The 144,179-nt window shown below is 38.4% G+C and overlaps 2 long non-coding RNA genes across 2 annotated transcripts; one reads left to right on the forward strand and one right to left on the reverse strand.

Annotated features, from left to right (window-relative positions):
- Positions 1–35,358: 35,358 nt before the first annotated feature.
- On the reverse strand, positions 35,359–58,090 carry LOC147366160 (uncharacterized). The gene is made up of 3 exons (XR_015133200.1): positions 57,878–58,090; positions 44,502–44,644; positions 35,359–37,709 (listed from the first exon to the last, which is right to left on the reverse strand). It is a non-coding gene; the product is annotated as an uncharacterized LOC147366160 (long non-coding RNA).
- Positions 58,091–66,722: 8,632 nt separating this feature from the next.
- On the forward strand, positions 66,723–105,220 carry LOC147366161 (uncharacterized). Its single transcript, XR_015133201.1, has 2 exons — positions 66,723–66,872; positions 102,481–105,220. It is a non-coding gene; the product is annotated as an uncharacterized LOC147366161 (long non-coding RNA).
- The last annotated feature ends 38,959 nt before the right edge of the window (positions 105,221–144,179 follow it).

Here is a 144,179-nt window from a genome sequence, read left to right on the forward strand (position 1 = left end):
AATCTTTAAGTGCCTCTTGAAATATTTTCTTAGAATAAGTCAAGAAAGCAACATTCCTGAGTAAAGAGGGTGAGTGAACATTGGTAAGGCTTTTAGTAGAAACTATAGAGATGTTCACCATAATTATCACACTCATAGACTCCATTCAGGGTGGATTTCTTTACACTCTCAACAATACTGGAGATTGACATTAAGCTCAAAAAGAAAAAACTTTGAAAATGTCCCAGAGCAAAATGCTATCTTTTTTCAATTTCTTTTCCTAACCTGGTAATGAAATGATTTTTTTTTTTTTTTGCATGTTATTTTAAATGCTCTGCTCCTGATTTTCAAAGTCAACAACTTGATTTTCCTACTCAAGTAGAATGGCTCACATGGATAGGTCCAAGTGTCCAAACCAATACCTCAATAATGAACCCCAAATAGTTTTGAACAATAATAAAAAATTCAGTGGTCATGTCAGTATAGAAAAAATTCATGTAAAGATGGTTTCAAGTGGGCTTTGAAAGGAACGAAAAGGCTGAGAAGCAATGCTAATATGTCACTCATTCATCTTATTAATTCATTCAACAAATAAGTGGCTATTAAGAGCCAGGGATCATGCAGGGTTGAGGATATGATGTGGCACATGATGGACAGGCTTCTTGCTCACACAGAGCTTGCAGCCTAATGGCCAGAGATAAACAATTCTAATATTTAACTTGATAGCACCCTGATAGGATAAAGTCAGAGCCAAATGATGGAGTGGCAGGAGTTCCAAGAATGCCAGACACCGTCTTCAAAACATTCCTGTGAGGGAGCATGCCATTTAGCAAGTGCCAGGTTTAAGATCTGAATCCAAGTCTTCTTCATGCTCCAAGTCTGTATTCAACCAAAGATTTATACAGTTTAAGTAAGGAGAGCAGTATAGAAGGTCTGTAGAAAGAGACAGTATGCTGACAATATCACCTTGTATTTCATGTCCATATATGTATATCTCTAGTCTAGAAATTAGATGGTGTCTTAGTTCCTTACTGATACTGCTTTGTTAACATTTCTCTGTGATGATTCTCTGTCACTTTCATCACTTCCTCTAAAGATTTCCCACATCAGGCATTGGAAATTCTTTGGCAAAAATTTTAATTACCATATATTTATATGCAAAAATGCATTTCTTTTGTTTTTATGGTTAAACATTAGTTATCAAAACAGAAATGGGTTTTTTGAAGTTGGATGACTGTTTGGGTTTGTAAAACAAGTTAAACCTGACAATAAGCCGTGTGCTTTAAATTTCCTTGGTTTTCGGCACTGCTTACGTTGGCGGCAGGGCTGTGCGTAAGTCAAGATTTCTTGCTCTCTCCCATAACTGTTACATAGTGGACTAATATCAGCCAACCCTGAAGGACCTATCTGAAAACAGCACATTTATTTTTGATCAAATATTGGCAAGTCATGCCTCCAAGTTTCTCGTTAGACTGTGTGAAAAAGATTTCAAAGTCTGGGAAAACATCATAACCTGGGTGGCCCAAATCTAAGCATTTTTCTAGAAGGGAGGCCATCGTAGTTTAAGTGTTGCTCTAGAAAGTTGCCTGTTGTTTATCTAGCTCAGGGTCTCAATGTCTTCATTAACTTATTTTAACTGTCTCCTAAAGCAATGGTTCTCCAATGATTAAAAAAATATATTTTATTGTTTGTCACATTTCACATTTTAACCGATTGTGTTGATCAGTCTTGAAGTTTGAGTCTTGAGTAAGCACAACAGGCATGTCTTATATGTATATATTTGTTTTCTTTATGTGTGTGTGGCTGTATGAGATAGCTGGAGAAGGAAACGGCAACCCACTCCAGTGTTCTTGCCTGGAGAATCCCAGGGACAGGGGAGCCTGGTGGGCTGTCGTCTATGGGGTCGCACAGAGTCGGACATGACTGAAGCGACTTAGCAGCAGTAGCAGTATGAGATAGCTCCTCAGTTTAACAGAAACTTAAACAAGGAGGGTCCTTTGAAAGCTCAGATAACTTTAAAAAAATCTTTTTATTTTATATTGAAGTGTAGCCTACTAACAATGATAAGAATAAGCCAATAACAAGAAGAGGATTGATGGTGCAGGATAAAAAAAGGAGAAAATTTTAAGAAAAAAGTCCCTGAAGAAGGTGGACCAGGAAAAATCTGGAGTAAAAAAATTGTCTTAGAAGAAAAAATGAGGAGTTAACTCAGTTTAATAGGAGGGAAGACAAAGACTACAGGTGTAAGTAAGTAGGTTGGTAAATTTGGTGGCTATAAATTACAGTTTTCTTCTAACTGGTTCTATTTTCTCAGTGAAATAAGAGACTAACTAACTAAGATTTATTAGCAACTCCTTATAAGATTGGGGTTTTCTTAAGCTTGGATTCCTCAGCTGTGATACAGACTCACTATGCATGCAGCAGCCACCTACATCATTCCCATGGGACTTGGGCACAAGGTGATCCAAAATAAACACAAAGTCCATGCTACCTGCTATGCTGTGAGTCATGAAGTCTTTTGTCTCCGATTCAGGCATCTCATGTCTTCTCGTAGCATTTTGAAACTGGGGCCAGCTAACACATCAACTTACAAGTAAATATCTCAGACATTTCATAGTTTCTAGTTCAAAAGGTAACATCAGCTTAACCATTTAAGATCATTTAAGATACAAAGCACATTTCCTTTATTTTTTGGAATTCTACTTTTGCCCCCAATCTTTTCCCTTTCTCTCTTTTCTTTTATTGTTTTTAATTGTCAAGATTGGGTTTAAGCCCTTAATTATCTCATTCAACATTTAAGACGCATATGTTTTAAAGTCTTTCAGTAATTTTTAAATGCTTGACTTTTAAAAATGACAATTTTTCCTATTTTTTTTTATTAAAGGACGGTTATTTCAGAAGTTTTCTTTTGGGTGGGAATAGTAATTGCTTCTGAGTCATAGTAAGCAATTGAATTTTAGACCTTGAAGACCACCTTCCAGCCAAGGTATTTCCCAAAGAATAGAAGCTTGTGTACCTCCCTAAATATTAAGTAAATAACAGCAATAATTAGTAGGGGACTGCTTTGAACTGATGATGCAGGGCACCTCACTGGGGTTTACCAAATTTCAGCTTGGTAAAATGAAACCTAGTAGGTGCAGGCACAGCGGACACCAGGGTCTGTCAACGTGGCAGGTCAGGGAGGGCCCAGCTGGCTTCTTTCAAAGGATGCAACCAAACAGAGGGTCTTGGAAGCTGTCAAAGAGTGAGAGACATGAGCAGAATAAAATGCTCTGGAGCTGGCAAGGGATAATTACATCCTGTGCTTTTAGGACTGTGGGATGTAGGTTGACAGAATCAAGCATGGAACTTTCCTACTCAAAATGAGTCAGGGGATAAGAGTGGTGATCAAAGGCAGGAAGTAAGTAGGTCCCAATGCAACTTGGACCTGTGATGCACAGTGAAACCCCAATGAACTATTTTCCAACTTGTAAAGACACATGATGAAACAAGTGAGCATTTGTTTAATTTTGGAAAACTTGGTGGGTCTTATTTGGGACCCTTGAATTGCCCAAGTTAAAACTTTATTAAGTGTAATTAACTAATTATTTGGATATTCAAATATCTATCTATTTTAAGGAATTTAATATAAATTTATGGAGTTATAGACCATTAAAGCATTCTTATTGTAAGAGGTGTGAATTCAGTATTCAGTGTGTTACATTTCTTCCTAAACTCATTTAAGTGAAAAAAAAAAACATAGAAATAATAAACCTTCATAAATATTATTTGGGTGGGTAAAGAAAATGTTGTCAAATAAAGCTATTCTGCTGTGCTATTTCTACCTGTTTATAAAAACATTTGGCCTTTGACAATTATTTTGCATAATTCTAGACACTAAGCCTCTTTTATTGAAAAAGAAATTAGAATGAATCAGTGGTGTTTAAGTGACTTTCCTTCATGCCAATTGAAATAAGTTTCCAGGAGAGTCTATTAAAATTTTAATCCTCATCTTTAAAGCATGTTGGCTACTCCACCAAAAGAAGTTGCCCCCAAGAGAAGAGACAACCGAGTAAATGCATGAGTCTAAAAGTGAAAAGTCGTATGAAGTTTTCTCCATCTGCTACTTATTTAATGAATGTTTAAGGCAAGACAAGAACTTACCTACCTTCCTTTTTATGGAACTTGCATTATGGCAAGGGGGACTGAAAGAAAGGAAAAGTGAAAGTGTTAGTTGCTCAGTGTCTGACTCTTTGTGACCCCGTGGATTGTGGTTCGTTAGGTCTTCTGATCATGGGATTCTCCAGGCAAGAATATGCAGTGGAGAGCCATTGCCCTCTCCAGGAGATCTTCCTGACCCAGGGATCAAACCTGGGTCTCTTGCATTGCAGGCAGATTCTTTACCATCTGAGCCACCAGGGAAGCCCACAACCCACAAATCACATAATATATCACGTGGTGACAAGCATTATGGAGGAGAATAGAGCAGGGAAAAAGAAATAGAAATCTAAGGGTGGAATGGGGATGCTGTGAGATATTTTGAAAACACATCTGATTTCGATGTTCCTTTGCTCAAACCCTTCAAAGGCATACCATTACCTTCAGCATGAAGATCACACTTCAAGTCCTCATATAATCCACTCTCCATGATTGGACCCTTGAGAAACTCTCTATTCTCAACTCCTTCCATGCCTCCAGAATACACTCTTGAAGAAATGAAGAATACACTCTTCATTTTGGCTACATTTAATTACACAGATTCTCAGATTAGGTCCTGCTGTCTTATATTTCTATGTATATACTTGTTTATGCACCTGGAAATACCTTATCCCTTCTTCACCAATTTAATCTACCTAGTTAGCTCCTTCTTATCCTTTAAAACTCATATCTAGAATCATATCTTCTTAGAAGTGCTTTCTGATCTGCTTTGTCTGCTATCCTGGGTCAGTTTCAAGCTCCTCCTTCTTTCAGAGTCCTGTAGAAAGGCTCCTCCCAGCTCTGCAACCTGCTCACAATTCCGCAAACCTGTGTGCCTCTCTGTTCCAGCACGTTTCACATTGCGTTGTTAAGTACACAGATTTAGAACCAGGTGGGCATCAACAAATGATGTCCTCACTCATTTCTGATCAGATCTTCTCACTACAGTATGAACTACTTGAGGAAGGGTCTGCACATGTTTGCATTTATACTCCCTGGGTCATCACAGTCTCTGGCACATGGTGAGTTATCCCACAAATGTTTTTTTCATCAGTGAATTTTATACATCAGCTTTCAAATCAAGCTCTAGATTTTGACTGATTTAGTGACAAAGATAGTTTATAATATTTTTATACACACTAGTATTAGGATATAGTTACATGAATATTTCTACCCCAGTTTTTCAGATTCCATGCCATATTCTGAAGGCATAATAATATCTAACATTCATTGAATTTATACTATGGCCAAATGCTGTTCTAAGAATTTTACATCTAATAACCTATTCATTCCTCAAGACAACCCTAGATATGGGTATTGTCAATTTTCCCATCTTGCATAGGCACAAAATTGCTTAAGTAACTTGTCTAAGGTCAGTCACATGATCAGATTTCTGACCCCCAGTAACCTTGACTCCAATTCTCATGTTTTTAATCACTACAATAGCATGTTGTCTAATTTTTATTAAGCTTCAGAAAGTTAAGTGATTCATTTCTTAAAGAGACAGAAAAAGCATCAGCTGAGAAATATTGGCAGAGAATTTGAACTACTGAAATTTTTAAGGGTTGTTTGGTTTGGTGTGGAGGGTGCAAAGTACCTTAGGAATTGTGCCAAAGCTTTGAACTTAAGCCTCTAGGTACAGTAAATTAGACACATGATATTCTTGTCATCTGCTGTCTTCAATAATAATTCATTTAATCCAGGGAAGGATGGTAAATGCTTTGGAATAAATACAAGATGCTGTGGTTTCCATGGGGTAAAGTAAGAAGATATTAAACAAATAACCAACTCTTTGTAGCCTGCAATAGTTTTTTTCCACTATATGCTATATGTCCTGTTGGTGTAATAACAACAAACATTTGAAGAGCATGCTCACATACACTATTCCATTTGATTCTTTCCACAACTCCAGAAGATAAGTAGTGCATAAATGATCCATGTCTTGCAGACGCAGATCCAAAATGTGCAAAGCATGAATGAAGCATGTGAATTACATTACTCCTTATTCCTCCTTATCTTGATTTTTGTAATTAGATAAGATAGTTTAATTGCAATGGGTACTATTTATCTAATATAAAATGACATCAAAATTGGTAGTTTTTCAATAATGCTAGGAAAATGATTCATTGAGACACCACCCCTGAAATGGCAAAAAATTAATATACAGACCATCCCTACACAATTTCTTAACTTTTAGGAGCTTTTAATTGCTGATACCTACCAGCATTTCCATGTTCTTCCTTGGCGTCTCTACATTCCTATCTAGAGAGAGAATTGAAAAACTAAGATTGACAGTTCTCAGAAATCTGTGTGAAGTTCTTAATGTGTTTTAGTGATAATGACCTACAGTTTCATAGAGACAACAAAAACTTCATATCTTTTAACATGTTGGATCATTATTGCAACTGTCTGAAGTATGTATATGTGATAGATGTTAGTGTTCCAGGTTTATAGATAAAGAATTTGCTGATAGCTGAATAAGTGACTCAGTGTTCTTTTCAAAGATTTCTCATTGGCTTTTCCATATGTTTCTGTGAATTTAGATCTGCTTTGGAGCATAAGAAAGGTTTTTCGTCATAAACCTCTTCCTTCTCACTTTCCCAATCGAGATAAATAGCACCATCATCTACCAATTGCTTGAGGAACAAACTTGGGAAAATTTCTCTCCTTTTCTTTCCCCCACATCAAGTCCATTGGCAGATCCTGATGACTTTATTTCTAAAACATAACCAGAATCTGTTAACTTCTTTACAGTACAAGGATTTTGGTTATTTCATTTAGGGCTAGCATTCCTAGGGCCTAGGAGAATATCTGTTATTTCATAGATGCTCAACAAATGTTTGTGAAATGAGCATTTCCATTCCTACATAAGCAGTGACATTCAAAATATTTAACAATACAAATGGCAGGAGTTCGGACCATTAGCTGGGATACTGAAGTCCTATAAGTTCCCCTCTATGCTGTATCTTCATTCTTTCATTACTGCATCATGAGGCAGTTTGGAGGTCCTGAGAGAGAAGATAGGAAGGCTGGGGCAGGAAGGTGGCGCATTCAAGGGACACAGGATAAAGGCTGTGTTTATTAACTCTTAGGGAAGCATTTCTATATTTTAATAACTAATCATTATATAATGACTTTATCTGTGTGTGACAGTCAAATGGCTGCTACCCCTTAGTCTAGGCTACCATCATTGTTCCCAGGGCCTCTTAGTTTCCACTATCTGCCTAATTTCTCAAGTGATGATTTAAATGCAATAATCAAATAGTGTTATTCCCCTGTTTGGAATCTCCTAAAGGGGCTTTCCATTACCCTTACAATAAAAACCAAAATTTCAGCCTTTCAGATCTTTTTGGATTCCTCTACTCAAAGTCTTTGAACTAGATATTTCTTCTGGAATCCTCACATGGCTGTCTTTTTCTGACCTTGGGGAGAACTGAGTTGTAATTGCACTCTTTCAGAGGGCAACTCTCCTGACCACTCAACATTAAGGAGCTTTGCCACTTGTTCTCTCTCACCACCCTATTTTAGTTCTCTGCCTGGAATTCTTTGCTACCAATTGTGTTTGTATTTTTAGTTTCTGTCTCACTCTCCGCACTTGGATTATCTCCCATGTTCGTGACAGTATCCCCAGGACCACCTACAACAGTGCTGAGCACACAGTGGCCTCTTAATAAATATTTATCTTTTGATTGAATGAATAAACCAGATATGTACTTTGGCATCACTTTGGTATCACCATTTTTCAAGTGTTAGGAGATATTTAATTTCCATCATTGTATTTGTGAATATCACAGTAGAAGAAGTATAAGTACCTACATTTGGGAGATGATCCCATCAATGATTCACTAAAATGGAAATATTTTAAAAGTTATGAAGACATAAGAGAAGAAGGTAAAATATTTCCCTTATAATAGAGGCAATTTTTTTAACCTGAATCATGCAGTTTGGGAAATGCTGCTGAAAATGTATCCTTTCTCCAAGAAAAGGAACTTGAGTACTCATCACATTTTATAGAAAACATCCTAGCAGCCAATATAACCACCCTGCAGCAATAACAAATAAACGTATCTACCTAAATATTAACCAATCATCATGAATACTCACTAGATTACAAAAAAATAGATGTTAAGGGCAAAGATTAGGAATGTAAAGTACTTTATTAAAATAAAACAGGAAAGAAGAAATCTGGTAAACTTTTTATTCTACTTTAATTTTTATTTTGCTCTGTAAATCCTAAGTTGTATCAGACAAGAGTGTATTATTGCTTCATAATCCAGCAGCTCTGTGATTTGTAGATTATTTATTTACTACATCAATAAAAGAGTAGACAAGCAAAAAACCCTGTGAATTTTGAATTCATATATGAATGTGAAAATATTACTACTTTGCTAGACATAACTTGTCCTCGATTATTCTTTGGGAATAATCATTTTGAGAGGATCCAGGGAGAGCTTTTCCTGTTATGGATTTTCTTTGTCTGTTTCCGTCAGCTGTATCAGATAGGAGTTAGGTTAGAAGTGAAACATGACATTCTGAGAGTGAGTCCAGCAGACAGATTCTTGGCTGCATTCTCAGCTACACTTGAACTTCTGCTAGGCATGTGATGAAAGAGTGTTTTCAACTGCACCAGCTGTGGAGAGGTTAATAAAACAAAAGAGGAGAAACAAAAGTGCTCACAGCAGAAAGCTTCTGGCTTTGCTGATTTCTCTGGTTACAAACACTATGTCAGAAGGCTGAAACTGCTGTATTGTTTTGGCCTTAAAATCCTTTCAAACAAGTTGAGCTTCTGAATTAAAACTTGCATAAAAATAAGGAAGTCGGATATCAGATGCCATTTACATATTTTGGTCGCAGAAATGGATAATTTTTACTTTTCTGTAGACACTTAGAAAATATAAAAATTGTATTTATTTTATTGGTAATCTTGTGAGTTCCTCTACTGAATAAAAAACTATGCAGATTTTCTGATTCTCAAGATATGCAGAAGCCAAGATGGTCTTAGTGGCCTGGGACTAGCGACCTAATGTTTTCTGTCCTTCTCCCTGTGTCCACTGCTTCAGGACAGCACCATGGATATGGAGCCTTGCTTAGCCTGGCTCTCAGAAGGTGATTTCTCAATCCTGTTTTGTGCATGGAAGGTCAGTTACTGACCCAAGAACCATTTAAACTGGGAGGAGAAATTAAGCAATGCCTAGGAAACTGACTGCAAAGGACTTTTCCTTAAAAGTTAGGGTGACAGCAGGACAGGAAGGCAATTCTCAACCTTTCCCGTCTCCTCCCCGAGACCTCTGTTTCCCTGCAACTCAGGTCCAGCCACCAACATGCTGCAGTAAGCTCAGCTATCACTGTATTCCCAGAAGCTGAAGGAGAATGGAATAAGGAGTCCTGTGGCTTCACACAGGCTTCCACCAGGAGAGAAATAAAACCAGAAACCGTCTACTTCACCCTGGTGGCTCAGACAGTAAAACGTCTGCCTACAATGCGGGAGACTGGGGTTTGATCCCCGAGTCGGGAAGATTTCCTGGAGAAGGAAATGGCAACCCACTCCAGTATTCTCACCTGAAAAATCCCGTGGACAGAGGAGCCTCTTAGGCTGCAATCCATGGGGTAGCAAAGAGTCGGAAACGACTGAGGGATTTCACTTTCACTGCCTGGAGGCCTGTGATACTGGTGTTTGAGAGCATAGCGAATGTGTTTTACATACGTTCATCTGTGAAATGTGGCATTTATATTTGTTGAGTTGAATGGGGGCAGAAAAAAATTATAGATAGCTAAAATTTGCAGGAATTGAAAGAAAAAGGAAGCAAACACGTGTGCTCTGTACCAGAAGACATTCAGTGGTACGGACATCTTGATTCATTAGGTTAGTAAATTGGGAAAAGGTTACTCACACCTCTGGGCTTCCCTCCTAGTTCAGTCGGTAAAGAATCTGCCGGCAGTGCAGGAGATCTGGGTTCAATTCCTGGGTTGGAAAGATTCCCTGGAGAAGGAAATGGCAACCCATTCCAGTATTCTTGCCTGGAAAATCCCATGGACAGATGAGCCTGGCAGGCTACAGTCTATAGGGTTGCAAGAGTCCGACATGGCTTAGCGACTACCACCAATCACAGCAATGAAGAATGTGTTCTTTTAAGCTGTATTTGCTGCAGGATGATAAATGTGATTCTGTTCATACAAATGTGATGGGCTGGGAGGCCTGTCCCAGAGTACTCTAAGTCACAGGGTGGGGTATACTTTGCATAAAGGTACCTAGAAGAGAATATGCAAATAAATTCACGTATTAATAATTTTACAAATAAATCTGTATACGAGGTAAAGAGAAAGTTGAGCAAAGATGAGGAAGCTACCAAGTTAGTTGGAACAGTACATGAGATGCTCAGTGTCCCCTGAATTCTGTAGAGCAGAACCATGTGTGTGCACTAATTCTCTTCAGTCGTGTCTGACTCTTTGTGAACCCCTGGACTGTAACTCGCCAGGCTCCTCTGTCCATAGGATTCTCTGACAAGAATACTGGAGTGGGTTGCCACACCCTCCTCCAGGGGATCTTCCCATCTCAGGGACTGAATTCGCATCTCTTAAGTCTCTTGGTTTGGCAGGCGGGTTCTTTAAGACTAGTGCCACCTGGGAAGCCCACAATAGAACCAAAACATTACCAATTACTGATTTGCATGTCAGGACAATAGTAATTTTCCCTTCTCCTTTTTCACTCTGCAGCTGGCCTATGAAGACCAAAACAACACAGTATTTTTCCATCTGCCACCTTTCCCTCAAGAACTCAGTAACCCAAATAACATGACCTTTACCTATGTATCACTTACAAGAAATCACTGGCAATTGAAGAAAAAGAAGAAAAAACAAAACAAAACAGTTTCAGGGTGAGACATCTTCAAAGATCACAGTTAAAGCATCATTCGTAGCATCCAATCAAAACCATAATTTTAATGTGATAACTTATTTTTCTGGACTTCTGTTTTCATGTCTAAAATAAGACTGAGTGTAGGGCTAAATATAAAGACGAGAATTCAATATATGTGTAAAACCAAGATACCGAGCAGAGAATATGCAAATAAATGTAAAGTTCTGCGTTTGTTCACATAAGAAATATAACACCTACTGAATTTGATAGCAGAGGTATGTATAAATTAATTCCCGTAACACAGTCTTTACAAACATATGTAACATAACAACCCAGGAAAATTAGCTTTGAGGAGACATTTGGCTTGTAATTCAGAGGAAACTTCATCTTTTCATTTTCTGCAGAATTTCTGGAATGTGTGAATATGTTCAGTGGCCTATAAGCAAACAGAAATTTCACATCGTCTTCGTCTTGGTTTAGAAAAGCCTCTTGGCCACGGAGGCTCTGTGGCTTTCCCAAGAGACACGATGTGCTGGAGGTGGAGCTTTAGATGTGCAGGAGCAAGATTACAAGGCTTGGAAGAAAATGTTATTCTACATGGCCCGACAAGCCATGTTACTGGATAGTTAGTACTGGCTGCCTACCTGGGCAGTGCACCAAGAGAGAGAAGTGTGTGGGGATAGAGGAAATAATAATTTGGAGGCTGCTATTCAACACTTAAGACCCATGTGAGGGAGCTAGAATAGACCTCTTTACTGCAGTTTGTATTAAAATGTCCACTACTTCCGGTTTTAGGAATATGTTGTTGGATTTGAATAATTATTTAAAAACTTCTTAAATTAAAAATACAGGATAACAGGAATAACAGCATTAGGTTTAGCAAACAGAACAGGTCATCTGTCATTCTTTTTAGTGTCAACCTTGGGGATAGCCATTCTAAGTGGAATCAAGGAGGGGTACAAGAGGGTCCCCACCCTCAGCCCTGACTCTCTGGTCCAAGGCCCTTCTTCCCTGGAATGTGAGTGAGACACTGAACACATAGGGAGATGCCTGGCTACTGGTAGGATTGCTGCTGCTGGTAAGTCGCTTCAGTCATGTCCACTCTGTGTGATTCCATAGACAGCAGCCCACCTGGCTCCCCCGTCCCTGGGATTCTCCAGGCAAGAACACTGGAGTGGGTTGCCATTTCCTTCTCCAATGAATGAAAGTGAAAAGTGAAAGTGAAGTCGCTCAGTCATGTCCGACCCTCAGCGACCCCATGGACTGCAGCCTACCAGGCTCCTCCATCCATGGGATTTTCCAGGCCGGAGTACTGGAGTGGGGTGCCATTGCTGGTAGGGTTACCTCTGGCTTTTAACTAAGCAAAATAAACAAGACAAGGGACCCACTGAAACACTAGAGAACTTTGCTTTGATAACTAAAAAATCTAAAAAAGCTTTGCCAGAGAGTTTCACTGGTTTGGTCTCCCACAAGAGCTTGCTGTCCTGCTTGCCTTAGTCTGATTTTTTGTTTATTCTAAAATTGTCTCTGAGGATAAGCATTTCTATGTATGGATCATAACGCAGAGGATGTGAATGTCTTTTCTTACAAGAACTCAGATTCTCCCTGGAGTATCTGCTATTTAAACTCATCAAGACAATAAGACGTGGTAGGATGAAACTTGACAAATAACTCTCTGGAAACTGCATTGTGAAGTAAGTTCAAATTGCTTCAAACTCTGCTTAATTCCCATTTACTTCAAATGGTGAATTATTAAAAAAGAGATTTTATGTTTTTTAAATCATATGTTACAAAATGAAAGACTTTGGGGAAAACATTTTAACAAACTAATAAATCTCAGTAAAGTTCCATAAATTGCTTTTTTCAATTATTTATTACATCAAAGCCAAATATACATATTTTTAGGTTTATCATATTCATGCCTGGGATCTTCTTTTAAGAGCAAATTTCTTTTATTTTCCTAGAAAACTTATTTACTGAAACACCAATCTCATTTCTAAATTGTTTCCCATTACAATTTTCAGTTAGAAGTTATTTTACATTAGTCATATATGCTATTAAGATACACCCCAAAGCTTGGTTTTCTCTCCCTCCTCCTTTAATTAATGAGAGATCTCAGTAACATCATCATTGTCATTGTAATTGTCACCATCATCATCATCGTATCACTCACTGGGAACCCATTACATGCTAGCACTTTGTATAAATTATTTTGCCAAAACAATCCTTGAACGTTTACAGATGAGGCTCAGAAAGTTAAACAAAGCTTTAAGGAGACAAGGCTAGTAAGCAATGGCTCTAGTGTTAATAGAATTTGAACTTGGCTTTGTCTCTTTCAAAATTCTTCACTATTTCTAATTCTAAAACAGCTAAAGTATCAAAATCTAAAATACTGGCTATCTTTGCATGGTAATATTATATTTATAAGCCTTAATACATCCAGTGGAGCAAATCCTTTGCCTTTTAAGTGCTGTGTGTCTCTATCAGAATCTCTGGGGATCTGAGACTACCACACCATAAACTCTGCTGGTTTTTGTTCTGATCTCAAAGCACTGACTTCTGTGCCAGAGAATAGTTCAAACATGTTGGAAGAATGAAACTTCCAGAACTGGGCAACACATAACTTGGTTTAAAACTGATATAACAATCGGAAATTCTGCTTATCCACTGAATCCTATTGATTACATGCCAGAGTCTTGTTCTTTATCCTAACCACACTCATCCCCACCCCCACCTTTTTTTTTGCCTACAGGATTCTCACAGCCTACAAAGAAAATTTCAGAACAGATATTCACAAGGATTAAAGGGCTTAGGTAACTTGATAAAAATTATAAAGAGGAAATCAAGTTCAAAGATAATTCTAAGTTATCTGGAATATGTAAGAAGCATCCAAGTTCTTGATAATAAAGCCAGGTTACTTAAAATTTTCCGAAAAGCAAAAAAGAAAAAAAAAACCTTAGAATAAAATAAAAGTAGAGATAAGGTCTAAAAGTGGAAAGGCTTTATAGAGATAGAGTGAAAGACACAGGAATGCTTAGAAAAATCAGATAACAGTGATCCAAAAGAGGCAACCCTCAGGACAGAGAAACATACAAAGATAAATACTGATGGAAAGTAATCAGAGCATAAGGTTATAATTTAAAGTAAATTTTCCAAATTGCATATCCTGTTTGAAATGTGTATCTTGAAGTTTTACATGAGCCTGCTCTTGCCTGGAAAATCCCATGGACGGAGGAGCCTGGTGGGCTGCAGTCCATGGGGTTGCTAAGAGTTGGACACAACTGAACAACTTCACTTTCACTTTTCACTTTCATGCATTGGAGAAGGAAATGGCAACCCACTCCAGTGTTCTTACCTGGAGAATCCCAGGGACGGGGAAGCCTGGTGGGCTTCCATCAATGGGGTCGCAGAGTCTGACACGACTGAAGTGACTTAGCAGCAGCAGCTGCAGTGGGAAAGCACTCAGGATTTGAAATCAGAAATCCTGGTTTAGGTCTGGCTCAGATACTTGTTATGTATGTTTTCTTGGATGAGCTACTCAATGCCATATTTTTTTACACACAGATCAAGGAGATGCTATTAAATGCTTTCCAGTGTGAAAGAATTCCATCTAGCAATGAGTAGAATTTAGAATGACACTTAATTATATGGCAAGATGTCATTTTCTTACCATTTATTGATATTCTGCTGATGACAAGCTGCATAGAACCCAATAAAAATAAACGAATTAAAAGAATATAGAACCTATTCTTACAAATAGTAGCTATATCCTGTCACTATCATAGCTATAGTTTGCCAACATTATACTAACATCTTCTCAGATTTTATTGTATACAGTGCATATTTGATCTTCCTTACTATGCAAAAAAAGTTTGATATTTTAAAGTCTGTTGCTCTTCTTGAGGTCTAGATTAAATCAATGTACAAGTGGTCACTACTATAATTTGTGTCTTCTGTAGAATATAGTTTTTTGCTCAGATTCTCCCTATAATTGCCAAAGCAGTAAACCCTTTAATTACAAATACACAATAATGCCTCAAAGTACAGTGCTGTAGTTAGAATAAATTTTAAGATGGCCTAATGGAATGCATGTTAGAAAAAGGGCAGGGGGAGTTTAACATTGTCATGTTCATACAGGCTTAAAGGTAACATGGATGATATTTTTCCTCTGGCAATAAAGAAAAAGAGGTCTTTCCCCATCTTTTTTGGTGCTTCTTGAATTCCTGCCAATACACGTGAATTATATAAAAACAAGTTCTCTCTCCCTCTTTTTCACATGAGTGTTTGTGTGTGTGTGTGTGTGTGTGTGTGCGTACACACACACACACACATCCATGGGAACATCAGTGGAAAGTACGAGCATTTCTCCTGTAGAGGCTGACTGATCACTGGGAACTGTGACTATGGAACTAGGCTTCTCTATGCACTAAGGAAGGCTGATTTTAAATACGGGCTCATGCTGGAGTTTTGAGAGGCTGGTTTGAGGGAACATAGAAGGGGATCAGTATTACTCTGGACAGCATGGTACTTGCTCTCTTAGCACCATAACTTATAGCTGTGCAGTCTCAGAAAAGCACAATATCCTATTCTGTAATGGGAACATACACATTTTACCTTCATTATGGAATTGTCAGTAATAAATTAAAATATTCTCTTCTGTGCTCTGTAGAGTCTCAGAAAGTAATCTATTTATTTTATTTTTGAAGGTGGGTGGGTCGATAGTTTTTTATCAAATGAAGATAAGGGAATATTTGAATGAGTAAAAGTGAAAAAAGCAAGTGGGAATCATTTACAAGGATAATAGGAGAGATTTTTGAATTCTAGATTAACAGATGTTAGAATTAGAGTATAGGAATTAGTAAAAGTCAAGTCATGTAAAAATAACCCTTTTATCCTCATAAAGCAAAACATAAATAATTAATTCTCTAAGGATTGTATTTACATAGGAATCGAGAAAAATAACTATCAATGAGACTAAAACAGATTTATAGAAGCAGTGCTAACAAAGGCTGGTACCTCTGTTCCCTTAAAGAGTTTACAAAATCAAAACAGTCCCCTGGTGCAATGACATCTACTTAAAATATTATTTTTTTTGTCAGGTGTTTTCACTGGGACAAATTTCTTTCTTATTAGTTTTCCCAGCCAACATTGGCAGTGTGTTAGTTGCTCAGTCCTGTCTGACTCTGGGAATCCGTGGACTGAGCCCACCAGGCTCCAGTGTCTATGGAATTCTCCAGGCAATATTAAAAGCATCTAGTGTCTGCTAACATTAAAAGAATCAACCAGAGTCACAAAAAACATTAGGTGATGGCAGATGACAGTTAAGTAAAGGGACCTCATGTGTTTTATCTCCAGGGTGGCCCAGAAGGATATCATCGTGGAGGTGAAGGACCTGGGTCCGTGAAGACTCCTGTTTTCCACTCATTGTCATTACTGAAGCCTCAGTAACTGCAAGACCCCAGGGTAGGGGAATAAGGCAGTGGTTCAGGATTAGTGAACTTCCAGTGGCAGCAGGGAACCTGGCTGGTCTTCAACAGTAGATGTACATGGAGAACAGGTACATGTCTTGCTTAAGGTAGTTGAAAAGGTGGAAATTCCACCATGACATAGGGAAAAGGGCCCATGATATGATTAAGAGCCCTTTCTACAATATCTTTCAGCTGTGGGACTTCTTAAAAATATCTTGGCCCTGTATTTTTACTAATCTTTAACATGAGGGTGCATACATGCCTGTGTATGTTTTAACAAGCCAAGAAGCCACTTTGATGAATTCAAATGTTGCATAATTAAACTTTCTTTTTCCACATAAAAATTATTTTCACATGGAAAACATGGCTATAGACAGAAGATTAGTCTCTGAAAAATCAGTTTCTTGAGTACCTTAAAACAGTGGAAAAAATACAAGAAATTGGTAGAAGTGTAAGTTTTATATTTATTTTTGGATGCATATTAACAAATATCTACTTTTTCAATTTGCTTCTAGGGTGCTGATTAAATTAATTCTGCTATATAATGTTTGACTTTTAAAAAGAGGCCATAAGTTTAAAAATATAAAACCTATATTCCTTCTATATTACAAATTATAATTTCCACAAAATGATTATTATCTTTGCCTTTCTCCACAACATATACAGCCATTAGGGAACATAGATAAGAAAATATAGTATATTGATTTATAAAACCCTCCTTTATTTGGATTTATTTAATGCATACCAGAAACACGAATTATAAAGCCAATTTATATATATTGTATATATACAAAAAAATAAAAGCAGATACACTGAAGGAAGAAATAATAAAAATGTTACAGCACTTACCATTTTCAGTACTGTTATTTTCATTTTTTTTTGATAATATTTTCCAAAATGTATAGTACCAAACTTGGGATATTGCATTGAAGGGAATTTGTTTCAAGTAAACGCTTAAGAAGCAGGAAATATCCTTTAGTTTGCTGTCACACCACAATAAGAATAGTTATTTACCTAAAGCATAAATAAATACAGGTTTCTCCATTATTCAAAAGTAGAGAGTTGAGTTGAACCCTTCCATAAAACGAAAGTGAAGAAGCAATTACCTTAAGACCCATCTTGCTAAAGCATGCACAAAACAAATCAAGATAAAGCAGAGAGCCTCCTTGACACGGTTCAAAGCTATGGTGGCTTGATGCTGAGATGCTAGGGGTAGTTCCCAGGGAAGGAACTTGGGAGAGTCACTGTCGAGGCCTCTGTAACAGCTTGGGGCAAAACAAACTGACCACTATTTTCACTTTTTTTCATAAAAGCAAAAATCTTCTTTGTATTTCTTTTAGTTAGTGAAGATATGTATTAATGTAGGTCTTTTGTGAAAGTGGGGCTTCCCTGGTGGCTCAGATGGTAAAGAATCTACCTGCAATGTAGGAGACCTGGGTTTGATCCCTGGGTCAGGAAGATCCCCTGGAGAAGGTAATGGCAACCCACTTCAGTATACTTGCCTGGAAAATTCCATGGATAGAGGAGCCGGAAGACTACAGTCCATAGTGTAGCAAAGAGTTGGACACGACTGAGCAACTAACACTATCTTTTTTTTGTGAAAGTGAAGTAGTCTACAGAGAACTTTTGAAGAGTAGAGGATACCTGTAATTCTTAGACCCCTCCTTTTGGACCTCCATTTTACTAATACAGACATGATGAGAGCATTTTTTTTATTAAAATAAAATGCAAAACCTTGGACTTACACTCTAAATCATTTACTCATTCTTGCTTTATATGTTGTGTTGTGGGGTTGGAAAATCAGGAGCATATGGGCACACATCTTAGAGGGAACCCTGAGGGCAGAAGGTGGACTAGGCTCCCGACTGATAGCAGGGACTGACAATGGGAGTGTCCATGTGGCTGTCCTAATGGAAAATTAATTTATTGCATCTTTCTTTTCATGTTCTGGTTGTTCTCTTTCCTCTCTAATATTTCTGCTTTTGTGTGTGTGTGTGTGTATGTTTTTTAAGCCTGTATTGGTTGTGTTCATGAGAGAGGGAATTGATACTTATCAGAGGAAGGACTCTGAAGAGTTTTAAAGAGAATAACTAACGTTTTTTGAATGCTAGGTATCAGGTACTTCATTGAATCCTTCATCTGTAATGGCACTCACTCTTTTCTTTATTCAATGCCTTGGGCAAAGAAGGAAGTTTTATCAAAATTGCAAGTGATACAAAATGAAAAGGATTAGCTAATGACTTGGAAAGCAAAAAGAAATGTGCCAACAGTATTTTATAAGGAAGATTTTTAAGAACAAAGAAGCTGAAATGTAACAGTATAAAGGACAAAAAACTTACATTTAAATTCAGATCATCAATCTCTGGGTTTACAGTGATAAAAATCTGATTTGGTAATAAGTGTAAAAATATTTTAGGTTTTAACACAAGTTCATGTAACCCAAGAGCGTGGCTTAATGCTAAACACCGAACTCAGTCATATCCTCTATTAATTGCAACATAGTGTACACATTAAGGGAATTATTAGCCTAACCTCCTTCACTGCCAGGCACACAGGAAGTGCTGTATGGAGCCCTGGACACCACATTTTAGTGGAGAAGCCGACAGCAAACTGGACTGTGTTCAAAGGAAGGATGGTAAAGTGTCTGGAAACCATATCATATAAGGAATACCTGGAGGAATGTGTTCATTTAACCTGAAAAATGACAAGTTGCGTTAAAATTTCAAAGTCTGTTCTACAGAAGAGGAGGTTGATTTTTCAGCAGAGTTCCAGAACTAAAGATGAATGGGGTTAGTCACAGGGTGGTAAGTTTGGGCTCACAGAATAAAATACTTTTCTGACAATTAAAATGGTCACCCACAGGCTGAGACAATAATAGCCAGCTGCTGGCTGCTGGGGGTGTGTGCAGGTTTGTGTGCCCACTTGTCAGAGCAGTAAAATAAGCTGGTCAGGGCTGCAAAGTCCTTTGGAATCAAGGTAGAATCTATAGCAATATTTTTTGGTTACTTCCTCTAAGAAACATAGGGTCTCAGGCAAAATTTTTTCTTTAGTAATGAAAGTCCTTCTTCGTTCTGATGATAACCCACTCAGAATAATTTTATTCCTTTGCGGAGAGAGTTCAGTTCAGTCACTCAGTCGTGTCCGACTCTTTGCGACCCCATGAACCGCAGCATGCCTGGCTTCCCTGTTCATCACCAACTTCCGGAGTCCACCCAAACCCATGTCCATCGAGTCAGTGATGCCATCCAACCATCTCATCCTCTGTCGTCCCCTTCTCCTCCTGCCCTCAATCTTTCCCAGCATCAGGTTCTTTTCCAATGAGTCAGCTCTTCGCATCAGGTGGCCAAAGTATTGGAGTTTCAGCTTCAACATCAGTCCTTCCAATGAACACCCAGGACTGATCTCCTTTAGGAGGGACTGGTTGGATCTCCTTGCAGTCCAAGGGACTCTCAAGAGTCTTCTCCAACACTACAGTTCAAAAGCATCAATTCTTCGGCACTCAGCCTTCTTCACAGTCCAACTCTCACATCCATACATGACCACTGGAAAAACCATAGCCTTGACTAGACGGACCTTTGTTGGCAAAGTAATGTCTCTGCTTTTTAATATGCTGTCTAGGTTAGTCATAACTTTCCTTCCAAGTTCAGTTCAGTTCAGTCGCTCAGTCGTGTCCGATTCTTTGCGACCCCATGAATCGCAGCACGCCTGTCCATCACCAACTCCCAGAGTTCACTGAGACTCACGTCCATCGAGTCAGTGATGCCATCCAGTCATCTCATCCTCTGTCGTCCCCTTCTCCTCCTGCCCCCAATCCCTCCCAGCATCAGAGTCTTTTCCAATGAGTCAACTCTTCACATGAGGTGAGCGTCTTTTAATTTCATGGCTGCAATAACCATCTGTAGTGATTTTGGAGCCCAGAAAAATAAAGTCAGTCACTGTTTCCACTGTTTCACCATCTATTTGCCATGAAGTGATGGGACCAGATGCCATGATCTTAGTTTTCTGAATGTTGAGCTTTAAGCCAACTTTTTCACTCTCCTCTTTGACTTTCATCAAGAGGCTCTTCAGTTCTTCTTCGCTTTCTGTGGTGTCATAGGTTCCCTAAAGGTGAGGCTCCCTCCAACACACACAGACACACACTCACACACACACTCCCACTCTACACTTAGATTTTTACATCTTACATCCTTTTTCCTTTGCCATCTCTCTCTTATCTTTTCTAAAAGAGTTGCAAGTTAAGTTTTATTTGGGGGCGAAATGAGGACTGCAGTCTGGGAGACAGCACCTCAGATAGCTCTGAGAGACTGCTTCCTGATATCTCTTAATTTTTAAAAATAGGGACAAAGTCAGTAGATGAGTAACAGTAGAACACGTTTAAATCAAAGTCACATTCAACAACTGTAGCAGAAATATTTCTCCCAGGTGTATTTCTGGTTCTCACTGCAATGGTTCACAATCTAGAGTGACACACATCAGCCAGACTGTTGCCTTGTGCTCTGTGTGGGAAAAGGTGTCCTGGAGACAGAGTAAGATGTGAAGGTTAACGTTTGTTCTATACCGAAATTATGAAGGTGTAACATTCAGTTCGGAGAAGGCAATGGCACCCCACTCCAGTACTCTTGCCTGGAAAACCCCATGGACGGAGGAGCCTGGTGGGCTGCAGTCCATGGGGTTGCTGAGGGTCGGACAGGACTGAGTGACTTCATTTTCACTTTTCACTTTCGTGCATTGGAGAAGGAAATGGCAACCCAGTCCAGTGTTCTTGCCTGGAGAATCCCAGGGATGGGGGAGCCAGGTGGGCTGCCGTCCATGGGGTCGCACAGAGTCGGACACGATTGAAGTGACAGCAGCAGCAGCAGTAGCAACATTCAGTTCAGTTCAGTCGCTCAGTCGTGTCCGACTCTTTGCAACTCCATGACTCGCAGAACGCCAGGCCTCCCTGTCCATTACCAACTCCCGGAGTTCACTCAAAATCACGTCCATTGAGTCAGTGATGCCATCCAGCCATCTCATCCTCTGTTGTCTCCTTCTCCTCCTGCCCCCAATCCCTCCCAGCATCAGAGTCTTTTGCAATGAGTCAACTCTTTGCATGAGGTGGCCAAAGTATTGGAGCTTCAGCTTTAGCATCATTCCTTCCAAAGAACACCCAGGACTGATCTCCTTTAGGATGGACTGGTTGGATGTCATTGAAGTCCAAGGGACTCTCAAGAGACTTCTCCAACACCACAGTTCACAAGCATCAATTCTTCGGCACTCAGCTTTCTTCACGGTCCAACTCTGACTACTGGAAAAACCATAGCCTTGACTAGATGGATCTTTGTTGGTAAAGTAATGTCTCTGCTTTTGAATATGCTATCTAGATTGGTCATAACTTTCCTTCCAAGGAGTAAGCGTCTTTTAATTTCATGGCTGCAATCACCATCTGCAGTGATTTTGGAGCCCAAAAACACAAAGTCTGCCACTGTTTCCACATCTATTTCCCATGAAGAGGTGTAATATTAGATCACAGCAAATAACTGTTGCAGATGCATGCGTATTTTCTTGGGGATTGTACAGTAGAAACAATGTTTAAAAAGATTAAAATGCCAATATGAAATAAAAATTGTAAAATATTAAAATGCACTTTTGTCAGCATCTATCTTTATCCAGTTCTCTGAGGCTTGGAGGTATGTGTTCACTGACTATTGTGTTCTTCAGTGTAAACCCTGCATTCATGCTTTACCAGGTCATGTATTTATGAATTGAGAAACAGACACTGTGGAGTTGAGATTGTCTCTTGATTCCTCCCTCCCTCCTTCTTCTTCTCTTAGTTTTCTTCTTCTAACAGAGTGGCACAATTTTTTTTTTTAAGTCCCCGCACCACCCGCAGCTGATCTTCAGTCCAGAGCTTAAGGTTTTTGGGGGTTAGGTCTGGCCTTTTTGTTTCTGTGCATTGCTCTTTGCTGACTCCGCAGCTTTACAGTGTCTTTTCTTTTTGTAAAACAAACAGGACAGCATAAACTATGGAGAAATTATTAATAAAGCTTCAAAAAAATCAGCTCAGCACGAATTGGATAATGAACACAGAATGTTTTCCTATTGTTGTGCTGTTCCGCCGGGCAGCCCTGGCCTGAGTGGCTCAGCTCAGCTTGCCCCGTGTGGTTTGGGGCCTTTAACCACGGGGCAAGTCATTAACCGGCTGGTGAAGCAGCAGCACATTGTTCTGTTATTTTCAAACCACAACAGCCTCTGTGGAATCCAAGAGCCATAAAGACATAGTTCTGATGCTGCCTGACACAGGCATAATTCATGAACTCTATAATTTAAAGGGATTTCAATGCAATTGTGAAACTAATAAAAAATGAAGTGCACTGGGGGAACACTGGTATCTTTTTTAATCAGTTGATGCTACTCATTTAAAAAAAAAAAAATGCCGTCAACCTGGTAGGTGAGTGTGTGTAAGTGTGTGTGTGTGTGTGTGTGTGTGTGTGTGTGTGTGTAAGGTAAGTCAGATTAAATCTGATAGCAGTAGTTTCAAGTAAGTTCATAACATGGCTGTCAGACCCTAGAGAAAAAGCAGAAAAGAAAGAAAAATCCCAGAACAATTTATGGCCTGGAGCCAGTAACAAAGTGTTTCTCCCTGTACCTTTTTATCATTTCCCCCTCAAATGTTGATTATCCCGGAGTTAAAAAAATTGGATGGGGGGTGGGTAACTTTCTAGAAGGTTTAGATTTCAGTCTGGATTTTTTTTTAAAGCCTCAAATGAAAGACTCTCTTTAATCAGAATATTGAATAGCCAGTAATTTTAGCCTGTCTGTGACACACCAGTTGGCAGGTACAGAGGTATGCAGTCCCGAGTCCTCGCCTCCTTTCCCCCTTCTCTGCCCCCTGGGACTGTCACTCAGCTTCCCTGTCTTACTGCCAGTCCCCAGAGACTGTCCCCAAACATTTTGATGTTCAGAAAGGGAGCGCCAGCTGTCAGAGGTGACCAAGCAGATGGCACAAAGGGGACTCCATCACCCACCTGGGGAGACAGTAGGGCCTCACCAAACAGCTGTCTTACATCCACAGCACCCACCTTTCAAACTGATCCCCAGTTTCCTGAAAGCCTGGTTCTGAAGTTGTTTGGGAGGCTTTGGTGGGGCTTTAGATACAAGCACATTATTACCTCCTCTATTTTAAGTCTCCACTGTGAGTAATGGCAGCTCAAAAATGCCCTCTATAATGTCACGTCACAAAAGCCTCAGAAAATTATCCCTTAGCCCCATTGTCTGCCTGTTTTCTTTTATTCCTTCTCTACTCATCACGTTCCCTGGCAGCCATGAATGAAATGTAACATGCTAAATGACTGACATCCATTAAAGCTCCTCGACAAACCTTGGACTGGGTTTTGAAAGGCCCTTGGAAGAAAAAGGATTGTGTGCTCTTTGAATCTTGGTCTGCTGAACGGCTGCCAAGTGAGTGCTGCTCCATTCAAAGGGCTGAGTGAATAAATGAGAATAACATCCTTGGGGACCTGCAGGATCGGTTTACTCTGAAAATGCTCAGCTTCACAAAGGGTCAGAGTCACAAGGTAAATGAAAATGGCTAGGAGGGGACTTTGATGGCCGAAATACGGTAACAGTAGAGGACTTGAAAGAAAACTTTACTTAAAAAAATAAAAAAGAGGAAAAGAAAGAAGAGGGGGTGGGGAAATTGCAGAACTGCAAACTCAATTGGTAAGAGCAAACACTTTGACGACAACATCCAGGAATATGTGTTTGTAAGTTGTACACAAGACGTATGCAAACACGAATGTATGCTTATAAAATTGTATAAACTCCCAATCTGCCCACATATGTAAGAAGCATGAATTAATTTTATTTTTCACAAGAATAAAAACTGGGTCAAAGTTTGTTAGTTTGATTTCTTGATGGGCTATGGCCTAAGTGCTCGAACTTTACTCTTAGCTGTAAGCAACAAAATCGGGGGCTTCCCAGGTGGCGCTAGTGGTAAAGAACCCACCTGCCAATGCAGGAGACATAAGTGATGTAGGTTAGATCCCTGAGTCTGAAAGATCCCCCGGAGGAGAAAATGGCAACCTACTCCAGTATTCTTGTCTGGTGAATCCCATGGACAGAGGGGCCTGGGGTTTACAGTCCATGGGATTGAAAAGAGTTGGACATGACTGAAGTGACTTAGCACGTGCATGCACAACAAAATCTAGTGAGCCATCAAACATACCATTTGTTTGGATCACTCCTTGTTTTATTCTCCAAACTCGACTTCTCAATTAGAATAATTTCTGTGAGAGCACTTCAATGAAGGTGCATTAAAAGCAGTTTCTAGGCAAGGAAGTAAAAAATACCACAGAAATTCTTGACGCATGTTCCATCCTAACCTGCCACAGGGTTACTCCTAGGAAAGCTCTTTGGCCCCTGACTTTCATTTTTAGAGATGTAGGCTGTGGTGGCATAAAGAAATCTTACAGAATAAGTTACATCAAATTGTCTGCAGTGAAGATGTAAATGGAGTTCTGTTCCCTCCCTTTATTCAGCAGATGACAATCGTGATGGAGGCAGTGGCTGAAGACATGTGGCCAATGGCTGCCCAGCCCCAGTAATTGTGATAGCCAGCAGAGCTGAGATGTTACCATACAAGCTCAGAGGATACAGTGGATTGAATGGTGACCCCCATTGCTCAAGAAAGATATGTCCACCCAGTATCTAGGAATCTGAATTTATTTGGGAAAAGGGTTTTTGAATCTGTAGTTAAGTTAAGGAATTCATGATACGGTCATCATGGATTAGGGTGTGCTCTAAATCCAATGACAACTGTCCTTTGAAGAGAAGAGAAGGGAAGAGGGAATGTAAAGACAGCAGCAGAGATGAAGCAGCCGTGTCTGTAAAGGGATGCTAAGAGTTGCCAGCAGCCACCAGAAACTGCCCAGGTGGCACTAGTGGTAAAGAGCTTGCCTGCCAATGCAGGAGATTAAGAGATATGGGTTCAATCTCTGGGTCGGGAAGATCCCCTGGAGAAGGAAATGGCAGCTTACTCTAGAATCCTTGCCTGGAGAATCCCACAGACAGAGGAGCCTGGCGGGCTACGGTCCTTAGGGTTGCAAAGAGTCGGACGCGACAGAAGTGACTTAGCACACACACCAGAAACTAGGAGGGAAAGTAGAACAGATTCTCTGTAGAGCCTCAGAAGGACCTACCCTGCTGACACCTTGATTTCAGACTCCTGGCTTCCAGAACTGTGAGAAAATAATATTTTCTTGTTAAGCCACCATGCTTGTGGTAATTTGTTACTGCAGCTTCAGAAAACTAAGACAGATGGCAGTGGCCATGTGCTATCACAATCACAAAGTTGTCCAGCTTGGGCTTGCTGCTCTCCAGTAAAAGGGAAATAAGTTCCCAGTGAGGCAGCCTATTGAGTTATTGGGTCACTCTGCCCAAGTTCTCCCATTAGCATTTTCTCACAATGCTTCCTGGCTTTCAATAACAAAATATGCTCATTTCCTTGGTTCAAGGTTACTTAGATATATTCCTAAAGGAAAAAAAAAATGTTCCCCCAAACTCACGTGTATGAGGAAAGATTCATGTTATATTTCAAATAAAATTGTTATATATCCAAATATAATTGATGTATAAAGGTGGTGGTGTTAAGGAAAGTCATGGTAATCTAAAAAGCAACTGTGTATTAACAGCAAAGTTAACTGTTCAGTAATTAGGAAGTGATGTTTTCAACATATTATATTCTACTGTACTAGTTTTTTTACTTATATATAGGAATTATTGCACTTTAATAATTTAATTGATGGGTGGGGGTTATAGCATGTTTTAATTTTTTCCATTTTAAATGAGGGGAAATTGGCTTTTAGTTACTATTTTTTCCCCCCAGAATGTCTGATTCTAAAGAATGGATAATGCACATTATCCAAGAGAGATTGATACTTCCTTTGTTTTTTATTGACAGATTTTAAAGGAGCATAACTGTACCCTTGGGGAAAATCTTTTGTTAGATTCAGGTTACTATATTTACCTAATTATCTGAATTCACAACTTTAAAGAGTGGCCAATTTAATTTAGATTTAGGTTCTTTCAGTATTTTCAAATTCTAGTAGATTATTCTTCAGTTTTCATTTATGATACTGGCTAAAAGAAACTTTTGAATAAAGGTAATTTATTTAAAATAGACTGCTTTTAGAACATGAAAATGTTAAGCTTGAGTTTTGGAGAATTAGACTGATAGCCCTAAAATGCTTTCTAATAGAAAAATCTAAAGGAATGCAATATTTGAGGAAGAGTTTCAAATATGCCTAATTATCAGAAAAAAGTGTTTAGATTTCAGTGTCCTGAAGAAGTTAATCTGTCTTCCTACTTCACTAATTCCCAAGGAGTAAGATATTGGAAAAAGTAGCCAAAACTGTAAATTTGTAAAGCAGGACTTACAACCAACAGTGGATATGTAAATACTCATTTGTTTAAAATTTGTATGCGGAAGGGCTCCTAGTTAAAAAAAAGAAAAAGAAAAACATAAATTATCCAGAGTGGATTTATCACAATTATGTGTTCTAAAAACCCCATCTTTAAAAAAAAATGCCAAAGAAGACTGACACATGGAATTCATTACATTCTAGCTAATGGTTTCAATCAAGTTTATAACAGAGCTGAGTAGGCAGCAAGCATTTTTGGACCTGTGTCTCCAATCACCAGGGCACCCAGAGACACAGGCATTCACACACAGAGGAAATTCAGTGCCCAGACTACTGAAGGCCTCCGCCACCCACACTTTTTACTCCATGGATAAAATAAGTTTCTCTTTTTAAATTTGGGCTCTATGAAAGGCCAAAATAAGTCGGTAGGATATATATTTTTAAGCATAGCACTATGATAAGTTCATAGAATTAGATGGAATTCTATGGGGATTGGTGAAAAGGAGAACTTTATGTGAATGCTTTATTTTGTTAATTTCTTTTCACAAGGATACTTTGAAAGGAATCAGCGTTTGAAACTTACGGTCAGCTATGGGTTTTGTTGGTGTGATGAGGGAATTCTCTGCCTGTGTGTTCAGTTTGGGCCTTCAGGGGGCAGCCAAGTGCAGCAAAGTAACTGAACTGGCATGCACTGCCCTGTTTTCATGCTACCTGAGTAACCCTAGTTCAAAAAAATGCAGCAAAAGCCAAAGTAAGCACTCCTTCTCCATCTGTCACTGTGTGGAAGAGAGCTGAGGCAGCCATATTTAATCAACGCTGAAGTCTCCCCTTGGGTGATGTTCGTGCCCTTCTGTAATATTTTATTCTAAGCCATTTCCCAGACAGCATTATTGATTCGTGTCATTATTCTCTCTCAGCTCCGGGAGCTTGTGCAATGTGATACCAACTGCAGTTCTCTTCATGAACATAACCTCAGAACCAAAAAGAAAGGTGACTGCCTGAAACATTCAGATTTGCCCAGATGGCATATTATGCAGTGTATCATAGGCATTCTAAGCTCTTTCATTCTGACATCAGTTGATTATAATGCATTTGCAAAAATAGAAAATTACCAAAAAAAAGGAGTTTGGTATTTGTGTCTTATTTCTGCTTTTTTACTTCTTAACTCGTAGACTTACGCTCATAGTGATAAGATACTGTATTTTAGGTATTTTGTGTGGGTAGTTGGGATGAGAAACTCCTTTCCCCTGGAAAGCTTATTAAAACTAATAATACACCTGATATTTATCTCAACTAGAGTTCTGAAATTCTTTCCTCTCTCTTCTGTCAGAAACAAAGGATGATGGTAAATATTTTCTATTTTCTTAATGACAGATAGTGGGTTGTCAGAGGAAGCCCTAGTTGTTGAATGAATAAGTGAGAAAAAGAGGGAAGGAAGACAGAAAGCAAGATAGGAAGGGAGGAAAGAAGGAAAATCTAGTAATTTTCATTATTCCTGAGATCTCTTACTCTCAGGAAATGGCTCATTGATCGATTTTCTCAAAGTCATTTCAATTTTTAATCCATCCTTAAAACTGTGCATACTTTCATTTACCTTTCAGGCTGTAGTATCCTAAAAGGTCACAAACCGTCACATCATCCTTCATCTGTGCCCCTACACACATACCCTAATGTGAAAGATCTGTAAAACACTACTGAGATATTTGCAGTTTCAGCACCAAGGTTTTATTTTGTCTTGGACCCAGTGGAGTAATGGAAGCTGCAATGCCCATTCTTTCCCTTCTCTGCCAGAAATGTTTTTCTAATTATTGTATAAAAGACAGCCCCTGTACTACTAGCCCTGCATTTCTGGTTGTATATACTTTAAGAGTCTTTTGGTTTAATTCAGTTTAAGCTTACTATTAGAGTATATTTCTATACAATAGTCATTGTCAATCCAGCATTTTGTCTGCCACTTTCTAAAGCATGAGGTCTTTATAATTTGCCTGAATATCATGACAGATGATAGGTCAAGATTACAATAGTCACAATATTATCAACCATGGACCACCTATGCTTCAGACACTGTATTAGGCAATTTGTTTACATTAACACCTAACCCTCGCAAAAAATATAAGTAGGTATTATACCCAATTTGTATATGTTTAAGTGGAAGCTCAGAGAAATTAAGTAATTACTATTGTTTTAATCATAACACTCAAGTTACTACAAGGAAGGTAACTATTTTCTAAAGAACAATTATGTAATAAGTCCAGGGTAATTCTAAGAAAAGAATTAATGCAAGACACTTGCTTTGATGGATATGAAACTATATAATAAAGACATAATCATTAAAATTAAGATTCTGGCACAAGAATATGCTGATTGATAGGACTGAAAAGAAAATTCAGTAATAAACCCAAGTAGAACTAGTGACTAATTTTACTGAAACTTTCTTAATAAGAGGTGCTTGGCTAAGTTTTCTGCATACTATTTTTTTTTTTTTTAATAATTTTATTTTACTTGGCCCTGCCACTTGGAGTGAGGGATTTTAGTTCCCTGACCAGGGATCAAACCCATGTCCCGTGCAGTAAAAGCATGAGGTCTTAACCACTGGACCACCAGGGAAGTCCTTGTATACTTTTTAATCACTTAATTTTCACATGGTCCTAGGAGGCATTATTATCTCCACATTTTAGACAAGGAAACTGAGGCGTAGACAAATAGATTTAGTAAGCTGTCCAAAGTTATACAGTTTTAGTTAATGTGAACATAAGTTTTTATAATTCCAGAATCAAACTGCTTTACCATTAAGTCCACAGTTTCTCCAATGTTTCATGGAATTTAGTACATGATAAAAAGTAGCATTTTAGGTCAACCAGTGGAAAAACAATACATTATTTAGTAAGTGGTGCTAAGATAACTCTATCAGTGTGGTATCTAGTGTAATCATATCAAAATAAATTCCATATGCCTCAAATATATAAACAGTGAATGTGTAAGTACACTAAAAGAAGTTAAAATGAATATTTTTATATTCTTGGAAAGGCTATTTTAAGTATGATAAGAAAACCAGGAATCATAAAATAAAATGTTGATAGCTCTGAGTATACATTCTTTATGACTTCCCTGGTGGCTCAGACGGTAAAGCGTCTGCCTACAATGCGGGAGACCTGGGTTCAATCCCTGGGTCAGGAAGATCCCCTGGAGAAGGAAATGGCAACCCACTCCAGTACTCTTGCCTGAAGAATCCCATGGATGGAGGAGCCTGATGGGCTTCAGTCCATGGGGTCGCAAAAAGTCGGACACGACTGAGCGACTTCACTTTCACTTTCATACATTCTTTTAAACTTTTGACTGTAAACATAGTTTAAAAGGCAAACAAGTTACTTGAAAAATATTTGCAACATATATGCTAGGCAAAGTGTTAATGATCTTAATTTGTAAATGACTCTTCAAATCAGTATTAAAAGTCAACAATTTAATAGTAAAGTAGGAAAAGTTTATGAACAAATACTTCACAAGAGGAGAAATACAAATGGTCAAAAATATCTGTAATGATCAAAGAAAATGATCATTTAATGATAATTTAAATGAAATTTAATGATCAAATTAAAACAGGAATGAGATAGCATTCTTTGCCTTATTTGATTAGAAACAGATCAATGCTTTTTGTTAACAATGATTTAAGAAAAATCTGAATCTTATGAAATGTAATTTGCTATTAATAATGCTATTACTGAAGCAAAAGTAAAAGCATATATCACTTGTCCCAATGTTCCAGTAATTCCACTTTTAAAATCTTAAGAAAATAATTAGACAATTAAATAAAACTATGTTATAAGATATTTAGAACGTTCAAGCAGATTTATTGCCCCATTACTTATTGTAGAGTTAAATTGGAAACAATATAAATGTCTATCATGAGGGCATTTCTGCTAGAGGTTATGGAATACGGACACAATGGAATACTATGAGCCAGGAGAAGTAATGCTACAAAGCTATATTTATGAGCATGAAAATGTGTTCATGACATTTAAGTTAAAAAAATGCAAGCTACAAGCCATCCATGAAAAATCATTAATACATGTGTAAGGAGACGTCTAATAGTTACTCAACAACACATTATTAGTGTTGCAGTGTTTTTTAAAAAAACTTTATTGTATTTAAATATTTAGTTTGTTTTATGATGTTTTATTTTTACTATTAGGAAAGCAGCAAACTTCTTTATTTTCCTTTTGGGAAACGGTTGGGAGGACATACATGGGCTGGTGCCAAATGAAGCAGTATGGAAAAGTTATTCTGAGACTCCTCAGGCTTCCCACAGGCTTTACAGCCTCACTGGAACATCTTTGCTCCTGAGGGGCAACCACTGTCTTCTCCCTTTTAATGCTAATGTGTTGCCATGATTTTGGTTTGCTCATGACTTTGGCTAGTCATGACCATTCTGTCATGGTGCCATTTCTGCATTTATGGTAACTGGCCTTCCTACTCTCTGGGTATTTACTCCTTAAGATCATGGGGAAAAGGAATCTGATTGACCCAAGGTATCTATTCTTTCCTTCCACTTAGACTCTGTCAAAATGTCATTGACAGGCTTGTGACTTGGTTTTCCTTGAGTTAGGTGCTCACTTTGTACAATTACAGGGGCTGATTGGACTATTACATGACACCTAGGCCAGTTCCTCAAAAAGTTTGGGAGCAAAGTAATTTCCTTTACAAGAGTGTTCTGGTGGAGAGGTAGAGATTAGCCATTTGGCAGTTAAAATTGTAGTATAGTGACTATCCTATTTACTTCCTATGACTGTTCATTTAATAATTTGGAGAGTTGGTGGGGAAGAAGATATCAGAATTTCCTTTTATGTAACTGGATAATCTTGGAAATCTGGAAAAAAGAGATAACAGAATCATATTTAGTAGGAAAACTGGTTTTGTTAAGTTTAGGAAAGTTTGGCATTGAAATAATCAGATACCATTAGCAAATTTGAACTCTAGGTTCAAATACACAGATTACTGAGCACTCTACTGTACATTTTTGAGAACCACTCAGAAATTTTTCATAGTTTGTGATAAATTTTTGCTTCAAGAGATGTAATAACTCTTTACAAAATAAAAAATAGAAAAATAATGATTAAGATGACAATTTAAGTAGTTTGGTCTAAATCTCTATAATAGCAATTTATGGCAACATTAATTAGTCCATGTTGTACCAATTTAAAATTTTAATTTCTTTTAAGTTCTAAATGTCAATGGTTTATTCTGGCCAATTACTATGATTTACTCTCTGTAAATGTCTTATTACAAGTCACAAACTTTACTGACTCATAAGCTAAGATAAGAAATTTAAGTAATGACTTTGTCCAAAGTTATATATTTACTTATTTGCTTGGACAAGGCACGATCAAATCTTGTGCAATTATTCTGGGGGGTAATTTGCTTGGTCAATGTTAATAATACTGTGAAAATTCCCTAAGAAAATAGAAAAAATATTGATATTAGTTATAAGGCCAGTGTTTCAGCCCACATCTGAGGATTAGATTCCATGACATTACTTCTTTCAGATTATATTTATGAAAAGTTTTAATGCAAGTAAGCATAATCCTTTTATTATACCATTCCATTATTTCAAAACCATGATTAAAATTCCCAGTGTGTCTTAGCATATGCTAGCACTTGGGATAGAGTTTTAAAAGGCTACAACTCTTAATATAAAGGAATTTAAAGTTTAGTAGAGGAGACAGACAAATAAAAAGATTATAGCATTATAGCATGTACTTTCCTAGAAAAGTGCGCAGGATGTTATGGGAAGCCGAGACATTATTCCCTTTCTCATTCTTGTTAGGAGTCATCTATATATTAATATTCTCATGAACATTCAAGTGTTGCAATATCCTGGTTTTGAGTCTCTTTTCAAGGGAGAGCTGTAACACATTTTTGGAGTTAATACATAGTCTACACATATGCACACAAGCCCTTAGGCATAATTTCTACTGATATGAAACATGACTTTAAATTCTTGCCAAACAATACTTCTGTAGTGTTTTTTTACTCGATGAGAACTGTTGTATTGAGTTCTGACAGCAATAAAGGTGTTTCATCAATCCATCTCATGAAGTAGTGGTACCCATCTAATGCAACCAACCAAACACTTTATAAAGTTTAATATTCTCATTTCATTTCCAAACACTCACTAAATACATGGTAGATATATATATATATATATATATATATATATATATTTAACATACACATTGTTGATTTTCTATGTAGGATAAAAAGTATGTGCCTTATTTAAGTAATTGGTATTCAACCTCCTATACTTATCTCATTTAAAATTCCTTTTTTTTCCTGCTCTCTACTATCAACTTTCAAGTCATTTTGTAGTGCCCTAGGTCATCTTATTTTGTGGATAAAAATCACTTAATACAAAAAGAAAAAAAAAAGGGGAAAAAGTGAATTGGTGCATGAGCTAAACATTTCCTTGATGGACAGTGCAAAAGACCTAAGGAATTTCCTTGATGATCCGTTTCATTTCCTAGCTATACAACTGAGAAAAAGATAGCCTTCCAAAGAATCCTTTGAGAAAGTCCTCATCTAACCTAATTGTGGGATTTCAATTTCAATTAAACTAGGACTTTTCTCCTCACAGTCTGAAATTGAGAGCGAGACTGGAATCTTTCTATTTCAGTGAAGGCTGTGAGCCAGCCAAATGGCCATGAAGGATAGGAAAATGGATAGAATAAAAATGCTGAATCTTCAAAAATTGTGTTACTACATGTTGAGATAAATATCATGTAGCAGAGGAAAGAGATAGGGTGTTTTTCAGATATTTAAAACTCAATTTACAGCCACTTGCTAATAGAAATAGACTGTAGAAAATGAACAGATTTTTTTCAGAGATCAAGATGCTAAAAGATATGTGAATTGTTAGATAATTGAAAGCTGAATGGTCATATTATATCCATATTTTGACTTGTGCAGTACTTAAAATGCTCCTGATTTGAATTTTTTTTTTCTTTCTCCTTCTCTCCCTTCTTTTGCCCCTCCCTCCCTTCCTTCCTTTCTCTTTTTTCTTCATTTTACTTTTTCAATCTGTTGAGATAATAAGAGAGTGGATGTATGTTTTCACCTGTGCCTCATGTCTGCCTCTATTTCATTTTTAAGCCTGGGGCAATACCCATCTACCCATCTGGAGGTTCCTGCCTGAAATAAAAAGTCTCATTGCTGAAGCTTCCTCTTAGAGTGTTAGAGGCGTTCCTATAATCTTTAGGTTTAATTCATTCTAACATATGCTGATTGGAGACCAACTAAAGTGAAATAAAACTGTTTTTGACCTTCATGTTTCTTTGCAACATTTTCAATTGAACTAAGAGAAAATGCAATAATAAATGGAATCAGCAAATAAGTTTTCTTACAAGGAGTTTACAAAGGTTTACTCAAACTCCTGAGAGGATCTGTGGCCTGTTGTTAGCCCCACAGTTAACTTTTCCAGGAGTCTGCTCCTGATTTTGACCCTTGCGAGCTACATTTCCCAGACTCTGTTGGCCAGCTTGTGGTTGGATTTGACCAGTTTGAGGCTCTAGTGGGAGACTAGAGGGTGGGAGAAGAGAGAAGCTAACTCTCTGACTTTGGTGGCATCCCAGCAATGACTGCTTCTCCTCCATGGCTCCAGCTCCTATCAGACTTACTTGCCATTGCTTGAGCTTCTTCTGAGTAATCGTGTCCCCTGGCTTTTATAATAGCATCTTCAATCTTTGTCTAAGCAGCCTAGAGATGGCAACGCATTCCTTTTTTGTTCTCAGGCTCTGGGTTTCCTTACTATCACGTATGTAACCAATTTTCTGCTTTAAAATCACCTGAACTATTTCTTTCTTCCTGGTTAGACCTTTTCTGATCTGTCTTATTTTTGTAAGTCATTGTTGAAAAAACATTCGAAGAGTTACAAATTTCAGGGGGAAAAAGGCTAGGTTATGCCAATAATACTGGCTGAATATTGCAAAAGGCACGAAATAAATCAATAGCTATTATTTCTATAAGAGAAAAAGCTAGTTGAATAGATTTATTTTCTTCCATAATTGAGTAACTTTTTGGATTTCTGTTGGTGTAATTTTATCCCATAGTTGCTGTCTCCCATATGGTTACTTAGAGAAAAGCTACTCAAAGCATAAAATTTGGAACTGAATGCCCAATTGGTTGTCTACAGCTTCCTGGGGACATTTTGGTCTCACTCATACCATTGGATATGTTGCATAAAAAATGGGTATTGACTGTTAGAAGAATTTGAGATGATCATATTTACTGTGAGTTTAGTTAAGTAAAGGAAAGAGAGAAGAGGAGAGAAGAAGGGAAGAGGGGGAAGAAAACCTACCTGAAATGCATGGTGTTGCTACAAACTGCTACTTTGGGCAAGTCATTTAACTCCTTTGAGCCTCAATTTAACAGAAAGGGATCTTCAAGCATTCAGATACTCCTCCATGAATAGTAGAACAATAAACTCATCTAGTTTAAACAATAAGGATCATTTATTATTGCAGATAGGAGAAGGCAATGGCACCCCACTCCAGTACTCTTGCCTGGAAAATCCCATGGGCGGAGGAGCCTGGTAGGCTGCAGTCCATGGGGTCGCTAAGGGTCAGGCACAACTGAGTGACTTCACTTTCACTTTTCACTTTTCACTTTCATGCATTGGAGAAGGAAATGGCAACCCACTTCAGTGTTCTTGCCTGGAGAATCCCAGGGACGGGGGAGCCTGGTGGACTGCCGTCGATGGGGTCGCACAGAGTAGGACACGACTGAAGTGACTAAGCAGCAGCAGCAGCAGCATTATTGCAAATGACAAAGGTTCTTAGGTGGAGCTTCTCCAAGTCATGCAGGAAGAAAGCTCATGTCATCTCCTGCTCCCTGCCTCCCAGTCAGGCTCCTTCCCCCCCTCTCTCTGTCATTCAGGACTTCCCTGTGGTCACAGAGTTCACAACAGCATCTGCACGTGAGACAAAACGAAGCAGAAGACAGCTTCTCTTCTTTGGTCTCTTTTTAAAGAATGCAAGACACTTTCCCAGAAGAATCCCAGGTGACTTCTAAGGTTGGAATGAATCACTCTGAAATTTGGACATATTTTAGAAATAATTGTAATTGTTATATTTTCTTATGAGTCTTAGGGAACAAGAATAATATAAAAGTTACGGATCAAAATCAAGTTTTAGATGATGTAGTGAGAAAAACAGTTCATAATTCTTATTTTAAACATGTTTGAGGGTTGATGCATAGAGAATGGTTTGGAACTTTTTCCCCTTAAGGAAAAAGTAATAATTACTAAAGTTTAATGAGCATTCATTATGTACCAGGAGGTTGTGTAAGTACTTTAATCTCACAGTTCATTATAATCACTCAATGAAGTAGGTGCTATTACTATCACCCCACTTTACAGATAAGATATTTAAGGTACAAAGTGGTTAAATCATTTTCCCACTGTTCCTCTCCTGGAAAATTTTACAGAAAGCTAGGATTTGAACTCAAAGGTTTTAACAGCAGAATCCCTGCCTCCCAAATCTACAGCAATGACAACACGCATTGTATTCGAAATTACCTGAACAAGAATCTTGGAACATTATGGGTTTTGCAACAGTTCTTTGCAGTTGCTTTGAAACATCATGATGATTGGCGGTTTTGTCTAAAAGGCTTTTGTTTTTAGCCTTTTAAAAAGTGAAGGTGTGTATATATATTTTCCTTCTCTACTATGTAACTTTGCATCCTCTCAAGTTGTTCATCAGCTCAGTGGTTCTCAAACTTTAATGTGTGCAAGAGTCACCTGGGGGTTTTATTAAATGCAGAAGCTGATTCTGGAAGAGGGGTGGGGTAGGGGGCTACCAGTGTGATGCTGTTGCTACTGGACGGAGGACCACAGACAGAGTAGAAAAGTATTAAGTGGTCATTCATAATGTGCTGGTGGACCGTATGTGCTGGAGCCAGTATCTACCAGCTTGTAAGAGCCAATTGTTAAATTTTCAGAAATACTGGAAGCTGGTTGTTAAGCACAGTCGTTATCAACAAATTGTATAAATGTCCAGTTAACATAACTGTCATCGTTCAGTTCAGTCGCTCAGTCATGTCCAACTTTTGTGACCCCTTGTCCTTCACCATCTCCCAGAGCTTGCGCAAACTCAAGTCCCTTGAGTTGGTGATGCCATCTCGTCCTCTGTTGTCCCCTTCTCCTCCTGCCTTCAATCTTTCCCAGTATCAGGGTCTTTTCTAATCAGTTGACTCTTCACACCAGGTGGCCAAAGTACTGGAGTTTCAGCTTCAGCATCAGTCCTTCCAATGAATATTCAGGATTCATTTCATTTAGGATTTATTGGTTTGATCTTCTTGTAGTCCAAGTGACTCTCAAGAGTCTTCTCCAACACCACAGTTCAAAAGCATCCGTTCTTTGGTGCTCAGCTTTCTTTATGGTCCAACTCTCACATTCATAAATGACTACTGGAAAAACCATAGCTTTAACTATATGGACATTTATCATAAAGTAATGTCTCTGCTTTTTAATATGCTGTCTAGGTTGGTCATAGATTTTTTCCAAGGAGTAAGCATCTTTTAATTTCATGGCTGAAGTCACCATCTGCAGTGATTTTGGAGCCCAAGAAAATAAAGTCTGTTACCATTTCCATTGTTTCTCCATCTTTTTGCCATGAAGTAATGGGACCGCATGCCATGATCTTATTTTTTTGAATGTTGAGTTTTAAGCCAGCTTTGTCACTCTCCTCTTTCATCTTCATCAAGAGGCTCTTCACTTTCTGCCATAAGGCTGGTATCATCTGCGTATCTGAGGTTATTGACATTTCTCCCAGCAATCAAACATAGCTGTAAACAAAGGCAATAAATATGCATAACTCACGTTTTGATAATCATTTTTCACCATTTCTCAATTACTGATGCTCTTGACATTTTTATGTTGACTGTGGAATTATTCTATAATGATGTGACACTCCTCACCTCTTCCCTTCTCTGCATTCAGTAATGTCACATGGAAAGCTTGAAATTGATCATGGTGGGGATACTGACACGGTGGAAACTGGGACATATTACATATCAGGGCTGTTTCCCCCAGAGAACCTGTTGTTAAAACATTTACCAGCATACCACTCTGGTAAATATTGCATTTACAGTTAGGATTACTGATTTTTAAAAAAAAAATCAAGTTGTCATTTCAAACCTGAAACTAGTTCACACGGAGATAAAATTTACAGCTTGCTGGAGCTTGCAGGTTGGGTGAGAGTGTGAGGGAGGAGGGTCTTTTGGTTTCAGATTGTGAGTTAGCGGGACGATAGTTCCTGAGAGTATGTGTCTGTGTTCTTACTTTGGGAAGGGGTAGACTTGTACTTCATTCTGTACTTGCCCTTCAAGTTAGTTATTCATGAGTGGGAAGAGGGCACAAGAAGAGTGATGTTGGACATGTTCTGTCTATGATCACCCAGAAGTTGCTACATGTCTGAAGTGTCAGCTTTCTCGATTGTTTGTAATAAGCACCCTGTCTTCACAGTCATTTGCTCTGTGTGGACCGGGCACAGTTTTATATTTTGCCTTTGGCAGCTGAGAGCTATTATGGGGGCCCACAACATCTGTTTCAACAACAGTGGGTCCCTGGTCAGAAAAACCAATTAAAAGAGAAGTCCAAAACAAAAGTCGTAACTTGTATGTTGTACGTCTACAGTAAACATGGTTACTGGAAAAAGAAAGAGAATCCTTTCATACGGCTGGGGTTATTTACAAAACTATGATGGGTGATGAAAGGGCTGAGCTGTGTTTTGAGTTGGAGGCTGCAGGAGAGGAAGCTAAGTGGCCAGCCTTCCTGATGTGAGATGCTTCGTAAAGGCTGCGCTAATCGGCAGGATCGTTCTCCAGCATGATCAATTGAATAACAACATATAATGGGCCTCCAAACATTTGCTCAGTCTTTCTGGTTCATTCTGCCATCAAATTTTCACTCATCAAGAGTACAAAGTGCCGGTGATTTCCTGGAAGGCTAACTAGCCTTTCCTAACCTGGCAGCATCAAGAGCGGTGATGTTTACATTGAGCTGATGAGTACTAGACAAAACATAGCGAAACATGGAACGGGGAACCTGTAAAAATTCCATCACTTTTTCTTTGTTTACTGCTTAAGAGGTGGTGGGAAAAAACTCAAAATCTCTCCTTTTTCCTCCTTTCATATCTGTAGGAACATGCTTCTTATTCTTTTATTACGAACAGAGACTCAGTAATGTTGAGAATGCTGTGTGTGTGCGTGTGTGTGTGTGTGTGTGCATGCGTGCACACACACCAGCTTTTCAGAGAAGTACAACTTTCTTCTTAAGATTTTGAGCTTTTAGAAGCAAACCAACAACTAATGCCAACGGGAGAGTTTTTAAAAAACAATCAGTAAATGTCCCAGCTATAAACATTTTCTTTCCTACCGGAGCTGAGGCAGGATTGGGTCATGCTGACAATTATGCCTAGTTGTATTTTAAGCCTCCTTAGCCCCACAGGACAGCTGCATGAGTGTGGGGACCCCTGGGGAGTACAGCCCACCTGGTTCTGTTCTTTTCCTCCCACTCAGATGAAATTTTTAGTTTTTTTTTTTTTTTAGTTGCTAAGAAGGCAACTACCCGTTTCCATTTCTGATTGCCTTTAGCCCAGATAGTTTTGAAACTGGTGATGCTTTACCCTAGTGGGTGTTTCTCACACTCATTTTGTGTTTAATGGTGTGAATCAGCATGACTTCGAGGCAGTGGCGCATACAGGGGTGTAGACTACAGCTACAGCTAAACTGCATGGGCTGAAATCCCCTTGAAACATTGATTTTTTGTTGTTGTTTTTAAACAATTGCTCATATAGAACTTCCTGTATGTCAGGCACGATTGGAGAACTTTCCAAATGTTAACTCGTTTAGCTTTCACAACCTGGGGAGAGTATTTTCATGGTGCTCCGCTTTTCAGGTGGGATCGCTGAGGTAGGGAAAGCTCGTGGGGCAAACTGATCCACAGCATGGGCTCTGGAGTGGCCTTGCCTGAGTTCGGATTTCAGATTTGCTGCTTTTTGGCTGTGTGTGACCTTAGGCAATGAAACAGTACATCTTATCCATCCCATCACCATTATGACATTCTTAGAGATATTTTTTAATACCAAGAGAATGGGAATGACACAGTCTCAGACTAAACAACAGTCTCGTAAATAGGATAGATTTGGTGTTTTAAACGAACTACTACGTTCTCCTTGTTTTGTAATGTACCAGTCAGGATTTCAGTGCGGTCTTGCACCAGTATGGACTGGTGTGTGGGAACCTATCTCACTATATCTTTGGCATATCACTGTTACTATAATTAATACTATAGCACGTAGAGAGTTGATCATTGCATTGTTATCATTATTGGACCAGTCTGCTAAAAAAAAAAAAGAGAGAGAGAGAAGGCAATATCCTTCAGACAAAGAAACACAAAAACGCACTGACACTTGTTTGGAAAGTAATAGTACATATTCCATAACCTCCCTAATATAGATGGAAAATTCTAAATTTAGTCAGCCCAGAAAGTACACATTCACACTGTAAATTATACCTCCCTTAATTTCTGGATACCACAGAGCATGTCTTTGAGCGAACACAGCGTATCTGGGATTCGAGGTGGTTCTGCTCTGTAGGTGTGTGCCAATCTGTAATGATCCATGGCTGCACTGTAATAGCCCAGCTGTCAGCCAACCAGAAAGCCGCAGAGACTCCCCTGGACATCTGAAAACGCTGCTGTGAGGGGAGGCCCTTCCTGGCCATTTGCCTTTCTTCCTGGGAAACAGGGCCAGTTTATTGCTGTCTTATTCTAAGGCCACAGAACTGTGGTCATCTATTCTTCTAATGGATCTTCCATAACATTTCTCACCAAGAATTACCAAATACTCTCAACCTTCATCAAAGAGTGTCTTTTCCCTCAGTCATCTTTCACCAACTAAAAACATGTCAAGATAGGAGGGAGATTGTAGAGCTTTTGTTTTTCTTTTAGGAATTGACTGGGATGCAGGACTTATCTCTTGGGCAAACATACTTAGCAACGGAGCTGACTTGATAGATGTTGCATGTTAAGTAAGTGGCATTTTTATTGTCTGATTTAGAAATTGTGAAAAACAGCAGATCATTTGTTGTTGTCATTCCTCTAATGTTTTTTAGGTTTTTTAAAATTAATTCTTTTTGGGAATTTCTTAGGTTGTGCATTTATTCATAGAGCCCTTTAAACGTATACATTGAAAGGAAATGAGTGGGTGGCTCTTAAGCTCCCACTGTGGACATAGATGGACATTAAAACAAATTCCGTTCATAGCTTAATATTAATGGAAAAATCAGTGCTTTTAAAAAGCATTTTATTTCCAAGATGTTTGCCTGCCAAAACTGAGTATGATTTAGTGTAGGTAATTCAGTTATGTGTAGAGGGAGTTAGGGGAAATGGTTTATCAGACTCACACTCCGGTAGTCTGAAACTTTTGGTTTGTGTGCTGTGAAAATGCGTTGGCAAGCATCGCGGTCAGAAACCATTCTGAGCTCCTCCGTGGATGGGTACACATTTTCCGTTTCTATGTTGAGTGTAGATAGTAGAGAATGCAGCAGTCATTTTAGATTCTCTTTAGTGTTTTACTTTTTACTTTTCCTGCAATTTATGAACACTTTTGTTTCATTTCTTTGTGAAGCTCAATAAAATACATTTAAATAGGAGGGCATTCTGGATCTTTCTTCAGGATCTTAGGTCACACAGGTTCCAGTGCTGGTCTATGATTACGGCTTTAGTTTTCTAAAGTTCTGTTTTACTTCTATTATTCTCAGTAGAGAAAATTCTAATCAAGGAGCAAACTGGAAAACCTGGATGGAATAATCTGAACAAAACACAAGATAGTAAATCAATGCATGTTCATAATTCCCTTCATAATTTTTGACACCAGGCGTGTTTTGAGTTTAGGATTATACGGCTTCATGGGAGAACTTAGAAACCAAACATTTCTGTAGCAGAACATTCATAAAATGTGAAATCAATAAAGATTGTGCTGTGCTTGGTCACTCAGTCGTATCTGACTCTTTGCGACCCCATGGACTGTAGCCTGCCAGGCTCCTCTGCCCATGGGATTCTCCAGGCAAGAATACTGGAGTGGGTTGCCATTTCCTTCTCCAGGGGATAATCCTGACCAATAATCACATTCCTTTCTGTGAACCTAGAGAACCAAACGTATAACAGACATGTGCATGCTAAGTTGCTTCAGTCGTATGTGACTCTTTTCGACCTTATGGACTACAGCCCTCCAGGCTCCTCTGTCCATGGGGCTTCTCCAGGTAAGAATACAGGAGCAGGTTGCCATAACCAACCCAGGGATTGAACCCAAGTCTCCCTCATTGCAAGTGGATTCTTTACCAGCTGAACTACCAGGGAAACCCCGATACTAATGACGTTGATACTTCTGCAACAAAACATGAATCCTTACAAAGTAGGATAAAGACCAAAACATCATGTTAGTTTGATCTAGTTTGCTGCCAATACTTATGAAAATTTTTCACTTTTCAGACTTCAAAAAAATTTTTGAATTTCAGACTTATAAATAAGGGATTATAGGCCTATATTAGAAAATTGATTGGGGTATAGATAGTGGAGATCAACATTAGTCTTCTTTACAGATTTTTATTTCTTACCAGGACATGATACGGGAAATCAGGCATGATACATACTCACTTGATTCTATAAAATTATCTTAAATTTTCAAATGAAATAAACATGGATAATATCCACTGATGCCTCTCCAAGTATAACTGACTATTTTAATTTCTGCTCCCATTATGCTACACAAATTCTTCCATTCAATAGGTATCTATTGAACTCATACTGGGTGCCAAGTACCTGAATTAGGTAAATGGGGATATAAAAATAAATATGTCACTTTCTTTATCACTGCCTTTATTAAACACATCACTGAAGTAAGGAAAAGAGGGATTATGCAAATGTTTGCTAAATTAGCAGGGAGATTTAAACTTAACTTCCTGAGAAGAGGCATTTAGACTGAAATCTGAAGGATGACGTGGCGCCAGCCAGGGTAAGGGAGAGGCAGTGTTCCAGAACATGAACATATGCAATAGACACTGATGGGAGAAACAATATAGGGATTGCCCCAAATCTAGGCAAGCTTGGAGTGCAGCACGCAGAGAGAGATGGAGAGTAGCTAGAGAGGTGGGTTAGGGGCCAGACAGGAGAGGGTCATAAGCCATATAAACGAGTTGGAATTCATTGGTTACCATGTTGATCTTCTCTACAAATGAGACGGTCTTTGAGTCATGGACCATATTCTGTTCTTTGTATCCCGGAGCTGATCACAATGACTAGCATGTTGTAAAACAATCTTTGTTGAAGGAAAGAAGGAAGGAAGGAGAGAACAGAGGAAGGGAACAAAGGAGAAAGGAACAGGAATGAATTTAAGAGTGGAAGACCAAACATAAACATTAAAGAAAACTTGAGTGTGAGACAGAGTGTCAACCGTTTTTAAAAGGAAGAGTGGTCGTCTCTAGACTAAGGATTCAGAATCTGGATTTTTAAATCAAACTTTAGCACATTCTGCATCTTCAGGCAATTATCTTTGCTCTCAGGACCTGTTTCCTCTTCTGCAAAATGAGATATTTCACATACCATCTCTAGCTCAGAAATTCAATAATTCTATAAAAAGAGCTTTCAAATGAGGGTGGGGGCAGCTTTCTGTTGTTCAGAGCACAATTGGGTGCAAATTGCAGTGTGATTCTTATGGATGCCACGTCATAAGGCAGGGATCACGGAAAGAGTCTGCTTTCAGAAAGGTATATGCCCACGTACAATCCAAATGTTTTGATTCATCTCTGATTGAATATTTATCCTGCTTCTAACAATATAGTTCGAAGAGCTATTTTTTTTCAAATTTATATTCAGTAACGCCCTCAACATTTCTTAAATTACTAGTGTCAGTTAAGACAAGAACAAAACAAGAAAGTTAAAAATACATTGTGTCTCTATGCCATTGCCACAAAAAATGAACGGCCAACTTGCCAACAAAGACTTTCTTTTCAGGGAAGATAATTTGCATGTGGGGCTTAATTCAAGTACTTTGAAAATGTGTCCAAGGAAACGTAGCAATTGAAATGATTATCAGAAACTGGTTGTATTTCATTCTAAATCACTATTTCCAAGACACTTTTGGTAAGCTAGAGGAGGATCAATGGAGAGTATTTGGAACCTACTCTTGTCCTTGATCATCCAGGAAACTTTTGATTATTCCCTAGTTTGGTCTGCGGTAACTTGATCTATTTCCTGTTTTGTTTGTCCAGTGTTTGTAGGTACAATTCACATTATTAGGCTTAGAACTGAGAAGACATATGGGCATCTATGTGTAAGGCAATGTTGGTATTTAGTAGATATTACAGCAAATGGTTTGGAAAACAAGGCTGGAAGTCAATGGAGCCAGTGGGCTAGAACATAATTTGTTTGAGTTGGGTTTTCCACGAAGAAAATGCAAGAGAAGAGGCCATATCAGTGACATTACAGGTGCATGCAAATCTCAATATCTTAGAGTTTATGATATTGTTGAAATAGTGAGCTACTGAGGCAAGAATAGAGAGGTTGAAATCAGTCACCTGTGAGGTCTTGACTCCAGTTTCATGATCTCAAGGAGTTTACTCCATCTCTCTGGCTCTCATTGTACTCGTCTATATGAGGAATGAATCAGACCACAAGAAGCTCAAGATGTTTCCATTTTAAGATTTTCAAGTCTTATTTCCTACAAATGCAGAAAGACGAATTTATTTACATATGAAAATTTTACCATAGTCTATTTTGCTTCTGAGATAAAAATCTTAGAGAGTCAAGCTTATCCAGATAAAAATATTTACACATTTTATTTAAGAAAAGACTGTCAATTTCAGTCAAAAAAGGTATAATAGCTTCTAGATGGTTAATTATCTTTTTACTTTGAGATAAGTTTCATGTACTTTTCCCAGTGAGTATGCTTTTAATCCCAAAGCCCAAATACGATAAATCAATCAATAATTACAAACATATTTAACTGTTTTCCTTCACACATACACACACACACACACATTGTGTGTGTGTGTGTATACGTAGTATGTATATATGTAATTATATTTATATATTTATATTTGGTTCACTATTTGAAATATTTTTTACTGTTAAGAGTTTTACAAATACTTTATGGTTTAAGGAATAATGTTTTTCAGACACAAGTATAAAAAACAATGCTATTAATTTATGAGAAATGGAAAAGAGAGATTGGCACAATCTGGAGTTTCTAGGAAATTTAGGAATTCAGCATTCCCTAGAGCAAATTTCTACCTGTCCACATTCACACTTCACCAGAGACACATCATCCAAGTCTACTAGACTCAATTCAAGAGTAGAAGCATCAACATATCATGACAATATTAGTAGCAGTGAATTATTTTCTGATTTTGTTTGTTTGCTTGTTTCTACCCTGTACTTCTGGTGTAATCTTTTGCTTTGCATTGGGCTACTCCAGAGTAGGTGCATAGATTCCTATTCTATAAAATGAGAGGAAAATGGGATTCTGCCCACAAAAGAAAGTGGCTCTAAGAAGCAGTTCTGAAGTTTTCTTCATTCTCAGGGGAAGGCAGTACATAAACGTAACTTGTAATTAAAAATGCTGAGTTTCCATTGATGACCAAAAAAATGTATGTGCCTTTTAGTAAAAAATGCAAGTGCAAGAAAAGAGAAAAAGTATTAATACAAGAGTAAGAAGAACTGATCTGTAGGAGAGAAAAGAACAGGAGTCCTTTATTCGCTTTTCAGTATTGATCTGCTTGTTTTGTTTGTTTGCTTGTTTTTGAAGAACTGAAAATCAAACACTGAATTATTACCCTAGGGAATTTTTACATACTGACAGAAAGTCCACCTCCCTGTGGGATAGGCCTGTTCAGTGGCCTTACTACGGGATGTGAGTCTCTGGCTTGGAGGCTGCTGAACCTGGCAAGTAGTAACTATCAGCAGTTACCATCTGACAGTTATTCTGTGGCTTAAGAAAAAATGGCTTGTGGTCACAGTCCAATCCCTGCTGGACAGGTATCCACATCATAAGAAACCACCACTAAATCTGGCACCGAGATGGACTATTATTGGCAGCAAAGACAGAAGGGCCTGAATCAGCATTTAGACTTGAGAGCTCTGACCATCTAACCTGGTCACTCCGGGTCAGGGCTGAGGGAGGCAGGTCTGCGGGGTAAAATGGGAACAGAGAACAGCTCATTGCCTGGGAGCCTTTGACAGTCTACAGATAAAACGATTGTGCTGATTTCTAGACTTTCTTAGCTGGCACATTTTATGTGCTTAATTTCATAAAGACAAGGAAATCCCCTCTCCTTTTATAAGTAGTGTGATTTTTATCAGCCAGTTGAAAAATACAAGCAGATCCTACAGACACTATTACCATAGATTAGTGTATCTAAGCACTCACGATTGTTTTCAACATAGTCACTGTGCGGAGGGAGCTCATCTTTTTACAGAAGAGCAAAGTGATGATGAAGAAAAGCAAAGAAATCCATGCCCAATGTTTGCTCAGCCATGAAAGCGTGTCTTTCAGTGAGCTGGCAAATTCACGAGCAGTTCCTGCTGCCCATCTCAAGGGCAATAGAAGAGTCACGGTGGGTCTATTCAGAGAGCAGAATTCTCAAGGCCTTATTTTTCTTAAACTTGATGGCCTTATAGGCCCTGGTGTCTATTGCAGAGAAGTATAAATGGCTTATTCTTCCAGTAGGAGCTCCCTTTGCCTCCTCCACTTCTCCATATCTGTTTATTTTTAATCAACACACAGTTAAATACATCCCTGAATGGAGAAAGTGGACAGATGGATCAAAGGTGTTTCAAGGGCATTGCCACCAACATGTCAACAGTAGAATTTACCTGGCCCAAGGGGCCCAACAGTCATTAAACAGGGGAGCAGTCTGGGGTGCCAATGAACTCCCTGGCATTATAGTTAGCATTGACCCCAGTAGGGTGGGTGCACCTCCTGCTGGTCAGTAAATGAGGTAAATTTAATGGTAGCCTTTGAGGTGAACCAATGTTTTATTCCTTGGCCAAGGCTGAAAAACGTGGCTGGCTTGTAGGGAGCAGAGGGTGATATTTAGGAGTGTGGAGAGGCAGGCAAAATGCTCGTAAAGAGCTTGGAAAATGCTTATAAATGGGGCTGAGAAGAGAGGAGGCATTGGAAACAAAAGCAGGTTTTCCAAACCAAATCTCTGAGATGCAATTATATTTCTTTTTTTTTTTTTATTCTGGAGACAAGCTCTGGTTGAACTGTGTGGTGCAACTGCTAACAGCCTTTTGCCAGAAGGAGTCAAGAAAACATGGCAAAGAAATGTTTTTCTCCTTTAGGGAATATTGACTTTTCTCTTTCCTGTGACTGTGTTTTTTTTTTTTTTAACCCTACCTGGAAACAGTCATAGTTGTAATCATAACCAACTAAATGCATGCAAATGTATTAGCCTTGAAAGAACTTTCCATTAGCACATAGTGGAGTCGATGGAGTTAACACAGAATAATTAAAGTTTCATAAGGTTTCCCCTTTTCCTTCACACTGTATTTGCTTAATTGATTTGGATAGTCCTAACTTTTGGCATTTGACTTAGAGATGTTGTATCTGCTTTCACACTAAATCAAAGACAATTTTTTACTAAGTTTCAGTATTGTTTTGAAGCAAAGGGAACAGAATGCAATTGTAAACCAAAGAGGTAGGACTGACACGATGAAGGCAAATAGAATCTAATTACCAGCTTAAATGTAAATTATCATGATTGAGGGAAGAAGTTTATTTCCAATGGCTTGTGATGCTTAAAATATATTTACCTGTCTTTCCAAAACAAAAATATGATTTTCTTTACTTTTTCATCTTACTTAACTTTTGATTCTCGGAGTTTTTCATGTAAATGATTTTTAAACTGAAGGACATTATGGGGAAAGCCTCAGTAAACTTACAGTGCTTTCTCATTACCAAAATATATATTTGGGAAACATTGGAGCATCATTATCTAATGATGGTAATTTAAATTTTTGGTAATTTAAATTAGTCATGTGCAAAAGAACACTTGGCCTCTACTAACTACATAAATATTTCTTATTTTATCAGTCTATTTTCTCACAATAATGAAAGTAGAAGTCTTTACCACTTCTAAATCCTTCAACTTGAAGTGGGTTAGGAGTTGATACTGTTTATGTCAATAAAGCATCTGAAGAATACCACTTCTTTAAAAAAAAATTAGCCTGCTTCCTTAAGCCTCAAAAAAGCAGTGTGTTAAAGCTCTAATGCAGCAACGGTGAAGGTTTGGATTGTTTTTCCCCTTGGTGAACAGCAGACTGGGTTCTACCAGGGATGGTTCCCACAGTTAGCATTTTTATCTTCAAGGCCACGTGTGAAAGTCGGAAGTAAAAGCTCCAGACACCACCAGGGGGCGCCAAAGGACAGCAACTGTTTGCATAATAGGTTAAAGAGCATTGCAGAAAGAGTAGCCGAGAATGACCCCTAGATGGAAACTTGGATCCACCTTGGGCCATGGTGGAGAAGCTTCTTATTTGTGCAAAGTGTCTTCAGTCACTAGAGATAGAGGCGGCCATTGCAATGATCTGAAAAACTTCTGTATTTTATAAAGGACTCGACTGAGATCTAGAGAAATTAAGGAACGTGTTCCAAGTCCCCACTGGTGGGCTGTGGCAGAATTGGGACCTGTACTGGGATGAGAACTGAGGTGTCCAGATTGTTCCTTCAGAACTTCTTCAACTCTCCCATGCTATGTCCTCACAATGACGATGCTGCAAGGGAAGTTTAAACATTGCACTTGACCTGGTTCCACTGATCTTTGCAACACTTCGGAGGATGGAAAACCATCTTTTTTCCTGAACCTCCAGATTTAAATGAAAAGATATTAAGTTTTCCTTCCCTACCCTTTCTGTGTTCTATTTAGGGAAGTCATATTCCTACTGGAGTGTGTTCTAATTCTTTCCTCACTTTTTATCTCTACTTTTTCGTGAGGACCAGCTGCAGGATCTTTCTTACTTCTCTAGTCAGGACCCTGTTGGCTTCTTGTCAAAACTAACAAAATTTCTCATGCCAAAAAATACATTAGGAACTAATATTTGAAAATATATGAAAATGTCTCTGTTATAATGCATGCTAAAAACCCATTTTCAACTGATACACATCTCTCCAGATAAAAATCTATGTTCTTGCTTTATGATAGAGCCTCTGCTTTCTCCATAAACAACCAATTTCAGGCCCATATTCTGGATCGAGGTGAAAAGCCCACCGCATAGCATAATTGAATTAGAATCATAACGGAAAGCTTTTAGAGCATCTATTGATTTTAACATGCCTGGTCCATAGGCGACTTCAGCAAGTCTACTTCTTCCTAATTTGACAGCTGCTTTGCTCTGGCCAGAGCTCGGACTAATGAGGTTACAGCTGTCAGGGTTAATCAACACAGCCAAATATGAAGTAGGAATGGGTAGCTGGTTTCAGTTAATTTGTGCAAATGTACAGATTGGGTGGGCAATATTTACACTGGTGACTCAAAACAAACTTTCAGGAATGGAGCCAAGTATGATCTCACGTTTTCAGCTCTACCCAGGGGAGATAAGGCACAAATGACAGAAACAGGAGATGGCATACTAAAAAGTTCAGAGCTCCGAACTACCCATGAAAAGCCCATTTATCTCCAGCATATTTTCCTCTTAATTGAGGATCTAATTTAATTTCCAGTCCTTGAGTCTGGTCATTCCTGAACAAGTTCTCAAACCGTCCTGATGATTCAGCTTGGGATTTGTGCGTCTTTTCCCCTTGCCATGGGGCTTTATGTAAGAGCTCCCCCTCCCCCAACCTGTATTCTTGTGAGAGCATCCAGAGTGAGTCCCTAATGGCTGCACATCCATTTTGTTATGAAAACATCATTCTATTAATATAAATACAGGCTGCATTTGCCAGGGCTAACTAGAACAGGTGCAAAGTCTTCAGATGCTTGCTGGTACCGAGAAATGAAAAGGGTGGACAAACAATTTTCGGTGGTGGCAATGTTGGTGTCAATGTAACATTCATCTATGTTGCATTCCTTGATGTTCATGGAAGGTAGCCCAGGAAACTCAATATGACCCGCTTGTAGCGTGGTGAGGGAGGAAGGAGGAAGAGAAAGATAGTGATGACACGGTCTCTAGGATTCTGTTTATGCAAATACTCTCCTCTTGATCTGGGGCTTGCATGGGTTATGTATAGAGTGCCTCTGTCAAACCTCCTGCTGCGAGATACGGGATGCTGCCAACATAAATATTCTGCTGATGCTGAATTTAGAAAACAGCTTAAAGGCTCCTGATGTTTCTGTTCTTCCTCTTTTTTTTTTTTAATCTTATCCATGTGACTGCCACTGTGTTGCTTGTGGTTTCAAATTCACTTTGTAGTTTTCCAGGCCAGAGAAAGTCATTGCTGAAAGGCACATCTGGGCTCCTGTTCCTATCATTAGACTTATCTCAAGATTTCACTTGGTTTCATGGAGTGAAAGCTTTAAATGCATATGCCATTCATGGAATAGTCAATAACTAAGCAATAAATTCACTATGTTGTGAATCTTAAGTGTGGGATTTTACACTTTGGGGGAATCCATCCTCAGAAGTGAGTTCCTAAGGATATATGAGTGTGTCACACACATATACATACATACATAGATAAATGTATAAACACATATGCATAGAGTAGTTTGGGGTTAATTGTTGACATTTCCATCACGGGATTCTCTCCCACAGTGGTAGGCAGAATTCTAAGTTGACTCTTAGAATTCCTGATCTTTGGGGTACACACCCTCACCTTGAGTATGGGTAAGACCTGTGAAGTTCTTGTGGGTAAGAACTAACTCATTGGAAAAGACCCTGATGCTGGCAAAGATTGAAGGCAGGAGGAGAAGGGGACAAGAGAGGATGAGATGGTTGGATGGCATCACTGGCTTGATGGACAAGAGTTTGAGCAAGCTCTGGGAGCTGCTCATGGACAGGGAATCCTTGCGTACTGCAGTCCATGGGATCACAAAGGGTTGGACACAACTGACTGATTGAACTGAAGGCCTGTGAATTTGATGGAGTGTCAACTCTGGGATTATCTTTTGTTATGTGGCAGAGGGGAAAACATTTAAAAGATGTAGTTCAGGTTCTTAATCGGTTGACTTTAAATTAACTAAAAGAGAGATTATTTTAGTGATCTGACCTAATTAAGTGAGCCCTTTAAAAGAGGGATTGGAGCCCCCCCTGAGGTCAGAGATTCTCCTGCTGGCTTTCAAGGAATCAGCCACCGCTCAACCCCTGAGAGCTAGGTGGCAAGAACTACTGGGACCTGCTGGAGCTCAGACTGACCCCCAGCTCCTATCTAGAAAGAAGACAAGGACCTCAGCCCTACAGCAGCAAGGAACTGAATTCAGTCACAACCTTGTGAGCTTAGAAGATCCTGAGCCCTAAATGGGATCACAGCCCTGACATACACTTTGATTTTGGCCTGGTGAGGCCATGAGCAGAGAAATCAGTTAAGCTGTAAAATGATAAATGAGTGTTACTTGAAGCAGCTAAGTTTATGGTAATTTGTTGCACAGTGATAGAAAATAGGGCTTCCCAGGTGGCATTAGTGCTAAAGAACCTGCCTGCCAATGCAGGAGATCTAAGAGATGTGGGTTTGATCCCTGGGTTGGGAAGATTCCCCTGGAGGAGGGCATGGCAACCCACTCCCATATTATTGCCTTGAGAATCCCATGGACCGGAGCCTGGCAGGCTACTGTCTATAGGATCGCAGAGTCGGACACAAATGAAGCAACTTAGCACGCATGATAGAAAACAAATACACCCAAATTCAGTACAAATTGCACACAGACTTTGAACATCAACAGGACTGGCATTCTCAAGAAAGGGAAAAGTGTCCCCACACTGTGCAGGCCACAAATTACCTGCTACAAAGAACATCCAATTATGAATGGTGGCAGTGGTTGTTACATACTTCTCGTCAAACGTCTCATTTTCTTCTCTGCCTTAGGGTTAGGAGTTACTCTTTCATTTCTCAGAAGGGAGAGGAGCTTGTTTGAATTCCGATTGAAGGTTTCAAAACACAACATCATAATCAAGATGCATCATAGTTTTGTTATGGGATTAAATAATTATTCATGAGGACTCCTAGCTTTTTCTCTGTGCTGCCTTCCAAGAACAGTGTGGCTCATCTCTAGACTGATCTTTCAGCTTTATGATAAAGAGTCAGAAGAAAAGGGAAAGGAGAAGATGGCAAGAGACACACACAGCAGGGAATTTTGTTTGAGGGAATTTGTCAAGTCAGGGACCAGACCATGAAACCGAGAATCCCATCCCCTGGTCCAAGAGGCACTGTCTAGAGTGTAGTGGGATTAGTAAACAACTTTTAATTAACTACATTAAACAAGGATATAGATGGCAGACAAAAAGGGAGATTTTAAAGAGATATTCTCTGTTTGGCAACCCATCGTGGTATTAAAAACTGAAATAAATGACTGAAAAATTTTTGAAGTGACTTTTGTGAACTATTCTTTGAACTGTGATACCACTCAAAGTCTGGACCGTGGAGATCAGAGGTTTGTAAACATAAATTGGGCACAACACCCTGAGCGCTTATGACATTCCTGGCATTGGGCCCTTATGATCATGACAAGATGTATAAGCTGCAGGTCCTTAAGGTATGGCACATGGAACTCTGCTCAATGTCATGTGGCAGCCTGGATGGGAGGGAAGTTTGGGGGAGAATGGATACATGTGTATATATGGCTGAATCCTTTCACTGTTCACCTGAAACTATCACAAAATTGTTAATCGGTGGGTAGTGGTTTAGTCGCTAAATCATGTCTAACTTTTGTAACCCCATGGACCTAGCCCACTAGGCTCCTCTGTGCATGGGATTTCCCAGGCAAGAAGACTGGAGTGAGTTGCCATTTCCTCCTCCAGAGGATCTTCCTGACCCAGGAATCGAATCTGCGTCTCCCATGTCTCATGCATTGGCAGGCAGATTCTTTATGGACTGAGCCAACAGGGAAGCTGGTTAATTGGTGCTCCAATACAAAATCAGAAGTTTAAAAGTGAAAAAAAAAAAAAAAAACAGTAAAAAAAGATGCAGGTCCTGCTTTAATGTTTCTGATGTCGTGGGAGGTCATATCAAGAGAGTCCCCCTTCACTGGTTTTTGCTAAGAGCAGCAGAAGGATGGATTCAGACACTCCCACAGGCTCCAGCATAGTCTCCCCCAGCCACACTCTGGGGTCAACGTGCATAGGCCTGCAGCTCACGCAGGTCCAACTTGTACACCTGAGCAGAAGTGATACAGAAGAACTACCCAACATTTTCTTTACTACAATGAATCGTTGATGTTCTCAGTCCTGATTCCATCCCATGATTTCCAAGCCCAGTGTAATTACTATTAATCTAAATTGTATACAGGGATGCAAAACTTTGAGGAGAAAGGAGAGAGCATGGTTTATATATGTAGTTATTTTTAAATAAGTCACCAGCATGCAAAGCTTGGCTAGAGACATATGAAAATGGAAAGTTGCTCATTCTTTTGAGAATGAATGTTAACAAAACCACAGCTTGTGGGCCAAACCCAACCTGGATACTACTTTTGTAAATAAAGTTTTATTGGAACCAAGCCATGTTCATTTGGTGACACAGTGCTATGGCTGTCTCTTTTTTACATTCAAGTACAGTTGATTTACAATGTTGTGGTAGTTTCAGGTGTACAGCACAGTGATGCAGTTATTCAAATATATTTATACCTACTTTTTCAGATTCTTTTCCCTTATAGATTATTACAAAATATTGAGTATAGTTCCCTGAGCTATACAGTATGTCCTTGTTGGTTATCTATTTTATATATAGTTCTATGTATATGTTAATCCCAAACTCCTAATTTATCCTTCCCCACTTTCTCCTTTGGTAACCAAAAGTTTGTTTTCTATGTCTGTGGCTCTATTTCTGTTTTGTTAATAAGTTCATTTGCATCTATTTCTTTCTTTTTTAAGACTCCACAAATAAGCAATTTTATATGACATTGGTCTTTTTCTGTCTGGCTTACTTCACTTAGTATGATTATCTCAAGTCGATCCACGGTGCTGCAAATGGGATTTTTTCATTCTTTTTTTATGACTGAGTGATATTCATGCTATAATGGCAGAGGTGAGTAGTTGAAACACAGATCATCTAGCAAAGCCTAAAGTATTTCTACTAGTTCCTTTACAGGAAAGTTTGCTGACCTTTATTTTAGAAAGACATCTCTTATTTTTCCTGCCATGAAAAACAATAGGAAAAAATCTTTGTGGTAAAAGAGTATAGTCATTTAGGAAGATTTAGGGAAAGAAGACGTTTACGTGGATCAATTTGGAAAATGTCTAACTCTGAAAAAATAATCAACAGTAACCATGCTTTCTTATAACTAAGCTAAGTATTCTGCAAGCATTGCTCTATTGGATCCCATAATAGCTCTATCAGGTCATATTATTCCCATTTTACAGATAAAAAAGCTGAAGCTGGGGTGGGACAAGGAATGGTAAAGGATTGTTGCATCTGGGATACAAACTCATATATTCATGTCTGTTTGAATCCAGAGCCTGTGAGCTGAACATCATGCTACCATAAAGTGTCAAGGCAATAAATACTGGTATCTCCAATACAGGCAGCCAAGAGAGAAGAAAATCTTCCTATTTTTAATCCAAATGCATATCTTGGGATTAAAAATGAGTAATATAAAAATAGTGTAGAGTAAAAAGACTCATTTCACTCACTAAACGTGCCCTTAACAATATAACAGCTTTTCAGTATGTCTTGTCTGAAGCTTCCTATTTTTATTCCCTGTCTTTGAGGAGTAAAAGCCATTCATTGATGCAATAAACATTTACTGAGTATTTACTGTGGCAAGGTGCCTGACAGCCATTGAAGACAATCCTTTTCTCCAAATGAATTGATGTTTACTCACATTAACTTCTGTTTCCACCTTCAGGACAAGAAGATGGGACTTGCCAAATGGACATATTTGTTAGGCAAAAACTTCCAGCTACAAAAAGGAAGATATCTTTTGGAGGCCAATTTAGTAAGGTTCATGTGTCAAGGAGTCTCCTCTTTCACGTGTTAGCCTCCTCCACCCAACCTAGGAGGTCAAGGTGAAGTTCTCAGTGAATGCTCCTGGAATTGAATAGGATTGGTTTGCCTGGGAATAAAACAAGGCTTTTGTTACTAAGGTTTGGAAAAAGTCTTTGAATGCCATTGAAAACCAGGGATCAGGGAATACAAATTATAATTTATTTTTATTGTTTTGCATTCCAAGATTGCAACTGGTCCCTGAAAACATATTTAGAGTAGTCATTTTCATGGGAGTGAGGTAGGTGGTTTTACCTCCCAGGGGATATTTGAAAATGTCTGCAGACTTTGTCACATGCCCAGGGAGAGGGCTACTGGCATCTAGTGAGTAGAGACCAGAAATGCTACATCCTACAACACACAGGATGGCCCCCAGCAGAGAATTATCTAGCTGATAATAGGGCAGAGGTTAAGAAATTGCAGCTTAGAGGTTTTTTGCTTTGGAGGGCCCTAGAACACTTCTCCAGTTTAATAGTCACATAGAGTGAAAGTAAAAGTCGATCCGTTGTGTCCAACTCTCTGCAACCCCAGGGACTACACAATCCATGAAATTCTCCAGGCCAGAATACTGGAGTGGGTAGCCGTTCCCTTCTCCAGTGGATTTTCCTGATCCAGGAATTGAACTGGGGTCTGCTGTATTGCAGGTGGATTCTTTACCAATTGAGCTATGAGAGAAGCCCACATAGACAGAAGGAGAGATCAATTCTAGTTTGCTTAAGAAGATGCTTATATAACAGCAGACTCTAGCCCATTAATGGTGTTACTACCACTGACTTATTTGTTGAGATAGAATGAGTTTTCAGATCCATCTACTGTATATTTTTAATAGCTTGGAACTTATCGTTAGACTCATCTTCCTCTCTTAGGGTTGGTTTAACAAAGTACTACAAATGGATGGCTGAAACAACAGAGATGTGTGGTCCACAGTTCTGGAGGCTGAAAGTTCAGGATCACAGCATTAGCAGATCACAGCAGCCCTTTCTAAGCCTGTTCTGTGCTTGTCTCTGAGCTTCGGTGGAGTGCTGGTCATCTTTGACTTCTGCGGCACCCTGATCTCTGCCTCTACTTCACGTGGCATTCTCCCTGTGTGTGTGTCTGTGGCCAGTTTCCTCTTTTTATAAGGACACTGGTCATGCTGGATTAAAGCTCATCCTAATGACCTTATTTTAACTTGATGACCTCTGTAAAACACTCTATTACCAAATAAGGTCACGTTCTGAGGCACGGGGAGTTAGGACGCCAATCTTTCTTTTTTTGGTGGGGTAACAATTCAACCTGTATAGCACCATAGGCCAGCCGTATTTTTTTTTTTTCCTGTGTTGTTCAGGGTCAAACTGTAATATATTTTATTTATCCATTCACAGATGGACACTTGGATTGTTTTTACCTTTGGCAATTGAGAATAATGCTTGATGTGGTCAGCCGTATTTTAGAAATAGCCAGTTCGGTTGTTATGCATGTCCAAACTTACTGAGTGTCCACTTGCCTTTTGAGACTCAAGAAAGGCAGATGTTTCGAGGAGATCCAGTGGGAGAGACTAAAAGATGATTCCATGGTCAAATGGTACAATTAAGATGAAAAGGAATCATCATTCAGTCCACTCATGGCACCTTTCTTTACCACAATAAGTGATTTTTTAAAAGCTCCATGTAAGATGTATGGCGAAACCAATACAATATTGTAAAGTAATTAACCTCCAATTAAAATAAATAAATTAAAAATAAATAAATAAAAGCTCCATGTAAAAAGCAACGTCTAGTATACAAGCGATAAAGAAGAGGTTTGATTGTAGAAAAGCTGTATTTCTCCTGAAACTGAATCTGAGCAATTTCATCTGTGCTTAAAGAGAGCCGGAGCCAGGCAGACTTGCTGCCCTCATCACCCACTTTCCTAAATGGTGTCCCCGCAGCTTGCGGTCCCCTTCGGTGGTCAGCAAGAGGCTTCAAGAAAAGAGCACAATGTGCTCACTGCCACCCTGAAGCGACTAGCCCAAATTACCTGTGACCTTTCCCAGGAGTGGGAGCAGTAAAACCTTCTGGAAAGAGGGAGCGATAAAGAAATTTCGACTTCATTCTTTCATGGGTTTGCTCATAGGAATGTTTATGGGTGAGACACTAAGAATAAACCCAGTTATTGAAGAGGGAGCTGGGAAGTTGACAAGCATGGCTAAACTCAGCAGAGAAATTTGATGAGGAAATTAGATGCTGTGTAGATGGTGTGTAGTGATTAGTCTTCTGAAAGCCAGGATTATTATATAAGTAAGTGGGGGAAGGGCAGTTTATTGTGTCCGGCAGATCCCGTTTATACAGGTATTCTTCCAGCTAATTAGACCCATCATGCTGCCTTTGTACGTAAATTTCTCACAGACCCTTTTCCATGGTGTACTTTAGTGAGGTGAAACACCAAACGTGGCATATTCCCTTTCAAAAGTAGATCTCAGAAAAACTAAGATTAGTGAAAATGTACAGCTAAAATCTATTCCTATAATAAGTAAGCCAAAGCATTTAAACTTTGTATATGCATTATTAATTAAGCCAATGCATTTTAAACTTTATGTATTTGTTGATACTTGGATTTGAGTGTTCCTATGGCAATGAAGAATGCTGGTCCTATAAACATATAATACAGAGGAAAAGAGATACATTAAAAACCCTCCTCAAAACAGCATTTAAAAGTCTTATTCTGTGACTTCTATCCCAACCAGCACAGACAGAAAGCTAACCCTCGAAATCCTCAATCCTCATATAATTGTTCATTCTGAAAGGCTTTTCTAATTTTGCTTTTATTCAGTCCATCTAATGAGATAATACATAACAAGCTTACCTCTCACAGTACCTGGCACATAATAAATGCTCAATAAATTGGATTATCCTCTCCTCATTTTAATTCCGGTCGTCACCCCGGCTCCCAGTCCTGTGATCACACTCAGAGAGCAAAGATACCATTTGTTGGCGAGAAATGGTGTAAAAACTCGCCTCTGGGCTGTGCACACGGGGTGGCTGTGCTGGGGCTTTGCTCAGCACCCTCTGCACTGTCACAGGCGGCCAGACCAGCTGCAGATTAAATGGCTTGTTTAAACTGCGGTAAACAAATTTTATATGTGGATTTCTTTGACAGCCATTATGACCCTTTTGTGGGAAAAACTCAACCTTAGCAAAGTAAAAATTCAAGTGACTGCAAATGTGGTCCATGTTTCAGATTGTGCAGACAGATTTTTCTGTCCCAAGTTGCAAGATGCAGGGAGAAAGCATTTTCCTGCCTAACATCAAGCATGAAACTAGCAAAAAAACTTCTTGAGGTGTCTCCTAAAACTGTTTCATCTTGAATTTTTTTTAATTATGCATTTCATCTGACCATGTAGTTATTGCTTTAAATGAACTACAGCTAATCCTCTGTATCTGGGGGTTCCTTCATTCAGAAATTCCACGCAGCCAAATGTTTGAAAAAAAATTCCAGGAGTCCCCAAAAGCAAAACTTAAAATTGCCATGATCCAGGCAATTATTTACATGGCATTTACATTGTATTTGTAATTATTTGCTTAGCATTTACATTGTGTTACGTATTATAGGTAATCTAAAGTAGATTTAAATTATGCTAGAGGAGATGCGTAAGTTATATGCAAATGCAGTGCCATTTCATACAAGGGACTTGAGCATCTGTGGATTTTGGTACATGTGGGTGTCCTGGAACCAGGGGATAACTGTATTTGTTTTTGCATGATGTTTGTTTAAACATATATCCTCCAGGTCACCCGAAAGAGAAGTAATATGACTAGTAATGAATTAATTTTCTAGAGCTTAATTAACTAATAAGGACAATTATACTGAATTAACTCTTATTATAAGCAAGACATGCCACAGAGACCTCTCCAGGTCTGTCTATGTTGAAATTGCACACAATTGACATAGAGACCATCACTGGGTCTCATCATGCTATCACCATCACAAACAGATTTTTCTCTTCTTTCCTAAATATAACCCAATATTTTTGTATACACTAAGAAGTAAGGCATACACCAAAAAACGAGGGATTACTTAGTAATGCTGACGTGTTATTTAAATGAAGTTAAGCTTATTTAATGTACAGTATACTTGGTGGTGCTGGTGGTAAATTTTCTTTGGAGGAGCGCATGAGAAGCTACTCCAGTATTCTTGCCTGGAGAATCCCCATGGACAGAGGAGCCCGGCAGGCTACAGTCCATGGAGTCACAGTGGTAAAGAACCCGCCTGTTAATGCATGAGACATAAGAAATATGGGTTTGATCCCTGGGTCAGGAAGATCCCTTGGAGGAGGGCATGGCAATATACTCCAGTATTCTTGCTGGGAAAAGCCTCGTGGACAGAGGAGCCTGGTGGGCTACAGTTCATAGAGTTGCAGAGTTGGATACTACTGAAACGACTTAGCACATATACATGATATATGCTCTATATACTTTATGAATGCATGCCACTAATAATGGCACTCAAATTGCACATATTGCAAAGAAATTCTTAGTTCTTTACTTACCTTTACTCACTTTTTCTCTAATAATCTGATGGGCAGAAACTATTTTTAGTTCCATTTTACAGACTAGGAAACTGAGGCACAGAGAGCTTAAATAATTTTCCTAAGATTACACAGCTATCAAGTGGAAGAGTTCAGGCTCCAGATCTCATGCTGTTAAACATCATACTACCTCTTAATGAAAAAGAAAGAAAGAAAGATAGGGAAGAAAGAAAGAAAGAATTCATACTGGAGGAAAGAATTCAAAAGAAGAACAGTCTCAAATCAACTAAGCTTTTCACTTCAAGGCATTAGAAAAAAGAAGTGTCTAATAAACCCAAAACTAAAAGAGTAATTAAAAGAAAAAGACATTGGAAGCAGAAAACAATAAAGAAAATCAACAGACCAACTTAGACATGCACAAAATTAGTCAAAAGAATTTGGGCCTATTTATGCATTGCATTCAAATAACTGATTCTATTTTTTAATTCATAAGGTATAAAATTCATTTTGGGGATCTTAATATAACGTTAGCCCTTATACTAAACCATAATATCAAGTCACTGTATTTATAAAGTACTTAGAAGTTTATATTTTAAACCTCACTGTTAGAATGAATGTTTTGTAGCTCAACAATTTTATATTTAAATAAAAAGCACGTGCTTTGAATATGTATTAACATTTTGTGCACACCCATTCTCCATTTCACAGTGTTTTCACATATTGCTGAATTAATTGTTTTAGGCATAAAAATAATCAGCCTTTGCTGAAATGAACATCTTGCTTCACAAAAGATGCGGAAGAAGTACAGTGCCATTGAATTAGTCACGAATGCTTGCTTTGTTTTTCTTGCAAACTCTGCCAAACCAAAAGTGTTTCAGGGGTTTATTTTACCTTTAAATGGAAGAACCAGTTCCTCAGAGGGAAATTATGTTTTGCACATTGCAGTTAAAAATTGTGTTTATTTTATTTTATTTTTGCAGCCGAAGTATTGTGACAAAACAGTTTTCTCTTTACAGTCATTATTTGCCAAGATAGCCTTGAAAATGTTGTTCATTTTCCTTTCTGAGGACTCTGTTATTTCAAGTATGTTTTCTCTCTCTCTCTTTTTTTTTTTTGCCAGCTGTGCAAATTTTTATAAAACAACTTCAATATGAATCTTTTATGACTGTTCTTCAGTTATCTGAGTTATACGAAGCACAAAAGGCATAAGAGATACCCACTTTGGATACTGGCTGAGAGAGAGAGCAGCATGCAATCTACACAAAGGAAACACAATCCTCTAACAGCTAATTAAAAAAGCATTACTTTCCACCAGGGCTGACCTCTAGCCATATAAAGGATAAAGATGGCTGTCTGTCAATCATGTTTACCTAACAAATTCTGGCACGGGATCATGATGAATGGACAGATCTAAAAAGGGACGATATTGCTCAGAACTCCTAGGTACTCTTAATACCACCTTTAAAGAGGCAGAAGACCTCATCAGTAATTTGAAACCCCTGCCTCAGTGCTAGAGCTACACCAGGGCTAAATTTGCCGAGGACAGCAGATACTAGATACAAGAAGGAGAAACATATTTTCACATCTGCAGGAATTTTCATGGAAGTGCACTTAAGATATTCTAATCAGTTCATGTACCCGAAAGTTTTTATTCAGTATGTTTAAATCTTTTCAATCACTTCCTTGGCGGTAAACCAAAGGCCTAGTGAGCTGATTTGTTTTTCTGTGCAATTATCTCCAAATCAACCAGCAGGAAGGAGTCCTTGAAATCATTTAGTTCATCCTCCTGTTTCCCTGCTGGCCAGCAACATCCTCTTCTCCTTCAGTCATAAAAGTGGTAGGAAAAAGTTGAGTCCTTGATTTACTTTGCTGTACTACTACAGAGACTGTAGGTTTTTACAGCCCAGCTATTTCTTCTAAGGCTAAACTAAATTCTACCATTTTCAAAGCAGCATTTTATTTTGCCCTTCCTAAAAACAAAAACAGAAACAGGCAGCATATCTTTACCATCAGCCATAAAATATCCCTTCAACTACTTTCCACTATGGAGACTACTTCAAAGAAAATGCTGGGAAGGAAAAAGTTCACTCTGGGGAATGGTAGTCAACCTTGATTCTCTCTGTTCAGTAAAGGTATGACTGTCTCCATAGGCTTTCTTTTTTTTCCTCCCCTGACTTCCTCAGGTTTTCTGACCTGTGTCTTTCAACACAGTCCATACTCCATCCAATCTGCCCTTTCATTCTTGCTGAGTTTACCTTATCTGCTTTAATGTCTGCCTTATCTGCTTTGATTTTGAACCTCAACAGGGAAAGTTGCTTTTTCATCATTAATCATAAAAATAGAAATAGCAATAATACTTCTAATAAAGCACAGATCCTGGAACTTTACTAACAATTTGGATGGTTTTTATCTTACAATTTTGAGCTCCAGGTGCTTATGGCAAAGAATAATCTGATAAAGGATGTTGGTAGGATATCCTTATGTTCTGAGTTCTTGGTGTTCTATTTATACTTTTTGAATTTCATTTATTTGGTTGAGTCTGTGATCTATCATATCTCTTTTCTGTATCAGCTTTGTGTAGATGATTATTATTTTATTTGTCCCCTGAATCAGATGACAGATATGAAAGTATCTTTGCAATTCAATGCTTACTTTGCAATTAAAGACTATGAATTCTTTTCGTTTTTTGATTATGCTTCTTCTCTAATACATGCATACTCATTTTCCATGTTACCTTGGTTTGTACATGTTCCTCCTACTGCATTTGTAATTGTTTTCTAACTATTTAATATGTTAGTCTTGCCTTTTCAAAGACAAGAAACAGTAAAGAGTGGTGGCTTTAGTTCAGCCATTTCTTGGGGCAAGTTATGTAACCTCTCAGTGCTTCAGTTTATCACAAGTAATACTGTTGTAATAGCAGTACTTCCTCACAGGATTGTTGTGAAGATTGCAAGGATTGATGTAGTGCTTTGGGCAATTTCAAATACATAATAAGCACTGTAAAGATAGTTATCGAGAACTAACCAGCCATTTAATGTTGTAGCAATATCATTTGAAAGTCCAAACAATTGATAAAAATACAAAATTCTATGAAGTTAATTTCTATTTTTTTCTCCATTGCATTTGTCATATGTGTGCCTTTTTTCCTCCCCTCTGGTTGATATTCTAGAATAAGAAATTATTCCTTGGTCAAGCACCCTCTCGAGTATATGCTCCTTTATCATCTGCAAACTACATTATCCTAGTTCTTGCGGTGCATTTATGGGACACATTTAAATAATTGTTTTTCAAAGTCAACTTATCGTGTCCATTTTTTTCTGATTTCTTATATTTGCAGTTCTATGAAAAACATCATAAGGCTAATTTGGTTTGTTGATCTCACTCATCACATTAAAATTTTACTTAATTCAATGGTTTTGATCATCACAAATAAATTTTAGGTGATGAGTTTTAATATAGTTCCAACTTTTTGTTTATAATTTTAATGGCCAAGACCTGTTACATGTCCATTCTCCTTTAACTGGAGAATTTATCTGTGGTCTTTTTTCCAATTGCTAATAAAAGATTACCTGATTATCTAAGTATTCTGATTGATGAGATTGTAGATTCTTGCATACCCCCAAACCCATTATTTTAGTGTGCAAGGAAATGAAGATATTGGGAAATTCTACTTAGTGAATTAAATTCAGTGTCATCTTGGGGCTATGTGTGTGTGAGATTTCCTTGCTGCTTCTAAGAAAGGAAACAGATTTTATATAATTTATGACATATTAATGATGCCTCATTGAAATACATCTGTAACTTGTAATATTTAATAGTGGTGAGAAAGTTTAATTTGCCCTTTCTTTTACTCATATTATAAAAAAAGAACATCTGAGTTGAGAGAAAGTGAAATGCTAAGTAGGGAATATTATGTGGCTCCCTCTTTTTATTTGCTTTCCATGAGCTTTACCCTAAAATTCCTCTAAATGTCTGTCTTCATAACAGCTTTTGGCACTGTTATTTTTGGGTGACCTAATAAAGAATGCAACACAAGAGAAGAAGTGTAAGGGCTTTGGGCCCTGCAGACAAGTATCTGCAATCAATCATGAAATTTACAACAGATACTAAAAGGAGAAGCGATTTTACAGAGAAATGATCTAGAATGGCATAATGTCATCATAGGGAAAGACTCTATAAACAGCGTTTAATTCCAGTGTACTCCAAAAGTACAACTGATATTTCTCAAATTATCTGTGTTAAGATATTATGTTAAAGGGCTATAAAAATTGAGGCATCAATGCATGTAATTCAAAGTGCTCAGCTTCAAAATGAAGCCACTCCCTTGACAGTAGTAAGAAACTAGCTGTGTGTGTGTGTGTGTGTGTGTGTGTACACGCTCTCAGTTGCTCAGTCGTGTCTGACTCTCTGTGACCTCATGGACTGTAGCCTGCCAGGCTTCTCTGTCCATGGGATTTCCCAGGTAAGAATACTGAAGTGGATTGCCATTTCCTCCTCTAGGGGAATCTGCTTGACCCAGGGATCGAACCCAGGTCTCTTGCATCTTATGCATTGGTAGTGTATGCTTTACCACTAGCACCACCTGGGAAGTTAGAAAACATCTCCTACACAAAACTTTGTGATAGAACTTGTGGTAGCTTAGCTAGTAAAGAATCTGCCTGCAATGCAGGAGATCCCGGTTGATTTCCTGGGTTGGTAAGATACCCTGGAGAAGGGGTAGGCTACCCACTGCAGTATTCTGGGGCTTCCCTGGTGGCTGAGATGGTAAAGAATGCTTCTGCAATATGGGAGACCTGAGTTTCATCTGTGGGTTGGGAAGATTCCCTGGAGGAGGACATGGCAACCCGCTACAATATCTTGCCTGGAGAATTCCCATGGATGAGGAGCCTGGCGGGCTACAGTCCATGGGGTAACAAAGAGTCAGACATGACTGAGCAACTAAGCACAGCACAGCAACCTCGAATAGCCATGGTAGAAGACACTTCGAAGTTTTTGATCAGTGACTTGTAGACTTAAAAATCCAAAGAGTTTCTTTCCATCCATGTAGCTCCTGCATGATGTAATCATCCAACACCATTTTGCAGGGATCAGGGCAGGTCCAGGTAAACTTCCAAGAAGGCGGAGTACAGTATGGTGGAGAGTGAACTTTCCAACTCCAACACATAAGTTGGCCATACAGATGTATGTGATGTGTTATATGAAAAATATTGAGTGAATATTTCAGTTGAAGCCTCAAGACAATGCCACAATTCAAAAGAAACTGTGAAAATATGAAACAACATTTTCCTTTTTTAATTTCCTGGAAAATTCCAAGTACTGACAAGTTGACTGAATAGCATAATGAATCCTTAGTATCTGTCACTTGGCTTCAAGACAGGACCAGTCTTTCTTCATCTCTAATTTCATTCTTGAAACATCCAGATATCATAGCACTTCATCTTTAGATACCTACTTACTAACATGTAAGGACGCTTTGATGTTTAACATTGCCACAATACCACTATCCCTCTGAAAATTTTAACCTCATTTCCTTAATGTCATCAAGTACACAGCCAGTGCTTACAGTCTCTGGTTGTCTCATAAGTTTTTTATAGATAACATGTTTGAATTGGGAGTCAAAGTCCATGAATCATATTTGGTTAATATGTCTCCTCAGTTTTTAAAAATTTATAGTTTTTCCCCTCCTTATTGTCCCCTTTTGTAAATATTGCTCAAAAAACTGAGATATTTGTCCTGTAGTTTCCCACATTCTGGATTTTTCTGATTTTGTTCCTGTTTAATAATTCTTCTGTTCCCCTTGTAAATTGACAATATAGTTTAAAGGCTTGAGTAACACCACATTTTCAAAGAAGATGGCCCAAAACTTTCCTCTTAACCCCTCACTCACAAAGAGTGTAGAAAGAGTAAGAGCTAGAAATGGAGATGATAGTTGAAGAGAGGGATTGTTATGCTGTCGGCATTTTCACCTCAAATCAAGAGAAAAGGACCTGCTAGCTACAAACAATGAAAAAAGGTACAAAACAAAATGATCCCATTAATATTAACATCAAAAAATTGTTTATAAGAATATGTTTAATGAAAGATATGTAATATCTCTACACTGAAAATTATAAAACATGTTAGTCAGTGTTAAACAGATGGTTATCAAATTAACACCAAATACTTGTATCTAGAAAATATGCTTCAGTAATTTTTGGAGGTGTTATATATCCTTAAATCAAAGTAGAAGCACAAAAGGTGGTGTCAATTTACTTGCACATACAAACGTGCTTTGCTCATCCTCAGTAAAATAGACTCATACTCTTATGGGGATTTCACATCATTTTAAAATATCTTAGTAACAGTCCACACATTAAATTTTCTTTTCTTTTGTCTCCATAAAGAGTAAACGCGTAATGAAGTAAAGCTAAGGCCAGGGGTGCATTTCCATATATTTGAGTAAGTGTGTAGAAAAACAAGCCTTGGAGTCAAAGAATTATTTATATTTCTGCAACATGCTTGCTTCATCAATAACTGTAAGTTGAGTACCTGAATAAACATGGGTCAATTATGGAATTCTGTCATTTTTGTCAAATGGCAAAATCATCAAATTAAATCAAAGTTTTAGAAGTTACATGAAACAAGTTTTGTTTGCCTTTTCTTTGAATGGGGCCTTGTCGAGCACTTGGTCGCATCCAGCATTGCTGAAAGTTTGCCCTTGATTGTGACTGCCCTCTACAAGTGCAGGAGAGCAGCCAGCTTCAACACACGACTCTCAGATTTCACTTGGGGTTTTGATGGCAGAGTGCAAATAAAAACATATATTTGCTGTTGGTGGTTAAACATCTCAGTTGGCATCTTTCTAGATGTTGTCTGACTATACAAATTATATTAGGATATTAAGTCGTTGGTAGAAGCGTTTCTTATTTTGAAGAAACTAATTAGGTCGAAATGACTAATTCCCAGTTGCAGAGTCATGAACACAAAATATGATTCATGGAAGTAGGCATGACTTCACATCCAGGACATGGTAACGCTTTATTTGTGTGCATTTAAGGAAGACAGGGCAGAAGTTCATTTGCTGCACCTGTTACAAAAAGTTGTGAAGGCAAGTAATAGTCTGGAATGGTCAGTACATCATGCCCAGTGGCACTTCAAGAATGACCGTATCTGCCAGCCACACGCTGGCAACCTTCCTTCTTCAGTCTTACCATGACTCACATGCAGTTAGTACAGAAGCAGGAAGAAACTGAGAGGAAGGACTCAAAACCTCCCATAGAACCAGGGTTAAAAGAGAAGGCCATCAAGGTGGAGCTGAAACAATATTTTTTCCTCTCAGCTTTATAACCTGTGGTAGGTTTATATTTGTTGATTTAAGAATATGTATGAAGTGTATACTTTATTCTCATTAGTTATGCTTCTGAATTTGAATCAGGGGTTTTCTGCATCACACACACACACACACACACATTTGTTTTTTAAGCACTGGCAATTCTCTAAGAAATCCAAAGCCTAGGATTTTAAACAAAGCTTTGGTTCCTGGTATTTTGTAACTTTTATCTTCTCTTCTCTGTAACCAAGAAAATGTAGAGCATATAACCACTGCTTACTAAAACTGCTATATATGCGGTAGGTCTTCTCAGCTGAGATCCATGTGCTTAGGGGACATGCATGGAGCCGTACAGGTTGCAGATTACATGAAATTCCAGGATGCAAGCTGCATGAACATTGGTTTTACTTTGTTTTATTTTATTTGATATTCATATTTTAATTGAGATATAATAATTGCCATATAGCATTGTGTTAGGTTTAGGTGTATAACACAATAATTTGACATATGTATATATTGAAAAATAATCACCACAGTAAGTTTAGCTCACATCTGTTACTACGCGTAGTTAACATTTCCCGCCCTGCTGCCCCCCCACCCCGCCCCGTGATGAGACCCTTTAAGATCTACTCTCTTAGCAGCTTTCAAATGTACAACACAATCTTGTTAACTATAATCACCATGTTGTACATTACATCCCCACAACTTAGTTATCTTATTACTGGAATTTTGTATCATTTGACAATCTTCACTTATTTCCTTTCCTTTAGTTTTCTTTTTATAAGCAGCATTCTCACTGCTATCATCAGTAACCTGATGTCTTCCAGCCGAAGACAAAGGTAGATCAATCACATGCTCCATTTTAGAATTTTAATCTTGAGTAGAAGAACAAATAGACCAAAATACTTAGGTTTCTGCCCCTTGCTGATGATATCCTCACCATCTTTCCTCACCTATGAGGCTACTGTGGTTTTTCCTGCTTCCTAGTTTTGGGAATTGACTTGTTTCCTTTGTATGCTCAAGCTTTATTCTTTATCCCCTGTTAAACTGTGAATGCTTCCTCTCCATCCCTCAATATTGTTCCAATAAATTCTATGTCTTTATACCAATGGCACCCCACTCCAGTACTCTTGCCTGGAAAATCCCATGGATGGAGGAGCCTGGTAGGCTGCGGTCCATGGGGTCGCTAAGAGTCGGACATGACTGAGCGACTTCACTTTCACTTTTCACTTTCATGCATTGGAGAAGGAAATGGCAACCCACTCCAGTGTTCTTGCCTGGAGAATCCCAGGGGCAGGGGAGCCTGGTAGGCTGAGGTCTATGGGGTCGCACAGAGTCGGGCACAACTGAAGCGACTTAGCAGCAGTAGCAGCAGCATACTTCAACCAAAGTGATTTCACTGATATATTCTTTATAATTTTGTTTTTACAATTTACATGAAATACAAACAATACAAATTACATTATGAAATAAGAAGGAAATAACTTTTAAATATTTTACAGTTATTGTTAATAGACAAGTGTAATTATCCCACAATTATTGACACAAATATGCATTGGAACACAGTGGTTGAAAATTCTGATATTCGGTCTTAGAAGCTACTGCCTAATGGCAACCTGCTTCTCATTAACTTTGAGTAGAAAAGGTCTCTAAAATACTTTATAGGTCTTGGGCTCTGAGAATTTGTTGACAACATAATCTTACCATTTGGAGGAGCATACTAAAGTTGGGGGAGGATACTTGGGGTGCCTTTGGCTAAGCTAAAGTGGGGATGGAAGAGGGAGGGTAGAGTGTATCTGGTAAAGGCAGGAAGGTCAGGGCACCAGACTGAAGTAGGTAGATACATAATAAACAACTTTATTAGATCAACTTGGGGATTTCTCCCTCGATGTATGTTATATTATTAGGTTTTCCAACAGTGGGAATATACTACATAGGTAATTCACAATTATTTTCAAAATTATAGCCCTTGTATGAAAGAACTGCCTCACTGACAGAGCCTGCTAAGATAGCATCCATTGTCTCCCAGAATGGCTGCACTCCATGCTCTGATGCCTGGACTGAGGGGAAAGTGATGGGCAACTATCATGGGGCCCCAGTCCACAGTCGGACTAGTAGCCTGTAGAAACGGTCTGGTATGTCTGCCTAAACAAAGAATAATGGTCATCAGCAAGAACAACCCCTCTTTTTTTTCAGGAATATAAATAGAGAAATTCATGAAAAGAGGTAAAGAGAATGGTTAAGAGAATGTATTTGTTAGCATAGCCATGAAAAGTCAAAGCTCTGTATAAGCTGAAATTAGAAGTTAGTAGAAACCATAAAGTTAAAAAAAAAAAAAGTAAAGTAGACCAGAAGACTTCCATTTCTGGCAACATGCTGACAACCTGAAAAATCTTCTGTACTACCTGGAAATACAAAACAACAAATATTAACTTCTATATATTTGTATATCAACTTGTGTATATACAAGTATACACATATGCATACATAAAAGCAATTTCTGGAACCTAGAACCCAAGGGGAAAATGAAAACTAGAGCATTAAGAGGGAATTTTTGTAGGAGTTGTCTGGGATATTTGCCAATTTTAGTAGCCAAGGATTTGGCTTTTATATACCCTTGGAAATAGGCTATTAAGCTTTGAGGCTCCTTGAGATAAAGGTTTAAGTCTTCTGTTTAAAGCCAGGGCTGCTACTTCAGTGAAAAGGTGGACTCCAAACAAACTGCCTGCCAGCACTGGGGAATGACAAGGGAGTCTGTCAGACTTGCCTTGGGGTCAGGGTGGGAAAAGAAGATTATCTTCTGCTCTGTGATTTTGAGATTTGAATTTATCCTTCCTATAGGGTCTGAAGGGCTTCCCAGGAGGCACTTAGTGGTAAAGAAACTGCCTGTCAATGCAGGGAACATAAGAAATATGGGCTTGATCCCTGGGTTGGGAGGATCCCCTGGAGGAGGTCAAGGCAATCTGCTCTAGGATTTTTGCCTGGAGAATCCCACGGACAGAGGAGCTTGGCGGGCTACAGCCCAGAGGGTTGCAAAGGTCGGATATGACTAATGCACCCCAAACTATACAACTATCTTTTAAAGTAGTAATATCCACTTTCTAGAGTAATTTTATGATAGTGTTATAATAATATAAACATAACTCTAAAGGAAAACAAGTTCTTTTTTTTTTTTTTTTCTGAAGACCACAATCCAAATTACAAACTCAAAGAAACAATCCAGTAGAGGGAAAATGGGCAGATCACAATAAAAATCAAGATTAGACAAATAAGAAGTCCAGATAAGAAAATTTTTAAACAAAGATACATGTGTTTTTAAAAAACAAAGATAAAAGGAAGATATAAAAAATGAAATAAGAATCAGAGTTCATCCAAAAAGAAGTATGGAAACGTCAGATTTGTTGTTAAATAATGTTCCAGAAGCAGCAACAGAAAAGGGCAAGAAGAGAATGCTTTTGTGATGTTTTGATAATTACTGTGCAGGAAAATGAGCATTCATCACTCAAAAAGCCTTCAGGGCAAGAGAATGATTTTAGTGCAAGACAAGATTCTCAAATGAGTGAGTTTTGGAGAATGCAATGTAGAATTTATTTTAATGGGAAAATGTTTTCAAAAGGCATATGAAAAGAATTAAGAGAAAAGTTAATAGAAGAAATAATACTTGGAAATGTAAATCTATAATCATACAAAAATAATAGTTTCTGAGTGTATTTAGTTGGCCAGAGGGTTCTGCATCCTGTTGGTGCTCAGAATGACTGGTTGTCCTTTGTATTTGAAATAACATGCTTACATGTGAAGTTTCAAGTGATGCCCAGAGTTAATTGATATATTTTCTCCTTTCCACATTACCATAGGTGGCAATGTTGCTAAACTTTCTACCACTACATAATAAGGATCCCCCTTCCTCCAGTTTCCAATAACATTTATCTTGCTTTTCTTTAAGCCTTCATTGGCAGTTTCCTCAAAAGCTATTAGAATCCTGCCAAGAATATCTCCATAGCCTCTTAGGCTTTCCCTAATACTCTCCTCAGAGTTCTTTCAGCTTCTGGTTGCTGTCCAGGTATATGGCTTCTTCAGCCTTTTATGTTTTCTTATATAAGTACTGCATGCCCAGTTATGAAATCTGTAATAGTTGCTGTGAAATAAATTACTTCAAACTTAGGAACTTAAAACAACAAACATTTATCATTCACAGAGTTTCTGTGGGTCAGTAAACTGGTAGCAGCTTAGCTGAATGGTTCTGTCAAGATTTCAGCCAGGGCTATAGTCATCTGAATAATATATGGAATTAAACAATTTGATTCTCACTTGTGTGGCTGGCAAGTTGGGGCTAGCTATGTCACATGGATGTCTCTATAGGACTCAAGAACAGTTTTCTCATAGCATAGCACCTGACTAACAGAATGAGTGATTCAAGAGAGCAAAGTTGAAGCTGTGATGTCTTTTATGACCGAGCCCTGGAAATCATGTTCTGCCATTTCCACGTTATGCTTCTAATTATACAGATCAACCTTGTTCAGAGTGGAAAAGCACTATACAAGGACAAAGATACTTGGAGTGGTAATCACTTGAGGTCTACACTGGAGGCTACTGCAGGAGACCTGGGTTCAATCCCTGGGCCAGGAAGATCCCCTGGAGAAGGGAATGGCTACCTACTCCAGTATTCTTGCCTGGAGAATTCCACAGATAGAGGACCTTCGTGGGCTACAGTCTGTGAGCTGCAAAAGTCGGGCAGGACTGAGCAACTAACACTTTCACAATAATTTAAACTCTATTGTGTATTCAAATTTTGCCAGTCTTTGTCAACTTAAGACTTTTCCTTCCCCTTACTTTTGTGAAACTGCTAGTATTAGCCATGTTGAAATCATCAGTATTTAAATATTTAAGACCAACTACCCATCTAAGTTCTGGTGTAGTCCACATCGATATAGTCTCCCTTTTCGGAAAGGGGGTCTGTTTTTCACCTGTTGTCATCTATTGATAAATATACAAATATCATTTGTCTTTCTTATCCTTAATTATTGTGTTTTTCTCCATAAAGACACAGTCCAAGTGATTCCCATCAGATGAGGGTCCTTTTTGGCAATACTGTTGAGTCCTCCTTTTCTCAGCTCAGGGCTTCTTTAATCTCCCTTTCTTTCTCTGAGCTACTTCCATATTCTTGAGAGAGAGACAGAAAGCTGTTCAAATGCAGGGCTGCAAAATTACTCAGCAGGGCTATTTCAGGTCCTCTCATTCTAGAAGTGTTAGATGAAGGGGATACAATGTGACCACTTACCTGCTGTATCAGTGAGGGACTGGCAGCAAACAGCTGGCACACTGCACATTCTAATTTGTATTCTGACTTTTACCAAGTTAAGAATTTTAAAACTACTTGTCAATTTTTAGGTAGAAAATGTGAATCCTGTAGAAAACTGGCTAACTGATTTCCAAAGGTCTCAGAGAAGCAAAGTCTTGGATAATTCAACCATTCTAGGCTCCTGCATTCTCAGCTCCCTAAACCTTTCACTATTAAATTATTTCCAAGTCTTATTTCCATTTTTAAAGCACTGTAGTTTTTTTGAAAATATCTTAAAGACTTGGGAAAGATATGTCTGTTTTAAGAGGAGATAATAAATATTTATTTCTCATTATTTTCAGGTAAAGGAAAAAAGTTGAATCTTCTGGTCCAAATCTAGAAGCCATAATTCAATATCTATAAACTTCTTTGATTTGTTTTTTGCAAGAAATGATACAGCAATCTTCTTTCTCTACATAACATGTTTTTAAAAGTACAAAAGACTTCAGTAGTTTGGTTTTATTCAGTTTAGATAAGCAGCCAAAAAGTCAGAAGCCCCATCCAAAATTATTCTTAGTTTTCCTTGCCAAAAGATCAGATTAAATATCGCTTAAGAATAGGCTTTCTTGGAAGATTTCTGGTTCAGGACTTCCTGGCTTTGGCATGAAACAAGAACACCACAATACTACCAGTAGTTGACTCAGATTGGAGTTTAGTGGTACCTAGAAGTCTAGAATCGAAATACTATTTGCATCTTCTATCTGAGTAACTCATAAATCTTCATTTTATATCTATCTCTATACTGCAGATTTAAATAACATCTCGCTACTTAGTGATCTTAATTTAATGGTAACGAAAAAATTTAATGACTTGAATATACTTGTCATTTGTCGAAAAATGCCGTTTTTTAAGCAACAATCAGTGTCCTTGAGTAGAATACATACCCTTTAACCGCTTGATCATTACATTTCTTTTTTCATGCTTCTGTGTGGTATAATTTTTGCACTTTAAATAGTACACTATTAAGACATGTGGAGGCTATTTTTAACTGTATCATACCTATGGGTATTTGGTTTTTCAACATAATATGGTCTCTTAAAACAACAAATTTAGAATAAAATTGCTCTCTTAACCATATCCCTGAAATGGCTTGAATTCTAGCTGTGGATAAATCCTAGTTCCTTCAGAGGTTACCTCTCCCCCTTAGACCAGCCATTCCCAGCAATTAGACTGCCAGTGCACTCTTGCTGAACCTTCCCGCATCAATTTACAGGGTTTAGAATTAAGGAATTTTTCATGAAGGGTGATTGCTAAAAGTTTCCTAATGCCTCCAAGTGCTACAAAGACTGTATATTTTAAATTTCATGTTTATAAATTTTAATCTATACTTTTTTCCTATGCTTTAAGTCAATTGTTTGCTAATTATTTGCTTTAGTTTTTTACCCTAAATGAAGCAAACCAATCTGAAAAGGCTATATGTAGCATGATGCCAATTATATGACATTCTGGAAAAAGCAAAATTATAGAGACAATAAAATAATCAGTGGTTGCTAGGGGTTTAAGAGAAGGAGAAGGGACGAATACATGAATTTCTAGGGCAGCTAAACTATTTTGTATGATACTGTAAGGAGATGCATGATATTTTGCAATTGACAGAACTCATAGAAGTTTACAGCTCAAAGGATAAACATTTATGTATGAAAATTAAAAAAAAAATATTTAAGAGGTTGGGGGAATCCCAGAAAGGAATACAGACTGTAAAAGAGAAAGTCTATATTACAAATGTATTATACAATGTCAGGGAAGGGAATGGGGTAAAAGATGCTGGCCTAAATAACTTTGGAAATGAATAGTCTATAATACTAAGGGTAAAAGGCAGATGGTGGGAATTAGATTTTTTCCCTGTGGGAGTGGAATCCACAGGTAAACTAGCAGAAGAGGCTAGAGTGATCTATGGGGGAATGGCTTAGCATTAAAGACAATTATGTTTAGCTTTGTATAGACGTGAACGTTTACACATAGGAATATTTATAGATATTTGTATATACAGGGTTTAGTATACATATACATGTATTTCTTTGCTCTCTTAGCTGAGAGAGACAAAAGCAATATCCCAGAGCATATCTAGTGCCCAGATATTGGTTTCTAATACCATTCTCCAGTAAAAGGAACCAGAGAGAAATGATTGACTCTAAAGCTGAGGCAGGAAAGATTCAAGATAAGCCTAGACATCTTGTAATGCCAAAAAGTTATGAAAAAAATGTAGAGCACAAAAACAAAAAATAAACAATACTAATGGAAGAAATGAGAAGAGGTAGAGGAAAACAATAGACTGGGAAAGACTAGATCTCTTCAAGAAAATTAGAGATACAAAGGGAACATTTCATGCAAAGATGGGCTCGATAAAGGACAGAAATGATACGGACCTAACAGAAGCAGAAGATATTAAGAGGAGGTGGCAAGAATACACAGAAGAACTGTACTAAAAAGATCTTCATGACCCAGATAATAACGATGGTGTGATCACTCACCTAGAGCCAGATATTGTGGAATGCGAAGTCAAGTGGGCCTTAGAAAGCATCACTACAAACAAAGCTAGTGGAGGTGATGGAATTCCAGTTGAGCTCTTTCAAATCCTGAAAGATGATGCTGTGAAAGTGCTACACTCAATATGCCAGCAAATTTGGGAAACTCAGCAGTGGCCACAGAACTGGAAAAGGTCAGTTTACATTCCAATCCAAAAGAAAGGCAATGTCAAAGAATGCTTAAACTACCACACAATTGCACTCATCTCACACGCTAGTAAAGTAACACTCAAAATTCTCCAAGCCAGGCTTCAGCAATACATTAACCATAAACTTCCAGATGTTCAAGCTGGTTTTAGAAAAGGAAGAGGAACCAAAGATCAAATTGCCAATATCTGCTAGATCATCAAAAAGCAAGAGAGTTTCAGAAAAATATCTATTTCTGCTTTATTGACTATGATAGAGCCTTTGACTGTGTGGATCACAATAAACTCTGGAAAATTCTGCAGGAGATGGGAGTACCAGACCACCTGACCTGCCTCTTGAGAATCCTATATGCGGTGCAGAGGCAACAGTTAGAACTGGACATGGAATAACAGACTGGTTTCAAACAGGAAAAGGTGTAAGTCAAGGCTGTATATTGTCACCTTGCTTATTTAACTTATGTGCAGAGTACATCATGAGAAACACTGCGCTGGAAGAAGCACAAGCCAGAATCAAGATTGCTGGGAGAAATATCAATAACGTCAGATATGCAGATGACACCACCCTTATGGCAGAAAGTGAAGAGGAACTAAAAAGCCTCTTGATGAAAGTGAAAGAGGAGAGTGAAAAAACTGGCTTAAAGCTCAACATTCAGAAAATGAAGATCATGGCATCTGGTCCCATCACTTCATGAGAAATAGATGGAGAACAGTGGAAACAGTAGCAGAATATATTTTTGGGCTCCAAAATCACTGCAGATGGTGATTCAGTTCAGTTCAGTTCAGTTGCTCAGTCGTGTCCAACTCTTTGCGACCCCATGAATCGAAGCACGCCAGGCCTCCCTGTCCAACACTAACTCCCAGAGTTCACTCAGACTCACGTCCATCGAGTCAGTGATGCCATCCAGCCATCTCATCCTCTGTCGTCCCCTTCTCCTCCTGCCCCCAATCCCTCCCAGCATCAGAGTCTTTTCCAATGAGTCAACTCGTTGCATGAGGTGGCCAAAGTACTGGAGTTTCAGCCTTAGCATCATTCCTTCCAAAGAAATCCCAGGGCTGATCTCCTTAAGAATGGACTGGTTGGATCTCTTTGCAGTCCAAGGGACTCTCAAGAGTCTTCTCCAACACCACGGTTCAAAAGCACCAATTCTTCGTTGCTCAGCCTTCTTCACAGTCCAACTCTCACATCCATACACGACCACAGGAAAAACCATTGCCTTGACTAGACGGACCTGTGTTGGCAAAGTAATGTCTCTGCTTTTGAATATGCTATCTAGGTCAGTCATAACTTTCCTTCCAAGGAGTAAGCGTCTTTTAATTTCATGGCTGCAGTCACCATCTGCAGTGATTATGGAGCCCCAAAAAATAAAGTCTACAACACTTTCCCCATCTATTTCCCATGAAGTGATGGGACCGGATGCCATGATCTTCATTTTCTGAATGTTGAGCTTTAAGCCAACTTTTTCACTCTCTACTTTCACTTTCATCAAGAGGCTTTTTAGTTCCTCTTCACTTTCTGCCATAAGGGTGGTGTCATCTGCATATCTGACATTATTGATATTTCTCCCAGCAATCTTGATTCCAGCTTGTGTTTCTTCCAGTCCAGCGTTTCTCATGATGTACTCTGCATATAAGTTAAATAAGCAAGGTGACAATATACAGCCTTGACGAACTCCTTTTCAAAAGAGTTGGCATAGTCAGTAAAGCAGAAATAGATGTTTTTCTGGAACTCTCTTGCTTTTTTCCATGGTCCAGCGGATGTTGGCAATTTGATCTCTGGTTCCTCTTCCTTTGCTAAAACAAGCTTGAACATTAGGAAGTTCATGGTTCACGTATTGCTGAAGCCTGGCTTGGAGAATTTTGAGCCTTACTTTATTAGCATGTGAGATGAGTGCAATTGTGCAGTAGTTTGAGCATTCTTTGGCATTGCCTTTCTTAGGGACTGGAATGATAACTGACCTTTTCCAGTCCTGTGGCCACTGCTGAGTTTTCCAAATTTGCTGGCATATTGAGTGTAGCACTTTCACAGCATCATCTTTCAGGATTTGAAAGAGCTCAACTGGAATTCCATCACCTCCACTAGCTTTGTTTGTAGTGATGCTTTCTAAGGCCCACTGATTTCACATTCCAGGATGTCTGGCTCTAGGTCAGTGATCACACCATTGTAATTATCTGGGTCGTGAAGATCTTTTTTTACAGTTCTTCTGTGTATTCTTGCCACCTCTTCTTAATATCTTCTGCTTCTGTTAGGTCCATATCATTTCTGTCCTTTATCGAGCCCATCTTTGCATGAAATGTTCCCTTTGTATCTCTAATTTTCTTGAAGAGATCTTTGATCTTTCCCATTCTGTTGTTTTCCTCTATTTCTTCGCATTGATCACTGAGGAAGGCTTTCTTATCTCTTCTTGCTATTCTTTGGAACTCTGCATTCAGATGCTTATATTTTTCCTTTTCCTTTGCTTTTCACTTCTCTTCTTTTCACAGCTATTTGTAAGGCTTCCCCAGACAGCCATTTTGCTTTTTTGCATTTCTTTTCCATGGGGATGATCTTGATCCCTGTCTCCTGTACAATGTCACGAACCTCATTCCATAGTTCATCAGGCACTTTATCTATCATATCTAGGCCCTTAAATCTATTTCTCACTTCCACTGTATAATTGATTTAGGTCATACCTGAATGGTCTAGTGGTTTTCCCTACTTTCTTCAATTTAAGTCTGATTTTGGTAATAAGGAGTTCATGGTCTGAGCCACAGTCAGCTCCTGGTCTTGTTTTTGTTGACTGTATAGAGCTTCTCCATCTTTGGCTGCAAAGAATATAATCAATTTGATTTCGGTGTTGACCATCTGGTAATGTCCATGTGTAGAGTCTTCTCTTGTGTTGTTGGAAGAGGGTGTTTGTTATGACCAGTGCATTTTCTTGACAAAACTCTATTAGCCTTTTCCCGGCTTCATTCTGTATTCCAAGGCCAAATTTGCCTGTTACTCCAGGTGTTTCTTGACTTCCTACTTTTGCATTCCAGTCCCCTATAATGAAAAGGACATCTTTTTTGGGTGTTAGTTCTAAAAGGTCTTGTAGGTCTTCATAGAACCATTCGACTTCAGCTTCTTCAGCATTACTGGTTGGGGCATAGACCTGGATTACTGTGATATTGAATGGTTTGCCTTGGAAACGAACGGAGATCATTCTGTCATTTTTGAGATTGCATCCAAGTACTGCCTTTCAGACTCTTTTGTTGACCATGATGGCTACTCCATTTCTTCTGAGGAATTCCTGCCTGCAGTAGTAGATATAATGGTCATCTGAGTTAAATTCACTCATTCCAGTCCATTTTAGTTCGCTGATTCCTAGAATGTCGACATTCACTCTTGCCATCTCTTGTTTGACCACTTCCAATTTGCCTTGATTCATGGACCTGACATTCCAGGTTCCTATGCAATATTGCTCTTTACAGCATCAGACCTTGCTTCTATCACCAGTCACATCCACACCTGGGTATTGTTTTTGCTTTGGCTCCCTCCCTTCATTCTTTCTGGAGTTATTTCTCCACTGATCTCCAGTAGCATATTGGGCACCTACTGACCTGGGAAGTTCCTCTTTCAGTATCCTATCATTTTGCCTTTTCATACTGTTCCTGGGGTTCTCAAGGCAAGAATACTGAAGTGGTTTGCCATTCCCTTCTCCAGTGGACCACATTCTGTCAGATCTCTCCACCACGACCCTTCTGTCTTGGGTTGCCCCATGGGCATGGCTTAGTTTCATTGAGTTAGACAAGTCTGTGGTTCTAGTGTGATTAGATTGGCTAGTTTTCTGTGAGTATGGTTTCAGTGTGTCTTCCCTCTGATGCCTTCTTGCAACACCTACTGTCTTACTTGGGTTTCTCTTACCTTCGTTGTGGGGTATCTCTTCATGGCTGCTCCAGCAAAGCGCAACCGCTGCTCCTTACCTTGGATGAAGGCTATCTCCTCACCGCCGCCCTTCCTGACCTTCAACGTGGGATAGCTCCTCTAGGCCCTCCTGCGTCCGCGCAGCCACCGCTCCTTGGAGGTGGGGTAGCTCCTCTTGGCCGCTGCCCCTGACCTCAGACGTGGGGTAGCTCCTCCCGGCCGCCATCCCTGACCTCGGACTTGGGTAGCTCCTCTCAGCCGTTCCTGCACCGTCGCAGCATAGCACTCTTGGCTGCTGCCCCTGACCTCGGACGTGGAGTAACTCCTCTTGGACACCACCCTTCAGGCATGGGGTCCTCCCGGCTTCTGCCCCTGACCTCGGACTTGGGGTAGCTCCTCTCGGCCACACTTAGTGCATGCAGTTGCAGCCGCTCGCGGTTAGTGGTGATTGCAGCCATGAAATTAAAAGACGCTTACTCCTTGGAAGGAAAGTTATGCCCAACCCAGACAGCATATTAAAAAGCAGAGACATTACTTTGTCAACAAAGGTCTGTCTAGTCAAGGCTATGGTTTTTCCAGTAGTCATGTATGGATGTAAGAGTTGGACTATAAAGAAATTTGAGCATTGAAGAATTGATGCTTTTGAACTGGGTGAGAAGATTCTTGAGAGTCCCTTGGACTGCAAAGAGATCCAACCAGCCCATCTCATGTCCGACTCTTTGCGACCCCATGGACTGTAGCCCACCAGGCTCCTCTGTCCATGGGATTCTCCAGGCAAGAATACTGGAGTGGGTTGCCATTTCCTTCTCCAGGGAATCCTAAAGGAAGTCAGTCCTAAATATTCATTGGAAGGACTGATGTTGAAGCTGAAACTCAATACTTTGGCCACCTGATATGAAAAACTGACCCATTTGAAAAGACCCTGATGTTGGGAAACATTGAAGAAGGGAGAAGGGGACAACAGAGGATGAGAAGGTTGGAAGACATCACTGACTCAATGGACACGAGTTTGAGTAAACTCCAGGAGTTCGTGATGGACACGGAGTCCTGGTGTGCTGCAGTCCATGGGGTTGCAAAAAAGTTGGACACGACTGAGCAAGTGAACTGAATTGAACTGAATGGAAGTGTATCTAAGAACTACAGGAACCAAATAAAGGTGTCCCCAATGGCCAAAGTGAGAGAATTTGAGTAGTAGAATAAATAAAACAGTATTGCTTATAACCCAAAGTATACACTAAATATCTATGTGTACATACTTACACATATAAATAATTGAATAAATTAATAAATGTGAAGAAGAGATAAATCTCTTGTGTAGAGTAATTCAAATAATTTATGGAGATACTCTTCCTCAAGAAGGGAATTATAACACTTCTTAAAGTGTGGTCTGTGCATAGTGATTTTCTTCCAAAGAGTATAGGATAAAGGGAGGAAAGGCAGTATAACTTTACAGTGGAGAAACTTGACAAATACTACTTCAGCCAGGTGATGAAGGTCAACATCAACAGTCATAAGTCATGTTGATAATATTTACCTTTGACATAAAGTGATGAAAATGACACTTAACCTTTGTGATCTTCCTCCTCCTAATCCAAAACTTCAGTCTTATTATGAGAAATTATCCAGCAAAAACCCAAGAGGAGCATTCTGCAAATACCTGACCAATAATTCTCAGGAGTGTCAAGGCCATCAAAAACAAGGAAAGTCTGAGAAACTGTCAGAGTTCAGGAGATGTGTCAATTAAATGTCATGGATGGGATCCTGGAACAGGGAAAGGACATTCAGTTCAGTCGCTCAGTCATGTCTGACTCTTTGCGACCCGGTGAATTACAGCACGCCAGGCCTCCCTGTCCATCACCAACTCCCGGAGTTCACCCAAACTCATCAAGTTGGTGATGCCATCCAGCCATCTCATCCTCTGTCATCTCCTTCTCCTCCTGCCCCCAATCACTCCCAGCATCAGGGTCTTTTCCAGTGAGTCAGCTCTTTGCATGAGGTGGACAAAGTATTAGAGTTTCAGTCTCAGCATCAGTCCTTCCAAAGAATACCCAGGACTGAGCTCTTTTAGGATGGACTGGTTGGATCTCCTTGCAGTCCAAGGGACTCTCAAGAGTCTTCTCCAACACCACAGTTCAAAAGCATCAATTCTTCAGTGCTCAGCTTTCTTCACAGTCCAACTCTCACATCCACACATGACCACTGGAAAACACATAGCCTTGACTAGACGAACCTTTGTTGGCAAAGCAATGTCTCTGTTTTTGAATATGCTATCTAGGTTGGGCATAACTTTCCTTCCAAGGAGTAAGCGTCTTGTAATTTCATGGCTACAATCACCATCTGCAGTGATTTTGGAGCCCCCCAAAATAAAGTTTGACACTGTTTCCACTGTTTCCCCATCTATTTCCCATGAAGTGATGGGACCAGATGCCATGATCTTTGTTTTCTGAATGTTGAGCTTTAAGCCAACTTTTTCACTCTCCTCTTTCACTTTCATCAAGAGGCTTTTTAGTTCCTCTTCACTTTCAGCCATAAGGGTGGTTTCATCTGCATATCTGACATTATTGATATTTCCCCCAGCAATCTTGATTCTGGCTTGTGCTTCTTCCAGCCCAGCGTTGCTCATGATGTACTCTCCACATAAGTTAAATAAGCAAGGTGACAATATACAGCCTTGACTTAACTCCTTTTCCTGTTTGAAACCAGTCTGTTATTCCATGTCCAATTCTAACTGTTGCTTCCTCACCTGCATATAGGCTTCTCAAGAGGCAGGTCAGGTGGTCTGGTACTCCCATCTCCTGCAGAATTTTCCAGAGTTTATTGTGATCCACACAGTCAAAGGCTTTGGCATGGTCAATAAACCAGAAATAGATGTTTTTCTAGAACTCTCTTGCTTTTTCGATGATCCAGCAGATGTTGGCAATTTGACCTCTGGTTCCTCTTCCTTTTCTAAAACCAGCTTGAACATCTGGAAGCTTATGGTTCATGTATTGCTGAAGCCTGGCTTGGAGAATTTTGAGCATTACTTTACTAGCCTGTGAGATGAGTGCAATTGTGCAGTAGTTTGAGCCTTCTTTGGCATTGCCTATCTTTGGGATTGGAATGTAAACTGACCTTTTCCGGTCCTGTGGCCACTGCTGAGTTTTCCAAATTTGCTGGCATATTGAGTGTAGCACTTTCACAGCATCATCTTTCAGGATTTGAAAGAGCTCAACTGGAATTCCATCACCTCCACTAGCTTTGTTTGTAGTGATGCTTTCTAAGGCTCACTTGACTTTGCATTCCAGGATGTCTGGCTTTAGGTGAGTGATCATACCATTGTTATTATCTGGGTCGTGAAGATCTTTTTAGTACAGTTCTTCTGTGTATTCTTGCCACCTCTTCTTAATATCTTCTGCTTCTGTTAGGTCCATAGCATTATTGTCCTTTATTGTGCCTATTTTTGCATGAAATGTCCCTTTGTATCTGTAATTTTCTTGAAGAGACCTCTAGGCTTTCCCATTCTATTGTTTTCCTCTATTTCTTTGCATTGATCACTGAGGAAGGCTTTCTTATCTCTCCTTGCTATTCTTGGAACTCTGCATTCAGATGCTTATACCTTTCCTTTTCTATTTTGCTTTTCACTTCTCTTTTTTTTTTCACTTCTCTTCTTTTCACAGCTATTTATAAGGCCTCCTCAGACAGCCATTTTGCTTTTTTGCATTTCCTTTCCATGGGGATACTCTTGATCCCTATGCAATATAATGAACCTCCATCCATAGTTCATCAGGCACTCTATCTATCAGATCTAGGCCCTTAAATCTATTTTTCACTTCCACTGTATAATCATAAGGGATTTGATTTAGGTCGTACCTGAATTGTCTCATGGTTTCCCCTACTTTCTTCAATTTAAGTCTGAATTTGGCAATAAGGAGTTCATGATCTGAGCCACAGTCAGCTTCTGGTCTTGTTTTTGCTGACCGTATAGAGCTTCTCCATCTTTGGCTGCAAAGTATATAATCAATCTGATTTCGGTGTTGACCATCTGGTGATGTCCATGTGCAGAGTCTTCTCTTGTGTTATTGGAAGAGGGTGTTTGCTATGAGCAGTGCAGTTTCTTGGGAAAGTCTATTAGCCTTTTCCCTGCTTCATTCCGTATTCCAAGGCCAAATTTGCCTGTTATTCCACAGAGATCATTGTGTCGTTTTTGAGATTGCATGCAAGTTCTGCATTTTCTACTCTTTTTTTGACCATGATGGCTATTCCATTTCTTCTAAGGGATTCCTGCCCACAGTAATAGATATAATGGTCATCTGAGTTGAATTCACCCATTCCAGTCCATTTTAGTTTGCTGATTTCCTAGAATGTTGACGTTCACTCTTGCCATCTCTTGTTTGACCACTTCCAGTTTGCCTTGATTCATGGACCTAACATTCCAGGTTCCTATGCAATATTGCTCTTTACAGCATCGGACCTTGCTTCTGTCACCAGTCACATCCACACCTGGGTATTATTTTTGCTTTGGCTCCATCCCTTCATTCTTTCTGGAGTTATTTTTCCACTGATCTCCAGTAGCATATTGGGCACCTACCGACCTGGGAAGTTCCTCTTTCAGTGTCCTATCATTTTGCCTTTTCATACCGTTCCTGGGGTTCTCAAGGCAAGAATACTGAAGTGGTTTGCCATTCCCTTCTCCAGTGGACCACATTCTGTCAGAATTCAAGAGATGTGTCAATTAAGTGTCATGGATGGGATCCTGGAACAGGGAAAGGACATTAGATAAAACTAAAGAAACCTGAAGAAACTATGTATATCATTTAATGATAATGTATCAATATTGATTCATTAACTGTAACAAATACATGAAACTAATGTTCACAAGGGGAAACTTGGTGTGGGATTATAGGAATTCTGTACCATCTTCGTTTTTTAAATCTAAAACTATTGTAAAGCAATTGGCATGTTTGTACTAAGTTGCTTCAGTCATGTCTAGCTCTTTGAAACTCCATGGACTGTAGACTGTCAGTCTCTTTTGTTCATGGGATTCGTCTCACATGGATACTGGTGTGGTTTGCCATGCCCTGCTCTAGGTGATCTTCCCAACCCAGTGATTGAATCTGTGTCTCTTGTGTCTCCTGCATTGATTGGCAGGTTCTTTACTACTAGAGAGACTTCCCTGGTGGCTCAGATGGTAAAGCGTCTGCCTACAATTCGGGAGACCCGGGTTCGATCCCTGGGTGTGAAAGATCCTCTAGAGAAGGAAATGGCAACCCACTCCAGTACTCTTGCCTGGAAAATCTCATGGGAAGAGCCTGGTAGGCTACAGTTCATGGGGCCGCAAAGAGTTGGACATGACTGAGCGACTTTACTTACCACTAGTGCCACCTCAGAAGCCACTGAGATGTTTGTAAGGCTGCTGTTTAAATGAAAACTGCTTAGCCTGTTTTTTAGTTTTGATCACTAGTGATCACAATATTAACAATTTGCTTAGTATATTATCTACTTTTTCTAAAAATTTTTGGTTAGATATAAATGTCTGTGTGTGTTTAGATATGTGTGTTGCTTTTCTTATAGAAGTGGAATCTTCTTTGGAGAAATGTCTGTTTAGTTCTTTGGCCCATTTTTTGATTGGGTCATTTATTTTTCTGGAATTGAGCTGTAGGAGTTGCTTGTATATTTTTGAGATTAGTTGTTTGTGAGTTGCTTCTTTTGCTATTATTTTCTCCCATTCTGAAGGCTGTCTTTTCACCTTGCTTATAGTTTCCTTTGTTGTGCAGAAGCTTTTAATTTTAATTAGGTCTCATTTGTTTATTTTTCCTTTTATATCCAATATTCTGGGAGGTGGGTCATAGAGGATCCTGCTGTGATGTATGTTGGAGAGTGTTTTGCCTATGTTCTCCTCTAAGAGTTTTATAGTTTCTGGTCTTATGTTTAGATCTTTAATCCATTTTGAGTTTATTTTTGTGTATTGTGTTAGAAAGTGTTCTAGTTTCATTCTTTTACAAGTGGTTGACCAGTTTTCCCAGCACCACTTGTTAAAGAGGTTGTCTTTAATCCATTGTATATTCTTGCCTCCTTTGTCAAAGATAAGGTGTCCATATGTGTGTGGATTTATCTCTGGGCTTTCTATTTTGTTCCATTGATCTATATTTCTGTCTTTGTGCCAGTACCATACTGTCTTGATGACTGTGGCTTTGTAATAGAGCCTGAAGTCAGGCAGATTGATTCCTCTAGTTCCATTCTTCTTTCTCAAGATTGCTTTGGCTATTCAAGGTTTTTTGTATTTCCACACAAATTGTGAAATTATTTGTTCTAGCTCTGTGAAAAATACCATTGGTAGCTTGATAGGGATTGCATTGAAGCTATAGATTGCTTTGGGTAATATACTCATTTTCACTATATTGATTCTTCTGATCCATGAACATGGTATATTTCTCCATCTATTAGTGTCCTCTTTGATTTCTTTTACCAGTGATTTATAGTTTTCTATATATAGGTTTAGTTTCTTTAGGTAGATATATTCCTAAGTATTTTATTCTTTTTGTTGCAATGGTGAATGAAATTGTTTCCTTAATTTCTCTTTCTAATTTCTCCAAAGAAGACATACAGATGGCTAACAAACACATGAAAAGATGCTCAACATCACTCATTATCAGAGAAATGCAACTCAAAACCACTATGAGGTACCATTTCACGCCAGTCAGAATGGCTGCGATCATAAAGTCTATAAGCAATAAATGCTGAAGAGGGTGTGGAGAAAAGGGAACCCTCTTACACTGTTGGTGGGAATGCAAACTAGTACAGCCACTATGGAGAACACTGTGGAGATTCCTTAAAAATCTGGAAATAGAACTGCCTTATGACCCAGCAATCCCACTACTGGGCATACACACCAAGGAAACCAGAATTGAAAAAGACACGTGTACCCCAATGTTCATCGCAGCACTGTTTATGATAGCCAGGACATGGAAGCAACCTAGATGTCCATCAGCAGACGAATGGATAAAAAAGCTATGGTACATATACACAATGGTGTATTACTCAGCCATTAAAAAGAATACATTTGAATCAGTTCTAATGAGGTGGATGAAACTGGAGCTTATTATACAGAGTGAAGTAAGCCAGAAAGAAAAACACCAATACAGTATACTAACACATATATATGGAATTTAGAAAGATGGTAACAATAACCCTGTGTACGAGACAGCAAAAGAGACACAGATGTATAGAACAGTCTTTTGGACTCTATGGGAGATGGCAAGGGTGGGACGATTTGGGGGAATGGCACTGAAACATGTATAATATCATATAAGCAATGAATCACCAGTCCAGGTTCCATACAGGGTTCTTGGGGCTCGTGCACTGGGATGACCCAGAGGGAGGGTACAGGAAGGGAGGTGGGAGGGGGGTTCAGGATGGGGAACACGTGTATGCCCGTGGCAGATTCATGTTGATGTGTGGCAGAACCAATACAATATTGTAAAGTAATTAGCCTCCAATTAAAATAAATAAATTTAAATTAAAAAAAGAAGTGGAATCATATTAGGACATATTTTTTAGTTTGCTGGTTTAATTTGATAACATAAAATGAACATTGCTCTATGACGTGTGTGAATATTTATTTTGCTCCTTTAATGCCAGCATAATATTCTATGTTATGGATGTACTATCCATATATCTTAAGGATATATTCTTACCCATATTTGCCACATTAGTCTGTAAAAGGATACAAAAATTCTTTCATTTCTTTGTATTATGATTTTGGGATTTTATGTCATGATTAGGTAGATTATAGAAATAGCTTTAATATATTATTTTCTGCTATTCATTACTTTTAATATTCATGTTAGCAACTTTACTCCATCTGGAAAATATTATTTGCAATTTCTTTTTCTCCTAAATGAAGAGTATTTTAAATATCCTTTATTGAATAGTCCATTTCCCCCTGGGATTTGAAATGCTACATTTTAAAATATACTAACCTCTTTTATAGGCATGGAATTGAATTCTGTCATCATTTTATCCTATCCTATTTGTCTATTCCAATATGTAGACTTATAGTGTGTTTTGATAGCTGGTAAGATGATTTCCTCCTTATTATTACTCCTTTTATAAAATTTCTTCCTTATTACTTTGCAAGAAAAAAATCAAGGATTAACTAAAAGCATTATTTTCTATTGTTAGCCCTCCTCCTCTTTCTCTTTCCTCTTTTCTCTCTTCCTTCTCCTGATCTCCCTTCTTTTCTTCTTTCTTTTTCACTTTTGTTGATAAATTTTGCCTTCAAGGTTATTTTTTGTTTGTTTTTTTAATTTTTGTGGCTGGCATTTGGAACAAGGTCTTTTGGTAAACACTTTCCCCCTAAATTTACTATTACTATGAAACCTTTGCAAAAGCAACTTATTTAATATTTATAATTTAACTGACTATCTTACTGAAAGTTATTGGTTTTAGTTTTGCTATCTTACTCTTGGTTTTTCTACATGGTATACATGTAGCTCTTTAATTCATACAAACCCTGGAATGGTTTCTTGCTTTAGGTAAAGGCTCTAGATCTTCATTTGGTTAAAATTTTAAAGCAGGGAGTCTACTTATATGTTTCAAAGCCAAGTACTTTGTCCTCCCTCTCCCAGAAATGAGGGTTTCAGTGGGGTCATAATAGCACAGGAACCTACGAGAAAGAGAATGGAGAGTTAAAAAGGGATGAAATAAGAAGAGGGCTGTGAGAAACCAGGATTCAGGAGTAGCTGGGGAGACAAATATTGGTAAGATGTGACAGGTTGGTCTCAGTAAGCAAGTATAGATGGGTAAAAGTATGTATAGTGATTGAGGAATAATGGGTAATATTTGATTCAGAAGATACTGCAATATTTCAATAGAAGCATTGAAATGATCCTGCAATATTGCAACAGAACTATTCCCTTGTACGTACCAATAATCTTTGTCATCTCTCTATTGCCCTAAACTATTTTTGTTGATTAATCTAAATTCCCTAATAAGAGGCTTCTTGCTGTTGATATTTATGTTAAAACTCATTGTGTCTATTAATCTGAAGACACGTGCTACTGATAGTAGTTGGAAAATGGCATCTTTCTGATTGAATACTGAAGGCCAGAACTGGCTTTAGAGATCTGAAGTGGTCAAGGCATGCAGGATACAGATTCAGTGTAGGGCAAGGGCACAACTTGAGTTGAAGGTTATTTGTTGTCATTTGTTTATATGTTTAATGCATCAGTATATGCTGGAGTGGGGGAATGCCATTTAGGTATGTATAATTCAATTATACATTCAATTTTAATTTTAGGGAGACATATTTTATCAGTTTTGGCAATAAATCTATGCTATTTTATAAAATGGAGAAATCTTCATATTTTTCTATGGCCTGGGGTAATTTAGTAATGTTGGAATCATTTTTAAATTTGGCCTTTTATAGTGGCAGATTACATTTCTTAGTGTGTTGTGTTTATTACATTTCTCTCTCATTTCCTAGCAATTGGAGGAACTACACAGAATCCACTTTCTTACTTACATAGGAAGCATAAATTGGAAGGTTGGAAAATGGAAAAACAATGTTGAAGACTCATGAGAAAAGAGTAATGGAGTCAATGCCAGAACAGCATCTTGAGGGCTGTTCTATAAATACTCTGGGGCTTTTCAAAGAGACATTACTTACAGGGCAAAAATCCAGTAGTTTCTTTTGATTTTGACCTAAGCACTCTTTATCTAAATTACATGATAATATAATTTATTTATATTTATGTAAATAATATGATTTTTTTAAAGTAAAAAAACATTTGCAATCCTAGAAAAGCAAGACTGTGGTAACCACAGTAACACTGGCAGTAAGTGCAGTTCAGGATCACTAAAAGAAGGTGTGAGGTTCTACACTTTTCAAGTGGTTTCTGAGTCATGTCTTCTTCTTGTAATGGGATGACTTCAGTCAACTATATACGTGTAAAAACAGGAAAATGACAGTAAGTTTTGCTTTTTTACCAAGTTTTAAATGGTGGATTTTATTTCTTAAACACATATACAGACATTTTCTTATGTTCAGAATCTATTATATATATATATACACACATATATATATATACACACATATATACACATATATATACACACATATATATATACACACACACACACTAACATGTAACATTTCTTATGTTCAGAATCTAATATATATATACACATATATATACACATATATATATATACACATATATATATATACACACATATATACACATATATATACACATATATATATATACACACACACACATTAACATGTAACATTTCATTTCTTTTTAATACAATAATTTAATATATGAAAAATTCTTCAATGCTAGTTTTGCACTATATTTATCACTGTCCACTTAAAAAAATGATCTCTATGTAGGTTCTTACAAGAACATGAAAAGACATAGCTGATGTTTACACTGGTGAGTTTTGGTAGAAAAATCTAACCCTAACATTACTTAAAGAGAGAACCTGGATTTATTAAAGCAAATCTTTTAACACAAGCTGTATTAAATTTTGTTTAATATTTGTGGATAAAAAATTTAAAGCCTACTTCACTTTTAAAGTGAAGGAAACTATCAACCAACAATATACAAGTGGTTAATATCCAAAATACATACAGAACTCACACAACTTGACATTAAAAAGCAAACAACACAATTGAAAAATGGGCAGAGGACTGGGACAGACATTTCTCCAAACATATACAGATGGTCAACAGGCACATAAAAAGATGTTCAATATCAGAAATCATCAGAGAAATGCAGTTCAAAGCCACAATGAAATATCACCTCACACTTGTCAGAATGACTGTTATTAAAAAGACAACAAATAAAAAGCGTTGATGAGGATCTGAAGAAAAGAGAATTCTGATTTGTGGGAATGTAATTTGGTGGATGAGATAGTTGATCATCACCAACTCAATGGGCATAAGTTTGAGCAAACTCTGGGAGATAGTGAAGGACAGGGAAGCCTGGCATGCTGCAGTCCATAGTCTTAGCAACTGACAATTTGGTGGCACCATTATGGAAAACTGTATGGAGATCCCTAAAAAAAAAAAAAATCAAAACTATAATTGCTTTATGACACAGAAAGTTACACTCCTGGGTATTCATCTGAAAATGATGAAAACACTAATTAGAACAGGTATATGTACACTTATATTCACTGCAAGATAATTTACAATAGCTAAGGTATAGAAACAACCTAAATGCCCACCAATAGAGGAATGGATAAAGAAAATGTTGTATGTATGTGCACACACACACACACACACTGGAAATTAGCCTTAAAAAGAATGAAATCTTGCAATCTGAAACAACATGGATGGACCTAGAGGGTGTTATCTTAAGTGAAATAAGTCAGAGGGAGACACATGCTCTATGATTTCACCTATATATGGAACCTAAAAACCAAAACAAATGAACAAACATGACTAAACAGAAAGAGTCATAGATACAGAGAACAAACAGGTGGTTGCCAGAGGAGAGTGAGTTGGGGGGAGGAGAGAAATAAGTAAGGGAGATTAAGAGGTACAAACTTCCCATTGCAAAATAAATGAGTCACAGGTATGAAATGTACAGTGTAGGGAAGATGGTCAATAATTAAATCTGTATGGTGACAGATGGCACTTAGACTTATCATGGTGATTATTTTTAAATGTATAAAAATACTGAACTACTATGTCATGTATCAGGGAATAACATTGTGTTGTAGGTCAATTATACTTCAAAAATAAGCACACAAACAACAACAGCAAAAAACTGGAAAAAGAGATCAGATATGTGGTCACTAGAGGTGAGGGTGAGGGAAAGATAGAGGAAGATTGTCAAAAGATACAAACTTTCAGTTGTAAGATAAATAATTACTAGTAAAGTAATTCACAACATGATAAGTGTAAGTAACACTGCTATACCTTATGTATTAAAGTTGTTGAGAGAGTAAATCCTGAGTTCTCATCACAAAGAAATATATATTTTTTCTATTTCTTTAATATTGTATCCATATAAAATTATGAATGTTTACTAACTTGATTGTGGTAACTATTTCATGAGGTATGTAAGTCAAATCATTATGCTGTACACCTTAAGCTTATACAATGTGTCTATCAAGTATGTCTCAATAAAACTGAAAGAAAAAATATGCATACTTAAAGGGATAACAAAAAATATACATATTTACAAGGATAACATTAACATCTATTAGAATGGCTATTACCAAGCCAAACCAAAAACCCAAAAAAGAAGAAGTGTTGGGAGGATGTGGAGAAACTGGAACTGTGCAATTTTGAACTTTCTTAATTCTCCAAATCATTCATTCTTGCTTTTCCTTACTCAATATTGTGTGCCCTTCTCCCTTCTTTTAGCTAGAATGAAACCTATTAAATTTTCAAGATTTGACTTAGTTGCTGTTCTCTCCAGGGAGATGTCTAAATATCACCCATACCAGACCTTGCTGCTTTTGCTTTATTTCCCAAATACTCAAGTATTACTATCAGTGGACTTACTACTTTACATTGTAATAATTACTTTGTCTCCAGAGGCTCCTCCAAGACTAGATTCATATTAGATGTAACTTTTTACACCTCACTTTAGAATATTCTCAATAAAGTTTGTTGCAATAAAGTGTATTTTAATTAAATAAAGAGAATCTTCTCAGTGGAAATAAGAGTTGAAGGAGAAAATAAAAATAGCTTTAAAGGGAATGCTCTTGCACTGTTGGTGGGAATGTAAATTGATACAGCCACTATGGAAGACGGTATGGAGATTCTTTAAAAAACTAGGAATAAAACCACCATATGACAAAGTAATCCCACTCCTAAGCATATACCCTGAGGAAACCAGGGTTGAAAAAGACAAATGTATCCCATTGTTCATTGCAGCACTATTTATAATAGCTAGAACATGGAAGCAACCTAGAGTCCACGAACAGATGAATGATAAAGAAGTTGTGGTACATGTATATAGTGGAATATTACTCAGCCATAAAAGTAACACATTTGAGGCAGTTCTGATGAGGTGGATGAGCCTGGAACCTATTATACAGAGTGAAGTGTGTCAGAAAGAAAAAGATAAATATCGTATTCTAATGCACATATACAGAATCTCAAAAAATGGTTCTGAAGAATTTATTTAGAGGACAGTAATGGAGAAACAGATAGAGAGAATAGACTTATGGACGTGGGGAGAGGGGAGGAGAGAGTGAGATGTATGGAAAGAGCAACATGGAAACTTACAATATCATATGTAAAATAGATAGCCAACGGTTATTTGCTGTATGGCTCAGGAAACTCAAACAGGGGCTCTGTATCAAACTAGACGGGTAAGATGGGGAGGGAGGAGAGGGAGGTTCAAAAGGGAGGGGATATATGTATAGCTATGGCTGATTCATGTTGAGGTTTGAAAGAAAACACAAAATTCTGTAAAGAATTTATCCTTCAATAATAATAATAATTAATAATATGCTGAATGACCTAGCAGAGAAATTACTAAAATTGCACAAAATCAAGGTGGAAAGATGTGTTAAATCAATTGATAGCACTTCATAGAAAGTTCCTGAAACTTCTGAAGCTTTTTTTTTTTTAATAAAAATAGGAAACCCACGGCAAGAGATAAGCACAGTAAAAAAAAAAAAGGCTTTAAATTTCTCTGTATATTTTAACTTGTATGTATAGTACTGTGAGATTCTCTGTGCAGAAGAAGCACAAAGCTGTGGTCTTGGGAGCATGGATTCATCAGCATAGTCAATTCAGGCATACAATGAAACAAGCCATTTGTTTTGTGCTTTAAGGCAGTTTCAATTTAAAAAGAAGTTGCATATATTACTTACTTTGTCTTTATATTGCTCATATTGCCAAATTTGACTTAGGGATTCCTTGAGAAAGAAAGAAAAATGAAATACACATTTTAAATGTAATTTCTAAACAAGACATATAAACATATTCAAGTATATTATATGTATTTTTTACTTGGGAAAAAAAAAGTTTTAATCCACTTAACAATAGAGATATACCTATTTCAGTTCACTTCAGTTCAGTCGCTCAGTCATGTCTGACTCTTTGCGAGCCCATGAACCACAGCATGCCAGGCCTCCCTGTCCATCACCAACTCCCAGAGTCCACCCAAACCTATATCCATTGTGTCTGTGATGCCATCCAACCATCTCATCCTCTATCGTCCCCTTCTCCTCCTGCCCTCAATCTTTCCCAGCATCAGGGTCTTTTCAAAAGAGTCAGTTCTTCACATCAGGTGGCCAAAGTATTGGAGTTTCAGCTTCAACATCAGTCCTTCCAATGAACACTCAGGACTGATATCCTTTAGGATGGGCTGGTTGGATCTCCTTGCAGTCCAAGGGACCCTCAAGAGTCTTCTCCAACACCACAGTTCAAAAGCATCAATTCTTCGGCGCTCAGCTTTCTTTCTAGTCCAACTCTCACATCCATACATGACTACTGGAAAAACCATAGCCTTGACTAGATGGATCTTTGTTGACAAAGTGATGTCTCTGCTTTTTAATATGCTATCTAGGTTGGTCATAACTTTCCTTCCAAGGAGTAAGCGTCTTTTAATTTCATGGCTGCAATCACCATCTGCAGTGATTTTGGAGCCCCCCAAAATAAAGTCAGCCACTGTTTCCACTGTTTCCCCATCTATTTGCCATGAAGTGATGGAACCAGATGCCATGATCTTAGTTTTCTAAGCTTTAAGCCAACTTTTCCACTCTCCTCTTTCACTTTCATCAAGAGGCTCTTTAGATCTTCTTCACTTTCTGCCATAAGGGTGGTGTCATCTGCATATCTCAAGTTATTGATATTTCTCCCGGCAATCTTGATTCCAGCTTGTGCTTCTTCCAGCCCAGCGTTTCTCATGATGTACTTTGCATAGAAGTTAATAAGCATGGTGACAATATACAGCCTTGACATACTCCTTTTCCTATTTGGAACCAGTCATATCTATTTCAGTTCTTTATAAATTCCACAGTTTAGGAACTGCATATGTATTTTATAAGCACAAATATTTTATAAATAATATTCTAGAGTAAACTATTTCTAAATAGTCAGAAAATTAAAGGGCCAAATTTCTTTTGGATTTAAACAATGTTTTTCATGTGAACATTTGCCTCTAATGTTGAGTCTCTGAATGTGTTATTCAGATTAATATAAGCTTCATTGGCATTAGCCATGTTACAGATCTAGCCCCTGATGTCTAGGGTCTTATTTGTTTGTAGATTTGACAGAAAGGGAATCAAGCAGTTCAAAGTGATAAGAACACTATGGGGATAAGTATAGAATCTTACAAAAACACTGAGTGCCTGGCATGTAATTCAGATATGGGTATTCAGAGGAGACCAAAATAATAATAATAATAATGATAGTAATAAATAAAATAAAAGTGCTATGTAAGCTGAGATTAAAAGGTCAAGTAGGAAATAGGTGTTTTCATCCTGTGCAGTTCTCAGAGGAAAAAGGAAAGTATAGAAGTGTGTTCTGGGTGGAGGAATGGTTCACATACAGAGAGGAGAAAACATGGCACAACTATGAGTAATTCAAGATGCTGGGGTGAACATAGAGCATCTTCACATCATAAACTTGATGATGAAGCATCTGGGAGACCTACTAATAAATTTTGACTTTCACATTTCATATTCAGAGAACACTATGAAACTTAAGAAGGAAGAAATTTTTACAAAGGATGAGTGAGAGAATATCTTTACCTTTTAGCACAGTTACCCCCAAAAAATCTGGATTAGAGGCAGGGACACCAGTAAGAAAGTGTTTGCAGTGATTTGAAGAAGAAACGATGATGACTTGAGTTCTTTCGGGAAGAACACTTAACAGCATTTATTGATTAATTGGTTACTGTGGAAGGTGGGGGTGCTAACTAAAACCATTATTGATAGGTGTTGGTTCCCATAAGACATGCTTCCATAGAATTCCTGTTGACTTGAACAAAAGTTTTATTCATAATGTGATTAAACTATCTATAATCCAGGAGATTCTAGATTTTCATTATAGGGGACTGGAATGCAAAAGTAGGAAGTCGAGTAACACCTGGAATACCAGGCAAATTTGACCCTGGAGTACAGAATGAAGCAGGGCAAAGGCTAATAGAGTTTTGCCAAGAGAACACACTGATCATAGCAAACACCCTCTTCCAACAATACAAGAGAAGACTCTACACACGGGCCTCACCAGATGGTCAACACCGAATTCAGACTGATTATATTCTTTGCAGCCAAAGATGGAGAAGCTCTATACAGTCAGCAAAAACAAGATTGGGAGCCAACTGTGGCTCAGATCATGAACCCCGTATTGCCAAATTCAGACTTAAATTGAAGAAAGTAGGGAAAACCACTAGACCATTCAGGTATGACCTAAATCAAATCCCTTATGATTATACAGTGGAAGTGGGAAATAGATTTAAGGGACTAGATCTGATAGACAGAGTGCCTGATGAACTATGGGTGGAGGTTCATGACACTGTATAGGGGACAAGGAGCAAGACCATCCCCAAGAAAAAGCAATGCAAAAAGCAAAATGGCTGTTGAGGAGGCCTTATAAATAGCTGTGAAAAGAAGAGAAGCGAAAAGCAAAGGAGAAAAGGAAAGATATGAGCATCTGAATGCAGAGTTCCAAAGTATAGCAAGGAGAGATAAGAAAGCCTTCCTCAGTGATGACTGCAAAGAAATAGAGGGAAACAATAGAATGGGAAAGACTAGAGGTCTTTTCAAGAAAATTAGAGATAGCAAGGGAACATTTCACACAAAGGTGGGCTCAATAAAGGACAGAAATGGTATTGACCTAACAGAAGCAGAAGATATTAAAAAGAGGTGGCAAGAATACACAAAAAAACTGAACAAAAAAGATCTGAATGACCCAGATCATTATGATGGTGTGATCACTCACCTGGAGCCAGACATTCTGGAATGTAAAGTCAAGTGGGCTTTATGAAGCATCACTACTAACAAAGCTAGTGGAGGTGATGGAATTCCAGTTGAGCTCTTTCAAATCCTAAAAGATGATGCTGTGAAAGTGCTGCACTCAATATGCCAGCAAATCTGGAAAACAGCAGTGGCCACAGGACTGGAAAAGCTCAGTTTTCATTCCAATCCCTAAGAAAGGCAATGCCAAAAAATGCTCAAACTACTGTACAATTGGACTCATCTCACACGCTAGTAAAGTAAGGCTCAAAATTCTCCAAGCCAGGCTTCAACAATACATGAACTGTGAACTTCCAGATGTTCAAGCTGGTTTTAGAAGAGGCAGAGGAACCAGAGATCAAATTACCAACATCTGCTAGATCATCGAAAAAGCAAGAGAGTTCCAGAAAAACATCTATTTCTGCTTTATTGACTATGCCAAAGCCTTTAATTGTGTGGATCACAACAAACTGTGGAAAACTCTGGAAGAGATGCAAATACCAGACCACCTGCCTCTTGAGGAATCTGTATGGAGGTCAGGAAGCAATAGTTAGAACTGGACATGGGACAATAGACTGGTTCCAAATAGGAAAAGGAGTACATCAAGGCTGTATATTGTCACCCTGCTTATTTAACTTCTATGCAGAATTCATCATGAGATACACTGGACTGGATGAAGCAAAAGCTGGAATCAAGATTGCCGGGAGATATGTCAATAACCTCAGATATGCAGATAACACCACCCTTATGGCAGAAAGTGAAGAAGAACTAAAGAGCCTCTTGATGAAAGTGAAAGAGGAGAGTGACAAAGTTGGCCTAAAGCTCAACATTCAGAAAACGAAGACCATGGCATCTGGTCCCATCACTTCCTGGGAAACAGATGAGGAAACAGAGGAAACAGTGTCAGACTTTATTTTTGGGGGGCTCCAAAATCACTGCAGATGGTGATTGCAGCCATGAAATTAAAAGATGTTTATTCCTTGGAAGGAAAGTTATTACCAACCTAGACAGCATATTAAAAAGCATAGCCTTGACTAGATGGACCTTTGTTGGCAATGTCTCTTCTTTTTAATATGCTATCTAGTTTGGTCATAACTTTCCTTCCAAGGAGTAAGCATCTTTTAATTTCATGGCTGCAACCACCATCTTCAGTATAATTGCCAAGAGTGTTGTGTCTGAGAACAAGTGGATTGGGCAAAAGACACACAAGAACGTGTAAGTCTCATAGGCTGGTGGTAATGATCATAATTTCATCAGTGCTCTTGAGGGCCAAGGACACTTGGTACAAATTCACAGTGGATTAGTAGCTATGCGTGTGGCTTTGGACTTCAGCATGGCAGTGAGGTCATCACTGTTAAGACATTTTAAAACAATAGAAAATGGGAAAATGTGCTTTTCAATTTATAATTAGCTGTATTTGAATTAAGACTGTTGGAGGTACTTGTAATTTGAGAAAATTCTTGAGAGAAAAGGGGAAAACTAAAGACAGAAGATATAAACTCAAAAGCAATTTGTTCAAATGAAGTAAGACTCAACAAAAGAAAAAGAATAGGTTAATACATTCTTATATTGAATTTCCATTGGTTTTGCATGGCAGTGCATCCTGTATAGTAGCTTGATTTTTCTTCAGTATGTATAAAAGGAAAAGAAGAGAAAATAAATAGCCTCTTTAAAAAAAATTTCTGCTACTCAATCTCTTAATGAACTGCTAAAATATAAACCCAACCCAACCAAACCAAACCAAAACAACAAGCCTTTGAAATTCTGTTATAGCCACACATGTAAACCCATTTTTTTCAAGATGAAATATTCTACACTTAACATATTATTTCCTACTACTTAAAATCTGAAAATAAAAAAATGTGATCCCACAAAAAATGACCTTCAAGCTTAAATTTATTTCATTTTAGATTAGTTTAGGTTTTAAATTTTTATTGCAAAATATAAACATATACGGAGAAGAAACATGAAAGAAAAATGTTAAATTCTATGATCTATTACAGCATGAGCATACTGTCATCATGATCTAGGGAGAAACAGAAAATTGCCAGGACCTAGAAGTACTTTTTCTCTCACCATTCCTTACTTCTTCCTCCCCCAAATTTCCATATTATAATTTTATGATAATTACATCTATACATATTCTTAAATATAGTTATACCACACATATATGCATCATTCAATAATGTAGTTTAGTGCCAGATTTTTTATATTTATGTAAATGGAATCATTGAGTATGCATTCCTTTAGTCTAGAGTCTTTTATTCCACATTACATTGGCAAGATCCATTCACAGTGTTGTTTGTAGTTGTGTGTTCATATAATTCATAATTGAATGGGTATACCTGAATTTGATGTAGTTCGGGGTTATTAGAAACAATGCTACTGTAACATCCTTGCACAAATCTCCTGGGTTGCATGCACTGATATCCATTGCATGTATAGATGGAGTGAACCTGCTCAGTCAAATTATGTGTAAGTTCGATTTTAGTAACTAATACCAATTTTCTAATGGGTTATACAAATTTGCACTTGATCATCAGTTTATTAGCATTGCCTTTGCTCTACCTTCTCACCAACACTTATGACTACTAGTCATTTCCTTTTCAGCAGTTTTTATTGATATGTAGCCATTTCTCATTTTTTGGGGGGGGTGTTTGTTTTGTTTTGTTATTTAGTTATTTATTTTTGACGTGGGAATCTCAGTTCCCTGGCCAGAGATTGAATCTGGGCTACAGCAGTGAAATCTGGATTATATCCAATAAACCACCAGGGAATTCCCTCTCATCTTGGTTTTATTTGCATTTTCCTGATTACTAAGGTAATTGAGCACTTTTCAAGTTTATTAACTACTTTGGATTTTCCCTTTTTTGAAGAGCCTATTCAAATCCCTTGCCTATTTCTCTATTGAGATGCCCTTTTCGTATTGATTTGTTGGTGTCTTCTTATAGATTTTGTTCTGAGCCGTTTGTCACATGCATGTGTTGCTTATACTATCTCCCAGTGTGTGGCTCACCTCTTTGCTCTTTTAATAGTAATTTTGGATAAAGAGAAGTTTTGGGTCTTAATATAATCCATTTTACAAATCTTTTCCTTTATAATTAGTGCATATTTGGCCACTTGAAAAGTTTTTCTGTACTTTGAGGTTAGGAAAATATTCTCTTAAAGTATCCTCTAGAATGTTTGTCATTATTCACTTTTCACTTAGATATAAAGATATCTATTTTCTATTTTCATTTAGATATAAAATCTAACTGGAATTTACCTTGGTGTATGAGGTAGAAGATAACTTCCATTTTTATAATTGATATTCAACTTGTCCCAGTACATGTCATTCTCTCTACTCTACAGAGTTAGCCTTCTCATTAATCAACAGTCTGTATGTGCATATCCCTTTCCATGATTCTAATTCATTGCCTTCATATATTCTTGCTCCAGTAACTATTTTAATTACACATTATTATCATTTTACATACAGCCAATATTCATTTAGACTTATCCACATTCTTGCCCTTTCAATTGCTCTCTGTTCCATTCTGCATCCCAAATTCTGTCTGAACTAATTTTTCTTCTGCCTGATAATTACCTTTTAGTACAAGTCCTCTGGAGAGAAATTCTCTCAATTTCCATTTATCTGAAAAATATTTACTTCTCCTTCAATCTTGAAGTATATTTTGTTAGGTATAGAATTCTTGGGCTTCCCTTGTGGCTCAGCTGGTCAAGAATCTGCCTGCAATGCGGGAGATCTGGGTTTGATCTCTGGGTTGGGAAGAACCCCTGGAGAAGGGAAAGGCTTCCACTCCAGTATTCTGGTCTGGAGAATTCCATGGACTGTATAGTCCATGTGGTTGCAAAGAGTCAGACATGACTGAGCGACTTTCACTTTTATAGAATTCTAGCAGTTTTCATTCTTAGCTCCATAGATATTTCACTTTCTTGTTTTTATTTTTGGTCTATTGAGAAGGTGGTTCTCTGTTTCTCCATTGAAGAGAGTCTGTCTTATTTCTTATTTTTTTTAAAGGAGGAAGGATTCAGCGAGTTTGCTATAATACACCTGGTATAAATTTCTTTTATACTCCTTAGTGTTCATAGGGATTCTGAAAAATTCTCAGCAGCAATTATTTGTTCAATTATTTCCTCTTTCCATATTTTCTTTCCCCTATGCCTGATGTTTTGAACACTGATGTATTAGAATTCTCACTGTTATTTCTAAATCTTGTGTCTATTATATATATGTATATATATATTCTCTTTCTTTCTCTAATTTATTCTAGCTCTTTTAAAATTTTATAGCTATTAAGTCTACCTTTAGCCTGGTCCAATCTGCTGCTATATCTGTGCATTAATTTTCTAATCTTGGTAAATGTTATTTAAATTCCAAAGTTTCCATTGGCTTCTATCTTTTAACTTGCAGTTCAGTTCTCAATCTTGTCTCTTATCTGTCTGAACATAGGATACATAGTTATTTTACAGTCTGTGTCTTATATCATCATATACCATCAGTATCTGGAGACTTTCTGGATCTGTTTCTTGCTTTTGTTTCTACTGATTTCCTTGAATGTGTTATTTTTTTCCTAGTGTGATTTTCCTAGTTTTCTAGTTACTTTTCATTGTGTGCTAGAAGTTGATTTTGCCATATTGTATATAGGAGTAATTTGAGACTTAATGTAGTATTGTCTTTCTCCAGACAGGATTAACATTCGCTTTTGCCATGTGCCAGGGTAGTGCTAGCAATCTGAAATTCATCCGGTCTTATTTTAAGAATTTCACAATTTAAAACTCTATTTCAGTCACTGTGAAGTTATCTTTCCTTTTAGTTCATCTTACAGTAAAGCTGAATCAAAGCAAGAAGAATCATCAAGACCCCATTAGTTTGACAAGCCCTACCTCCAGAAACTGATCTCTGGTTTTGCTAGCTGGCTAAAAGTTTACCTCTGCCTCACAGCTGCCCCATCCAGAATCAGGAAATGTTACTAGAGAGGAAAAAAAAAAAAAAAAGGCCTCAAATGTTAGACTTACTTTTCCAGGCTCCTACACTCTCCCAGATTCTGTCCCAATAATTCTTTATTATTATGGTAGACTTCCTATTCCTTTAAACTTATCTCTAAAAATATTTTGTCTCATTTTCTATTTTTCATTATGTTGAAGAGTTGGTTGGAATTACCTATATTGGAGCAGAGTGGTTTTTCTAAGCATGAACTAATTACTTCATCTTTTTAAGAAAAACAAATATATTAAGATATAAAGTGATTAATATGTGTTAACTTAATTCAAAACTAGGGGAGTAGTATAGATATTTGGGGGGAGATTATAAAGTATGAAGTTTTTTTATTCTGATCTAATCATAATATTCACTGTCTTTTTTTTTTTTTTTTAATTAAAGCTACTAACTTTGGAGGAGAGGCAGCTGCACAGAGCTGGAGCAGCTGTAAGGAGATACCCCATGTCCAAGGGCAGAGAAGCCCCAGCAAGACTGTAGGAGGGGTGAAATCGCATTTAGAATCAAACCCTATACCCACCAGAAATGCTCCAAGGGCTCAAACAAACCTTGTGCACACCAGGTCCCAGAGACCCCACAGAGACTGAGACAGAACTGTGTTTGAGTGTCTCTTGAAGAGGTACAGGTCAACAGCAGACTGCCACAGGGGCAGGGGCTCTGGGTGCAGTAGATCTGGGTATGGCATAAGCCCTCTTGGAGGAGGTTGCCATTAACCACACCATAGAGCCAGAACTTACACAGGACTGGGGAAACAGACTCTTGGAGGGCACAAACAGAACCTTGTGATCACCAGGACACAGGAGAAAAGAGGAGTGACCCCACAAGAGACTGACCCAGACTTGCCCATGAGTGTCCAGCAGTGCCCAGCAGAGGCGTGGGTCTGTGGTGGCCTGCTGCAGGGTGGGGCACTGAGGGTAGCAGTCCTTGCAGGGGACCTTTTGAAGGAGGTTGCCATTATCTTCATTAACTCCACCATAGTTTGGCCCCAGGTCAAACAACAGGGAGGGAATACAGCCCCACCCATCAACAGAAAATTGGATTAAACATTTACTGAGCGTGGCCCAGCCCATCAGAGCAAGAACCAGTTTTGCCTTCAGTCAGTCTCTGACATCAGGAAGCTTTCTTAAGCCTCTTATTCTTCTCCATCAGAGGGTGGACAGACTGAAAACCACAATCACAGAAAACAAACCAATCTGATCACAAGGGCCACAGCCTTGTCTAACTCAATGAAACTATGAACCATGCCATTTGGGCCACCCAAAATTGACACGTCATGGTGGACAGTTCTGACAAAACGTGGTCCACTGGAGAAGGGAATGACAAGCCACTTCAGTATTCTTGCCTTGAGAACCCCATGAACAGTATGAAAAGGCGAAAAGATAGGACACTGAATGATGAACTCCCTGGGTTGGTGGGTGCCCAATATGCTACTGAATATCAGTGGAGAAATAACTCCAGAAAGAATGAAGGGATGGAGCCAAAGCAAAAACAATACCCAGTTGTGGATGTGACTGGTGATGGAAGTAAAGTCTGATGCTGTAAAGAGCAGTATTGCATAAGAACCTGGGATGTCAGGTCCATGAGTCAAGGCAAATTGGAAGTGGTCAAACAGGTGATGGCAAGAGTGAATGTCAACATTTTAGGAATCAGCAAAACAAAATGGACTGGAATGGGAGAATTTAACTCAAATGACCATTATATCTACTACTGTGGGCAAGAATCCCTTAGAAGAAATAGAGTAACCATCATAGTCAATGAAAGAGTCTGAAATGCAGTACTTGGATGCAATTCTCAAAAGTGACAGAATGATCTCTGTTTGTTTCCAGGGCAAACCATTCAATATCACAGAAATCCAAGTCTATGCCCTGACCAGTAATGCAGAAGAAGCTGAAGTTGAACGGTTCTATGAAGACCTACAAGACCTTTTAGAACTAACACCCAAAAAAGTTGTCCTTTTCATTATAGGGGACAGGAATGCAAAAGAAGGAAGTCAAGAAACACCTGGAGTAACGGGCAGATTTGGCCTTGGAGTACAGAATGAAGCAGGGCAAAGGCTAATAGAGTTTTGCCAAGAGAACCCACCGGTCATAGCAAACACCCTTTTCCAACAACCCAAGAGAAGACTCTACACGTGGACATCACCAGGTGGTCAATACTAAAATCAGATTGATTATATTCTTTGCAGCCAAAAATGGAGAAGTTTTATACAGTCAGCAAAAATAAGACTGGGAGCTGACTGTGGCTCAGAACATCAAGTCCTTATTGTCAAATTCAGACTTAAATGGAAGAAAGTAGGGAAAACCACTAGACCATTCAGGTATGACCTAAATCAAATCCCTTATGATTATACAGTAGAGCTGACAGATTCAAGGGATCAGATCTGAGAGAGTGCCTGAAGAACTATGGACGAAGGTTCATTACATTGTATAGTGATCAAGACCATCCCAAGAGAAAGAAATGAAAAAAGGCAAATTGGTTGTCTGATGAAGCCTTACAAATAGCTGTGAAAAGAAGAGAAGCAAAAAGAAAAGAAGAAAAGGAAAGATATACCCATTTGAATGCAGAATTACAAGAATAGCAAGGAGAGATAAGAAAGCCTACCTTAGTGATCAATGCAAAGAAATAGAGGAAAATAACAGAATGGGAAAGATTAGAGATGTGTTCAAGAAAATTAGAGATACCAGGGGAATATTTATGCAAAGATGGGCTCAATAAAGGAAAGAATGGTATTGACCTAACAGAAGCAGAAGATATTAAGAAGAGGTGGCAAGAATACACAGAACTATACAAAAAAGATATGAATGACCCAGATAACCATGATGGTGTGATCACTCACCTAGAACCAGACATCCTGGAATGTGAAATCAAGTGGGCCTTAAGAAGCATTACTACGAACAAAGCTAGTGGAGGTGATGGAATTCCAGTTGAGCTATTTCAAATCCTAAAAGATGATGCTGTGAAAGTGCTGCACTCAGCAAATTTGGAAAACTCAACAGTGGCCACAGGACTGGAAAAGGTCAGTTTTCATTCCAATCCCTAAGAAAGGTAATGCCACAGAATGCTCAAACTACTGCACAGTTGCACTCATCTCACATGTTAGCAAAGTAATGCTCAAAATTCTCCAAGCCAGGCTACAACAGTACATGAACTGTAAACTTCCAGATGTTCAAGTTGGATTTAGAAGAGGCAAAGGAACCAGAGATCAAATTGCCAACATCTGTTGGATCATTGAAAAAGCGAGAGTTCCAGATAAGCATCTACTTCTGCTTTATTGACTATGCCAAAGCCTTTAACTGTGTGGATCACAACAAACTGTGGAAAATTCTGAAAGAGATGGGAATACCAGACCATCTGACATGCTTCCTGAGAAATCTGTATGGATGTTAGGAAGCAACAGTTAGAACTGGACATGGAACAACAGATTGATTCCAATCTGGAAAGGAGTACCTCAAGGCTGTATATTGTCACCCTGATTATTTAACTTATATGCAGAGCACATCATGAGAAATACTGGATTGGATGAAGCACAAGCTGGAATCAAGATTGCTGGGAGAAATATCAATAACCTCATATATGTAGATGACACCGCCCTTATGGCAGAAAGTGAAGAGGAACTAAAGAGCCTCTCGATAAAAGTGAAAGAGGAGAGTGAAAAAGTTGGCTTAAAGCTCAACATTCAGAAAACAAAGATCATGGCATCCAGTCCCATCACTTCATGGGAAATAGGTGGGGAAACAATGGAAACAGTGAGAGACTTTAGTTTTGGGGGCTCCAAAAATCACTACAGATGTTGACTTCAGCCATGAAATTAAAAGACACTTGTTCCTTGGAAGAAAATCTTCAACCAACCTAGACAGCATATTAAAAAGCAGAGACCTTTGCCAACAAAGGTCTGTCTAGTCAAGTCTATGGTTTTTCCAGTAGTCATGTATGGATGTGAGAGTTGTACTGTAAAGAAAGCTGAGCACCAAAGAATTGATGCTTTTGAACTGTGGTGTTGGAGAAGACTCTTGAGAGTCCCTTGGACTGCAAGGAGATCCAACCAGTCAATCTTCAAGGAAATCAGTCCTGAATATTCATTGGAAGGACTGATGCTGAAGCAAAAACTCCAATACTTTGGCCACCTGATGTGAAGAACTGACTCATTGGAAAAGACCCTGATGCTGAGAAAGATTGAAGGTGGGAGGAGAAGGTCAGGACAGGAGATGAGATGGTTGGATGGCAACACCAACTTAACAGACATGATTTTGAGTAAGCTTTGGGAGTTGGTGATGGACAGGGAGGCCTGGAGTGCTGTAGTCCATGGAGTCACAAGGAGTCAAACACAACTGAGCAACTGAACTGACCTGAACTGAAAGCTACTAACAAAATATAACTGAACCTCTATAAGGAAGTCACTGCTAGCTGAATGAGCATAGCTTTCAAATTATGTTTCCAACTGGCAATAGAGGGAAAGAAAATGTTGGATTGGATTGTAGCTAAAGTGCCTTTAGCATCCTGAACAGAGCCAGAATTTTAAGTGCACAATTTGATTTACATGTGAAGGGAAATAAAAGTATTACAATAGATTGTGTTTTCCTGACTACAAATTCTAAGACTATTAACTTTGGGTTAGATGTAAGAGAAGAGAGGTAGAGAATTATTTTATATTTTAGAAATAGAGTAAAGCAGAATTATAATCATTCAATATGGGATTTGAAATTGATATGACCTATACTCTACTTGAATAGCAAAATGACTTTCATTTTTCTGACTGGCTATAGGTCAGAAATGCAACGTGAAAGGAGAATGGTAAACTATTTTAGAATTTGCTAACTAAATTCTCAGTTTTCCACCTTAGCACGGTTATCAGTTTTCTCTGTATTTTCATCTTGTGATATAATTTGACTAGATTAAGGCACAAGCTAGGATATCTAGGCTCATTTGCTTTTTGCTTTTAGAATAAAAATACCAGAGAAAGAGCTGTAGTTTCAGGAGAAGAGTTAGAAAATCGACTGGCAGTCTTTTATACTACCTTGTCTTGAATGATATTTTAGATTCTTTAAGAATTCAACACCTAAAGAGTTAAAATGACTGAAGTGATAGGAAGGAGCAATGAATAACTGACAGCAAGTAATTCATGTTTTATGTAAAAGAGGGTAAATAGTAATGTACTTTGAAAGGCTACCAGACTCTGTCCAGAATTACATACCAAGAGCTTTGGCTTCTGTCAATGTGGTAGACCAGATACTGTGCAAAATCCTTCCAGGGAGAAAAAAATGAGATCTGCATAAAACATATTAATTGAATCTCTAGGCTTACAGAAAATAATAGTAATTTAAAAACTAAAGAAACTGCCACCTGGAAATGAAAAATGTATTCTGAAAACAGAATCATAAACAATCTCAAAAATAACTTTGCCTTAAAGATATATGCTTATGTTACTGCTGCAACTGGGAAACTACATCCTGGGTCAAGGAAAATGTTGGGAAAATGAATCAAAGATTCTAGGATTAATCCAAGAAATTTTCAGTGGGGATGAAGTTGTCCAAGGCCAATAGTACCTTCATGCTTCTAATAGAAATAAGCATAATTCTTCTCCAAAGGTAAGCACCCTCAATTAAGCCTCCCAATTTTTCATGGATAAAGATAAACCAAATAGAACTCAGAATCAAAGTGCACTAAGCAGATAAGAAAATTAATCACTGTAAATGAATGTCAGTAGAAACCATGAACAATTTACGTGATAAGGATTACCATGTAAGTATTTATAACTATGTGTAGGACTATCTCTCTCTCTATTCTTTTTACTTAGTTTCTTAAATGTCTTGACTCTTCTTGGGTCTTTCCCCTTCTGTATAAATTTTGGAATTATTTGTCAAATTATTGAAAAGGAACTGCTTGGGGTTTTTAATCAACTTTATAATTTTGTTGGAGATAATTTGTATCCTTTTAATGTTGATTCTTCATAATCTTGAACACAAGATATATTTTTAAGTATTTAGGTATTTTTTAGTGTCTTTCAAAAAGTTTCAACATTTTATCTATTCATGTTCTGTGCATCCTTTGTTAGATTTGTATCTTGCATCTTTTCCTTTTTGTTCTGATTAAAAATTATATCTTTTCATGAATTATATTTTATAACATTATCTCCTAGCAAATAATAATGCAATTCTTTTTGCATATGGATCTTATATATAGCTACCTGTCTACAATCTCTTACTATCCTTATATTTTATCTATATGTTCTTGGTTTTCTGTAGATTATCACATCATATGCAAGTAGTACAAACATTTTCTTTTTTCCATATACTTAGAATATTAAACTTGGCCATATGACTTGTTTTATCCAGTAGGATATTATTGAACATCATGGGAGTAGAGGCTTAGAATACGGATGCACAATTGGGCTTGTCTTCTGAACTCCTATCTTTAGCTCTGAGAAGTCCCTGCCTTGAATAACCATTGGTCCAAAGAAGATGAAAGACATGAGTTGCAGATCTGGATTCAACCCACAGCTTGGAGCAAGCCCAGTCAAGCCCAGACTATATCAGCCAAACCTCAGCAAAGTGAGAAATAAATGCTTATTGTGGCATGTCACTGAGATTATGTGGTTCTTGTGGCAGTAGCAGACTGATACAACATTGAACCCTTAGTCATGGGAGAGTACTCCCGTGTCAATAAATGTTTCCAACCAACCTTGCAATCTACTTCCCTTTATATTCTGCCCTTTCTAGTCCTACATTCTTAAAAACCACTCTCACATATAGTATCCTGGTTCTTGCCCTTATATGTTTGCCAGGTTTAGGAATCTTTTGTGTAAGCCATTTCCTTCCAAAGCAGAGACTTTATTTTTCCATTTGGGCTATGCAGAGACTTGACTCTATATAATAGGTAATGAAGGGATAGATTGTGAGGAAGGTAAACATTATCTTGCAAGGCACCTGGCTCAGGTAAGACTTTTGCATGAAAGGGAAGGCTGCTTTCCTCTAGTACAGAGGAAGGGACTTTTGCCATTTATTGGATTCAGTTGGTGCTGGGTGTTTAAGATTCTCAGGCTCATCCACCCAAATGTCCTCATTATGGATCCCTGAGTCCTACTCTTTTCCTATTCTTGACTTTGACAGAGAAAACTGTCAAGGCTATATATTGTCTCCTTTGTAGTTTTGTCACCCTTGTCATTAAGCAATGAATTGAAACATAAGAAATGTCTGATATAAGTTCTTACTATGAATTGGCACTTGATTAACTTTCTTACTGGACTAGGAAATGGCAACTTACTCCAATATTCTTGCCTAGAAAACCCCATGGACAGAGGAGCCTGGCAGGCTATATAGTCCAGGGGGTTGCAAAGAGTCAGACATGACTGAGCATGCACACACAACCTTCTTACATGCTTTAATCCATTCAATATTTTTATAATACATATAGCTATTATCTTCATTTAATAAATGAGGAAAACAAAGTTTATAGAGATGAAGTAATTTGTACACGTTTTCAACCAACAATGGTAGAGACACAATTTGAAGAATTAGATCTATTTAACTTCAAGCCCATGCAACAGTGTTTGGTATGACCATGGACATGGAAATGAATGAAGTGCCAAAATAGTTTCTTATTTTACAAAGTTACTTTAAAGCCAAAAATAGTTTAAATGAATTACAGGTGTTTTGAGAAAAATACCATCATTAGAAGTTAAAAGAGCCAGACATTATGAGATATATAACACAGGTTGACAGGAATAGCTATCCACATGGTAGGAAAAGAAAAATTTAAGATTACCAACAAACATTAAGTTCCAGAAATTATTCTAGATGCTTTCCATATACATGTACTTATTTAATCTTGCCTATATTTCCCATGGCTGGTAAGTGATTTGGGCTCAGTTCTAGCCCAAATCAAAAATGATTCAAACAGAAATGGCAACACATTCCAATATTCTTGCCTGGAAAATTCCATGGACAGAGCAGCCTGGCAGGCTACAATCCATGAAGTCACAAAGAGTCGGACACAACTGAGCGACTAAAACTTTCACTGACTTCCTACCTGTGTTCTCTCTATTGGACCTTGCTCATCAATGTGTGGTACATAGACAACCACCATTAGCATCACCTGACAGCTTGTTAGAGATTCAGTGTTTCAGTTTCAACTCAGACCTTTTGAATTGGAAGTTGAATTTTACCAAGCTTCCCAGGTGAGTCCTTTGAACATTAAGCTTTCAGAAGCACTGCATCTTTGCATGTAATCTTCCTAACGTGTATACTAGGACGACTTAGAATAAGTTTAGCATTGAACCCTCAGGAAATTGATCTTATCTTAAAAAAAAGTTTGATAACAATACCTTAAACTTTCAGTGGTCTTAAGATCCAAATGGAGCTAAGTTTTATGAAAATTCTGGCTCATTTTGTGTCTATCTGAGGGAATACCAGACCACCTGACCTGCCTCTTGAGAAACCTATATGCAGGTCAGGAAGCAACAGTTAGAACTGGACTTGGGACAACAGACTGGTTCCAAATAGGAAAAGGAGTACGTCAAGGCTGTATATTGTCACCCTGCTTATTTAACTTATATGCAGAGTACATCATGAGAAACGCTGGGCTGGAAGAAGCACAAGCTGGAATCAAGATTGCCAGGAGAAATCTCAATAACCTCAGATATGCAGATGACACCACCCTTATGGCAGAAAGTGAAGAAGAACTAAAGAGCCTCTTGGTGAAAGTGAAAGAGGAGAGGGGAAAAGTTGGCTTTAAGCTCAACATTCAGAAAACGAAGATCATGGCATCTGGTCCCATCACTTCATGGGAAATAGATGGGGAAACAGTGGAAACAGTGTCAGACTTTATTTTTCTGGGCTCCAAAATCACTGCAGATGGTGACTGCAGCCATGAAATTAAAAGATGCTTACTCCTTGGAAGGAAAGTTATGACCAACCTAGATAGCATATTCAAAAGCAAAGACATTACTTTGCCAACAAAGGTCCATCTAGTCAAGGCTATGGTTTTTCCAATGGTCATGTATGGATGTGAGAGTTGGACTGTGAAGAAAACTGAGCACCAAAGAATTGATGCTTTTGAACTGTGGTGTTGGAAGACTCTTGAGAGTCCCTTGGACTGCAAGGAGATCCAACCAACTAGTCTATCCTAAAGGAGCCCAGTCCTGGGTGTTCGTTGGAAGGACTGATGCTGAAGCTGAAACTCCAATACTTTGGCCACCTCATGCAAAGAGTTGACTCATTGGAAAAGAGTCTGATGCTGGGAGGGATTGCGGGCAGGAGGAGAAGGGGATGACAGAGGATGAGATGGCTGGATGGCATCACTGACTCAATGGACATGAGTTTGAGTAAACTCCGTGAGTTGATGATGGACAGGGGTCGCGAAGAGTCTGACAGGACTGAGCGACTGAACTGAACTGAACTGAACTGAGTGTCATTCATCCATATTAGAAAACCTCAAGTTATATGAGTAAGTTATACTAAAGAGTATTTATTAAGAAGCTCCTGTATGCTGGACATTATTGTAACTAAGACTGAAAAATAAGACATTTTCCATATCCTAAAGGAGCTTTCACTACAAATGAAAAAAACACAGATGAAACCAAAATAACAGAACAGGGAAAGAAGCAACAAAATGTACATAAAAAGGATCTAGAATAAAAGTAGGAGTACAACAGAGATAGTGTTTCATGGGACCCGCTAAAGGTGTCAGTGACCAGAGCTATATGAGTTTAGGTTATAAGGTTTCTATGGCACCCCACTCCAGTACTCTTGCCTGGAAAATCCATGGATGGAGGAGCCTGGTAGGCTGCAGTCCATGAGGTCGCTAAGAGTCGGACACGACTGAGTGACTTCACTTTCACTTTTTACTTTCATGCATTGGAGAAGGAAATGGCAACCCACTCCAGTGTTCTTGCATGGAGAATCCCAGGGATGGGGAAGCCTGGTGGGTTGCCATCTGCGAGGTTGCACAGAGGGACACGACTGAAGCGACTTAGCAGCAGCAGCAGCAGCAACAACAAAGGTAATTCTAGTCAGTGTTTTGAGGAAAGAACAACTGTGGTTCATAAGGAAGAAAATACCAAGGCATTTCATTGAATAGAAATGGCAAAAAATGCTTGGATATGGGGCCAAGAGAAATATGATTCATATATATAGAAGTGAAGATATTTGCTTAGAGAACAAAAATGAGTAGAGCTGGGGTCTATATTTGACTGTGTCAAGCATGGAAAAAGAAAAAAGGAATAGTGGAGAAGACAAGGAAGGGAAGAGGGGATGTATACTGTGTGTGTGTATATATATATACACACACACACACATATTAGTCTGGATTCCCCAAGAAAAATAATCAATAAGATGGAAAGAGAGATTTATCTTGAAGAATTGTCCATGAAATTACAGACTTGGCAAGTCCAAAATTTTCAGGGTAGTCTGGAAGAATGGAGATTCTGGCAAAAGTTGATGTTGTAGTCTTGAGTATGAAGGCAAACTGAAGGCAAAATTCTTTCCTCTTCTAGGGACTTCAGTCTTCTTTCTTAAGATTGAATGAAGCCCTCCTTCATTATGGAGAGTAAGTGCTTTCCTCAAACTATATTGATTTAAATATTAATTGCATATAAAAACAACCCACCATATAACAACATCAGGACTGGTGTTTGCAAACAACTGCATAGCATGACTTAGACGAGTTGACACGAATTAACCATGGCAGCATATACAAAGGCCCTGAAACTGACTAAGGTGTCCTTTAGGCGTAGTGGAACCGGGTAATTGTAGCCAACAACACTACCAATATCTGCAGTGCAGGGTGTGCCCAAAGAAGTTGAATTAATTATTATTACAATTTCCTTCTCCAGGGGATCTTCCCAACCCAGGGATCGAACCCAGGTCTCCCACATTGCAGGCAGATTCTTTAACAGCTGAGCCACAAGAGAAGCCCAAGAATACTGGAGCAAGTAGCCTTGCCTATCCCTTCTCCAGAGGATCTTCCCAACCCAAGAATCGAACTGGGGTCTTCTGCATTGCAGGTGGATTCTTTACCAAATGAGCTATCAGGGAAGCCCCTCACATAATTAGAAAAGGTTTCAAACTGAATTTTGACTATTAGATTCATATTAAGTATTCAGTGTCAAAATCACAGAAGACATGGCATCCCCCATGTTACTCTGCAAAATTAGAGTTCTTTATTCAGTTCTGGACAGCATCCTTTGAATGAAGTAGAGTTCATCCAGAGTAGAATGTACAAAATAGTTCTGTCTTGAAATAAGAGGATTTAGATTGATTGTTAAGATTACACAAGAGGAAGTTAAACTTACGTTGCTCCAGAGTACTTTTTAAGCCCCAAGGATAGGAAGAATGTAACATAGGGAGAACTTCATGGCAAGCAGAACTGCATAGTGCTGAGCCATCTGTCTAGAAAAGCATTCCTGGAGGCATTGAGCAGAATCTGGCTTCCACTCTCACAGAGGTAGCATGGAGGAGATTCTTGGGTAGGATTTTAGGTCATCAATTCTGTCTCTAAGATGCTGTGATTCAAAGGCAGTTCATTCTTAGTCCTTTTGCTGCCAGTTCCTTGGCTAAATAAATAGAGTAAGAACTAAAAAGGAATCAGAAAACTTTGGTGGCATTTATCTGTTCTTTGAATCCCCATGTTTGCTTTTAGAAAAGCAGTTAGTAAAGACAGTAGAGTGGTGAACTTATGGGTCATTTTTATTTTCTTTATGCTTTCCTGTATTTTCCAAAATTTCTACAATGAATGAGTATTAATGTTATTTTTAACAAAGCAAAGGGAGTGGGTGCAAAGCTACAGTCTACTTTATGTTGACCACAAATGAGCCTGTGTATAGAAACTTTCCAGCCCTTAGAATAGAGCAGGGGTCTGTGAGACAGCAGCTGGGAGACAAGAGGAGCCAGAACTTTGCGTAACCTCTTATTTTTTTAAAAAAGTCTCATCGTGGTTTTGACCAGTATTTTTTAGCCTACAGCTATTCTAGGCCTCCTATTTTCTAGTAGATTTATAACACCAAAATTAACATGTGATTTTGCTTTCCTTTCTTAAGTTGGAAATGTCCAAAACTCAATGTCCCAGGGTGTGTCAAAGAAGTAAAACTAGAGGGTGGTAGAGATGCTGCTCAGTGTTCCCTTTTCTGTGATAGGACAGTGATTTAAGGCACTAAGGAGGGCCCAGCCTGCGAAGACTTCAGTGAAGTATAGTCGGGATATGGAACTTGCAGAGTAGAAAGCTTCTAGAGGAAGGAAGATCCCTCACTTGTGCATGTTTTTTCCCAGTTGGAAAGATCACCAACCAGGTATGGGAACACAATTTGAGGAACCAAACAGGCTGTATTCTTAGTCTGAGATCTTTGTATCTCACTCTATTGCCGTTTAGCACTGCAAATCCTTCCCCTAAGGATGTGCAACACTGATATCTTCTAGCTACTCTTTTCTTTTTGAAAGAGATCCTATTGGAGACACATAATATCTTGAGCACTAATATCTGGTAGAATTTATTGCTGACTATGTGTTCATAGGGCTTCCCTGGTGGCTCAGATGGTAAAGCATCCGTCTGCAATGCAGGAAAGCCAGGTTCGATACCTGGGTTGGGAAGATCCCCTCAAGCAGGGAATTGCTACCCACTGCAGTATTCTTGCCTGGAGAATTCCATGGACAAAGGATCCTGGTGGGCTACAGTCCATGGGTCACAAAAAGTCGGATACAACTGAGCGACTAACACTTCATATTTTATATGTGTTCATAAATCCCAAGACTTCCACCAATGGATTGTATCAGGACTTGAGTTATTAGCACTAGAATTCTGAAACTTTTCTGAGGAACAACAAGGTTTTGCTCCTATAAACATTCCCCAATTGGTCAACAAAAAGTCAGCTATGACTTTTGAAGTTCCCTATCTCAATATTGATTGTGCATGCGTGCTAAGTCACTTTAGTTGTGTCTGGCTCTTTGGGACCCTATGGACAGTAGCCTGCCAGGTGGCTCTTCTGTCAGTGGGATTCTTCAGGCAATAATACTGGAATGGGTTGCCATGCCCTCCTCCAGGGGAATCTTCCCGACCCAAGGATTGAACTTGTGTCTCTTGTGTCTCCCACATTGGCAGATGGATTCTTTACCACTAGCACCATCTGGGAAGCCCCATCTCAGCAACAGATGAAACTAAGTAATAGTTCGCCGGTAATCTCAATGTTGTTCTTTGATCCACCAGAAAAAAGTCAAGCTAAAACAAGTTCCTTTCATTTATCATTTATGGAATATATTATTAAGCATGTATAAACACCTAGAAAAACTAATTCAAGACTTTTCTTAACTATGAAGATGATGAGGCATTAAAAAATCAATCAGATTGGAAAATTTCATAACATTGCCAAGGTCAGAGTCGAAGAAGACAATGTCTGTACTTTCCCCGGTGTAAGGATGGACTGAGTGCTTTCATGCTGAGGCTGAGACCTGTATGCCAACCAGAGGGTGAGCTTTAGAAAGAGTGGAAGTAGAGCAGGGAGATGAAGCAATTGGAACTCTCCCTTTGTGTTACTTTGGACAAAATGGCAACCCACTCCAGTAGTCTTGCCTAGAAAATTCCATGGATGGAGGAGCCTGGTGGAGGGTCCCAAAGAGTCGGACATGACTGAGCGACTTCACTTTGAGCTTAGAACTCGTCATATTATTGCCTTTTGTTGCTTAATTTACCATTGATGATTGATGATACAGATTTCTCTCTGCAGACAAATTGCTATAAAGAATAAATTCATTAATATAGATAAAGTGCTTAAAACATGGCCTGGCATGTATGTGTTCAATAAATTTTTAGCTACCATCATTGACTCAATCCAATTATCCACATTCTTACAGATTGTCTTTACCTATATATAGCGTATGATTTTGTTTATTATCTTGGATGTTTAGGTTTAAATCTGGGAGAAAAGTGACCAAGAGAAGAAAGAAGGATACAGATTTTAGTCCTAAAAGTAGGATTTTCTCTGTAGCCTGTGATTGCTGCTTCTAAAATGCATTTTCCCAACTTTTTTGAGAAATAATTGAAATATGTCCCTGTATAGGTTTAAGGCACATAGCAGGATAGTTTGATTTATATATACTGCAAAGTGATTACCACAATAGGTCCAGATAATATCCATCTTCTCATATAGATAAAGAAAAAAAATTTTATCTTTGTGATGCAAACTCTTGGCTTGAGTGTTGCTAGGCCACACATCTCCCAGAGATGTCTCTAGCCCTTCTGCTCAGATGATGAAGAGGACACTGTCCACAGTGAGAGGACAGGAAGGGTAGGAGCCATTTCAGGCTACTCTGAATTTCCCCAAACAGGCTCTCTAGTCAGGAGCAGCCAGGAGCAACTCTCAATCTTGGCTGTGAGTTAATTCCCTGGCCTGTGTGTAGGACAAGAAGCATGCAGGCCTGGTATTGCTCTGAGGGTTATCAGTTCTGTTTGCCCAACTCTCGACATGAGGTCTGCTGGGCTGAACAGCTTCCAGGAGTTGTTGCCTATCTTACTTATCAGATGGGGTTGGGAGACACTTTCCACAGCCATTTTCAGTATCCTCATTCTCTTGCTGTCTCCTTGAAGACAGGGAGAGGTAGCATCATCATCATCTTAAATCTGCCAGTCTACTACAGTCTTTAGGAAATCTTTTCCTGTCCTAATACAAGGGACAGATACAGTTGCTATTCATTCTTTCCTCTGCCTTCTGTCTTGACTGTGGATGTGATTCCTGGAGCTATGGTAGCCGTTTTGTGACTGTGACAAGGATGAGAACGTTCAGTGACCAGGATGAGAACAAAAGTCCAACACATTAAATATGGTGATGTGAAAAGACAGAAGACATCTGAATTTTTCATGGCATCACTGAGCAGCGGAATCTGCTCTAACTGCTCACCTCTGGGGATACTATTATATGAAAAAGTTAAAACATATTTAAAACAAATAGAATTGCCACTGTTGGTTAACATTTCTCTTGCTTATAATTGAAAGTATTTGTAACTGATTTTCTACTAAATGAGAAAAAATATATAATAATAAACTTTAGAGTGTTGTTATAAGCAACTTAAATATACATTAATGGAAGATTGGTTAAATTATTTATGATCCATTTACAAAATGGGTGACAATGAAGCTCTGAAGAATAAGGATCTATACATACTGAGATGGGACAAGCACCAAGACACAGTAAATTGAAAAAAGCAAGGATAAATGTATATATGAATATATACATAAATGTATATATGAATATGTATTCATATATACATTTCAATCCCTCAAATGGAAGGTGGCAAATAATGATAAAAATAAAATATTAAAATTTAAAATATACTAGTCAATATTTAAAAGACTAAATAAGTATACACAAAATTTAAATTATTAAAAATGTAAATGTTTTTCTGAATGGAACTTTTATCCTTCTCAAATTACTAAAGCATAAAATTTTACCAAGACTTTTGGGACAATGCATAGTATGCTTTAGGGAAAAAAAGATAGATATAAATACACACATACATACACATACACACACAGTTTCTTATATATAATTGGCTTATATAAAGGGGGTTTTAGGTGGCTCAGCGGTTAAAGCATCTGCCTGGAATGCAGGAGACCTGGGTTCAATCCCTGGGTTGGGAAGAGCCCCTGGAGAAGGAAACTGCAACCCACTCCAGTATGCTTGCCTGGAGAATTCCATGGAGGGAGGAGCCTGGTAGGCTACAGTCCATGGGGTCGCAAAAATAGGACACGACTTCACTTTCACTTTCACTTTATGTAAAAGATGCCTTGTATATAATGGTGACCTAACCTGGCTGTTCTATTGGATAGCTAGAGGGGGAGATAGGGCAGATTATGGGATTGAGGTAAAGGTAACTTTTCACTATATACCCTATTGCAATGTTTGATTTTTTTTTTTACCTTGTATTTAAAATATGACAGAATTACTACAATATCTTTTGAACTTATAATATGAAAAAAATTGTTGTGTGAAGAAACAGTTTGAGAGGAACTTTCTAGTGCAAGACAGAGGCTGTTTAATATGTTTCACACATCACCAGCATGTCAAAAACACAAAGAACCTACTTATGAGATGGGAACGTGCTCAGTCCTTCAGTCCTGTCCAACTCTTTGCGCCTATAGACTGTAATCCCACTAGGCTCCTCTGTCCATGGGATTCTCCAGGCAAGAATGCTAGAGGGGGTTGCCATGCCTTCCTCCAGGGGATTGTCCCAACCTAGGAGATGGGAAAGATAGGAATCCCAGTGAGTTATTCCCAGTGCCCCTTATCTAAAAGGGGCTGCCTTGGAGGAAGGGATCCACTGTCCTGGCAGGAGAAAGGGAAGCAGAGAATTCTATTCCCAGAAACGGAAGAAGAGAAGGAAAATCCAGTCATCATCTCAGCAGGGTATAAGAATTCTGGGATATTTGTAACTCTCTACGCTTGTTATCTCTTTATTACCTGCTTTTCCTCACCTAGTCAAATGCAATAAGCTGGGTGAAAGAGAAAAGGTCTTGTTCTTGGTGACTATATTAAAGAGGAATACTTGGAGGACATTGATGCTCTGCAGCAAGTCTTGGCTTAGGGTGGGGATGGGGGAGCACATGATGGGTGGAGTTGGAGAAAAGGAGGGCAAGTTGAGGTTCTCTGGCTTCCAAAAGGGAGGAAATGCAGCCCTGTGTTAGAGAAGTGGTCGTCAGGTTAGCTTTCTCATGTTTGCCTTCTATTCCATGAGGTCTGGTTGATAAATCTTTATGTTTTAGATTGGTCAGGCTTCTGCTCCGTGGCTCCCTTTAGTGGGTAAGAATTATCACAACTTCAGTTACTTTCTGCAGCGATCACTCTCAATTCCTCTGCTCTAGTCAAGTTCTTCCTCCCGGTGAAGCATTATAGACTAACCAGAGGGCCCCCGGGGCTCTCTGGACCACACTTGGGAGAAACACTGGCTCAAATGATGCATGACTAGGAAATAAAATACAGTATATCAAATAGTTGTCCTCACTTATCATACCGAAATTGTGACAGTTATAAGGGAAATATACGAAAAACCCAGTAACACAATACACTTCCCTTACATATTACATCATCTTTCAGTAAAGGCAGCCACATTTTTGTGATGTATGGCATGTATCTTAGTTAAGTGAGTTCTTTGCCCTTGGGTTTTGAGCTGTGGTATGCCATGGTTGAAAAATGATAAAGTGTAATAGGCATTTCACTGTATCAAAAAAAATGTGTAGTGCCTTGTCTCATATTTTATGGGGGCAGTTTCTGTACAGTTTTCTTTCCTGCTGATTAAGAGAAAAGGTATTTCTGTAAAAACTATGATATCATGTAGTACAATTATCATAGGCCATTTTGTAAATAATAATCTGGTTTTTAGAGAGTCAGAATCTCTCAACATTTTTGTTCTATGGTGTCTGATTTTGATTAGAACATGAGTGGAATTACTTGTTAAATCGGTCTTTTCTCTTATCAGTGACAGCAATGAAACATCAAATATGTTAGTGAAACATATCAGATTCCCACACAGCCACACTAGATGCTCAGATAATTTCTAAGAATATATTTTATATCTGTGTGTATTTGGAAGAAGAAGGTATATGTGAAGATGTGAGTTCTTAATGGAAAAGGGAATTTTTTCTTTTTCTGGTAGGAAAACAACAGACTTCCCCGGTGGCTGGTGCTCAGATGGTAAAGCATCTGCCTACAATGTGGGAGACCTGGGTTCAATCACTGGGTTGGGAAGACCCCCTGGAGGAGGAAATGGCAACCCACTCTAGGATTCTTGCCTGGAAAATCCCATGGACAGAGGAGCCTGGTAGGCTATAGTCCATGAGGTCGCAAAGAGTCGGACACAACTGAGAGACTTCACAAACAACATAAATATCTGAGATCTTACTAACAGATGGCTATGGATATCATTTTTTCCCATGTGTGAGTGCCTAAATTAAGAGATGAGCCATTGAGAGCTAGTCTCCAGATTTGTATGTTGTATATATAACATACAATATTTGTATGTATAACCCCCCAATGTGACTATATTTGATGACAGGGCCTCTAAGATGGTCATAGAGTTAAATGAGGTCTTAAGGGTATGGTCCTTGTATGATAGGATCAGTGTCCTTATAAGAAGAGACACCAGAGACCTCATTCTCTCTCCCTCCCTCCAGTCAAGTGCAGAGGCAAGGCCACGTGAGCACGCAGCTGTCTATAAGCCAAGAAAAGAGCTCTCACCAACAACCGACCCTTCTGGACCTTCATCTGGCTGAGATTTCTAGCTTCCAGCACTGGGAGAAAAAAATATTTCTGTTATGTAAGCCAGACTGCTCTGTGATACTTTGCTATGGCAGCCTGAATGGATGTAAGCCAGATAAATATTTTGGGTAATAATAGAATGTTAGGTAAAATTTAGCTTTTGAGGTATTCTAAAGCTTTGTACTTTTTAAAACATGTTGACAACACAAAATATTTTCACCACTTAATTTTTATTTGAAATTAAGTGGTGAAATTGAAAATTAAGTGGTGAAATTGCCTTCTTAAAAGTTCAAAGGGTTTAAATAGAGTACCTACTAGATAATCTTCTCTCGAGAACTACTAAATTCATTACATAATTCATCTAATCTCTTGGCTTTTTATTAGAATAGACAGATTATTGGAGAACTACAACAGAGGATTATGAAGGTCAGAGTTGAATTTCGTGTAGAATATCGTTAGTAATGCTTTGTCTGTCTGTCCACTGGCAAACCAAACTAAAGAGCCTGTACATAATTTTCCCTGTTTTTGCACACCTAATCTAAGGAGATGAGCCATTGAGAACTCTGAGAATAGAGGCAACTATTCCAATCTCTCGGTGGCATGATTTATTTCTCAGAGCTTTAGTAATGTTGTTGAATCTTAGTGAATTTGATTTTGGAGGCTTACCTGGTAGCTCAGCTGAATTTTATTTATTTTGTCAGCTGTCCTTCCTCTCTAGATTTCTTCAGTAGGATATCTCTATCTCTGTCGCAGCCTGTACTTAACCCCTGCGTCTGCAATCTACCTCCACCTCTATGCTTGTATTTATTTATTTTTAAACTAATTTTTTTAAAGTCTTTTTTGAATTTGTTAAAATATTGCTTCTGTTTCATTATGCTTTTCATTTCTTGGCCGTGAGGCATGTGGGATCTTAGTCCCTGGCCAGGGATCAAGCCTGCACCCCTTGCACTGGATGACCAAGTTGTAACCACCAGACCACTAGGGAAGTCTCTATGACTGAATTTAAATACACTTTTCCTGGAAGATCCTAGTACCTAGATTTCAAGGATGTCACAACCCCCCTCTCACCTCAAGTCTCAATAAATCTGTTTTCTACTTGATCTACAGGAAATGGAAATCTGAAAAATAAAATGAAGGTTGGTGACTTGCTACATATTCCAAAGGTGTGCAAAAAGAGAGAGAATTCAGAGGAATAAAGAAGCTTGACCAGTATTTTCTCAGAATATTATTTTACAGTTCACAATTGTGATAGATGTAAAATTGACTCTGAAATCCCTTATAGGTCTTAAACATTAGCTCTGTTTCCAGCTGAGGCTTATGCCAATGCACTACTGATTTGAAAATGCATCCGTATCTCTAGACTTATGTTGGACGTAGCAAAGATCTGGAATCCTTTCTTCTTTGAGGGAAAAGGAGGACTCTTCATGCACTGGCTGTGACCAATCAAGTTTTGCTTGATGCCAAAAAATTAAACACAGTAAGGCCAGACCCTGTCAGCAATGAGTTGATTGCTTTAAATAAGGGAGATTTCCTGAATGTTTAAATTGAAACTTCGACTTTGATTAAAGCAAAGAGAAGTACCAGGATGGCTTCCTAACTATTTAGTTCCTAAAATTCCTGTGAGGTCTGGAGATGACAAATTCAATTCTGATGTGCTGTGTTTTACACTCTGCAGGCTGTAGTAAAAGGGAAAACTAATCAAGCTTGGGTTTCCCATGGGCTGAGCTTTAAGATGTTTTCCTATTTAAAGCTTTGGAAGTATGTTAAAACCCACATAGACTGGATGAAGTTTATACAAGGCAAAATCTATATGACCATGTTTTTGCACAGTGTGCATATTTTGACTTTTCATTATTTTCGATTTCCTTAATCTTTCATTCCGTTTAAAATTGTATTCCTACTACATTTTTATCATAAGTGGTTTAAATACATATATACAAAATATATAATATATATTAAAAAATGATTTTGTTGTCAAGTAGAAAACATTAGCCTGAATTCAAAATTTCTATTAAAAAGAAAAAAATTGAAACTAATGAATAACCAATATATAAACATATGGCTACATGTCCAGGAGTTCCAAGAAATTAAGGAGTTATTTTTTTTGAGCCAGTGGCTTTATCACATAAATTAAAATATTAATTACTGTGTAAAAATCATGAAATAAGAAGAAACATAAAAGAGGAATCAAAGGATATATCTGATATCCAAACAAGCTAGACATTTCATATAGGAACAAGGGATTGTATTTTACACTAACAATTGTTTGTAAACCAAGCATAATTAAAGATAGTGCTTGTTTCTCATTAGAAGATGGAGCAAGGGACTTCCACTAGTGTCTCTGCTCCACCTTAATTTGGTCAGGTTCTCATTATCATCATTTGTGAAACATAGGTAAAACCATAAGGATGCTAAAAATATTATATATGTTTGTGTGAGTATACACTCAACTTTCTGAGGACATGTTAACTCAGTGGTTCACTCCTGCCTCCTGAGAGGTAGTCGAATATACCATGGGTTCATTAGTAGCACCCATGGATTTTCAATTGTGTCAGTAGTTGATGACAAGATGGGCATATTAGACAATGAACCTCAATTTATACTTTTAAGTAACTAATATTAGTGTTCCTCCTTCTGTATATTAGCTTTGGAAGAGGTGAAACAGTTAAAACTGAACTCTTGTTGTTTAGTTGCTAAATCATGTCTGACACTTTTACGACCCCATGGACTATAACACGTCAGTCTCTTCTGTCCATGGGATTTTCCAGGCAAGAATACTGGACTGGGTTGCCATTTCCTTCTCCAGGGGATCTTCCAGACCCAGGGATCAAACCCAAGTCTCCTGAGTTGGCAGGAGGATTCTTTACTGCTGAACCAACAGGGAAGCCCTAAAAATTGAATTCATTAGACGCTTAATGGGAGTGGCCATATTAAGCAGTTAGCATCGGTATAGACAAAGCTGACTGAATGAAAACTTGACAGGCATTCCTTTTCCAGTTAGAAAATTTTCCTTTTGAAAATTCAAAGCTTCTTCCCTCGGTTTAACAACTGATTAATCTTTTAAAATTTACCATATTTCCACCAATAAGTCACAGAGTACAAGAAGCCTTGGAGTTGATTTATTCTTATTTCCAAATTTTATAGATAAGGAAATTGAAACCCAGAAATTTGAAATGCATTTTGGCCATGCAGCTGGTCAGTGGCAGCTCAGGGACAGGCTCTGAAACCAATTCTCTGCTCTCTGCATTGATGTTCATCACTGCCCACCGCTTCCCTTTCAGTGATTTCTTAGCATTGGTCGTTAAAACCAAGTAACACATGATAAAATATTACCTTAGAACATGGAAATCATCATGGAAAATTAAAGCAATCTTTTGGAAGAGGTTTTGTTTTTCATAGAAAAGTCTTTATCAACAGTTTACATGGAGGGTGGATGCATGGTTGTTATGGGGTTGCTTGTACAATCATTTTATATATTTCTTAAAAATATAAGAGTTTTTAAACAAACAAAAATAAAATTTGGTAATAGAAAAATATCATTTTGACAAACTTTTCCACTATAGTTAAGGATAAACTTGGCTCTTGTGGTCTTTGAGGAATTCATACTTGTGTTAAAAGGGAAGTTAAGGACGTATTTATGTGAATACCAAATTAGCTGTTTCAGAAACAAAAAGTCTATCTTTTCGAAATGAGAGTGTTTGAAGACACGATTATAGATCTGGTTGGTTTTGATCTTTGGAAGTCCGCAGTGAATTGCACTGCAGTCTGTCCTGCCAAACTACACCAGGAACTGATGAGCAGTTTGACTTTACAACCATAATATAAATGTGAGTTTGAAGTTCCTTATTTTCTTTATGGGCATGTTGATTTGGACTGATAGGAGTAACTACATTTTACTCAGAGAAATGGTTGGTGGAAACTTTGAGTTCTGTGCATTGGCAAGTACTATGTAGAGTGAAAAATACATTTATGACAAAATCATCTAAGATTATCAGGCAACTGGTAGGCAAATACTGTTAAACATCAATTATGTGTCAAGTTAAATTGAAGGTTTTTGTTCAGATCATGTTATAGTATAAGACTTCAAATGGGATATTTTATCTGTTATCTCAAAAAGTGGGGGTTGACTTCATATTTATTATTTGACACTTATTTAAATGATATAAAATTTCTCATTATTTAATTGATTCTTTGACCCAGATGGTCCACAGATTATCTTTCACAGATTGATGCTAGCATCCCTTCTTGTATGAAGAATTCTGTAGATCCATACTGCCCACTGGGCTTCCCAGGTGGCTCAGATGGTAAAGTATCTACCTGCAATGTGGGAGACCCAGGCTCAAAGCTCAAAGCTCAAGATCCCTGGAGAAGGGAATGGCTACTTACTCCAATATTCGTGCTTGGAGAATTCCATGGACAGAGAAGCCTGGCAGGCTGCAGACCATGGGATCACAAAGAGTTGGACAAGACTGAGCAACTAACATTTTTTATACTGCCCACTAGGATAGTCTCTAACCATAAGTGAATAGCGAACATTTGAAATGTGACCAGTCCAAATTAAGAAATGCTGTAAGTAAAGAATGTACACTGAATTTCAAGGACCTAGTTAAAAAAAAAAAAAGAGAGATCTCATTTTTTTTAATGCTGATTACATTTTGAAATCATAATCTTTTTGAAAAATTGTTAAAATAGTGTTAATCTAATCATTTCTTTTTGTTTTTTGTAATGTGGGCACTAGAAAATTAAAAATTATTTACATAGATAGTTCACATTGTATCTCTGTTGGACAATGGCACCTAAAAAATCTAAAATTACATGTGTGACTTGCATTATATTTCTATTATATAGTGCTGCAGTGTACAGTCTTGTCCATACATAGAGAATCTTTGTCATTTCTCCTTCAGTGTATTCTTAGAAAAATCAACTTGGAAACTAATTATCTAAACTTCAGCCTGAAGGATGCATAGGCATCACATCAAAGTCAATGGGCATTCCATCCATACTTGAGTTATCTTCTTAATGGGTTCTGTTACTAGCAAAAGAATCACAGAATTAATTCAGAAGTCAACATCAGTGGTTGTTCAGTTACTCTAAATTTAAAATTTTTTTCTTAATCTGTGGGAATTTATTTTTGTTCAAAATAGATATAATTTCCCCTACTTTTTCACAAGAACAGAATTAGCATAACAAACCACTGTAGGTAGAGGAGAGTGAAAAAGCTGGCTTGAAATTCAAGAGGCAAAAAACTATGATCATGGCATCTGGTCCCATCATTTCATGGCAAATAGAAGGGAAAAAAGTGGAAGCAGTGACAGACTTCATTTGTTGGGCCCCAAACCACTGTAGGCATTAACTGCAGCCATGAAATTAAAAGACACTTGTTCCTTGGAAAAGCTGTAACAAAACTAGAAAGCATATTAAAAAGCAGAGCCATTACTGACAAAGGTCTGTATAGTCAAAGCTATGGTTATTCTAGTAGTCGTGTATGGATGTGAGAGTTGGGCCATAAAGAAAGCTGAGCGCTGGAGGATTGATGCTTTTGAATTGTGGTGTTGAGAGAACTCTTGAGAGCCCCTTGGACAGCAAGGAGATCAAGCCAGTCAATCCTAAAGGGAACTAACCCTGAATATTTGTTGGAAAGACTGATGCTGAAGCTCCAATACTTTGGCCACCTGATGCGAAGAGCTGACTCATTGGAAAAGACCCTAATGCTGGGAAAGATTGAAGGCAAAAGGAAAATGGGGCAGCAGAGGATGAAATGGGTAGATAGCATCACTGACTCAATTGACATGAATCTGAGCAAACTCCAGATGATAGTGAAGGACAGGGAAGCCTGGCATGCTGCAGTCCATGGGATCACAAAAGCAGACATGACCTAATTACTGAAAAACAACAACAGCACTCCTTGCTAAAATTAGAGTAATCATTGCTTTATTTGAAATCATTGCCTAACTTGTTGAAAAAGGCTAAGGCAAGGGTCATTTATCTGCAGTCTAACTCCTTCATAGATAGCCTTTTTTTCCCAGAAGGTAGAGAAGCAGAATCACCATATGCCAGTATCCTATTGGTGAGAAACAAAAATAAACCAAGATAAACCTCAGTTCAGTTCGGTAGCTCAGTAGTGTCCAACTCTTTGCGACCCCATGGACTGCAGCATGCCAGGCCTCCCTGTCCGTCACCAACTCCCAGAGATTACTCAAACTCATGTCCATTGAAGAGGGGATGCCATCCAACCATCTCACCCTCTGTCATCCCCTTCTCCTCCTGCCTTCAATCTTTCCCAGCATCAGGGTCTTTTCCAATGAGTCAGTTCTTCGCATCAGGTGGTCAAAGTATTGGAGTTTCAGCTTCAGTATCAGTCCTTCCAATGAATATTCAGGACTGATTTCCTTGAAGATTGACTGGTTGGATCTCCTTATAGTTCAAGGGACTCTCAAGAGTCTTCTCCAACACCACAGTTCAAAAGCATCAATTCTTTGGTACTCAGCTTTCTTTACAGTACAACTCTCACATCCATACATACATGACTACTGGAAAAACCATAGCTTTGACTACATGGACCTTTGTTGGCAAAATGATGTCTCTGCTTTATAATATGCTGTCTAGGTCGGTCGTAGGTTTTCTTCCAAGGAACAACTGTCTTTTAATCTCATGGCTGCAGTCACCATCTGCATTGATTTTGGATCCCCCCAAAATAAAGGCTGTCACCCCTATATTTTGCCATGAAGTGATAGAATCGGATGCCATGATCTCAGTTTTCTGAATGTTGAGCTTTAAGCCAACTTTGTCACTCTCCTCTTTCACTTTCATCAAGAGGCTCTTTAGTTCCTCTTCGCTTTCTGCCTTAAGGGTAGTGTCGTCTGCATATCTGAGGTTATTGATATTTCTCCCGGCAATCTTGATTCTAGCCTATGTTTCATCCAGCCCAGTATTTCACATGATGTACTCTGCATAGAAGTTAAATAAGGAGGGTGACAATATACAACCTTGAGGTACCCCTTTCCAGATTTGGAACCAGTCTATTGTTCCATGTCCAATTCTAACTGTTGCTTCCTGACCTGCATACAGGTTTCTCAAGAGGCAGGTCAGGTAGTGTGGTATTCCCATCTCTCTCAGAATTTTCCACAGTTTGTTGTGATCCACACAGTTAAAGGCTTTGGCATAGTCAATAAAGCAGATGTTTTTCTGGAACTCTCTTGCTTTTTCGATGATCCAATGAATGTTGGCAATTTGATCTCTGGTTCCTCTGCCTCTTCTAAATCCGCCTTAAACATCAGAAAGTTCACAGTTCATGTACTGTTGAAGCCTGTCTTGGAGAATTTTGAGCATTACTTTACTAGTGTGTGAGATGAGTGCAATTGTGAGGTGGTTTGAACATTCTGTGGCATTACCTTTCTTTGGGATTGGAATGAAAACTGACCTTTTCCAGTCCTGTGGCCACTGCTGAGTTTTCCAAATTTGCTGGCATATTGAGTGTAGCACTTTCACAGCCTTATCTTTTAGGATTTGAAATAGCTCAACTGGAATTCCATCACCTCCACTAGCTTTGTTTGTAGTGATACTTCCTAAGGCCCACTTGACTTCACATTCCGGGATGTCTGGCTCTATGTGAGTGATTACACCATTGTGATTATCTGAGTCATTCAGATCTTTTTTGTGTAGTTCTTTTGTGTATTCTTGCCACCTCTTCTCAATATCTTCTGCTTCTGTTAGGTCCATACCATTTCTGTCCTTTATTGTGCCCATATTTGCATGAAATGTTCCCCTGGTATCTCTAATTTTCTTGAAGATATCTCTAGTATTTCCCATTCTATTGTTTTCCTCTATGTCTGAGTTGATCACTGAGGAAGGCTTTCTTATCTCTCCTTGCTATTCTTTGGAACTCTGCACTCAAGTGGGTATATCTTTCCTTTTCTCCTTTGCTTTTTCCTGCTCTTCTTTTCACAGCTATTTGTAAGGCTTCCTGAGACACCCATTTTGCCTTCTTGCATTTCTTTTTCTTGGGGATGGTCTTGATCACTGCCTCCTGTACAATGTCACGAACCTCCATCCATAGTTCTTCAGGCACTCTGTCTATCACATCCAATCCCTTGAATCCATTCAGGTCATACCTGAATGGTCTAGTGGTTTTCCCCACTTTCTTCAATTTAAGTCTGAATTTGGCAATAAGAAGTTCATCATCTGAGCCACAGTTAGTTGCTGGTCTTGTTTTTGCTGACTGTATAGAGCTTTTCCATCTTTGGCTGCAAAGAATATAATCAAGATAAACCTAGAATCAAATAAAAAGAGTATACCCCCTTTGGCCATCTTTTTCAGTTTCTTGTTGATTCTGAAAAATTAAATCAACCATGTAGTAATTTAATAATCAACAAGGACCTACTATATAACACGGGGAACTATACTCAATATTTTGTAATAGCCTATAAGGGAAAATGATCTGAAAATGTGTGTGTGTGTATATATATGTGCTGTGTTTAGTCACTCAGTAATGGCTGACTCTTTGTGACCCCATGGACTGTAGCTCACCAGGCTCTGTCCATGGGGATTCTCCAGACAAGGATACCGGAGTAGCTTGCCATGCCCTCCTTCAGAGAATCTTTCCAACCCAGGGATTGAACCCAGGTCTCCCACATTGCAGGCAGATTCTTTACCATCTGAGGCACCAGGGAAGCCCAAGAACACTGGAATAGGTTGCCATGCCCTTCTCCAGGGGATCTTCCCAACCCAGGGATTGAACCCTGGTCTCCTGCATTGCAGAAGGATTCTTTACCAACCAAGCCACTAGGGAAGCCTAAGAACACTAGAGTGGGTAGCCTACCCCTTCTCCAGGGGATCTTCCCTGACCCAGGAATTGAACCAGGGTCTCCTGCATTGCAGGTGGATTCCTTACCAGCTGAGCTACTGCTGCTGCTGCTGCTGCTGCTAAGTCGCTTCAGTCATGTCCGACTCTGTGTGACCCCACAGGCTTCCCTGTCCCTAGGATTCTCCAGGGAAGAACACTAGAGTGGGTTGCCATTTCCTTCTCCTACTAGGGAAGCCCATATATGCATATATATATACATATGTATGTATATATATTTGTATGAATATATAAACCACTCTATATAACCCACTTTATATAATATACATATAATATATATATGAATCACTGTACTATATACCTGAAACTAACATAATATTGTAAATCAATTACACTTCAATAAAAAACCATATAATTGACTATGAACAAGATGCAAGTATACTGCTCATTTTTATTTTCCCATTACTCCAGCACCACATCAAGCACATATTAGGTATCCAGGTAATTTTAGTTAAATGGAGCAGAATCATTCAGAAATAGGAATGATCTTAATGAAATAACTGCTTTAGGGAGATTACTTGTAACAAAATAAAGAAAAGGAATTTAGAATAGGTACCAAAATGTGAACTTATTCCTGAAGTGTTTCTTTAACTTTCTTGGATAAAATGTGTTTAATTTAACCACCTTTAGTTTGGGAAGAAGAAAGAGGTTTCTATGCTCTTTGAAGCTTGCATTGCTACTTACCAGAATGCCAGAGTTTCTGTCAGTCAATAGCACATGCAAAATTTATCAACTATATTGCTTGACATAGAGGTTACTCTGTCATAACTAACTAACTCAAGACTGCCAGAGAATTTTTTATGGAAGTGTGTGCTGCCAAAAAAGAAGTGTCTCTTGATTGATTGCCACAGCTGACCTAAATGCTCAAGGATCACTGTGTAATAACCCCTTTATCATATATTAACCACAAAACCCAAGTCCAAATAGCAGTAAGGTTCTCGTTCAAACCCACAAAACCTCAGAAAGCAAGAGAGTAGGAGGATTTTCATCTTTTCTGCAACTCAGTGACATCCAACAGCCTCTGTGTGAGATTGGGTATCTGATTTGCAATCCCTGAGAACTGATACATTGCAAAACCTCCTGAAATGAAGGTTGATCCATAATCCCAATATTTCCTTCTTTTCCTCTGGCTTCTCCAATTCTTAAAATCCACTTTATCTTAAAAAAATGTGAGGTATAATCATAATATTTTATGCCATAAAAATGAATATACATATAGATTTACTGGAAATGTAAGCCAGACCAGCAATATTTCATCAAAGTGGTTTATATCATTTCATTTCCTCTTTTATTTTGGTAAATGCCAATTTGAAAAGTGAGAGGAAGAGAGTGAGAGTAAAAATCTTTATGCTTTTGAAGTACATAAGAGTCTGCAGGACTGTAAAGGCTACTCAAGCCTATACAGTCTGCCATGTATTATGCTAATTTCCTTTGTGGTCGAAACTACAAGCTGCATTGAAAGTGCCCAGGGAGTAACAAGAAGGCTTAAATTTCTAGGATCTCAAATTTGGTCCTTGTATGTTTGTGAGAAATGGGGCTGGTAACTGGGTTCCTCAGTCAGTATGGACACTGATAGCTTTGAGATATTAACATAGACTTTATTTTTGCTGTTGTTGTTTAGTTGCTAGGTCATGTCTGACTCTTTTGCAACACATGGGCTGTAGCCCACCAGGCTCCTCTGGTCATGTGATTTCCCAGGCAAGAATACTGGAATTGGTTGCCATTTCTTTCTCCAGGGAATCTTCCTGACCCAGGTATCGAACCCATGTCTTATGCATTGGCAGGCAGATTCTTTACCACTGAGCCACCTGGGAAGCCCATATACTTTATATAATATACAATAAATCTGATAATTATATTTATCATACCCATTATATTTATTAATTTAATTATATAAGTTAATAAACCTAATTAAATAATACACAATGTATAATATTTATATGTATATCTGATGACTAAGCTGACTTCTGAGTCTATGTTTTATTTAGGAATAAAGTATAAAGATAGTATATTAGTGCTGGTCTGATAAATTGTCAGGTAGAAAGCTAGATATACATTTGTGTTAGGGCAGATGAATAATTCATAGAATTCTCCAGAGACTATTTTTCTCTCATCTGTCTGCCATTAAGTGGGGTTTTTTTTTTTGTCACTTGGTAGAAAAATCATCATTTTGGAGGTGAGGGCAAGGTCAGCAGCTCTCAGTAAGAAAAGACAATCACGGCATGGGGTGATTTCAGCAGTACTAGAAAAAGCTCTTTGCTTTGGCCAAACTCTTTTCTTATTGTTGGCTAGTGACTGAAATTTTACCACTACTGCTTCATTTCTATGGCTAAAGGCTTTTCTTTCTCTTTGAAATATAGTCCTTAAGGAAATACTATCCTTAACTCCATCATGGGAAGTACGGTGGAAATGAATGGTAACCTCATTAGTTATTTCTACCTTATTTATATCTTAGGGTATAAATACCTGCTCACGGGGGAAGACATTCATGGTTCGGAAGTAGAAGAGAGAAAAGTTACAATCTGGTAAAGTAAGAGGAAGATGGAATCAGGGAGGAGAGACTGGCCTCACCTCCTGAAGCTGAATAAGCTTGATCCTAAGGAGGGATATCTACCAATGTCTTTTTACAGGCAGAGTGATGAGGTTAATCCCAACCATAAGATCTGATCTCTAGGGAAATAAAGAGAGGAAAGTATTCCTGACATGGCACTAACTTTTATTCAAACTCTCTAGCTTAAGAGAAAGAGGTGGGGTGGTGGGAGGTAGGGGGAGAAAATAAATGAGAGAGAGAACTACAGCCTGCATCAATCTGAGAGCAGCAGAATTAGATGGCGAAATACACAGAATTCTGAATGCGTGAACTGGGCTTATGTGCTCAGGTATCCTTTGGGGTAAAGCTAAAAGTCTACACTTTGGCCCTACTTGTTTTTGTTTTTAAATAAGGAAGTTTTCTTAACCAGCTATTTTTGGCATTGTAGCTTTACTGTGTCACTGATGACACTGTGAACTAGTGGTTCACACCCAAATACCACCAAAGACTCTGTCATTATCTTCCACTCACTATAGCCAACAGCCAATGGCTTGACATATTTACATACATAAATAAACTTTTTTTAGAAAGTAATAATTAGTTTGTCCATTTTAGAAGAGTAATTAAAGACATGTACGGGTATTTGTTAGAACTAGTCCTTTAAAAGAAAGGTCTGCTAGATATTAAGATGGTTCTTACAGTTAGAAAACTCCAGGTTGAATGTTTATTTATTCATGAAGTTATGCAGCAATTTTCTGGTTGCCCTACAGTCTGTTCTTTCTCTCTCCATCACCGCCATTCCCCTCTTGGTCATTGGTGGACTACAGATGGCCAATTTTATAGCCCTCATCTCTGCTGAGTTGCTCCTTTGTTTGGTCACTTATTCCCAGAGAGTCTTATGGCTTGGCAAGGCTTGGCCCCTACTCACGGGTCAGGGAAATAGCCCCATACCTTGTTGCTATGTTTCCATGAAATTCTATTCTTAAATTGCTATCTGATATTCAATTCGCAACCTCAATAATTGCTTAAGTATACTCCGTCAGGTTTAACAAGAAGCTGATCATGTGATCTCAAAGTCTTTTTCGAAGTTCAGCTAGATCATGGGAAAAAAAGCAAAAGACACTTCACAATCTCTTCCACTTGAGGTTAAAAGAAAGAACACTGAGCTTTGTTTGGCAAATAATCTCTTGGTAAGATTTGCTTCATTGCCATTTTTTCTCTAAACAATCAAGCATTTCATTCCTGATGATTGATTCAAATGAATTATCTGGAACAAATGGTAATTAGATGAGCTATAATTACCAGTTCCCACCCATCATATTTCTTAAAAATAGACCCTCTGCTGTCTTTCCTAGTGATATTACAAACAAAGTTTCGAAAGTTGACTTCTTACAGAATTTAATGTCTGAATGCAAACTTCAGCACTTGATTATAATGTTTTATATGAATCTATTTTTATTTCATATATGTAACTTTTTTCCCCAGTTAGGATTAAAAGTCATTGCAGGCAGGGTAATGACTTTTTTTTCTTTTCCATAACATATACAGAAACTCAACACAGTACTAAGAGCAGAAGTAAGCTCTGGGCATATGCTTGTTCAGTGGAAGTGAATGACTCTTCCAGTTTTCATACCCCAAATACTCCCATGAACAGATCTCACTGTGGTACATGATGTCTTTTTGGTCATTTCAGAATGTTGGTCTTCTGACTCATCTGTCAATATCAATTTACAAATCACCTCCTCTGGAAGCTCTCTCTGACCACTCTGAAAATAATTAGTGACTCCTTCCTCTGGGTCTCACTGTGCTTTGTACATATTCTGATCATTGTGTACACCACGTCCTCAGCAATTTCCTCTTGTATGTTTAAATGTTCATTTTTCCTGTTGGAATGTGAACCTTTTGGGAAGAGGATCCCTATTATTAGTTTTCCTTTGGCTTGGCATTTTATAGGCTGAATAATATCCTGAATCTGTGAATAAATGAGAATCATTAGGGCTATGACATCTCAAATAAACTGTTGTTTATGCCTATTGATCTGCTTTTGGTGAAAATTCCAGTAGACTTTAAAGGAAATTCCATATGTTGTTTGGTAGTTGAAGGTCTGTCCTGAACTTTTTAGTATTTATTTTATGTCGTGCCTTGGCACTAGTATCTGTCTATATATACTTCTTTTTTCTAACATCCCCATGAAACTTGAGTTTCTCAAATTTCCCCTGCCTTTGGCTTCCAGCTCCTGCTTTCTTCACTTGCCCTTTAGGTTTAAACTTTCTCTTTGTGCATTTCTATACTTGATATGTTTAAGAGAATATTTATTTCAAATTCCACTTTACTCTCTGTGCTACCTAGAAGAAATAGGAGAGGCTTCTCAAGAGGAGAGGATAGTTGGAACTCTGGAAGTTGTGTGAGGATTTTTAGCTCTTCAGTCTATTTGGAACAGAAGGTTTCGACTGTGAACAAAGAAAAGTATGAGTGAAAACAGAGCTTAGGAGTAAAGGTTACAGTCCATGTATCAAAAAAAGATCTCCTTCTCCAAAATTATTTTCAGCAGGGCTCCTTTTATAGCTAGTTCATGGAGGTCAATTGATATATAATTGAATTTTCCAAAAATATCTTCACAAGACTTTTCAGTAATACAACATAATAAGATTTAGTCCCACGGTGGTAACTGCATTCCTGAAAAGCTGAGCGATGTTTCAGAGTTTTCACAAGTTACCTTTCTTAAAGTAGGTTGATAGCTATGCATCAAGGCCCAAAATCATGCCTGTGGAAACAACACTCTTCACAACTCCACTTGCTAGAAGCTGCTATGCTTTCTTGAAGAGATGAGGTAGAAAACTGTTATTCTTGTTTTTTCTTTTGGTTTGGATCACCAGGGAAGTCGCAGAAATTTGCTATTCTTAACTGGGTTAAATTAAGGATGACGGGAAGGACAGGAAGTGTCACCATCTTGGGGAGAAGGAAGAGTTGTTAAAGCATCATCTAGACTCGTAGCTCTCTGGGCATGGTTTCATTGCTGTGTCTGAAATTGTATATTATTTGTTTCTTTTCATTTTTTTTTTTTTACAAGTTTCTTATATCACTGTCTCTTGAGATATTAGTTTTTGATACTTATTTCCTTTTATTTCCTCACATATGTACTACCTCTTGGGGCATGATCCATTTTTCTTCAGCCTGAATAGCCTTCCTCCACACTCTGAAGGACATCAAGACACTAGGTATGATTTTATATTTTTGTTCAGACTCAGTTCAGTTCAGTCATTCAGACATGTCTGACTCTCTGCGACCCCATGGACTGTAGCATGCCAGGCTTCCCTGTCCATCATCAACTCCGGGAGCTTGCTCAAACTCATGTCCATCGAGTCAGTGATGCCATCCAACCATCTCATCCTCTGTCATCCCCTTCTCCACCATCCTTCAATCTTCCCCAGCATCAGGGTCTTTTCCAATGAGTCAGTGGACTTAAACATCCCCCCCAGGTCAGGTATATGTAACTTTGGCCCCTTGGGCCCCTTCTGTTGGCCTCTGCAGGACCAGACAGGGAGCAGAATCAGCTCCCAACATACTCGTGAGTGGAGCTTGTCAACTAGCCATGGTTTTCTCTGTACATAACACCAGACACGATGCCTGAATGATGCCATCATAGACAGGCACACTTGGAGAATAGGGCTAAAGCAGCAGCAGACCCAAGTGCTCATTCTATTCCAAAGGATACTGTCTTTTTTTTTTTAAGTGTGCACTTAAAATTCTTCCATTTTCAGGGAACTATATTCAATATCCTGTGATAAACCATAATGGAAAACAATATGAAAAATAATATATATGTATAACCTTGCTATACCACAAAAATTATACATAACCTTGTAAATCAACTATAGTCAATAAAATTTTTTTAAAAATAGATTTTCTATTTGCAATCTCATAGTTTTCTAGTGGGCCTGAAACCAAGAAAAATAAAATAATGGAGAAAAACCTGTATCTTCTGGAAGTAAACAAGACTGATTTAATCTAGGCTGATCTAGATTAAACACAAATTATGTTTTTCTTGTTTCCTTAATTATCTGTAAAGTATGTTTGGAGAGGAGAGAGATTTCTAGGAAGAGGGAAAATGTGATCAATGGCTAGAAGGCCTGAAACTCTTTGGAAGGTGAGGAAAATTGCAGAGTCCCCTCTGGCTGTATGTAAGGTGTTTGTTTCTAGGGGATGTGGGGAAAGAAGAGGGAGGAAGTACAAACAGAGTCCAGGCCATGAGAGGGTAAGGCGTCTACTTCAGCAGTTTCGACCTTACACTGTGGGTGATGAAGAGCCATTGAACACTTGCAAATAGAAGGGGGCAAGTTGTGGTGGAAAGTTTGGAGACTTCAAGGGAGTAGGTAAACTGACATCCAGATATTCTCTTTAGCTGTGTAAACTTGAACCAAAAAACCTTTCTTATCTTCAGTTTACTCATCTGAAAAATGGTTATAATAATAATTGTGAAAATTAAGGAAGTGTACACAAGTGAAGCATTTTGTCCAGAGCAGGACCACCAAACACAGATTAGGTAAACTGATGCTTGCCTAAAACAAATGTATACAAATGCTTTTTCATTTTTAATTAGAAATTTGGTGGTTTAGTCAGGGGAAAGGGATCGTTGGCTAATTTATCCTATGTGAGTCAGGAATATGCAGGCCAGGAGGCAAAACACTTACCCATCCACCCCAACAAATTTCAAAGGCACAAAAGCATTTATCATGTGCATAAAGGAAAATACCCTAAATTTACATTGGAAAATAAGACATCAGATTTTTAAATTGTCTTTTGTTTCACCTAATTTCCTGGAGACTCTGGAAAAATGTTCCAAGCGGCCAGCCATCTGGTTCATTGTTTTCAGGGGCCTCAGAGTCTAGCACTTTAATATTTTCCTTCTTCTGGCCTGATAGCTGGCACTTGAAAATGACACGGAGGCACTCCTGATTGATCACTAGTACCTACCAATAGGCAGTATTGAAATTCCTGCGCTGTAGAGACCTGTTTGTGAATACAATATTCTGTTTTTAGTTAAATCTTTTGAAAAGAAACTAGCAGACTTTAAATGCTCAAGATACCAAATAATTTGGAAAGTGGAAAAAAAACACAGCCTAGGACTTAGAGGAGTTGACTTGCAGCTTGAGCTTTACCGATATTACATTATGCAATCATGCATGGATTAAGTCAACTCTGACCCTCAGTTTCCTCATCTGTAGAATGACAAGAGTTCATCTAGATTGCTAAATTCCCTTTTATGTATGTGATTGTTGTGTATCTTAATTCATATTTCTAGGCTCAATACAGCATCATTACTTTGACCCCAAGGTCTGTCTATCTTCTCAGCATCTGATTGATCACCAAATCCTGTTTTGTATTTCTGTTGCTGCTGCTGCAAGTCGCTTCAGTCGTGTCCGACTCTGTGTGATCCCATAGACGGCAGCCCATCAGACTCCCCCATCCCTGGGATTCTCCAGGCAAGAACACTGGAGTGGGTTGCCATTTCCTTCTCCAATGCAGGAAAGTGAAAAGTGAAAGTGAAGTCACTTAGTCATGTCCAACTCTTCGCGACCCCATGGACTGCAGCCCACCAGGCTCCACCGTCCATGGGATTTTCCAGGCAAGAGTACTTCTCCGCATTTCTGTTAAGAATTGGAGAAATTTCAGAATTAGAGAAACCTAATACAAATCCCAGCTTAGTCATACATTAGCATGGAGAAGTTCATTATCTTTCTCTCCACCTCAACTTCCTCCTCTGTAAAGTGGGGCTACAATAGTGTTTATATCATAGGCTTATGGTTTGGATTGAATGAGGTAATGCATGTGAAGTGCTTAGCAGAATGCTTAGTGTTTTATAAATCATGTTAATATTCAAAATCTCCCTTCCAAATAGCTCTTGAATTCAACTCTTCCTCTTTATCTGGAACACCAAAACCAAATTAGTTTCCTTAACTCTTAAGTCTTTGCTCTGGCAGAGAGGTAATCTTTTAAAAACACATAGCACTACAATGATTAATAAAGTTTCTAAAGGGGCCAATAGAAATGATGGTGAGGATGCTTAGAACAGTAGGGGCTGGTTTGACAAATCTGAGACTAAGTTTCTCCTGAACTTGTTTGAAAATAACAGAAGTAAAGGTCTTCTTGAACTTTTCAGGTCAGTTTAACTAATCAGATTGAAGGCAGGTTGGTTGGGGTGGGAGTGTGGGGGCGGTGGTGCAGTGTTAAGAACCTTTGACACAGGTCCCCTGAGCACAGCATTTACGATTCTCTGTTTTTTTGCCACAACCTTCGTGAGACTTGCTTTGATTTCAGAGCAGACTCCTGTTTGTCCTCAGAGCAGAAGTGTGTTTGGTTGACCTCTGTGTGGGTACTGGCTTTGGGTCAGATGCGGAGATGGGCTTAGGTAAAGGAGAAACTCTTTCAATCACACCAGACCAGGTCCTGACATTTTCAGATGTACTTTGGAGCACGGCACAGGCTGCTCTGGCACATGGTGAGGGCTTCACTTCCCCATGTCTTTACTGAGATGGAGGGAAAAGCAAGCAGAAAACCAAGGGCTTACACAGCAGCATCAAAGATGTTGGTTAAGCATTGGCATTTCCTGCTGTGAGTCCTATGTAGCATAATAAAATTCACTGGGCTTTCACTTGTGAAAAGAGTTTCTCCTGCCTGAATAATATGATGCTTCTCCTGCCCATAAGAAGAAAGGAAGAAAAGTTTTGCTTCCATGAATGACCTGCAAACATCCTGTGAAAAAAAGTCATCAAGGCACAGCTATCTCAAAACACAGGGAGCTAGAGAGGGTTGTCACGGCACTCCAGAGTATGACGGTTTTTTTTTTGTTTTTTTTTTTTTTCATAGGCCAATGGCAGCAGCGGGACCCAGGGTGAGGAGGCCCATTTGAAGCCAATCTGGCATTGTGTTACAGGGCCAGAGGGACTGGAGGAAGGGAACATTTGGATCTCATTACAGAACAAAGGGACAGGGTGCTAGAAAACAGAGTGAATCTGGGTCAGAGGTACCTGACTCTCCCACAGGTGCTGTAGTCAATTTGCACATCTCCACTCAGGAGGGAGCCTCCCAGAGCTGTCTCTCCACCATTCACATGTGCCAACAATAACATTTTACCAGTAACACAGCTTGTCAAAACCAGCATTTTAGTTGGAGCAGTGGTGTGATGAAAATAATGTTTTCTCAGGGGCAAAGCTCACTGCTCTTGAGAAGTTAGAGCTGTTAGCACATGATTTTTGTGAAATCTCCTCCAAATATTCAAAATCTTTCTGTATTATTTTATTTCACAAACATCCTCCTTCTATAAATCACTTATTTTTTCTTGGAGAGAGTTGGTGAGGAGGAGAGAAAGGGGATCTGTGATTCTTGTGAATAATAGATATTTTTGAGTGTAATTCAAGATCTAAACTCCGTTTTCCTTAATTATGACAGGGTTGCCTTCAGGTGAAGCATTATTTTCAAAATCTGTGTTTTGGGGCAAGGCAGTGACTGGTCCAAGTTTGGGGGGGGGCGGTTCCCCTGGCTTTTGCTTCTTTCTCTTTCTTTCTCCTTTCTTCTGTTTTGAAATCATTTTCAGGCCTCGAAGGGAGAAGGATTGGCCCAGAATGCCACACTGCTTGCAGGTCCTCCAACTTACCACCCAAACCTTGTAACTGTATTTTTAGTCATTAACGATAAAGCCCCAGAAATGTTGTCAGAGGGTACATTTCATCTGAAACAATATAAATTGTACAGTGAGAGAAAAGCAGGCCTCAGGTATTTGCAGAGGTCCTGTTATGTGGTGGTTGTGATGAAAATAGGCTTAGTGACTTTAACAGCTGGCAATTTATTAGCAAATCTGGTTCTACTAAAAAAAAAATATGGAAAATCAGAATTGATGTAAAGTGTTAATCTCAAATCCTTTATATTAGCAAGACTTCTGTATTATGTTAACTTTTACAATTGTAGGGATCAGGCATCCTTTAGAGCAAAAGACCAGGCAAATGAACTTCCTTGTCAAACAGCACTCTATGGAGATCCAGGCCCTGTCTGCCTGCATCGTTTAGCCTTTCCCTTGATATGACTTGGCAAAACTAAGGGGTGCGTCTTCTGTCTTAGTTAGGGTCACTTTTGGAAATCCCTTACTAGGGCTTGATTCTGGAGTTGTCATTTCCAGGCTACCTTAGTGGTAGTTCTTTCCTTGGACACATCATCCTAAAATTTGCCTTCCCTTTGGCTGAGCTTTTATACACAGTAATTGAAAACAACACATTTTCTGCTGCCAACTGGAGACACCAGAGCGATCACTCTCTCTTTCTACTTTAGATTTAACAATGTGGCAGTGGATGAGATGGGAGACATGCTCGAAGTATTCAAAATGAAAAACACCAGAACACAACCGTTATTTTATGAAAGAGGCTGGAAAATGGTTAGTAAAGAAATCACAGATGTGTTTCACAGATGAGGGGGAGGTAAGGGAGAGGACTATGTTCAGAAAATAGCATGACAAGCACAATATATTCCTGATTTGGCTCAACATATTACTTTTTGGGTTTCTTAAGCTTGATTTGGGAGGTTTATTTTCACTTTGAAGAGTATCTGTGTCTATGTGGATGTACATAAGTAATTTGACATCCCAGAAGAACATAATGTTATTATAGAATATTGACCATAATTATTTATCTGTAGTCACATTAAATAAAAGGCACTTGATAAAACATGGAGGTAATTACCCTCTTAAATTAGAAATTACATTTTTGAACTCTTGCCCATGAAAAGAAACTAAAAATTGTGAATATTGTGAATATATTTTAAACAGGAGACCATTCAATATAGACCTTCAGTTCTGTAAAAAAAATCTACAGCCACAGATTCTGCACCTTTGCCTTAATTTTGACTTTATAGAATTTTTTGTGAACATAAAGATTTTGCCTTATTTTGTAGGGCCATGCACACAGCAGATAGTCAGCAACTGACTGACTAGTGAATTAAGGTTATTAAAGAAGAATGTTATTTTTTAGGTGAAAATATTTTTATATACCTTCTGTCTAGATAAAATTCTTACAAAAGTTTAGTGCCATCTTGAAATATATCAATATTTTTAAACTTTTTTGCCAAAGGCAAACAAAGACTCAGAAATACTATTATTCCTGTAGAGTGTTTCTCTCTCTTCCAGGGCTGTTGGAACTGTCAGAGCACAGAAAATATCCTTAGATATCACTTGCTGGGGATGACTATCAGCCACAACAATTTACAAGCTTTAAATATTAGTGTCTATGTTACTGTAATAATCAGTTTTGTCAGTTGAACACGTAATTTGTTGCTCAGTCACTCAGTCATGTCTGACTCTTTGTGACCCTGTGGACTGCATCACTCCAGGCATCCCTGTCCTTCACTATCTCTCGGAGTTTGCTCAAACTGATGTCCATTGAGTCGGTGATGCCATCCAGTCAACTCATCCTCTGTCGTCCCTTTCTCCTCTTGCCTTCAGTCTTTCCCAGCATCAAGGTCTTTTCTAATGAGTCAGCTCTTCACAACAGGTGGCCAAAATATTAGAGCTTTAGCTTCAGCATAGTCCTTCCAATGAACATTCAGGGTTTGATCTCCTTGTCGTCCAAGGGACTCTCAATCAAAATATATGCAAAAGCTTAGCCAAAAAAATAAAACTATTCTTGACCATTGTACAAGGCTGGTTTGAACTGCACAAGTCCACTTAAATGCATGTCTTTCACTAGTGAAAGTACTGCCCTCAGTACTGCACAATCTGTTGGTTGATTCCATGGATGCAAATCCGTGTACCCAGAGGCCTGACTAAGGCAGATTTTCAACTCTGCAGAAGGTTGGCATCCCTAATCCCTATTTTGTTCAAGGATCAACTGTATAAATACAATAATCTTTTAAAATAATGTATGTTTTGGTTCAGTTCTGTTGTGAGCATCTAAAAAATGTCTAGATGTTCTAATTCATAATCTATTACAGATATTCTGTTTAGAGCAGTAGATTAATATCACTGAGCATTCATTGGAAGAATGTTGATCTACCTTTTCTAAAGAGGAATAATTTGTTTTTAATTTTAATTTACAAGTGCCTATATCATGCCAAGGGCTTCCCTGGTGGCTCCGTGGTAAAGAATCCACCTGCCAATGCAAGAGACACAGATCCTGACCCTTGGGTCAGGAAGATCCCCTAAAGAAGGAAATGACAAACCACTACAGCATTCTTGCATGAGCAATCCCATGGACAAAGGAGCCTGGCAGGTTACAGTCCATGGGGTTGCAAAAGAGTCATGACTTGGTGACTAAACCACAACAACATATCATATCTAGCCCTGTTTCAAGCACTTGACAAATCCTAACACATTCAATCCTCACAACCCTATGAAGTAGGTACTTGTATTATCATACCCAGTTTATAGATGATAAAACCAAGGCATGGAGAGACTGAGCAAACTGCCCATGGCCAAGCAGGTAGTAGGTGGCAGAGTAGGCTTTGATCTCATGCAATCTGACATGAAAATCCTTGCCCTACTTCCCCTAGGAAAGCACTGTCCAATAGAAAAACAACGTGGGCCATATATGTAGTTTTAAATTTCCTAGTAGCCATACTAAACAAGTAAAAAATAGAATTTAACTTAAATGATACCTTACATGATGCAACAGTTAAAGTGAAATGTAGTACAGTTGACCCTTAAACAACATGATTTTGAACTGTGAGGATCCATCTATAGGCAGATTTTTTTCAATAAATGCATCTTATAGTACTCTATAGCAAGAGAGTTCCAGAAAAACATCTATTTCTGCTTTATTGACTATGCCAAAGCCTTTGACTGTGTGGATCACAATAGACTGTGGAAAATTCTGAAAGAGATGGGAATACCAGACCACCTGACCTGCCTCTTGAGAAACATGTATGCAGGTCAGGAAGCAACAGTTAGAACTGGACATGGAACAACAGACTGGTTCCAAATAGGACAAGGAGTACGTCAAGGCTGTATATTGTCACCCTGCTTATTTAACTTATATGCAGAGTACATCATGAGAAACGCTGGACTGGAAGAAACACAAGCTGGAATCAAGATTGCTGGGAGAAATATCAATAACCTCAGATATGCAGATGACACCACCTTTATGGCAAAAAGTGAAGAGGAACTAAAAAGCCTCTTGAAAGTGAAAGAGGAGAGTGAAAAAGTTGGCTTAAAGCTCAACATTCAGAAAACGAAGATCATGGCATCTGGTCCCATCACTTCATGGGAAATAGATGGGGAAACAGTGGAAACAGTGTCAGACTTTATTTTTGGGGGCTCCAAAATCACTGCAGATGGTGACTGCAGCCATGAAATTAAAAGACGCTTACTCCTTGGAAGGAAAGTTATGACCAACCTAGATAGCATATTCAAAAGCAGAAACATTACTTTGCCAACCAAGGTTCGTCTAGTCAAGGCTATGGTTTTTCCTGTGGTCATGTATGGATGTTAGAGTTGGACTGTGAAGAAGGCTGAACACCGAAGAATTGATGCTTTTGAACTGTGGTGTTGGAGAAGACTCTTGAGAGTCCCTTGGACTGCAAGGAGATCCAACCAGTCCATTCTGAAGGAGATCAGCCCTGGGATTTCTTTGGAAGGAATGATGCTAAAGCTGAAACTCCAGTACTTTGGCCACCTCATGTGAAGAGTTGATTCATTGGAAAAGACTGATGCTGGGAGGGATTGGGGGCAGGAGGAGAAGGGGACGACAGAGGATGAGATGGCTGGATGGCATTACTGACTCGTTGGACGTGAGTCTGAGTGAACTCCGGGAGTTGGTGATGGACAGGGAGGCCTGGCGTGCTGCGACTCATGGGGTCACAAAGAGTTGGACACAACTGAGCGACTGAACTGAACTGACAGTACTCTATATTAGATATCACAATGCCAACATCCATTGAATCATAGATAAAGCAAGGAAATTCCAGAAAAAGCATCTACTTCTGCTTCATTGACTACACTAAAGCCTTTCACTGTGTGGATCATAACAAACTGGAAAATTCTTAAAAAGATGGGAATACCAAACCACGTTACTTGCCTTCTGAGAAACATGTATTCGGGTCAAGAGGCAATAGTTAGAACTGGACATGAAACAATGGACAGCTTCAAAATTGGGAAAGGAGTATGTCAAGGCTGTATATTCTCACCCTACTTATCCAATTTATATGCAGAGTACATCATGTGAAATGCCAGGCTGGATGAAGCACAAGTTGGAATCAAGATTGCTGGGAGAAATACCAATAACCTCAGATACACAGATGACACCATGCTTATGGCAGAAAGCAAAGAACTAAAGAGCCTCTTGATGAAAGTGAAAGAAGGGAGTGAAAAAGCTGGCTTAACACTCAACACTCAACAAAGATCATGGCATCTGGCCCCATCACTTCATGGCAAATAGATGTTGAAACAATGGAAACAGTGACAGACTTTATTTTCTTAGGCTCTAAAATCACTGTAGATAATGACTGCAGCCATCAAATTAAAAGACATTTGCTCCTTGGAAGAAAAGCTATGACAAACCTAGAGAGCATATGTATTAAAAAGCAGAGACATCAGTCAACCAATAAAGGTCTGTATAGTCAAAGCTGTGGTTTTTTTCAGCAGTCATGTTTGAATGTGAGAGTTGGACTATAAAGAAGGATGAGAGCAAAGTACTAATGGTTTTGAACTGTGGTGTTGGAAAAGACTCTTGAGCGTCCCTTGGACAGCAAGGAGATCAAACTAATCAATCCTAAAGGAAATCAACCCTGAATATCAAACCCTGAATATTCATTAGAAGGACTAATGCTGAAGCTGAATCTCTAATACTTTGACCACCTGATGCAAAGAACTGACTCATTTGAAAAGACCCTGATGCTGGGAAAGATTCCATGATGAGGGCAGGAGAAGAGGACAACAGAGGATGAGATGTTTGGACAGCATCACTGATTCAATGGTTATCACTTTGAGCACACTCCACAAGATGGTGAAGGACAGGGAACCCTGGAATGCTACAGTCCATGGGGTCGCAGAGAGCCGGAAATGACTGAGCAACTGGACAACAACCATAGTACTACATAGTTGGAACTGGCTGAATCTGTGGATGTGGAATCTTGGATCCAGAGGGCTGGTTCTACAATTATATATGGATTTTCAACTGCTCAGGGAGGTTGATGCCCCCAAAACCCAAATTGTTCAAAGGTCAACTGAGTATATCAAAACGGTGTAATTGTGTTTCCCATAAATATGCTTCATACTGCTTCCTTTTTAAATTTTTTAATTAATTTAAATAGACATAACTGAGAACACAAAATGTATTTGGAAGTTGGAGACGTTAAATCCAATATGAGTGATTAGGTTGAGAGAGGATAAAGAAAGGAATTTTGTTTTTTCTTGATCACTAAGAATTTAAACATAAATCAAGAGAAAATAGACTCTACATTAAATGTGGTGGTAAATCTGCATGCATTTCTTGTATTTGTTGTTGTCGTTTTAGTTGCTCAGTCATGTCCAACTCTTTTGCAGTCCCATTGACTATAGCCTGCTAGGTTCCTCTGTCTATGGGATTTCCTGGTCAAGAATACTGGAGTGGATTGCCATTTCCTTCTACAGGGGATCTCCCCAACCCAGGGACTGAACCCACATCTCCTGCATTAGCAGGAGCCTATTAATAAATTAAATTTTGCCTAGATTATTAATGTCATTTAATCAGTTTTAATAATAATAAAGGCAAACTTCCCAATGAGATCATTTACTATCAAAAGAGAAAAATTTCTATCATTGTATGAAACAAATAACTTTATAAAGTGATGTCAGTATGTCCTAATTTTGATTATTCTTTTTAGTTTTTAGAGGTTTTTTGTTGCTGAAAGTTTATGTAAATTGTAATTTTTGCTTTTCCAATTT

Source organism: Bos grunniens, chromosome 9, assembly GCF_055505025.1.
Source record: "Bos grunniens cultivar Pamir isolate PY7600 chromosome 9, Bosgru_T2T1.0, whole genome shotgun sequence".
NCBI classification, from domain to species: Eukaryota; Metazoa; Chordata; class Mammalia; order Artiodactyla; family Bovidae; genus Bos; species Bos grunniens.